At 33.4% G+C, this 143,425-nt stretch overlaps 13 protein-coding genes and 1 long non-coding RNA gene across 18 annotated transcripts; 9 read left to right on the top strand and 5 right to left on the bottom strand.

Moving 5' to 3' along the window:
• Positions 1-28,085: 28,085 nt before the first annotated feature.
• On the bottom strand, positions 28,086-32,643 carry LOC112288902 (BTB/POZ domain-containing protein At5g48130). The gene is made up of 3 exons (XM_024533628.3): positions 30,612-32,643; positions 30,149-30,500; positions 28,086-30,054 (listed from the first exon to the last, which is right to left on the bottom strand). The coding sequence occupies exons 1-3, from the start codon at positions 31,748-31,750 to the stop codon at positions 29,038-29,040; spliced, it is 2,508 nt and encodes an 835-aa protein (XP_024389396.1). The 5' UTR covers positions 31,751-32,643; the 3' UTR covers positions 28,086-29,037.
• A 7,195-nt stretch (positions 32,644-39,838) lies between these two features.
• Positions 39,839-42,219, bottom strand: LOC112289108 (3-deoxy-manno-octulosonate cytidylyltransferase, mitochondrial). The gene is made up of 8 exons (XM_024534059.3): positions 42,099-42,219; positions 41,669-41,926; positions 41,418-41,463; positions 41,073-41,156; positions 40,676-40,844; positions 40,516-40,567; positions 40,236-40,353; positions 39,839-40,101 (listed from the first exon to the last, which is right to left on the bottom strand). Exons 1-7 carry the CDS (start codon positions 42,168-42,170, stop codon positions 40,252-40,254), a joined length of 783 nt encoding a protein of 260 aa, XP_024389827.2. The 5' UTR covers positions 42,171-42,219; the 3' UTR covers positions 39,839-40,101; positions 40,236-40,251.
• A 5,180-nt stretch (positions 42,220-47,399) lies between these two features.
• LOC112289018 (putative homogentisate phytyltransferase 1, chloroplastic) lies at positions 47,400-50,800 on the top strand. Its single transcript, XM_024533894.3, has 8 exons — positions 47,400-48,244; positions 48,369-48,730; positions 48,851-49,009; positions 49,162-49,251; positions 49,397-49,594; positions 49,760-49,930; positions 50,072-50,176; positions 50,562-50,800. Exons 1-8 carry the CDS (start codon positions 48,124-48,126, stop codon positions 50,601-50,603), a joined length of 1,248 nt encoding a protein of 415 aa, XP_024389662.1. The 5' UTR covers positions 47,400-48,123; the 3' UTR covers positions 50,604-50,800.
• A 721-nt stretch (positions 50,801-51,521) lies between these two features.
• Positions 51,522-53,895, top strand: LOC112289020 (transcription factor TT8). The gene is given in 8 exon segments (XM_024533896.3): positions 51,522-51,727; positions 51,729-51,998; positions 52,134-52,236; positions 52,322-52,393; positions 52,473-52,547; positions 52,683-53,012; positions 53,108-53,395; positions 53,507-53,895. Coding segments are annotated over 8 exon segments (1,449 nt in total). The 5' UTR covers positions 51,522-51,539; the 3' UTR covers positions 53,630-53,895.
• A 3,688-nt stretch (positions 53,896-57,583) lies between these two features.
• On the top strand, positions 57,584-60,060 carry LOC112288164 (uncharacterized). The gene is made up of 7 exons (XM_024532054.3): positions 57,584-57,632; positions 57,731-57,821; positions 58,445-58,549; positions 58,667-58,913; positions 59,110-59,178; positions 59,365-59,540; positions 59,701-60,060. Exons 3-7 carry the CDS (start codon positions 58,469-58,471, stop codon positions 59,893-59,895), a joined length of 768 nt encoding a protein of 255 aa, XP_024387822.1. The 5' UTR covers positions 57,584-57,632; positions 57,731-57,821; positions 58,445-58,468; the 3' UTR covers positions 59,896-60,060.
• An 8,853-nt stretch (positions 60,061-68,913) lies between these two features.
• On the top strand, positions 68,914-71,813 carry LOC112288386 (uncharacterized). Its single transcript, XM_024532507.3, has 2 exons — positions 68,914-70,030; positions 70,488-71,813. Exons 1-2 carry the CDS (start codon positions 69,580-69,582, stop codon positions 71,501-71,503), a joined length of 1,467 nt encoding a protein of 488 aa, XP_024388275.1. The 5' UTR covers positions 68,914-69,579; the 3' UTR covers positions 71,504-71,813.
• An 817-nt stretch (positions 71,814-72,630) lies between these two features.
• LOC112288387 (uncharacterized) lies at positions 72,631-75,150 on the bottom strand. The gene is made up of 3 exons (XM_024532508.3): positions 74,791-75,150; positions 74,102-74,271; positions 72,631-73,955 (listed from the first exon to the last, which is right to left on the bottom strand). Exons 1-3 carry the CDS (start codon positions 74,800-74,802, stop codon positions 73,157-73,159), a joined length of 981 nt encoding a protein of 326 aa, XP_024388276.1. The 5' UTR covers positions 74,803-75,150; the 3' UTR covers positions 72,631-73,156.
• Positions 75,151-75,480: 330 nt separating this feature from the next.
• LOC112288388 (uncharacterized) lies at positions 75,481-77,500 on the top strand. 2 transcript variants are annotated; one of them, XM_024532511.3, is made up of 3 exons: positions 75,481-75,949; positions 76,477-76,832; positions 76,948-77,500. In XM_024532511.3, the coding sequence occupies exons 1-3, from the start codon at positions 75,842-75,844 to the stop codon at positions 77,369-77,371; spliced, it is 888 nt and encodes a 295-aa protein (XP_024388279.1). In that variant the 5' UTR covers positions 75,481-75,841; the 3' UTR covers positions 77,372-77,500. The 2 variants fall into 2 exon arrangements, with proteins under 2 accessions (XP_024388279.1, XP_090110542.1); XM_090254416.1 differs by lacking the exon at positions 75,481-75,949 and adding an exon at positions 76,106-76,339.
• A 792-nt stretch (positions 77,501-78,292) lies between these two features.
• Positions 78,293-82,882, top strand: LOC112288385 (phytyl ester synthase 1, chloroplastic). Its single transcript, XM_024532506.3, has 12 exons — positions 78,293-78,967; positions 79,136-79,302; positions 79,437-79,756; positions 79,999-80,054; positions 80,184-80,305; positions 80,439-80,547; positions 80,721-80,854; positions 80,985-81,357; positions 81,486-81,599; positions 81,735-81,814; positions 81,893-82,094; positions 82,257-82,882. The coding sequence occupies exons 1-12, from the start codon at positions 78,677-78,679 to the stop codon at positions 82,353-82,355; spliced, it is 2,067 nt and encodes a 688-aa protein (XP_024388274.1). The 5' UTR covers positions 78,293-78,676; the 3' UTR covers positions 82,356-82,882.
• A 1,046-nt stretch (positions 82,883-83,928) lies between these two features.
• Positions 83,929-94,429, bottom strand: LOC112288384 (protein ALWAYS EARLY 3). Of its 3 annotated transcripts, XM_090254415.1 has the most exons (20): positions 94,292-94,406; positions 93,403-93,562; positions 92,249-92,601; positions 91,872-91,970; positions 91,358-91,420; positions 91,175-91,252; positions 90,670-90,856; positions 89,750-89,994; positions 89,103-89,538; positions 88,818-88,913; positions 88,276-88,541; positions 87,687-88,088; positions 87,391-87,566; positions 86,967-87,249; positions 86,375-86,608; positions 85,844-86,041; positions 85,556-85,687; positions 85,135-85,338; positions 84,580-85,008; positions 83,929-84,414 (listed from the first exon to the last, which is right to left on the bottom strand). In XM_090254415.1, the coding sequence occupies exons 3-20, from the start codon at positions 92,348-92,350 to the stop codon at positions 84,172-84,174; spliced, it is 3,873 nt and encodes a 1,290-aa protein (XP_090110541.1). In that variant the 5' UTR covers positions 92,351-92,601; positions 93,403-93,562; positions 94,292-94,406; the 3' UTR covers positions 83,929-84,171. The 3 variants fall into 3 exon arrangements, with proteins under 3 accessions (XP_090110541.1, XP_024388270.1, XP_024388273.1); XM_024532502.3 differs by lacking the exon at positions 93,403-93,562 and having other exon boundaries at positions 94,292-94,429; XM_024532505.3 differs by lacking the exon at positions 93,403-93,562 and having other exon boundaries at positions 88,842-88,913; positions 94,292-94,429.
• A 1,294-nt stretch (positions 94,430-95,723) lies between these two features.
• Positions 95,724-97,484, top strand: LOC112288389 (uncharacterized). The gene is made up of 4 exons (XM_024532512.3): positions 95,724-95,840; positions 96,416-96,522; positions 96,815-96,893; positions 97,211-97,484. Exons 1-4 carry the CDS (start codon positions 95,826-95,828, stop codon positions 97,256-97,258), a joined length of 249 nt encoding a protein of 82 aa, XP_024388280.1. The 5' UTR covers positions 95,724-95,825; the 3' UTR covers positions 97,259-97,484.
• A 1,555-nt stretch (positions 97,485-99,039) lies between these two features.
• Positions 99,040-103,653, top strand: LOC149988167 (uncharacterized). Its single transcript, XR_016505621.1, has 2 exons — positions 99,040-99,406; positions 100,896-103,653. It is a non-coding gene; the product is annotated as an uncharacterized LOC149988167 (long non-coding RNA).
• Positions 102,217-103,675, top strand: LOC149988166 (uncharacterized). The gene is made up of 2 exons (XM_090254414.1): positions 102,217-102,394; positions 102,629-103,675. The coding sequence occupies exons 1-2, from the start codon at positions 102,217-102,219 to the stop codon at positions 102,763-102,765; spliced, it is 315 nt and encodes a 104-aa protein (XP_090110540.1). The 3' UTR covers positions 102,766-103,675.
• A 35,280-nt stretch (positions 103,676-138,955) lies between these two features.
• On the bottom strand, positions 138,956-143,078 carry LOC112288964 (glucose-6-phosphate 1-dehydrogenase, chloroplastic). Of its 2 annotated transcripts, none has more exons than XM_024533762.3 (12): positions 142,543-143,078; positions 142,229-142,314; positions 141,898-142,127; positions 141,573-141,667; positions 141,260-141,374; positions 140,940-141,145; positions 140,589-140,697; positions 140,426-140,466; positions 140,180-140,300; positions 139,690-139,925; positions 139,389-139,589; positions 138,956-139,279 (listed from the first exon to the last, which is right to left on the bottom strand). In XM_024533762.3, exons 1-12 carry the CDS (start codon positions 142,698-142,700, stop codon positions 139,039-139,041), a joined length of 1,839 nt encoding a protein of 612 aa, XP_024389530.1. In that variant the 5' UTR covers positions 142,701-143,078; the 3' UTR covers positions 138,956-139,038. The 2 variants fall into 2 exon arrangements, with proteins under 2 accessions (XP_024389530.1, XP_024389531.1); XM_024533763.2 differs by having other exon boundaries at positions 141,898-142,106; positions 142,543-143,026.
• Positions 143,079-143,425: the final 347 nt, after the last annotated feature.

Raw genomic sequence — 143,425 nt, 5'->3', positions numbered from 1 at the left:
ACATTTAAGGCCACCAAAAATCTCTAGATGTAAGCTCCAAAGTCTTATTCTATCCAAAATGTCTTCCTGCTAGAAAGTTGTGACGTCCTTAAAGAATACATAATTGTGCTTCTTCTTTTGGAATATATAATCAACCTTTGAAATAGAGCATTTTATTTTTAAACTCAAACTTAGAAGTATCTTGGAACTTAGAAGAAAGATTCTTGATATTATGAATAAGAAGATTAGAGGACATACTTGATTGAATTTGTTTCACAAGGTTTGAATCAATAATCAATGTTGATTTCATTACTTGAAGATAAAAATGCTCTTGCTTCAAAAAAATCATTCTTTATTGATCAAAAGATGCATCTTCTTCTTTTCGTATAAGATAAGAATGTCTAAAAAGGACGTCTAACAAACCTTGTTATTTTTTGAATCAATATATAATCTTGAAATCAAATCTTGATAAAGACATGCTATAATGGACTTAGCAACAATTCAAAACACATGCTGATATGATGTACTCAAGATTCTTATGATTTGTATATATAGTGATTAGATTGGAAGTGTCTTCTAGATGATGACACTATTCTTGAAATAAATCTACAATTGCAAGAAGCTCTTTGTTGTCGATTTCATAATTAATCTCAGTTGCTGAAATTTTTTTAGAATGAAAAGCTACTAAGTGAAGTTTATTATCTATTTTCATTTGTGATAATATGGCTTCCAAAGAAAAATCTAATGCATTTGTTTTCATAAAAATGCTTTAGAAAATTCAATGCAAAAGAAAATTGATGCATAAATAAAGATTGACTTTAAAGCTTCAAAAGATGCTTTAGCTTCTTTGTTCCACTCAAATTTTTCTTTACAAGTTAAACGTATAAGTGGGGCTGCAACTCAAGAGAAATCTTTGATGAAGATTTGATAATAGTTGGCAAAGCCCTAAAAGCATTGAAAATCTCTTACCATTTTTAAAAACTTTCAATCCATAATAATTTGAACTTTCTTAGGATCTATCATAAGTCTGTCATTTGAAATGATGTATCATAAGAAGTCGACTTGAATAGTATGGAATACATAATTTTCTATTTTAGCATAGAATCTTGCACCTTTTAATTTTTGTAACACATGATAAATATGAAGTTCATATTCATCTATGTTCTTAGAATAGATCAAGATGTCATCCAGATAACAACCAATAAAATCGTCCAAAAAATCTCAAAAAATATCATTCATTAGATGTTGAAAAGCTGCCAATGTATTTATAAGTCCAAAAGGCATGAAATTATATTCAAAATATCCATACCTAGTTTGAAATGCAGTCTTCTATTCATCTCTTTCTTTAATATGTACTAGATTATATGCTCTCCATAGATCTATTTTTATGTAGATCTTAGCTTGATTTAGTTGATCGAGAAGTCTAGATATCAAAAGTAGAGGGTATCTATTCTTAACGGTGATCTTATTGACTCCTCAATAATCAACACACATCCACAATGATCCATCTTTCTTCTTTACAAATAAGATTGGAGCTCTTACTGGCGATTTGAAATGGCATATGAAATTCTTGGCCAAATTTTTTTTAATACATTCCTTGAGTTCAACTAATTCATTTTGTGATAGACTATAGATTTGTCCAAATGGTAGTTGTGCTTCTTCTTGAAGGTCAATTGAGTAGTCATAGGAACAATGTTTTGGAGGAGTATCGACATTCTTCTTCTCTAATACATCTTAAAATTCTTGATATTGGCTTGAAATGCTACTTGGAGTCTTTGTATTATTAGAAATAGATGTGGCGTAAATGACACAAGGTGATCTTTCTTTTGTAACATGCAAGAAAGCTCTTACACCTACAAATTTAGGTTTTATTGTGCTAAAATTATAACTTTCTACTAGATTAATTTCACTCTTAGTTATAATTTTAGAAAGGCAAGAGTATGAAAAATCCAATCTATATAAGGATTATACTTTTCTAACCACGATAAACCTTAAATGACTAGATTAGAGGGAGATCTAATTATATTAAAGACTACACAACTACTATGACCATTTATTGCTACATCTATAGGAAGTATTTTATGAGTAATATCTCTAGAAGATAACGGATGACTATCTATGACTTCTACATGAACAAGTTTAATTATTTGTACTAACCATATTTTATGATTTTTAACAAATTCTATATCTAAAAAATAAATTGAGGCTCCTAAAGCTATCTAGGTAGAGGTTTTATAATTATTGGATCTTAAATGTATATCTATTATAAAATAAAGAGAGGGTTCTAAAGAGAAGATAAGACCTTCATTAGAAATTGTACAAGATTCTAGCCGCACGGTCCCTTTTGTAGCTAGATAAATTTGTTTTTTGAAACATTATCTTCTTTGACAATCGTACTCTTTATTTTGTGATTTTATTGCTTCTTTAGGCAATGTTGAGCAATGTATTTAGTTTCTCTATAATATAAGCATAATCCTTCTTGATAACAATGAGTCTTTTCTTGCTCGATAAGAAATTTAAAACATACTGCATCAGTTTGCATATCTTTTACTTTTGAATGTATGTGTTGAAAAGATGTTGGTGTTTCCATCAAATTGTGATAACGTTGAGGCTTACTTGTATGATTCTTAAATCAAAATTCAAAAAGCCAATTATTACACTTCATAACAAAGTCAATTGCTTGGTTCAATGTTTGAGGATCAAGTGACTTGAGCATCAATTTCTTTACTTCATATTGTAATACATAGAGAAATTGGCTAATAAGTGCAACATCATCCTACTTGATATCAGTTGTAAGTTGTCAAAACTGTGAAGCATATAATGTTACAGATCGATTATCTTGTTGCAAAATATGGATCTTATTAGTTGCAATAGAAGTTGCATCATGTTTTTCATACATGGACCAAAATTCTACTAAAAATATCTCTAGATTATCTAATATTAGATCTCATCATTTAAAAAAAGATAAAAACCTTGATATTGCTAAACTTAAAAGAAGTATACCATTGAATTTAACTTATGATCCTGAAATTGGATAGTTTTGAGGTTGAAGTTCAATCACAAGTTATACTTTATTGATAAATCCTCAAAATTTTGATCTTGTACCATCAAACTTCTTAGGCAAGGCAACTCTTGATTCTCTAAGCCTTGAAGGATGTTCAACTATGGATAGAGGGATATGATTTGGTGCAGATGTTGAGACAGCTCTAATCATCTCTATATCCTCATTTCATGCCATTCTTATTGATCTTTTAGGTAATAAACTAAGTTGATGCATCGCAAGCATCAACTCTTCTCAATTGTGCCATTGCACTCTTCATTTTAATAAGCTCTGCCATAATAACACTCAAAAAAATATCTAATACCATTTGAGATAAGTAGAAGAAAGGACTTGAGGATAAAGAAAATACTAAGAACAATATTAGTTTAGAAGAAGATAATCCATAATTTCTAATATGCTTATGTCTTATTATGAAAAATAGATAATCTACTCTTAATTAAGATAAGACAAAGCTATGATATTATAAGTGTATTCTTGTCAATCTATCAAGGACATGAACTAGAAGATGATGTATAAATCAATGAAATCCATATCAAAGAAAAAGTGACAAAATAAAAATAAAGAATTACGTATATTAAAAAGAAATTGGAATGGCTTATTGCCAAAAGACAAGAAAACTTGAGGCCCTTGAAACTAGACTAGAAACAAGAAAAGATTTGAGAGGAGTGAAGATGGTTTCACTCTTGCCTCTATATATACTATCTAACTATGAGCTATATGGCAATGTTTTATAGGACCTCTAATATGTGTTGACTTTGCTAGATACATGCTTTAGCTTACAAGGCAAGTTTTCTATGTGTGGGCCTTATAGTTAGCTTGTTCTTCAAGGTATCAATATGTAGAGTACATGGCCAACTTGTTGACTCTATTTTTAACCTTAAAAATCAATCAAAGATACTTATAAAGTCAAAGTAATATTTTTGAAGCTTTTAAGAAGCTTCTATAGAAGATATTATAGAATTGACCTATTATTATCTAATTCATATAAATAATTATTAATTTATATATATATATATATATATATATATATATATGTCTGTGATAGCTACAAGACAAGTCTTGTACCAATGGATGTGGCCATCACTTTTCAATTTGAGCTTGAAGATCCACTTATAAATGATGAAGCGGCAATTAAAGAGAAATTTCTTGAAAACTAATGTGCCATTTGTTGCATGGAAATTGAATTCATCAACAATAATAGCCTTTCAATGATAGATTTGGATGAAGTAAAGGCTTGTTGGTATGTTGCAATCTTAAGTGGAACGTGAACTAATGCATATAAAAATATGTTTTTTTGTAGACAATAGAGTAGATAATTACTAAAAAAGCAAGATATTAGGGTCATAATTATCTTAGAGATCACAAGGAGTGGAATATTTTTTGGAGATCATGAAGAGATATGTAGAAGAGGTGCAAGCATCATATGAGGAGACTTTGGAGCAATAGTAGCAGCACTATATGATAGATTAGTTGAAGGAGATGTTAAGAACATGAATCCTGAAGAACCAAAAACTTAATATACTCTTAAGTAACTCAAAAAGAATAGATATTCATTCAAACTAATATAATATTGAAATTAAAATGACTATTGCTAAAGTTAAAAAACTAAAAAATATTGAAAGAAGACTAAGCACTCAAAAGGCATTGACAAGAATGAAGAAGGTTTCATTATTATCTCTGTATATACTATCTAATTAGAAGCTATATTGTTATATGGTAGCACGACTATATAGTAAAAAATAAAAGTATTCATGTTATTATAGAAGAACCTAGTAGAAAGATATAATAAAAAAATAAGAATAAATGATAGATTAATAATAAAAGATTTAGTCTTACTGCTACTTTTTATACAAGGAACTTCTAATTATTTTGTAAAGGCATTAATAAGCCAAATCAAAGTAAATAAAATAAGATATTAATATAGGTATGTTTAAAAAAAATTTAAATATAGGTCAAGTAAAATTTAATTCAAATTACTAAAAATTAATATCCAAAGAGGACCGGTTATCAACAAGGATCAAAAATCAGATATTGAGTTACAAAACTATACTTATATAGCAACTTTGAAATTCTTTTGTAGATCAAAGAGTGGAATTTGAAAGAAGACTTGAGAAAATATTTTAGAGAATTGGTTTTATATTATTTGAATTAATATTAAAATTTTGAAGAATTTTTAAAATTAATAATATTCTTAATTGGTTTAGATTTTAAAAAATAAAATTATATATATATATATATATATATATATATATATATACAAATTTGAAGGTTTCTTGACTTTTGTCGTATATATATAAGTGGAATTTGGATAATGTATTGGTATATTAGTTTTAAATAAGTATGAAAATTTTGAAGCCAATCAAATAGTTTGATTGAAGTGTATGACGATTTTTATAGGTAGAGGTTTCAAAAATTGGAGTTTGAGGGTCAGTTAGTGTTTCTAAGATCTTCAGCAATTTTTCAATTGGATTGAAGTGAATTTCTTTTGTATAGATAGTAGATTTAATTTTTAACATTTTAATGAAATTTAAAAGCACCTCAATAGTTTAAGAAGGAAATATTAATACTAGAAGTGCAATATTTAGGTTGAAATAGGAGGTTATTCAACCTCTAATTGAATTATCTTGCATTTCTCTCAATTGGTAAGTGCAATCAATTTTATCTTTCTTATGATTTTTTTAATTAAGATATTAAGAAGTATGTAAATTTTTAGTTGATATTAATAATTTATTTATTAATTGTTGAGGTTTCAATCTATTATAGGATTTATTAAGAATTTGTTAAAGATTTAGAATTTTATTAGAATTTGATTCAAAATTTTTTTAGGATTTAAAATTTATTAGGCTTTTATTAGGATTTGATCTAAGATTTAATTAAGGTTCAATTAAAATTTTAATTAAAATTTAACCTAATATTTATTTAAAATTCAATTAAGATTTTAGTTAGGATTTGATTTAGGAATGTAGTATTAAAATTTAATAAGTTTTAAATAAGGATTAAATTAATATTTGATTAGGTTTTATTTAGAATTTTTATTTTTAGTATTTTTTAAAGAAACAATAAAAAATCCTAATAGGTTTTACCCAACTTGAAAGGTGAAGTAAAAATCCCAGTAGCAATTTCTCCTTCTATAACTATTAATTTTGACTCAAAATTGGTATACAGCTTGATCTTTAAATCCTTCAACACCATGCCAAATTTTACCTTGATTTGACTAGTAGATATCTAGATATTACATTAATCCTACCCAACCTCAAACTACCAACTTCCAAAACCTTCTTGTGCTAAAAATCTTATTTCTAAATCACATTGTTAGATTATCACAAAATTTTGTATACATTTAGCATACCTAATAATCCAAATAATATCAAATTTTGAACCAAAGATGTTACATCAATTACACGAACTAGCCAAAATTGCTAGCCCTAATTATATTATATAAAATTCAAATCACCAATACAAATCCTAACTTTGAACAATAATTGTCAAGTCTTCAAAAATTGTACAAAAAAAATCCTTATGCTTTTAATAAGTGCTTCAAGCTAGCTCTCAAATTCTAATCTCCAATCTTCAAATGAATCCCTATTTTGCCCTAAGCCATCATTTAAGTGACCAAAGATTTGATTCTTACCATGTCTTACAAATGGTCGACCCCTGGATATCAATCTAACCTATCCTAAGGATTTTTTAGCCCAATCCTACCCTCAACTTGATCCTAATATCAACCATACCAACTATTTATTTCTTCTACTTTGATTTTATTAATTTATGGCCTTTCTAAGGTAGTGAAAGAATTTTTATATTTTAGAAGATAAATTACTAATTAATTTTTATCTACTTGCTATTAAGATAAGAAAATAGGATAAGAGGCTTTCATAAAAGTATTATTAAAATATTTTAAATTATTATTGATATAATATAATAGAGTATTAATTAAAAAATTATTTTTAGTCATATTTTCATTATATAATCATGTCACAACATGACAATGTAATACGATAATGTAACGACATCCTATAGGATCTTTTATATATATTTAATTTGCAAGATATGTATTTTAACTTATAAGAAATTTTTTCTATATTTACACCATATTATTAGCTTATACTATAAATTATTCATACTTGTAATACCTGGCTAATTTGTTGGCCAAATTTCTAACCTATCAATTTTCCATAGATACATATAAAGATAAAATTATGTCTATAAAGCTTTTTAGAAGCTTTTTTATAAGATATTATCAAATTATTTTACTTTTATTTATTCATAATATATAGATAACTATTGGAATAAATATGTATATCTCTGATATTACCTTCTTTTTTAGAAAAAAATTACATAAGGAATAATGATGACATGTTGAAGAAGTCCAAGCTGCAATAAATTGTATTTGCTAAATACTTTGATCTTTGTTTCTTTTAAAAGAAGTTAATATATTATTTTAATTATTAATAATATTATATTTCAAGGCAAGAAGACCATCCTGTTATTTGATCATTGTTAATGCCTTTGTAACTTCTTTCAAATAAAAAATTTACAACACCATCAAGTATTGTTCTTACTTCCAATAAAATTACCAAATATTGGAAGTCACTTCCAGAGTCATGATATCAAATAGGTTATATTTTTCTATCTATTTAAGGAAGAATATGTCATTTTTAAATATCTTCATCTTAATTATGTCGGCTTGAAGGCTAAAATAATTACAATATCTTGTTTAATAAGTCAACAAATGATGGCTTCTAAGTTAAATCTATTGATTATTGATTCTCTATTTCTTTTGAACCACAAATATATAAAAACTATAAATAAGAATAGAAGGTTGAATATAATCTTTTGTAAACTACACTTCTTTTATAGTAAATTTTTGTTATTCTTTATCTTGATATTGATAAATGTTGTTGATAAAAATATCAACCTTCTTTATTATATTTATAAGATTCTTGATTGGCTCTCATGTACATTTACTAATATCATATCTGTGCCAATGAATAAGATATTTTAACCTATTTTAGTACCACTTTAAGTCTAAGACTTTTTTGACTTAATATTTTTGGTTATTATCCACTTCTATAAGAGAAATTGGCATTTGTTATCTTCTTGATATATATATTGTCTTATATAGTTTAAGAAAAAATATATAGAACATGAGATTGATCTTCATAGATTTCAATAAGTATAATTGATAAGGACCAAGATTAATCTATTCACATATAAGAAATAGTTGAAGTCTACAGTAATTCAACTTGTCACAAAAATAAATAATTTTGATATTATAACAAAGTAACTATACCGTGTTATGAATATGGAATTGAGATTGTTCTTTGCGATAAGCATCTCCATTGATTTTTTGTCATTCTTGAGTTTTTTTTAGTTACGCCTTTACTATTGCATATAGTTCTAACAAATGATTTGCCATATCTTTTGCTACAAAATTATCAATTTTTAAAAAGATAAAAGTATTAAATTATGGATGATAATCATAATTGATAAAAAAAATTATTTATTGAATAGAAAAATATATCATGTTATAATAAGTAAATTTTGCCAAAAGTAAAAAAAATATTTAATCAACTTATTGGTAATTCATGATACACCTCAAATATTACTTTTGAACTTGATTCAATCACTTCGTTTGGCTATTAGTTTGATGATGGAAAGCCAAAGATAGTTTTATGTCTACTTGTTATAGACATACATATTTACTCTAATAATTATCTATACGATTATATAGAAGTAGGTAAAAATAGATTAATTTCATGATATCTTTTAGAAAAGCTTTTTAGAAGCTTCATAGACGTGATTTTGACTTCACATGTATTTGTAGTTGATTAATATACTAGAAACTTGATCAATAAGTTAACCACATGTTACATATATTGGTAGCTTATAGAATAAGTTAATTATGTAGTATACATGTAAAAAAATTATATTATAAATTAAGATATATGTCTTGTAAAGTGAATACATGTTGGAAGCCTTATAAAACATTGCCACATAGCTTTTAGTTAGGTAGTATATATAGAGGCAAGAGTAAAAAAGGCTTCATTCTTGTCAATGCCTTCTAGTCTTTAATATTGTTTCAAGACTCTATTATCTTGTCTTTGGTAATAGCCATTCTAATTTAATACTATATCATCTTTGAGTGATTTTTTAGTCTTTTTGAGTGACACAAGAGCATATTGATATTTTAGTTCTTTAAAGTTTACATCCTTGATAGTTTGAAAAGAGTGCTAATTTATTATTCTTATCTTATTTTAAAATTAAGTAGAATTATATTAATTTTATTATTGTGTTTTAAAAGTTGCAAGCTTTCTACCTTTAAATAAATAATTTAATTTTTTAATATTATTTTTTTTCTTAAAGACAATGGATTATCATTCTTTGTAGAAATTTTCATTTAATATTAGAGGTTGCATATTATCATCCCCTAATTTAAATTTTTGAATTTTTTTGAAGTGTCTATAGAAGAAAAGATTTTAGATGCTACTCTCAATAAAAGTGAGAATAAACTTTCAACTATTACAGATCTTTACAACCATGTTAATACTCTAAAAATAAAAATCTCACATATTTTAAAGATAAATCATAGAGGTACTATTCCTACATATGTAAAAAAAAGTCCAGAGTCCATGCCAAAAAGTTGTGCAGTTGAAAGAAGTAAGTAGGTCAACCTCATAACCAAATTCAAGAAGTCTTGCTTCTACAAGCATAAGACAGGCAAAGATTAGTATGTTTGAGAAGTTTGATGGAATAAGATCAAAATTTTGAGGATTTTTGTAATAAATTAAGCTCTAATTAAGGTTGCATCTTTTCCAATACTTTGATAGATTTACTTAAGTTGGATTTATAAGCACATTTTATTAGGAAGTATTTTTTTTATTTATATTTTTAATGAAAAAAGATCCACATCTAATCTATGATTTGAATTCATTCTTAAAAATATTTAGGATTATATTTAAAAAAAGTAATCAAAAAATAATATCAGAGACCAAGTTCATATTACTATAATAAGGATCATATTTAGCCACCATATATACTATTGAATTCCAAAATCTTGCTAATGATATGAATTGGAATGATGATATCCTTTTCAATCACTTTTGATATGGATTAAAAGATAATATTAAAAATTTATTATTAACAATATTAAGAATAGATTCATTAAAGTAATTTATTACTTACGCTATTGTATGCAATAATTGATTCTTTGAAAGATACCACAAACAAAGATTTGATTGAAGAAGTAAAAATCAAGCTATAATAACATCTTTGAAGTTTTCAAAAGCTTACTTGTTTAAGCTTAAGCCTATGCAAATTGACATGATATATTTTAAAATTTTTATTAAGCAAGAAAAGATTCATTGTTATCAAAAAGGTTTATGCCTATATTGTAGACAATTATCATGAACATACATATTAATTCTAATATTTACCTATATGATTAAGTAGAAGTAAATAAAAATAAATTTATTTCACAATATTTTCTAAAGATGCTTTTTAAAAGCTTCATAGATGTTGCTTTGACTTTATATGTATTTGTAGTTGATTAATAGATTAGAAACTTGGCTAATAAATTAATCATGTATTGAGTGCTTACAAAATAAGTCAATTATATGGCACACATATAGAAAACTTCTCTTGTAAGTTTAGATACATGTCTTGCAAAGTCAACATATTTTGGAGGTCTTAAAAGATATCGCCATGTAGCTCCTAGTTAAGAGTATATATGGAGGCAAGAGTGAAGCTTTTTTTACTCTTATCAATGCTATTTTAGTCTTTAGTCATGTTTCAAGTCTTTTTAGTCTTCTTGTCTTTAAAAATAGCTATTTTAGTTTAATACTATATCATCTTTGAGTGATTTTTTAATCTTTTTGAGTAACACAAGATTTCTTTGAGATTCATATTCTTGACAGTTTGATAAGAGTGCTAATTTTTTTGTACTTTTCTTGTTCTAGAAGTGAATGAATTATCTTACTTTTATTGTTGTGTTTTAAAGGTTGCGGATTATCCATCTTTAAACAAACTATTTAGTTTTCTAACATTGATTTTTTTTCCTTAAAAAGAGTAAATTATCCTTCTTTATAGAAATTTTCATTCAATATTAGAGGTTGTGGATTATCTTTCTCTAACTTGACTTATAGATTTATTAATTTATTTAAAATAAAAAGAAAAATTATAGATACTATATTTGGTAGAAGTAAAAATAGATTTATAACTATTATAAATATTTACAAACTTGTCAACAATCTTAGAATAGAAATTTCATGCATTACTAGCATTAATCATAGAAACATTAATCCTATGCCTATAGAAGAAGTTTAAAATCTATGGCAAGAAGTTGTGTAATTGAAAGAAGCAAGTAGATCAACTTCACAACCATAATTAGGAAGTTTTGCTTCTATAAGTATGACAAGAATATGGATTAATATGCTTGATAAGTTTATTAGAATAAGATCAAAATTTAGAAGATTTTTGCAAAAAATCAAGCTCTATCTAAAGTTGCATCTTTTCCAATATCCTAATGGATTTATTCAAGTTAGAATCATAGATACACTTCTATCTAGAATTCTTCTTTCTTGATTTGCATCGTTAATAGAAAAAGATTTATAATTCTTTTATGATTTGAATTCATTCTTAAAAAAATTTACAGCTACACTTGGAGATAGTGATAAAAAAAAGAATAGCAAAAATTAAGCACTTATCTTCATAACAAGGATCTTGGTCATCTATCATATATACTGTTAAATTCCAAAATCTTTCTTGTGAATTGGACTAGAATAACAAAGTCCTTATCAATCAATTTTGATATGGATTGAAGAATAATGTCAAAGATTTATTATTGATAATATCAAAAGTAGAATCTTTGAAATAATTGATTACTCAAGCCATTATATACAACAATCAATTATTTAAAAGGCATTAAGAACAAAGACTTGATTGAAGAAAAATAAACTAAGTAATGATGAAAATTCTAAAGTTTTTAAAATTTTATTTATCAAGGCTTGAACGAATGTAAATTAATATAATACATTTTAAATCCTTCATTAAGCAAGAAAAGATTCAATGTCATTAAAAAGGTTTATACTTATATCATAGAAAAGCTAAATACAATGCTCAATTACATATTATTATCCAAAAAATAACACAATGACAAAATAAGGAGCACGATTATCAAAGAAATTAATGTGTCAAAAAACAAAAAAATTCAATTATAATAGAGACTGTGATGCTACAATCATGTGTAATACTTAGTTAAGGTCAGATTCTCTCTTCAAATCCTTCACCTTGTTTTACAATAGATATTTTTTTAGGATCTAAAAATCACAAAGTCTTTATATTATTAGATTTAGGATCCTCAGCTTAATTTATAAACAAGGCTTTGTCTAGAAATAAAAAATATCTTTAGTCAAAAAAACTAAATCTATATATCTGAAAGTCATAGATGGTTGTTTATTGTTTTTTAGAGACGTTATTTATAAAACTATTCCTTTAATTGTAGCAATTAAAGATTACAATAGTATAATAATATTTAATGTAATAAGATCTTCCTTTAATCCAATTATTTTAAGATTATTGTAGTTGAAAAAATATAATCCTCAGATAGATTGGATTTTTTATAATCTTATTTTTTTTTATAGTTTAATTTAAAATCTTGATAGTAAAATAAAAATAGATAAGTCTAGTACATCCAAATTCTTAATAGTAGGTGTAAGAGCTTTTATACATGCAACAAAAGAAGGATCAATTTTTGTTATATATGCCATACTATCACGAACATACATAGATATTTTAATAAATACCTATATAATTAGGTAGGAATAGATAAAAGTAGATAAAAATAACTTAATTTCATAAAACCTTTTAGAAAAGCATCTTAGAAGCTTCAAAGATGTTGTTTGACTTTAAATGTGTTTGTAGTTGATTGGTAGATTAGAAACTTAGTCAAGAAGTTAACTATATATTGGTAGCTTGCATAATAAGCTAACTATGTGGGACACATATAGAAACTTAGCTTGCAAGTTTAAATATGTGTCTTGCAAAGTCAACACGTTTTGGAGGTCCCATAGGACATTGGCACATAGCTCTTAGTTAAGAGTATATATGGAGGCAAGAGTAAAGCCTTCTTCATTCTTGTCAACACCTTTCTAGTATTTAGTCTTATTTCAAGACTTTCTAGTTTTCTTGTTTTTGGCAATAGCTATTCTAATTTAATATCATATCATATCATCTTTGAATGACTTTTTAGTTCTTTTCAATGATACAAGAGTGTATTGAGGATTTTCTTACTTTAAAATTCATGACCTTGAAAATTTGACAAGAGTACTAATATATTGTTTCTATTTTGTTTTAGAAGTGAGTGAATTATCCCACTTCTATTGTTGTCTTTTCAAGGTTACATAATATCCACCTTTAAATAAAAAATATTATTTTCTAATAAAAATATTTTTCTTGAAGAAAGTGAATTATCTCTCATTTTAGAAATTTTTAATTATAGATTATAGATTATCTTCCTCTAATTTAACTTTTTGAATTTATTTGAATTATTTATGGAAAAAAAAAATTATGGGTGCTACTCTCAACGGAAGTGAGAATAGATTTGCAACTATTTCAGATCTTCATGAACTTGTCAACACTCTAAGAGTGGAAATCTCACGTATTTTCAATGTGAATCATAGAGGTACTATGCCTATGCCTATAGAAAAAGTTCAAAGTCTGCGACAAGAAGTTGTACAATTGAAGAAGCAAGTAGATTGATCTCACAACCAAATCCAAGAAGTTTGGCTTCTATAAGTATGATGGAGATAAGGATTAGTATGCTTGAGAAGTTTGATGGAACAAGATCAAAATTTTAAGTATTTTTACAATAAATCAAGTTCTATCTAAAGTTGTATTCTTTCTAATATTCCAATGGATTTACTCAAGTCAGATTCATAGGCACACTTCTATTAGGAAGTACTCTCTCTTGATTTGCACCTTTAATGGAAAAAGATTTGTAACTCTTTTATGATTTGAATTCATTTCTATAAGTATTTACGGCCACATTCAAAGAAAGTAATTAAGAAATAGTAGAAAAAACCAAGTTCTTATTTTTATGATAAAGATCACAATCAGCCACCATATATGTTGCTGAATTCCAAAACCTTGCTTGCGATGTGGACTAGAATGACAAAGCTCTTATCAATCAATTTTAATATGGATTAAAGAATAATATCAAAGATTTATTAGTGATAATGTCAAAGATTGAATATTTGAAATAATTTATTGATCAAGCCATTACATGTGACAATTGATTATTTGAAAGACGTTAAGAATAAAGATATGACAAGAAAAGAAAAAATCAAATAATGATGACAATTCTTAAGTTTTTAAAAACCTATTTATGAAAACAAGAATCAATACAAATTGATATGGTATATTTTAAACCTCTCATAGAGCAGGAAAAGAGTCAAAGATGTCAAGAGGGCTTATGCTTATATTATAGACAAGCTAATTATACTACTCAACATTGTCCAAAGAAACAATGCAATTACAAAATAAAAAGCATGATTGCCAAAGAAGACAATGTATTGGAAAATAAGTTGCTCTAGCTACAATAGAAACTATGTAGCTAGAATCATGTACAACATCTAATAAAGGTGCTATTCTTTTCTTTGATTTCTTACCTTGTTTTATAATAGAAATGTATTTAGGAACAAAAAATCACAAAGTCTTAGCCTTGTTGGATTTAAGAGCTTCAATCTGTTTTATAGATGAAGACTTTGTCAAAAAATAAAATATATCCTTAGTTAAGAAAATCAAACCTATACATATAGAAGTAATAAATGGACATTCATTGTCATCTAAAGATGTTACATATGAAATTATTCCTATAAAAGTAGCAACTAGTGGTCACAATAGTTTAGTAATATTTAATGTGATTAATTTTTCTTCAAATCCAATCATTTTAAAATTATTTTGGTTAAAAAGATATAATCTTCAGATAGACTAGATTTCTTGTAATCATGATTTTTTCCATAGTTTAGTCTAAGGTCTTGCTAGACAAGTAAAAATCCATAAGTCTACTACATCAAAATCCTTATTAGTAGATGTAAGAGCTTTCATGCATGCTACAAATGAAGAGCCATCTTTTGTTATATATGCCATGCCCATTGGTGATGGTGAGAAGATATCAAGTTGTATTTCTAGCCAATATTAAGATTTCTAGGATATTTTTTAAAAGAAGAATATAGATATTCTTCTAGAATATTGTCCTTATGACTGTACCATCGATCTTCAAGAAAAAACTCAACCACTATATTGACCAATCTATAGCCTATCACAAAATGAGTTAGATGCTTTTAAAGAATACATTGATGAAAACTTGGCTAAGAACTTTACATGCCATTCTAAATCTCTAGCAAGTTTTTCTATCTTATTTGTGAAAAAAGAAGACAGATCTTTATGGATGTGTATGGATTATTGAGGACTTAATAAGATCACCATCAAGAATAGGCATCTTCTATCTTTGATTTCAAGACTTTTTAATCAACTAAATTAAACAAAGATCTATATAAAAATAGATCTACAAAGAACATATAATATGGTCCATATCAAAAAAGGAGATGAATAGAAGAGTGCTTTTCAAACTAGATATGGACATTTTGAATATAATGTCATGCCTTTTGGACTCACAAATGCACCAATTTCTTTTCAACATCTAATGAAGTGGTATTTTTAGTCAATATCAAGATTTCTAGGATATTTTTAAAAATAAAAATAAAAATATTCTTTGAGAGTATCAATTCTATGATTGTTTAATTGATTTACAAGAAGGAGCTCAACCACCATTTTGACCAATCTATGACTTATTACAAAATGAATTGATTTTATTAAAAGGATGCATTCATAAGAACCTAGCTAAAAACTTAATACGCCATTCAAAATCTCCATAGCAGCTCCAATCTTATTTGTGAAGAAAAAAAATAAATCTCTGTAGATATATGTGGACTTTTGAGGATTTAACAAGATCACCATCAAGTATAGGTGTCTCCTACCTTTGATTTTAAGACTTCTTGACTAATTCAATTTTAAAAAAATCTATATTAAAATAGATCTATAAGGAGCATGTAACCTACTCTGCATCAAAGAAGGAGATGAATTGAAGACTGCTTTTTTAATCAAGTATGAACATTTCAAATATAATATCATACCTTTTGGACTCGTGAATGCATCAATTGCTTTTCAACATCTAATGAATGATGTCTTTTGTGAGTTTCTTAATGATTTTATTATTTATTATTTAGTTGACATTCTAATCTACTCTAAAAATATTTTAAATTTTTGCCAAGTCTATTGGAGTATGTCTTTATTAAGATTTGATTTTAAGATCACTTATAGACCTAAAAAACAAAAAATTTTATTAAATGCCTTTTTTACACATTTTTATCTTGTACCAAAAGAAAAAAATGTAGCTTTTAATTAATAAAGAATAATTATCTTAAAACCAAAGAAATTTCATCTTTGAGCAATAAAATCAACATTGATTATTGATTCAATCTTTATCAAGAAAATTCAATCAATTATATCTTTTGATTCTCTTATTCATGATATTAAGAATAATTCTTCTAAGTCTTATAATACTTTCAAATTGAATTTTAAAAATAATTTATTATATTTTTAGGAATAATTATATATTTTAAAAAATAAAGCATAATTATATGTTCTTCAAGTTTTTCATGACTTTTTAACAATCAAATATTTTGGATTTAAGACTTTAGAGCTAATATCTTAAGATTTTTTATAGCTTCAAATGTAGAAGGCAATCAAAGACTTTGTATAATCAAGTAATATTGTTCAAGTTTTAAAATTCCTTGTCATTGATTTAGATTGAATCAATAGATCCTTCAACCATTATCTATTCCAAAACAATCATGATCTTCTATTTCTATGGATTCTATCATAGATCTTTTTGTTTCAAGTTTGTATGATTTTATATTTGTGATAATAGATCATTTTATCAAGATGACATATTTTGTAATATATTCAAAATCTATCACAAGTAAAAAAATGTCTAAGCTTTTTTTTGACAACATCTATGGCTATCATGGATTATCTAAAGATATTATATCAAATAGAGAAAATCAATTTATATCAAGTTTTTGAAGAATCCTTTTTAAGATTTTAAAGGTGGATACAAAGTTTTCTTTGGCTTTTCATCATTAAATTGATAGGCAAAAAAATAGATAAATCAAGTTTTAGAGTAGTATTTGAGGTATACCATCAATTATGAATAAGATAATTGAAAAACTCTTTTGCCATTGGCATAGTTTATATGCAATAATTTGATACATTCTTCTACTCAATAAACACCTTTCTTTACCTATTATGATTATCATCCATGACTTGATACTTTTGACTTTTCAAAAAATCATAATTTTGTGATAAAAGATTTAGTGAATCATTTATCACAACTATATGGAATAATAAAGGTATTAGTAAATGAAACTCAAGAATGACAAAAGATCAATGCAAATACTTATCACAAAGAACAATTACAATACAATATAGATGATAAGATATGGCTACTTTAATGTAATACTAAGACAACTTATTCTTGTGAAATGTGTCTCTTTTTGATCCATATAGGACAATGAATATCTTAGAAAGAAGACAAATGCCACCTCTTCTTATAAAAGTGGATAATAATCAAGAATTTGAGATAGAATAAGTCTTAGATTCAATGCAGTACTAAAATAGATTAGAATATTTTATTCATTAGAATAAATATGATATTAATAAATGCACATGAGAGCTAGTAAAAAATCTTACAAATGCAACAAAGAAAATTGAGGCTTTTTATCAATGATATCCATCAAAATTAAGATAAAGAATAGAAAATCTTTGTTATAAAAGAAATAAGACTTTAAAAAGATAGCAATTCATCTTCTACTTTTGTTTGTAACTTTTATATATTTGTGACACTAAAAAGTTGAAGAAGTAACAACTAATAGATTCAACTCAAAAGCTATTACTTATTGACTTACTGAATAAGACATTGAGATTATTATAACCTTCACAAAAATATAATCAAGATGAAGAACTTCAAGAACAATATGTCCTTCTTCAAATAGTTGGTGAGATACAATGTATTTGGTTTGACAACCTTGGAAGCGATTCTTGATGTTTGGTGATTTTATTAGAGCTAGGAATGACTTTTGATGGTGTTTCAAATATTTCATCTAAATGAAGTTACAAAGGCCTCAATAACAATCAAATAATAAATTGATCTTCTTACCTTATTAGAAGACATTATCAATGATTAAGAAAAACTATCAACCATCTTGAAAGAGAATAAATATTAGAGTATGTCGCAAATATAATTTGTTACATCTTAATTTTTTTCAATATATGATGACTGCTTCTTATGGAACTTATATCTAAAAGAGGGAGCAATGTCATGAATATACATATTTATTCTAATATTTATCTATATGATTAAGTAGAAGTAGATAAAAATAGATCTATTTCATAATATTTTTTAGAGATGATTTTTAGAAGCTTCATAAATATTGTTTTAATTTTACATGTATTTATAGTTAATTGGTGGATTAGAAACTTGGTCAAAAAATTAATCATGTCTTCATAGCTTGCAAAACAAGCTAATAATGTGGTGCACATATAGAAAACTTGCCTTATAAGTTAAGATACATGTTTTATAAAATCAACACATTTTAGAGGTCCTATAGAACATCGCCACATAGCTCTTACTTAAGAATATATATATATATATATATATATATATATAGAAAAAAGAGTAAAACCTTCTTTATAGTTATCAATATCTTTCTAATCCTTAGTCTTATTTCAAGAATTTTTAGTCTTCTTGTCTTTGGAAATAGTCATTTTAGTTTAATATTATATTATCTTTAAGTGATTTTTTAGTCTTTTTTAGTAATACAAGAATGTATTGACATTTTAGTTCTTTAAAATTCATGTCTTTGACAAGAATCCAAATATACTACTTAATATTATTTATATAGAAATATAATTAAAAAATAAAGAGCATAGTTGCCAAAGAAGATGATGTTTCAAAAAACAAGTTTTTTTTTAGTTATAATAAAGATTGAGCAATTAAAATCTTATGTAACACATAGTAAAGGTCCTATTCTTTCTTCAAATCCTTCACTTTTTTTTCATAATAGAAGTTTATTTAAGACTAAAAAATCACAAAGTTTTAGCCTTATTAGATTCAAGAGCCTTAATTTATTCTATAAATAAAAACTATATCAAAAAAACAAGAAATAGCATTAGTCAAGAAAACTAAACTCATACATGTAGATATCATAGATAGTAGTTTGCTGTCTTTTGGAAATGTTATCAATAAGATTGATTCTTTAGATATAATAATTAAAGATCATACATAAATCTAGTACATCCAAATCCTTCTTAGTAAGTGTAAAAGCTTTCATGCATGCGGAAAAAGAAGGGTCATCTTTTACTATATATACTACAACCATTTTTAATAGTAGAAAGATGTCAAGTGATATTTCTAGCCAATATTAAGATTTCCAAGATGTTATTAAGAGGACAAGCCTCTTGAAGAGAATACAGGGTCGTTGATTACAAATGGATTATAAAAGTATAATATTTTCCAAAAAAAATTAAATATAAAAGAATATCCAAAGGCTAAGTATAAAATTTAGACTAATTTCTTTCTTGTGCCAAGATGCACCCAACTCCTAATTTAAATCTTAAATTCAAACCTCATCTTATTAAAATAACTAAAACTTATTTATTACTAATTTAATCTAGATAAAATTTAACTTATTGAGCTTAATTCAAGCTATAAACTTCATATTATTAAATTTTAATAACAAAACCTTGAAAAAATGAAAGACAAACTAAAAAAAAAAAAAAAAAAAAAAAAAAAAATGGTTGCTTGCTATAGTTGCTACTTTCAAAATCTCCTTTTACAAATTAGCTTGGATCTTCCTTGTCACGACTCCTTTTCTTGTATTCTAAAACTTTTTGAAAATTTATCAATAATTTCTAACTTCTTCCAAATTCATAGAATAAAAGAAAAAAAAAAATCTAGTAATAGCATAGAAAGTACCAAATTAGTCTTGAATTTTGCTGCCAAAAAAGTCTAACAATTTTTTTCTTATAAATTTATGTGAATCACTTTTATCATAGCTTTTCTTCTTGCATGAAATAGCTTCTTGAAAAGCTAACAATAAGATCTAATTTCTTTCAAAATTTCAAAATTAAAAGATAAAAATTCAAGAAATGCAATAGAAAACCTCAAACCAATCTTAAATCTCGCCACTCAAAAACTTCAACGACCTCCTTCTCACAATTATTTTTGGATATCCTTCTTCATAGCTCTATTTCTTATGTAAAATATCTTATTGGAAAGCTAATAACAAAATCTAGCTTTATACAAAATTTTAGAATAAAAAAAAAGAAAATACAAGAAATAGCATAGAAATCCGTAATTAGTCTTGAATCTCACAACTCAAAAACTCGAGCAAACTCCTTCTCATAAATTTTCTTGGATCTCTCTTGTCACAACTCTTCTTCTTGCATGCTAAGGCTTTTTGAAAAGTTAACAACATAATCTAACTTCCTTTAAAATTTCAAAAAACAAAAGATGAAAATTTTGTAAGAGGCCTTTAAAACCCCGAACCAAGCTTGAATCTTATCTTTTCTCCAAAATTCTCAGTGACCCTTCTTTCTACTCTTTTCAATCCTAGCCCTCTTTCTTCTTCCAAAATTAAAATCCTTAATACCAAAAATTCCTATTCTTAACCCTCTTCCAATATCTATCTTGAACCTCTATAGAACTGGATATCTATTCTAAAAGACAATACCTTCAAGCTCAAATAATCCATTTAAGACAAAAATTTCATATTTTAAACTCTATTCAAATTTGTAAATATATTGGTATTATATTCTTTCTTTTTCTACAAATAAAATTAATCATCTTTTAAATATCTTTAATGTACTTAAATTAAGTCCATTATGACAATCTTTTTAAAAAGAAAAATTTAGATATTATTTTAAAGCATCAATTCTATAATTATTCAATTGATTTATAAAAAAAAACTTAATCACTATTTGGATTGATCTACAACTTATTGCAAAATAAATTCGCTATATTAAAAAAATACATTGATAAAAACTTGGTTAAAAATTTCATACTTGATTCAAAAATTCTAGAAAAAATTCCTATCTTATTTGTGAAGAAAAAAAATGGGTCTTTAGAGATGTGCATAGACTATCAAGGACTTAATAAGATCACTATCAAGAATAAATATTCCTTATCTTTAATTTCAAGACTTCTTGACCAACTCAATCAAGCAAAGATCTGTATTAAAATAAATCTATAAAGAGCATACAACTTAGTTTATAGCAAAGAAGAAGATGAATAGAAGACTATTTTTTAAATTAAGTATAGGAATTTTGAATATAATATCATGCTTTTTTGGACCCATAAACACATTGGCTAATTTTTAACATTTCATGAATGAAATTTTTTTGTAAGTTTTTTGATGATTTTGTTATCTATTATTTAGATGATATTCTAATCTACTCTAAAAATACAAAAGAACATGAACTTTATATTTGTTATGTCTTATAAAAACTTAGAAATATAAAATTATATGCTAAGATAGAAAAGTGTATATTTCACACTACTCAAGTTTACTTCTAAGGATACATAATTTCTAATAAAGGACTAATAATGGATCCAAAAAAGATCTAGACTATCATCGATTAAAAGATTCCAAAATAGTCAAAGATTTTTCAATTATTACATAACCTTTATCAAAAAAAAATTTCAAGTTCTAGCTCTTCTTACACATCTAATATATAAAGATAAATTTGAGTAGAGTAAAGAAATTGATGTATCTTTAAAAGCCTTAAAAATAATATTTATTTCCATACCAATTTTATATTATGTTGACTTTTTAAAAACATTCTTTATAAAAAAATACATTAGACTTTGTTATAGGTATCATTTTGTCACAAATGAGAATAGATGATAAATTCCACTTCATAGCTTTTTATTTTAGAAAATTTTCAACAGCTAAGATTAACTATGAAATCCATAATAGAAATTTTTTTGTAATTCTAGATTCATTCCAAGAATAGCATCATTATCTAGAAGGCTCCTTAAATCTAATCATTAATTATACAAATCATAAGAACCTTAAGTACTTCATGTCAGCATATATTTTGAATTGTTGCCAACCTTATTGGAGCATGTTTTTATCAAGATTTGATTTTGAAATCACTTATAGATCATAAAACAATAAGGTTTATCAAACATCTTTTTTACACATTCTTATCTTATACCAAAAGAAGGAGATGCATCTTTCAATCAACAAAGAATAATTTTCTTAAAACCAAAGAATTTTCATCTTCAAGCAATAAAATCAACATTGACTATTGATTCAATCTTTTTCAAGCAAGTTTAATTAAGTATATTCTATAATCCTCTTATTTATGATATTAAGAACAATTCTTCCAAGTCTCATAATACTTCTAAGTTTGAATTCAAGAATAAATTATATTAATTTGAAGGAGAATTATATATTCCAAAAGGCGAAGCACAATTATATGTTTTTCATACTTATCATGACTTACTAACAATTAGACATTTTAGATACAACAAGATTATGGAGCTAATATCTAGATATTTTTAGTGGTCTCAAATGTAAAAGGTAATTAAAAACTTTGTACAACCATGTGACATTTTTTCAAGATCAAAAACTCCTTGTCATTGACCTTATAGACTTTTTCAACAATTACTTATTCTAGAACAACTATAGTTTTTTGTTTCTATGGATTTTATTACAAATCTACTAATCTCATATTTGTATGATTCTATATTTGTGATAGTAGATTGTTTTAATAAGATGGCATATTTTGTACAATGTACAAAATTTATCACAAGTAAAAAAATGACTAAGTCTTTTTTTAACAACATCTATTACTTTCATGGATTGCTTAAAGATATTATATCATATAGTAGGACTAAATTTGTATTAAGATTTTGAAGATCTTTTTTAAAATTTTAAAGGCAGATATTAAGCTCTCTTTGGCTTTTTATCCTCAAATTGATAGAAAAATAAAATGAATAAATCAAATTTTGGAGTAATATTTAACATGTACTATCAACTATAATTAAGATGATTGAATAACTCTTTTGCTATAGATAAAATTTATATAAAATAACTTGATACATAATAATATTTAATAAACATCTTTCTTTACTAATTATAATTATCATCCATGATTTGATACTTTTGATTTTTCAAAAGTTGACAATCTTGCAACAAAAGATTTGATAAATTATTTGTCAAAAGTACATGCAACAATGAAGGTACAATTAAAAGAAGCTCAAGGATGAAAAAATATTAATGCAAATATCTATCATAAGGAACAACTTCAATTCAATATGGATGAGAAGATATGGTTACTTCATTGCAATATCAAGACTATTTGTCCTTGTGATAAGTTTGACTATTGTAGGCTTAGACCTTTTCTTATTTGTAAATAAGTCAATTGTGTTGTTTATCCATTATATCTATGAAGATCCATTCTATATTCCACACATCTTTTTTTGAACCATATAAGATAATGAATATCTTTAAAAGAAGATAAATGCTACTTCCTCCTATAGAAGTGGATAATAAAAAAAAATTGAATTTGAAGAAGCCTTAGATTCAAAGCAGCGTCAAAATAGGTTGAAATATCTTGTTCATTGGCATGGATATAATATTAGTGAATGTATATGGGAGCCAACAAAGAATCTTACAAATGTAGCAAAAAAGATTGAAGCTTTTATAAATAACATCCATTAAAATCAAGATGAAGAAAAGCAAGATCTATAAAAGATGATGACTGTTGCTCGTGAAACTTGTCTCTAGAAAAGAGGATAATATCACAAACATATATATTTATTTTAATAATTATTTATATGATTATATAGAGATAGGTAAAAATAAATTAATTTCATAACATCTTCTAAAAAAGTTTCTTAAAAGCTTTACAGACATGATTTTGACTTTATACATATTTGAAGTTAATTAATAGGTTAGTAATTTCTTTAATAAGTTAACCACATGTCACATATGTTGGTAGCTTGTAGAATAAGTTAACTATATAGTGTACATATAAAAAACTTCTTTTGTAAGTTAAGATACGTGTCTTGCAAAGTCAATATGTATTGGAGATTTTATAGAATATTGTCATACAACTCCTAGTTAGATAGTATATATGAAGGCAAAAATGAAGCTTTCTTCAATCTTATCAATGTTTAGTCTTTAGTCTTATTTCAAGACTTTGTAATCTTATTGTCTTTGAAAATAGCCATTTTGATTAATACTATATCATCTTTGAGTGATTTTTTAGTCTTTTTGAGTGATACAAGAGTATATTGATATTTTGGTTCTTTGAGGTTCATGTCCTTGATACCACCTTCAAAATCTTAAAAAGAATTCTTTAAAATCTTGATATAAATTACATCTCCCTATCAAATATAATATTCTTTGATAATCTATGATAGTGATAGACATTATCAAAAAAACTTACATATTTTTTTAGGTATAATAGATTTTGTATATGGTAAAAAATATGCCATCTTAATGAATCAATCTACTATTTGAAAATATAATCAAAAGAACATGAGACTAATAGATCCATGATAAATTCGATAGAAATAGAAGACCATAGTTGTTTTGAAATAGATAATGGCTAAAGAAGTCTATAAGGTTGATAAAGAGGAGTTTTTTTTATCTTGAATAAATATTACATGATTGTACAAAGTCTTTAATTGACTTTCATATTTGAAGCCACCAAAATCTTTAAATATTTATTCAAAAGTCTTATTGTATTAAAAATGTTCAACTATTAGAAAGTCATGACAAGTTTGAAGGATATATAATTGTATCTTGCATTCTAAAATCTTGTAATTAATCTTAGTTGCTACAAAATTTTCTAGAATAAAAAGCTATTAGATGGAGCTTATTATTTGTTTCTATTTATAATAGCACCACATCCATAGCAAAGTCTAATGGATCTATTTTGATAAAGAATACCTTGAAAAAGTTAACATGATATAAGATTGGTGCAAAAATAAATGATGCCTTTAAGGCTTCAAAAAATAATTTAGCTTCTTTGTTTTACTCAAATTTGCCTTTAAATGTCAAACATATAAAAAAAATATAACTAAAAAAAAAATGATAAAGATTCAATAGTAATTGACAAATCTCAAAAAATATTGCATATTTTTTTTATTATTTTTGAAATCTTCCAACTCATAATAATCTAGATCTTCTTAGGATCTATTATAAGGCCATTATCTGAAATTATATTTTTGAAGAAGTCAACTTGAGTAATGTGAAATATATACTTTCTCATCTTGGCATATAATCTTGCATTTCTTAATTTTTGTAATATACAAAAAACATAAAGTTCATGCTCTTTTATGTTTATAGAATAGATTATAATGTTGTTCAAATAAAAAATGACAAAGTCATCAAGAAATTCACAAAAGACATCATTTATTAGATGTTGAAAAGCAACTAGTGCATTTATGAATCCAAAAAGTATGACATTATATTTAAAATATCCATACTTCATTTAAAACATAATTTTTCATTCATCTCCTATTTTAATGCATATCAAGTTGTATATTCTTTGTAGATCTATTTTGATATAGATCTTTTCTTGATTGAGTTGATCAAAAAGTATTGAAATCAAAGATAAGAGATATCTATTCTTGATTATATATTCTTGACTATATATTCTTGACAATGATCTTATTGAATCCTTGATAGTCTATATACATCTATAGATATTTGTTTTTTTCTTCATAAATAAGATAGGAGTCCTTGCTAGAGATTTAGAATAACATATGAAATTCTTAGATAAGTTTTTATCAATGTACTCTTTGAATGTAGCCAACTTGTTTTGTAATAGGTTATAGATTGGTTTTAATGGTCATTGAGCTCTTTCTTGAAGATTCATCAAAATAATTTTCAATAAAAGTACAACTTCAAGGATTGCACCTTTTTGATAGAGTATGATGTTTGGACACCTCACACTTGATTAGTTGTAATTATTATTTTTTAATAAGAAAAAAAGAGGGAGATAAGCTATGGTGTTGCAAAGACTAACTGATTGTCTAGTGTAACTCTTCTTCTTTCATTGCTTTGAAGCTTCAGTTGGTCAAGGGATAGGTGTGGGAGGTGATTTTTGAAGAGTGAAGGTGGGCAAATTCTCAAGCACACCATATTTGATATTTTTACTATTCAAAAAATTAATTTGAAAAAGATTTATAAAGACAAAAGGATTAAAGGATAAAATAATATGAAATCATAAATTATATATGAATAAGGATACATCAAAGTTTTTTAAGTAATAAATAAGTAATAAATAAAGTAAAAAATCTAATTTAAAATCAGAACTAATTTTTTTTTTGTAGAGGAGTATATATGAAGGATGTACATACAATAAAAGAAAAGTAACTACATAAATTTGTCTTGATTTTCAATTTTTACATAAATACTTGGAAAGAAATACTTGGAAAGAAATTTACTTTAAAATCTTAACTATAAATCTATTATTAAATATTTAATAAATCATTTAAAATATGAAAAATAAATATTTTCTAAAAATTTCTTTATTTTATACTAAATATGGTTTTATATTATTTTATTAAATAAATATAAATTTTTTAATATTTTATAATTAAATTTAGAAAAGTATAATTAAAATTTATAATTTCTTTAAAATTGTAAAGTTATCACAAATATAATTTATAGAAATATATAGGTGAATAGGTTTTTTTACTAATGAAAATATTATTTTCTGAGCTAAAAATATATAAGATAGTTAAATAGGATATTTTAATGTTTTAATAAACCAAAAAATTATATAATAATAACTTATTATTAATTTTGTAAGTTTAAGAAATATATTAGATCAAATCACATACATATTTTATTTTTAAAAGTAAAACTTGTACCTTTTCTATATTTTGGTTAGAAAATAAAATACATTTGTCTAAATAATTTGAAACTTATCTAATATAATCAAGGTAGAAAGTCAAGTTATATTTGTTTTAAGAATAAAATATGTGACATAATAGATATCAAGTTTAAATCAAATTATTTATTTTTAGATTAAGATTATATTTTTAGAATACATATTAGAATAATAATTTTAGTTCAATTGTATCTGAATATCAAATTGTTTATTTAATGTTGGACATTGCATGTAAGTATATATTGCTGTTAAATATACTTTTCTGTCTCATATGTTTTAACAAACTTTGACTTTTAACTTAGCAATATTATAATCATACTACCGATAAATTTATATTATATAGATAATTTAGTTATGTATAATGCAAACCTAACTGTTAGAAAAATTCTAGAATACTTTTTTTCATCTTTTAATCACAGTGAGAGAAAAAAAAAAAAAAAAAAAAAAAAAAAATCAATATTAAAAATTTTAATTTTAATTTATGTAAATAAATATATTTAGTATGCTATACATACTAACAATTGGATCTAAAAATATTTAATTTTGTTGAATAAGTAATATGTTTATTATTTTTTTGTTATGTAAAGTAACCCCTAAACATAATGTTGATTCAACTTTTAACAATAAAAAATCATCTTGTAAATCCTGAATTGATTTTGGATAAAGGACATGCATATACATATATATAGTACAAGATTGGTACACTTACAAGGTTCTTTAATTTGCAATAATGCACAGAAGATAGACAAAGAAGTAATTTGATAAGAAAATGTACAATTTGGTTGATATTGTGAGTTGAGATGGTTGATGCTAAAAGATTATCAAACAAAAATTAGTACAATAGAGTCCTTATTTGTGTGTTAGGAAAGAATTTTTACATTGTAAGACAACATTACTACATTACTTGAAGAAATCTTACAGAATTATAAGCAATTCTAGCTAGTTCGAAGCACTCTCATACACACTCCTCTTACTCATCAAAACTAAGTGACAATGTATCATCAACATCTTTTGCAAATCTATCATCTTGATTTCTCAAGCATTCTGTAACATCCATTGCTTCACATCACTTCAGTGGTTTAGAAAGTACCCAACTGACTTTACACTAAAAGAACTAAGAAAGTTTGATACAACCTGATTTTCGAAGGTTAACGAGCCGTAAACAGTTCCTAAAGTATTTATACTGTCCACAGCAGCCAAGCTTCAGCTTTCGTCGCATTCTTCAGAGAATGGATTCAAGTTGTGAAGATTGACAGCGAGTACTAACTGCAAGTATAAAAATGGCATCCAATTGTTCATTAAGTTGTGCATCCGAAAGCTTCCGACGCGAATCACTAGGACGGTACATCGTTCAAGCTACAATGTTTCGTGCACAACTGATCGTTTCTCCGAGGTAGCGTCTTCTGCTGCAAGATGATGTTCCTACCAAGGCAGCTCTCGATTCTGTCGTAGTTAACCAGGTCCAGAGAATGAAGCATTCGTAACAGGTCGTGCGACGAGCCATCAGCGCGCCTTCGCAGTGCCATTGATTGTCATCGGTTGTGGAGAATGACACATTTGCTAGACAAGATGAGCTACAAGTGAGAGGCTTAATCTCAGACCCTCGGCGCATTCGAGCATTGCTGACCGTCAGGTGCTGCTCAGAGATACGAGCCTGTGGAGTTAATAGTGTGCGTTTCGGCGAATATGATGATTCGTTACAGGTAAACATCAAGAGGAGGGCCACTAGCCGAAGGGAAATTTCTCTGGGAGTTCGATTGCGAATGCGCAGGCTTGGGTTTCGACCATTTCTGAACCTGTGTTGATCGATTCCGAGCTGTGCCTCTCGAGCCGGAGGACTGTGTATCAGTGTGGATTGAATGTGTATTCGCCGGCATCGGTTTGCTAATCACTGACTACGAGATGAGAGAAGAAACGATGAATGATTGTTGCATCAATATGAGATGACCTAGCCAGTTTAACTAGGAGATGGACTTGTGCCGAACATGGTGAGGCTTCACGGCGTGGCTCGACACTGGGCGCGGCATGGAATCAATCCGCCCCACGTACCGCCCTGCCTCAGATTCAAACCTGAGTGCTTCCCGCGGCGGACAATGCTTCAGGGAAGCTCTTTCCAAGGACTCCACGATAGGTGCACTGATCACCGGGTCCTTGCATTTCACGCCCCACTTGGACTTGCCGAAGCTCGGGAACCTCAGCTTCTGCAGCGTCTTGGCGAACAGCCCCCCGGTCCGATTCATGGGCTTCATCTGCGCCAGGCACCCCATGGGTCCACAATTCCCCATGCCAGATTCCACTCCCTCCACAGCCACCACGTTCGCATTTTGCGAACAATTTTTCACTGTCTCCACAGTGATCCCCGCTCGTAACTGATGAGCTGTGGAACTCATCGACGTCGAAGCCTTTGTTTGCAGATGAGCTGGATCATAGCTCTGATGCTCCGGCACGTTCTGAGATAGCACCTTGCGCATTCTGCTGAGCTCAGCTTCTAAGTTCCGTAATCTGCTCTCCGTAACCTGGTAGTCTACCTTAGGAGGGACAACTGGCGCCGCACGCGCGCTGTTACTCATTTCCTTCACGGCGATTTTCTGCGAAGCGGCGTACATGAGATCGTCAATGTAGAGATCGTTGTCGCGGAAGGAGGATCCCGCCGATCGGAAGGACTCTTGGGGATATTCACATGCGTGGTGGCTAGATGAGTTCCCGGCGGAGGGGTAGAAGAAGGACGACGTGGTGTCAGGGAGGATGGACCGGGTAAAGCTGTGGGGTTCGGTCCGGAAAGACTGCGAAGCGGATTCGATATGGGAGGCGAGCACTGACCCCGTCTGGAGCTGCTGCATGAACATGGCTTGCACAATCAGCCGCAACGGCATCAAGTCGTTCTGGACGGCGTGGGTACACGCCTCCAGCGAGAGTTTCTGGCAATTTAGAGTTCGGCACACGACCATGCGCTCCTCTTGCGTGCAGTTCGGATGCGCCTGCGCAAACTTAGCCAGATGAGAATTAATGTATCCAAAATAATCGGCGTAGTCTGATAAAAATAGTTATGATCAATGAATTGTAGGAAATTACCTTGAGGTATGCATGGATGGCGCGGTAGACATGATCGTGCATCACGCGCATGTACGCGGGAATTCGCTCAATGAGCTCTGCGAATCGGGAAGGCGCAATGTTCGAATCGAACGCGATCTCAGAAAGGTAATCATCCCAGAGCTTTCCAATTGCCGTGAGCATGCTCATGTCAGCCAGCCTCGCGTCATCATATCCTCGAAACCGCGTCAAAAACAGCTTCAGGATTCGCTCCATGGAATCAACCTCGTTCATAAAAACACATCCATTCTCCTTCTCTTTCTTAGTCGGTAGGAGAAGATCTTGCAACGTAGCGTGCTCGAATTGTAGCGCAATTCGTGTTTCGAGCTGGATTCTACACACAAGTTTTGACACACACTCAGTATCAGTCGTGTTCACCAATATAGATGCTTATATATATATATATATATATGAAAAAGATGGCTTCACGATAACAATACCCTACCTGCAGTCATCGTGCAAGGCGCAGCTGAGTCCTCGCCGTAGCAGACAAAAGAGAAAGCCAGTGGGGACGACGTAATGTTCCAACGGCAGTACACGTACCACAGCCTCAATCAACACAGAAATTTCCGGCTTCACTTGTGGTTCAAGCACCCAGCATTTGTCATTCCCCCTCTGCACCAGCACCGTGTCCACCCCGGAGTCAAAGATCCACCGATCAGCAAACGCTGTGATCACCTGACCCACGTTACTCTCCTGCATACCTTCTCTGCGAAGTGCGAGCACCAATTTCACGAACAAATTGGGCGGAAGGGCTACAAGGTCTTGGATGCACCAATGGAGATGCGAGCATTCTCGTGAGTTCGTGGACCAGCAATGAAGATCCCTGTTTTTGATAGGTGCGACTTTCCTAGCAACTGGATCAAGAATCTCCAGGCCAGCCATGAATGCTATGGCATCGAGGCATCGCCGAAAAATACCCATCTTCTCCGCATGTGGAGCCAGATTTTCGCAATGAAGAAGAACAACGAGCGAGTCCTCCCAGCTCTGCAAGGCGACTTGGTTTAAGTAAAGCTCACTACGCTCGCAAAGGTTGGCCCGGCCATAATCTTCGGTCATTTGCAGATACTCGGCCACGCAACAAATCTCAGCGATGTTAGAAGGCTCCATAAGAATGGAGGAACCGTAGCAGAAATTGAGCGCTAGTTCAAAGACGTCTGGTCCGCCCGGAACATCGTCCGGGATGGTAACATCCTTCGCGTCCTTCAGTACTCGCTTAAAATAGCCGCTGCGAGATACGAGCGGAAACTTGTGGAGGTGGTAGACGCGGCCTGCGCAGCGCATGGTGATGGTGGTGGGCAATCCCGTGGCATCGCACCACGACTGTACGCTGCGTTGCAACGTGGGAGATATGTTGCGCGAGAGGGCTGATGGCTCGAAGGAGTAGACCTCGGTGGGAGGTTTCGCGCTGTGAGAAGGTTTCAAGTAGAGAACAACGTCATCCTCGGCGAGCTCGTCAGCGGAATCGATAAATGTCTCCGAGTAGCTCTCCTCGCGCCGGAGTAGGCGCCCCTTCACGTTCTTCACCACTATCCCCTTGCAGGATCCCTCCATGGACAGAGGAGTTGGAAATGCGACTGTCATCGTTTCCTCTTCTTTCTCGGAATTTCCTCACAGCTTCGCCGCCCAAGCAGCTTTTTCAGCGAGTTCTACAGAATTCTGCAACTTTGAGCTATGAGTACTCTTGTAATGGTGCGGATCGTGAGATTACAATCCCCTGTGGAATACACATCTGGTAATTGAGGTGCAATAGCCAGCATCTCCAGCACACCCGCCAAGACAACGTGGGAGGTCATTGTGTACACAGTGACTAAAGATCAACAAAAAGAGCTCTGGCTTCACACTTACTTACTCACCGATTGCTCACACTTAATGAATTCAATTTCAAATGAACACGGAAACTCGACCTAAAACCTAACCACCCGCGAACGACATCCAGCTCTGACACCTCTCAAACGTTCCTTCACCTCCGGAGCTTACACCAAAAAAACTCCCAAACAAGCTGAGAAGCTGCTATCCTGAGCTTTGAAGGAGAATCTAAGTCCAGAGAACCAGCTTTAAGATCCTTCAGATTCCCTACTTCAAACACTCCGTCACGAGTCACTAATAACGAATTCAGGCTCTTCGCGTAAACAATCAACACAAATTTCCGACGAGTCACGAAACAGCTACTGAACAGAGACCCTAACCCTGTGGACTTTTACGTACACACAAACACACCAATTGAACCCTCTAAAAATCCTAACTCACCACTCGCAAGTTCCCACCTTCACAACAGCAACAACAACGAAAACATCGTCACCCTCAGCAGCCCAAACAGCGTTCTGATTTTAAAAAATCCAACAAATCCAGCGATCCGAGCTTGTGATAGGACCGGCGGTGCTGCAGGCACCATCAGCAAGGGAAGCTTTTCTTGCTATCGCGACAAGAAAGGGCGGCCGGCATACCCCACGTCTCACACGGATGGTTTGCCAAGTGGGGGTCTACAACGAACTCCCTGCAACATCTGTGCAAACATCACAACACTGGGCCATCCCAACAGTGCCTCACTCCCTCCTCAACTTTTTGCTCTGCAAAAGGCTTCGATCAGCCGGCCTGCAGGTCATCCACGGCAGCATCCCGAGGCGTGTCCACCACCAGGAAGGTTGGCAAGCATTCCACGTCAGAGCAGCATCCCACAGACTTGAATGCTGGTGGAAACATTCTGAGGCTCTTCCACGCTTCGAGACCTACTCAGTCCCTGTTTTCCATGGCATTTCCATGCTTTTGGTTACTTCCTTGATTGCGTGCTTTATTGTGTACCTGGCCCTAGTTTTTATTTTTGGCTTGGCTCTGATCTGATCTGGGGGTTGGGTCTACGCTGTTGCGTTAGTTGCGTGTTAAACCCCTCTGATAGGGTTTTAATACCCAGGTGGTGAATACCAGGGTATTAATCAATTAGATTAGTGACAGGGTTGGGAGTTGATGTTGATCAAAAGAAGGGCAACTATCATCAACATGAATTTTGAAAAAGCGATCCAAGAGTTATTGTTCTGGAGACTATGGTTTATGTGAATATAGTGCTCTGAGATGAAGGGTAGCATACATGACTTAAAACTGATTGTGATATTAAATGGATTTAAAGTTACAATCAGTGCTGCCTGTTGTAAACATTGATTTCTGGGTTCTTCTAGATGTTAAGTATTGAAATAGAGATTAAGTTGAAAGCATTATTTAGATTTTAATTCCTGACACTTTTTGACACGAGAAAATTATACTTGGTGATAGATTGTTACCAAATGCTAACAAAGAAAACAAGAAAAATGAATGACCTTGAAAGCACAGAATATGTAGTCACAGAAAATATATATATTATCTCACATGTAAATTCATCGTGTGCCTAAAAGAACTGAAGGCAAAGGTTGCTGATTGCTTGCTGTACTGAAATAATTTGGGTTTTTACTTTTATCTTTATTTTCACCTTTTCAATACAAAATCCTTAAAAAGCATTTGAATGCATGTGATGAAGGAGTTTTTTATATAATAATAATAATCCTGTAATGACCTGGAGTTTGCCAGCTTTGGTATCACATTAGCCTTTCAGTGAAACTTAAGAAAGCAAAACAATGCCACATCAGCAAAACAACCCTGGATGTGTTTATTTTTTCATGCAAAAGAAGTTTTGAGCATTCCTTGAAGACTTTCTGATAAAGGAAGGTGAACTATACCCAGCTAACCATAATTTTCTGGTACCAAGCCTTGCCTTTGATGCAATTCTCACAATCCAGGGGCAGGTACAATGAAAATTGGCAAAATCATCCCTTCTTTTGCCTTTTAATGCTTTTCTTCTTTGCTTTTACTGATTTACATGTTATTGTAATTTTTTTATATCTTGCCACAAGGTAATTCTGCCCAACACAGTCTGTAAGGGAGAATTAAATCATCCTTTCTGTGACAGAATTCTGCAGTTAATACATATCTGTCTGTCTATCTTTCCATGTGTGTGTATGTGCATATGTATATATATATATATATATATATGTGTGTGTGTGTGTGTAGGGTAGCCAGACATCATAGACAGTAGGGTAGCCAGACATCATAGACAGTCCCATATACATGAACATTTCCTTCTAAATATTTTCCCTTCATGTGGTGCCAGCTGAAGCAGTACTCAGGATCATAACATTATATGACCCAGTGCTGGTAAAAAGAGCCACACAGTGGAATGCCTTTCCTGTGTAAGCTACAGAATGGTTTTCCTCAGCAATTTCATGGAAGAAAAACCTTTTGACAGTGGGTTGGACCTTGTTGAGAATAGAACTCTTTAAGTAGTTGCTAATGGTCAATAGAGTACAAGTGTTGTTAAGGATATCCCATAAGGTAGGATGCTGGTCTATAGTACATTAGAGTACAAGGGGAGGGCTGGTCCTAGGAGATATCCCATATGGATTGTAGCACTTGGTACCTTGGTACTAGTATATAAGAAAAGGGTTGGCATGGGAAGAATTATCTCATACCACACTCTATTTGTTATAGTGCAACCTTGCTGGTCCTAACTTACTTGTGTGGAGTATGCTTTCTATGTTTCAATAGGTTATGGGCCCACATTCTCTTACCAAGTAAGTTGTTATTGCATTTTATTTTCTTTGTTGCTTGTTTGGTGGTTGAGATCTTATGGTATAGTATTACTAGTGTTTTGTTGAAGTCATTACTCCTGGATTTGTGAGTGTATGAGGTTAGTGCAAGACCTTGATAGTGTCTTTGCTGAAGTAACACTAGTATTTGAGAGTTTTATGAGAAATTGAGTCATTTTGAGTGAGGTGATGTGAGGGAGATGTTTGAAAGCCATAGAATTACATGTCATAGCATTTCCCACCATTTAGACGTGATTTGGACTCAAAGTATGCAAAAAGTTGCAAAACAGCGAATTCTGAGTTTGTAGTTCAGCAATCTTTGAGTAGTCATATCTTTTGCATTACAACTCCAAATCAAGAGATTTTTGGACCTACTTGTAGCTTGAGATGGCATCTTTTGAGAGTGATAGCTTGAGAATGGTAGAAAAGTTTAGAGGTGACAACTTTCACCACTGGAAGGCCAAAATGGAGCTACTTTTGGCGTCATTGGATCTTTGGGAGATAGTATGTGAGGAGGAAGAGGCACCTGGATTAGAGGCAAGCATGAAGGAGCAAAAGGACTTCAAAAGACGAGAGAAGAAGGCTTTTGGCATAATTGCCACCAACTTAGATGAAACCAACTTTGCTCATGTCATTTCTTGCAAAGGAGCAGCAGATGCATGGAAGACTCTTTGCAATGTCTATGAGAGTAGGAATCTTTCCAATGTGCTATGGTCAAGGCAAAAGTTCTTCACCATGAAGATGGAAGAAGGTGAAGATCTCATGGCTCATGTAAATAAGGTAAAAGCACTTGCAAACCAACTTGTTGTTGTTGACAAGCCTTTACTTGAAGAAGATGTTGTGATGACATTGCTCTCAAGCCTTCCGGACTCCTATTCCTCCCTCATTGTGGCATTGGAGTCCATTTCAAAGAAAGACCTCGCTTTGGACTATGTCACGACAAGACTAGCCCATGAAGTGACCAAAAGAAAGCAAAAGGAGTCTATTGGGGAGCAATCAGCACTATTTACAAGACCAACTAAGGCAAGTGCCCCTTTTCAACGTTATCCTCCTAAAACTTGTTACATTTGTGGAAAACCAGGCCATTTTGCTAGAAATTGTTTCAAGGCAAAGAGAGGAGAAAGAGAGAATGCCAACAATGTTTTTCATGATCATGGAGGTGAAGACTTTGCATTCATGGCAAAACAAAGTCCTTCCATTTTTGATATGAGCAAATGGATTGTGGATTCCGGATGTACCAAACACATGACTCCATACAAGTGTTCATTTAACACTTATCAACCAATTCAAGCAACCAACGTTTGGTTAGGTGATAATTGTATGGTACAAGCCATTGGAATAGGCACCATTGTAGTGGAGGTGGTGGTGAAGGGCATAAGCAAGAGAATCACTCTCAAGGATGTGTTGCATGTGCCAAAGATGAAGAAGAACCTCCTTTCGGTGAGTAAACTTATAACTCATGGGTACAAAGTGCAATTTAACATGAATGGATGTTTTGTGAGAACCATGGAAGGCAAAGAAGTAGCAAAAGGGACTAGGAATGGCAATCTCTATATTATCAATTACAAGAGGATCAATGGAGTGGAGGTTGCTGCCTTTGCTGAATTTCCATCAAATGAAGAGAAGATGGGCATTTGGCATCAAAGACTTGGGCATTTGAATGCCAAAAGCATGAAAGGGCTTCAATCCAAGGTAAATGGCATAGACCTTGGCCATTCTACGATGAATCTTGCTTGTGAGGGATGCATTCAAGGCAAACAATATAGGACACCATTTCCTAGAGGAGTTGGAACAAGAGCAAACCAATTGCTGGAGCTTGTGCATTCGGATGTTTGTGGATCCATGAGGACACCATCTATGAGTGGTAGTGAAAAGTGGGAGATGTGTCCAAGTGGGAGTAGTGGTGTGTTTGTGGACACATCTTCAATTCTAGCAAACAAACAAGAAGATGAAGAAGAGCATTCTCAAAGTGAAGAAGAAGAGGAAGATGCCATGATAGAAGAGCCCAATACTATGAAGACTTCAATTCCAGCAAGATACAACAAGGACAATGAAGAGAATGAAGATGAAGAATACCAACAAATGAGTAAGAGAAAGCACTCCATGAGTCATACAAGGCAGCAAGAGGTGCAAGAAGGCTCATCTTCTTTGCATGAAAGAAGATATCCAACATGCGAGAGAAGACCACAAGGTGAATGGTGAAAGAACCACATCTTTCCACAACAATTGGATGTAAGTGGGTGCTTAGAACTAAGAGAGATGCAAACGATTGAAGGTCAACAATGGGCTATGTATTCTTTGTTTGAGTGAGAGCCATATCTTTGAATAGCAATAGACAACCAAACATTGCAAGGTCGACAATAGGGGCGGAGTATTTGGCAGCAAGTCATGAAGCAATGGAGGCAATTTGGTTGACGTTGTTATTGGAAGATATTGGACTTGTGCAATTTGAAGCTACTCCATTGAGGTGTGACAATCAAGGATGTCTTGCTTTTGGAAAGAATCCAAAGCATCATGCAAGAACTAAGTACATTGATATTCAGCATCATTTCATAAGAGAGAAGATAGAGATGGAGGTTATTGATATGATGTATTGTGAAACCAAAGACATGATGGCTGATTTGTTGACAAAAGCCTTAGTTAGAGAAGGACACAACAAGTTGAGTAAGGCATTAGGATTGATAGCTAATTGACCAATAGCAAAGTGGGAGTGTTGAGAATAGAACTCTTTAAGTAGTTGCTAATGGTCAATAGAGTACAAGTGTTGTTAAGGATATCCCATAAGATAGGGTGTTGGTCTATAGTACATTAGAGTACAAGGCGAGGGCTGGTCCTAGGAGATATCCCATATGGATTGTAGCACTTGGTACCTTGGTACTAGTATATAAGAAAAGGGTTGGCATGGGAAGAATTATCTCATACCACACTCTATTTGTTATAGTGCAACCTTGCTGGTCCTAACTTACTTGTGTGGAGTATGCTTTCTATGTTTCAATAGACCTGGCAACATTGTATTCTCACATCTTAACCTCTACATAACAAAACCAACATACAGAGTTGGCTATGTCCCTGGTTTATGGATTTCTTGATTTTTCCTTTCTTACTTTCTTTTCAACACAAATGGGGTTCATGGATTTCTACAGTGGGGGGGGGGGAGGGGGCAGCTATTGAACAAGATAGCTAGGTAGATACCCAACATGCCTTCCAAAAAGAAGGGTATCAAAAGGCAGTGAAAGAGGGTTAAATCTGTTCATAGTAGTCATGGAAGAGGTTTATTATAATTCTTGAGGTCTGAGCTGAGAGGTCTGTAAAGCATCATGCTTACAACAGGTAATTAGAAACATGTTCCTGCTAAACAACTTGTTTATGATTAAAATTCAGTCAAAGATTTAGGATCCAAGTGGCATTTGCTATTGGCAGGATGATTGTATGGGACATGCTTGGATGGCACACCACAAAAGTGAAAGTGAATGAAGCATAATTATAACAACTGGGACAAGATCAAATTTTGCTTGTCTCTCCTTTTGTGAGACCTTGCATCCTACCCAGTGTGTACTTGACAACTGGACAGAGCTGCGGGCCGGCCAAAAAGTTTTTCCCCCTTTCTTACCTTCTTCATTCAACTCTGCTTGTCAAACACTCCAAATCCCAGCCCCTGTTCCAAAAAAAATTGGTTGCTCAAACCTTTGACAAAGTTGGGTTCACTCCCAACTTGACTAATGGCATCTGTGAAGAGCTGGTACAAGTGTACAGGAGGTAATGATGTGCTTAAATTGTAACACATCTAATGCCACGTAGAAATTTCTTAGTCGACGTGGTGCCTAGTGTGCTTGGTTGCTTGTTAAAAAAAGCTTCATCTGAGTAAAGGCTGAGTCTGAACCAAGGCATTCAAGGCTCCAGGTCAATAAGTCTGGGCTCTGCTTCTTCTGCTCCCACAACACAAGCACTGGCAAAGCTTCGACAGAATCTTCTGAGTAGTTGGTAAAAGGCTGTTAATGGAAAGAGTTAAATGAGAACATGTGAGACAGAAAACAGTAAAAATGAAACGAAGAAATTAATCTCCAAGTACAAAAATGAATTCGAAAGTAGCGAATGCTGAAGAAGACCCTGTACAGATTGACAGAAAGGCGTACCCTGGCAATTAAGAGTTGCAGCATTACTCAATTTTCTGGAACTTTCCACTTAATACAAGCGGCTGGAAGTGCTGCAGTTGTATGAATTATTACTTACCGTGGAGTTATCACAGGAGAGCCTGCGTCGATCAGTAATGGTCGATGACGTCCTTTGGAACGTTGGCAATCTTTCTTTTTATGGTGCCAATAATGCGACGTACTCTGATTGTTAATGTCTGTTAAGCCACCTCCTTTCTAGTTATGAAGAATTTGACCTTCTATCCCAGTATCTGGATCTTTGATCTGTTCAAACCCTGTTTCTGCATTTGTATGTTTGTTGCTATTATTATCGTCATCCAATGTGGAGGAGATCACGCCGGTATAATTTGGGTAGTGTGAGAGTTATTTCAGCTTCTACTATGTGTATATGGGCCGGAGATTCGAGGTGGTGACATGAAGTTCAGACATAGCTTGTGTTTCCATCGTATTTTCAATTAATACTCTTGTTATTATTTGCCTCTGGTTTGAGATCATAACGCGTCTCAATTTCTCGAGCCAGAGCACCAGGAAGCTGGTGGCGACGCAATACCACTCACTTGCCACTCCACATCCAAACCGTCTTTCCTTACCAAACGCCCTGTCTTGTTTAGATATGGTGCACCTACATGGTAAATCAAGCACAATCTTGGGCACGTCATCTGATCTTCGCTACTGCCACAAAACCTTGTGGCAGTGGTTGATCTTCCGTTATACAGGACATTGCTGATTGTAAAGGGTGAACAATCGTGCGATTCTCCCATCTTTTGCCCCATTCAGTGATTCCTCAAAAGCCTGTTAATTTGCGTACTGCTGGGTAGGAGCTGCAAGATGGGTACATCACCTAGGGATTTTGACAAACAACTTGATGCAGTTAAGAGGTAGCTACCACAGACATCAAGAGAAGAGCGGAGTGGAAACTGGGTTGTTAATTTGCCGATTGCCAGCGAAACACGACTAGGTCGGATTAGATAATCAGTCTTGCGGATTGATTGTTTCTCATTCATAAATCTGAGAAGGAGATTCTATATGTCTGGTGCTTTTCAGAGTATCTACTGCACTCGATCTACAAAACAGGCTAGTCAAGGTGATGGGGCCCGCATAACAGCTTCAACTTCGGCAATGTCACCGGGTGTCAACTTCGTCTGCTTCATGGTCCACCTCACCTACACAGCTGAAATTCGCTAGGGGTGTTAAATTCCGACCTTACGAGCAAATCCAAGGGACGAGAACTAGTTTACTAGCACTCACTTAACAGCGTGGAATAAATCGGTTGAGAAAATAAGTACGGGTATGTACGAGGCCGACCTTCAGTTTGTGGTCATTATTTTAAAGAACCTAGTAGAGCTGGCTCAAGATCCTCCTCTAACTGAAGAGAAGATGGTGGCATACTAGCGTACGCTCTCAGAAATTCCGCGTTGTGACACTGCCACGAGATCAACCAGAAACATGTCAACAGATAATAGTTACTAGAAAATGGAATCAACGCAGTACACGGAGACCGCCAAATCGATCATTTGCTCATTCGGGTTTTGATCTGGTATTTAGGACCAATTTCATTTCCACAAGCACTGGCCAAAACTCCAACCTGCATGCCAAGATGCCGCATGTATGGGAAAACTGGATTTAAGGTTTCTTTTCTGCACACAAGCAAAGAGAAGTGTAAATCTCTTGTGCAACTTTTGCAGAGTGAGATGAGGCTAAGTCCGAAATATAAAGCCATTGCAGCACACAGATGTGAGACTTACTTGTTGGAAGGTATGAGGGCACGTGAAAAGTACAGGGCGAAGCCCTTTTTGTCCACAATATTTTTTATCCAATTACAGGCACTGGCATCACATTGATATACTTGAACGTTCACAACAATGTCATACTCAGCGGCGAGTTTCTCAAGGGCCTCATTGCATCGCTCTGTCCCTGCGATAAAGCACAAAATCCATCCACAACATGCGCCAATGAGAAACATGAGAGCACCCATTCAGGAACCCGTTTTGCTGAAACGAAAAATGGTGATCCAACACAAGGAGTAAACTCATCCTGAAGATATTAACCCATCTGTTGAATCCCTCTAGTAGATACTCAGTAATACTGCAAATTATGATTTCAAGCTTAACCTAAACTATGCGAGGTGAAGAGTAAGCGCACCGCTCAAGCAATTCTCCGAGGTCATGACGTCGGCGCCAAACGCACGATAAAAATCAGCAATTCTACCGTCATCAATGGCCACCACTGCACCCCAGAAAGTGGAGTACATTCAATCATCATCCATGCAACATTCGATTGCTAGTATCCAAATGCAGATCTGCAACTAATTCAGTATTCAAATCCATTCTAATGAAGAATTATGATGGCAAAGACCCAGCCAAGTCCTTTTCATAATCAAACCCTTTCTCGATCCTTTTAGAGTGCGAGATTTAGGGTTTTTTTCAATATAATAAGAATCCTTAAAGTCAAGGACTCTGGCAATGGCTTCAGATAATCAGAACTAACCGACAGCTTTTAGTGAAGTAAACTGCTTCGCTTGCTCCCACGTCCTCTACACAGCTCAACCCCGTTACTCTAATTCAGTCCAAAACTAGTTCAGTGTTATTACAAAACTAAAGCTAGGCAGGATCAACAAGAAACCTAGCAAAATTCACCTCAACGAATGAAAGAGAAAGCAAAAGCAACTACAGTCACGCAGCAAATTCATTCAAAGGGTGTGCAGGATCAGTCAAATAAGGTTTAGGACAATAAGGAACCTGAATCATGGGTATGTCTGAAATGTGCACAAGAGGTTCGCCTTCGAAGCGAGGTGACTTGTAGCGCGCAGGGATGATGCCCACCACGCGAGGCCGGGACTTGGGCCTCACCTGGAACCAGTAAGGGTTTGCGGCTGCTGCTGCAATGGTGATGGCGCCCACGGCCACTGCCGCGTGCACTAGCAGAAGTGCCGACGAGGAGCTGCCCCCGTGAACACCCATCAAGCTCTTGCCGCTCGTTGGAATGCCTGGTATTCCCTGCAAGCCATCAACCCATCCATCCAGCCATCCCCACACGCACGCAACCTCAATCCTCCAACACAACACATCCACACCGCAGCGACACGAATCTCCCCATCCTCTGCCAACCCAACCCAACTCAACAAATTGCCAAAATTCTGCAACAATCACGAGCACGGTTTCCAATCACCTGTAGTGCCAGAGCGGGAGACTGCGAAAACTCCAACGCGGCCCGTTGGAAGCCTCCGCAGCTCATCTCCATGTTGAAGCTCGCCAAGCCATCATCCCAGCTCCAATTCCAGCCACCAGGGACGGCGATCGCTTGGACTAATTGGGATCCGCATCGGAACCTATATCGCGAAGGCAAGCAGGCAAGCAAGCTCTGATCAGACAGTCTCTGTGTGGGTCTCTCAGAATCTATGTCTGTGCGCTGCCTCGGTGACTGTGTCCGCCAGTCTACCGAACCTTGTTGCCTTTCCCGAGGTCCCGTTCGTCCGTCTAGTCTTCTGTTCGCTCGCCTGCCCACTTTCGTCCAATAGATATACTTCGTTCGCCGACTTATGTTCGTCTATCATTCGTCCACTTTCGTTCGTTCGTTCGTTCGTTCGTTCGTTCGTTTCTCGTTCGTCCTCTCTTCCTTCGTGGTAAGGGTTAGGGGGGAGTGTGTGGGAGACTTGTTGGGCCACAAGGTGGACACACTGTGTTGTTGCCCTTTTGTTAATGCTAATTGTCAAACTGCCTAACAATTGTCAAACAAACAATGGAATTGTGCGTTTGTCATTTCAACACTGTCTCATTTGATTTGATTGGAGCAATGAGATTGGGTTCAATATCCTCATGTCTGTCACTACTGTGTAAACTAGGAACATTTGTTTTGTTATGTTTTATTGGATTTTCTTTTGAGGGTATTTTAACGACCATGCTAGCCAAAAACAAACTTTGGAAATTTTATTAACATAATTTTGGGTATGATTAATTAAACTGGGTAATTTCAAATTATGAAGGTTGTCAATTTGTTTTCTTTACATACTTACATACATACACACATTCAACTAACTTATTTATTTAATATAAAATAAAAATAAAAACTTAATTCTTGTTTGGAACCTATTAAGTAAACTTGATCCTACTTAAAAGAAAATAAAGAGAATAAACATGCTGATGTGCTGATGTAAAATCTGTTATTGGTGTAAACTTTTGTAACAATTCTGAAACCAAACCTAATTAAACAATATTTTGTGAAACGCATTAAAACAATTTATTGATGCACTAGATATTGGCAATAAACATAACAACAAATTAAAATTATATTAGATTCTATCAATTTATCTTAACATTCCTATTAAGTATTTAAAACCAAAATGCACATAGTTTTATTTTTAAATTATGTAGCTGTAATTTAACGTGATGTTTATTTAGAGTTCATCCTATTTGTTTTACAATTTATAAGTATTGAACTGTAAATCTGTACTTTAATTGAAGGTGTCACGTTCTAGTAAAAAATCATTCCACACATTCAAAATCATTACCAAAATTAAATTTTAGTAAATAAACTTAATATTAAAAAAATTACTAAATTTAATATTAGTAATAATTTTTGCGTCTTTGGTGTGTGTATGTATGTATGTATGTATGTATGTCAATTGCAATCCTGATAAATACATACAACTATTTAACAGATCATTTGTGGTATTTTTTGAAGCCAGCAAAAAAACAATCTAATTCCTTAAAGATGCTGAACGAATTATTTTTGAACACATATTAAGGATTTTTTTTTTTTCCAATTTAGCATAGATGAATGAAAAATGAATTTATATCAATAAGTATCAATATATTAATTTAAAATTTTACTTCATTTATGGAATAAATTCATACTTTAAAGATATGGTATTAACATCATTTGGCTAGAAAATGTAGTCTTGTAATCAAATTCGATTCTTGTCGTCCTCAAAAATTAAGTATTAAGTTTAAAAACAAATGTCAAATTAGCATTAGTGTCATCTTTTACATCAATTTTTTTTGTTGACAATAAATTCTAACGTTACTTAGAAAATTAGATTTAAATAAATATTTTATGTATAATAACATTAATTTTAAAACATGTAAAATAATAAATTATTATATTTGTGTGTGTATATATATATATATATATATATATATGCATAAACACACATAATTACACATGAAAACATTATATTGATTGAAAAATATATATGTATTATTACAACAATCTTTTATTTTTAAAAAACATATTTATTTCTTAAGTAAATAGAAATATATAGAAATAGAAGTAGGTAAAAACATACTAGATAGATAGTATCTTCTTTTAAAAAATTTAAGGCGCTTCTTAGATATAGATTAAATATTTATACTTTTATAAGTATGCCACATAACTATTAAATCTTACTCCACAAGTTTTATATTTATTAAAATTTGCATTAGAAACAACTTACTACCTAATGCTTGGGCCACAAGCTTTGCAATTCTACAAAACCTTCCAAAAGACCTTTTTGGTACCTCACATATATGAATGCAAGAGCAAGGCCATTCTCATTTTAGTAATACAGGAGTATATTGTCTTCTCAAAATTTTGTCTTAATTTATTTAATTATTAAAAAAATATTTTAAATCTATTCAATTTTTTAAATATAGAATATTTTGATAAATTTGAAACCTTAAAATTAAAATAGAAATAAAATAAAATAAAATCATGTTATAATATATCTATCATGACTTTGTAACTAAATATATAATAAAATTTTAATAAATTAAAGAACCACTTGATTGCATGATATTTTCACAAGCTGCTTTGAAAGTATACTCTTCTATGGTTGAGTTATTATTTTACGTGTTAAAATGTTATGAAAAAAAATAAAGAAGAATAAAAAATGAATGGTATTCATTCACAATTAACATAAATTAAAACATTCAAATTCAATGTGTGTTTTATTTTTTTAATATTAGAAAAAAATGATATCCAATTAATTACAATACAAGATATTTTTAGTCTTAATATCTTAGTAGAAAAATATTAGGACACATAAAATCTAAAAAGAAAAATTTGTATATTTATTTGCTAATTTATAGAACTTTGAATAATACATAAATATCTAATCTCTTTTAAACTATTTTAGAATTTCATACAATAATTACTTCATCTTTGTAACCTTTGATTCTATTAACCATAAAAAAATTATTTTATCTCCATGAAAATTAGATTTAAAAGGACTCAACTTTTTGATAATTTTTTATGTAAGTTGATTCACTCATTAAATTATTATAGTTAAAAAAAGTTGGAATGTAATAATGTCTAAATTATTTTAATACATAAAATATTGTTATTAATGATTTTTTTATTCTAATGACTTTATATGATCTATAAACAAATGTATCCTAACAATGATCAAATTGTGTTGAATTTTTTATTTTAAAAAGAATTTATTTTTTCTTTGTCTCAATTTTTTATATTTTTTTCCTATTGATTCTTGCTATAATTCTTACCAACAAGCAATAGTGACCAATTTATGGAGTAGAAAACTACCCAAGTTTTATATTTTCCAAACTTTGTTTGATTTCCAAAATATAGATATTTTTTATATTTAGAAAAAAACACAATCAACAATTGATTAACAATTTGCCTTGAGCTTGTCTCCTCCATGTATTTATTTTAGTATTTTTGTGTAATGTGAACCATATAAGTAAAGCTTCATACTTTATCCTATGTATTGAGTCAAAACATTTTGCCATTTTTAATTATAAATTAGAAGCAATATATTAGACTACTTTATAGTATCCAAACTCCAATATTTATTATTTTATTATTGTTATTTTTTTGTCTTCTTCTTTTTGCAATACAAATCACCTTCATTACTTGATTGCATTTTGTATGTTTTGGGATCAAATTGAAAGTCTTTCACTAGGCCAAAGAATGGTGTCATTTCTCTAGAGTTTTTGCTTATTAAGAGTACAAATATATGAGTAATTGTAAAGCAGTACATATTATCTTTACAAATTGAGTAAAAAAGAAAAAAGAAAAAGTAATTGTAAAGCAGAATATATTATATTTTATTCGTATATTCGTTTGACTTCATTGAAAGTTAATGTGTGCTCTTCCATTAAATTACAAGTATCATGCACTTGCTGCATTTTATTTTCATGCAAAACGATAATGTCAATTTATATATATATATATATACATATACATTCAAAGTCCAACCACACCAAGCTGTCTCCAGTAGTACGAAGCGGTCTCAATTATTTGTACCACAGTGTGCCAAACCTTGCTTATCTTACACCATTTTTTTGAACCTATTCTTCTTCTTCTTCTTTAAAAAAGAAAAAGAAAAAGAAAAAAGTAACCCATATAAAATTTGGTTATGGACTCACAACTTTGCAATTCACCTTCACTCGTCTATATCTAAGGAATTTATTGAACCTTAGGCCCACTGATTTAATTATTGGTTAAAGCCATAATCCGTGGACCTAGCAAAATACAGGTGACATCTTTTGGATTGTTCCTCAAAAATAGGGTCTCACAACTTGAAAAGGATATTGTCACCAAAGGTTTCCAAGGTCAAAACTTTAGCAATTTAATAGTGGAATAAACAAATCAAAAGGGATGAATGAAAAATAAACCCATCCATCCAAAAGGAGCCTCGGTTCTTCACCTCCTTCTAAACATGCATTTGCATGTTTAAAGATCCTTACTTGGCAAGCCCACTCATGGATGTGTCACAGCGTGACACGTGTTTTCCACGTGTCGGAAGCATGACAATACAAGTGGATGGAATAAAAAAAGGAACGAAGCAGAGGGTTAAAGCAGCTATTTAGATGAACAGAACTCACTCTTTTGTGTAATAATTGGGTTTCTAGAGTGTCCAGTCAAGAATATATACTCTCATAAATAACTGCTACATTCGTTCAAGTGTTTGCTGCTGTTGTTTCTTTGAGATGGCAGAGGTTTAGATATTTATAAACGTTTGTATATATATATATATATATATATATATTCACACAAAATTATACTCATTTGAGGTGGAACTGAATGGCAATTATCATTTTTGTTTGGGTAGGAGTGAAGGATTTCAAACATTTTATCTTTGGAAGAGAAAGGAAGTGTATATGAAAAAGTACATCTATCTATTGTAATATCACATTTTTAAATTCTTGAAGTGCAAATTTCTATAGGTACAAAACATTTATACCATTTGGTGGAATAGTAGCATTGCATTGATCACCTTAATCATTGTATCCTTCTCTTGAAGAAATTGCAAAATAAGCATGTTTACATTTGTTGACCGAATCAAACCAAGAAAAAAGGATTCAGCATTTCTAGGGAAAACAATGCATCTCTAACACATTCAAATTCGACTCATGTAAATACATGTGTAGGCAACTTTCTACGCTGGTTTTGGCCAAAATCATGTCGCCCTGAATGAGAGTTGAATGGAAGCTCATCATATTGTCATCCTTTTGGTTGAATTCGGAGCGGTTAAACCAGCATTGTAAACCCTAATCTGGCATCCCCAGCTTTGAATTTTGAGCACAATCCTGTTTTGAAGGACTTTAAACACAGGCTTTTCGTTGCAAAAACAAACCCAGGTGGCACAACGGGGTGGAAAGCCAAAGGGAGGCACATGTGGCAGCACCTCTTCCGAGCTTCCTTCCTGCAATTGGGTCCTCCGCCTTTGATCCTGCACTGCCACTATTACTAAACAAATAAACCTGCATTTCTCATCCTAATAATCAAACACAACCAAACAAAAATAAATCTTCCGTGGACAAATGATGTAGACCTCCCTGCGATCGAAGCCCAACGCTTCCGACTCGTCCTATCTGACGAAGGAGTCGAGCACTAGGTCGCAGCTTTTTTGCAGTCTGACGAGACTCACAGGTCGCAGGCTTTTCGTCAGTGATGGTTAACTACTGGAGAGAAATTTCTGTTACTTGTCTTGCATGCATGTTCCCTGTGTTGTTGTGAGTATCTTCGACTGCGGAGCCTCAAGTTTGTCTTCGTTTCTGGCTGTGTTGAATTTAGCGAGAGTCAGAGAGAGGGGGTGTGTAATGCGGGAGTGAGAGTTGTCGTGATTGTCTCGCCAACAGGTCGTTCTCGAGAATACCCGCTTGCGTTATTTTCTGATTTCGTTGCGGGGTTTGGAGGTTTTATTCTGATTGTGTGAGCTGGGGGTTGCCAAGAGCCTCCTCCCGCCGACGAGATGGTAGCTATGGAGGCTGTGAGACTCGTGCTTCCGATTCCGGGGAAACTCGCGGGCGCTGATGCTCGTAAGCATCGAGCTGCGCAATGTCGGCTGCAGGGCCACCTCGTCTCGTCGCATGGTGCTCTCCCGTTACACTCACCATATCCTGTTTCTGTTTCTCTCCCACATTAGTTTGCCCTTGAATTATATCGATGTGTTTGTGTGAATCTGACGGCGCTTTGGTGCGACTGTTCGATTACCAGAGCTGAGAAGCAGAAGAAGAAGGCCGTTGCAGGTGACCCCCCTTGGTCTGGGCTCTTCTAATGCCCTTTTTGGGAGCCATTGCAAGTCGTTGCTATTGTCGCAACGGATATTGTACACCAGAAGTTCACATGGCCGGAGGGGAATTTCAGCAACGGCCAGGCCCATGGATGTCAACGACGGCTCGGTCGCACGCGACGCCAAGAATTTGATGGACGCTGGCGCTAGCTGGTTCGACGCTTTCTACCGCTTCACGCGTCCCCACACCATTTACGGCTCGGCCTTGGGCGTGATATCCGTGTCTTTGCTCGCAGTTCAAAGTTCCGCTGATTTTACCGGCACTTTTTTCGTAGGGCTTCTGCAGGTTCATTCTTCTATGCCAACTCCAGCAACTTCGACAATCTGTGTGTGCTCTGTTTGCCACAATCTGTACACCATATGGAGTTCCTCGAATTAACATTTTTGATGTGGTGTGTGGGTCTAGGCTTTGGTCCCTGCGCTTCTGATGAATGTTTACATCGTGGGATTGAACCAAATTTATGATATTGAAATTGACAAGGTCAACAAACCGTATCTTCCTTTGGCTTCCGGTGAATTCTCGCTTATTACTGGTATCACTCTGGTGACCATCTGCGCAGCTTTGGTAGGTGTCTCCCTGCGAGCAGCTTTCCATCTTTGAAGAATTTTTTTTTATCAACTAACTGTTTTCGTGAAATTGGGATTCCTTTTCAGTAATGTGAGGCGAGTTTGTGGTTGAGGGGTTACCTGATAGACTGAACGTGGCGCTCGCTGCAGAGTCTCGCAATTGGAGTTGTTGTGGGATCCAGGCCTTTGCTCTGGGCTCTGACTGTGAGTTTGGTGCTTGGGACGGCTTACTCAGCAGATGTACGTGACTTCAAATACTCCCCTAAATCTGAACTTCTTCTGATCATTTAACTAATGCAGGCTACACAGAACAATAATGTTAAACCGTATTCGCGTAGCCGTGAAATTTGTGGTCTTATTTGTGTTGTTCTTTCCTTCGTTTCAGATTCCGTTTTTGAGATGGAAGAAATCTGCCGTTGCTGCGGCATCCTGCATTTTGGCTGTGCGAGCGGTCGTCGTGCAACTGGGCTTCTACTTGCACATGCATGCTTCTGTGCTTGGACGATCAGCTTTATTGACAAAGCCGTTGTATTTCGCAATGGCCTTCATGTGTTTCTTCTCCATCGTCATCGCTCTAGCAAAGGTATTTGTCGTTCTACAAGCACAGTACCTAAAAAGAAATAGAAGTACATCATTCATTCACACACTGACACACACACACACACACGCACATATATATATATATATATATATATATATATATATATTTTTTGGTTTTAAATCAACGTGAATCTGGATTGGATGACAGGATATACCGGATGTTGAAGGAGACAAAGTGTTCGGCATTCGGTCGTTCAGTGTAAGGATGGGTCAGACTAAGATTTTCTGGACGTGCGTTGGCCTACTCCAGTGTGCGTACGCAGCAGCTATTACATTTGGGCTCATATCTTGTACAACTCTGTGGAGTAGAGCTGTAATGGTATGTTTCGAAGTAACCACACAATCACCTCCACTAGTCTTTGTCGTTGCTAGATCTTTTTGTTGACTATGAGCGTTGTTTAGCTCCTGTAGCTCCTATTATATAAGTCACTCATGTTCACTTTCAAATTTTCTCCGGCAGGGACTTGGCCATGCTACGTTGGCTGCTGCCCTATGGTTCCGGTCTCAGAATGTGGACATGAAGAGTAGATCCGCTGTTGCGTCCTGGTACATGTTCATCTGGAAGGTGAGTGCTACTGTTATGTGTGTGTTTGTGTGTTTTTCTTTAATCTCTGTGTTCTTCGTCTTCTTTTATTTATTTATTTCTGTTGGTGTTTTTAGTCCTTGTTTGGGATCAAGTCAATAGACTATGGTTCCCTTCGAAAGGTAACCCGAAGGTTTATTCGATAGTTGGTTTGAGGTTTCCCTTGAAATAAACCCGAGGGGGCTCTTCTCACTCTCGGAATCAGTGAACCACACAGTAGTAGTTACACATTACTTTGTCTATGAACCTTTGGTCTCCTTTGAAACGGTTTCCAAAACTACACACTTCTGGATTGAAATGAAAATTTGCGTCGCATGATTCGAAGCTAATGAAAACTAACAGTAATTATTCTCCACTTCCTCTGCAGCTGTTCTACGCCGAGTATCTTCTCATTCCCTTGATACGGTGAAGGACGAAGCCAACCTCCAACGTGAGTCTACGAATTTAATTTCAGCAGAAGGATAAATTTACCATGTAGGCTGGAGTCATGAAGGATAAATTTACCATGTATGCTTCAATTTTTAGCGAAGGAGCTGTCTACCAGCGCCCTTCCACCGAGACTCTTGTAAACAATCTCTTGTAAATCTGGAGTTGCTATACTACTAAGCCCTAGTAACTTGTTTATAGTTTCTTTATTCTTTAGGCTCTTTGGAGATCAAGACATGGTGCTACATAATTCCCTTCTAAATCTGTGTAGGGAAGTGTAGTGCCGTGAGGTGCAAGAGTGCGGGTATTGCGATGTATACGTGAGTGTTGGATTCTTCCAGATTTTTGAGTATCCTTGTCCCTTAGGACTTGATTAATCGAATGTGTAATATAAAGAGGGGATCGGAAACTGTCACCATAGAAACTGTCACCATAGAAACTCACATCCTGTTTCAGAAAGTCTCGAGACTGTCGGATACTTCCTCAGTTGAGGGGCATGCAATGGGCATTCCGTATTGATAGCCACGGTGAATTTTTGTGCACGTCTACGGCGCACCAAGTTGTCGGCATTTGGTGCTCACAGTAATCCGACTCCGATGATCTAGCAGAGAATGCACCGCTTACGACCTAGTCCACCCGTGGGCCCTACTACAACTTAAACAGTTCCCTCACTTACCGACAGAATTGAGTCGGGCTCCGTCTTGTGAGCTTCTCTCGACGGTTTTGGGTACCAGATCCTGAGAGTCCAAACCTTGCGGACTTCCTTCTTAAAGTGAGTCTTGTACCCCCGAATGATGTCACGAGAATGCTTATACTTCCAACATATGCAGTTGTTAGAACACTCGAAAGCATGTAAGAGCCGATCTTTATAGATCTTGAGCTCTAGCAATCTTTCTCTCGGATGAGAGGCAGCTTGGAGATGGAGTCTCTGAGTCCTGCAACGGGGTTTGGAAATTCGATGCGTTTGAAACTGGCCGTTGCCACGCACTGTCTTGGGTGGACTTATTCCATCTTCTGGAAACTGATTTCCGAGCAGCAGTTATTCCCTTGGAACCGACACTCGTCCGGAAAGAATTTCTGTCATGTAAATGTGGACCGACAGTAAATAGCTTGACAATTCCCTCCTGTCGACTAATTGGTACTTCTCGGTGGATAGGGTGCTGGTGTGGGGCGAAGGGTTCCACAATAGTTTGAACCCAAATTTCGCTCTTCGTCGTTCGGAGCAGTTACGCAATTTTTTCATTGCAATGAACGCCACCAGAGATACAGCTGCCCAGAGAGTCTCAGCAACCCCGCCGCCTCTAGCCCCGGAAGAGATTTCCGCGACAGAGTGGTTCTACATGGGGTCCATGGCGTGTTCGTTTGCAGCAGGTGCCGGGTACTCAATCTCATGAAACGACCAACCTTAAATCTCTTCCGCCTATTACGCATGAATGCAAAATTCTAAAAAATTCTCCCTCCGACTCGGATATTCTACCTCACACAGATCTAAATTTCTTTCATCTATTGACAGGTTTCCGGGGCGTGTGTTAGCAGAACGGTCGTTTATTTGGCACTGCGGGCCTGTGGGAGCAGGAGGCAGTTCCAGAGTATTCACCCGAGAACATCTTGCGCAGGTTCTCAACTACCCTTGCCAGTTTGATTGAGCAAGTGCTAAGGCTGTTGAGAAGTGCCCTACTAACATGAATTGGTTTGGTGCAGACGGCTCAAATTCAGACAATTGTTTGCATCCCGGCGCCCGATGGAGTCATTGAATTCGGCACAACAGCACTGGTAATATCCACCCTTTACTTACTCTAAATCAGTGCGCTCTAACTCCTCCATTGTAGTGATTTATGACAATGGAATGCAGGTGGAGAAGGACGTGCAATTGCTGCAGCAGCTACAGTCAGTGTTTCAAGACAACTCAGGCTCAGGCAGCGCCAGGGTGAGCATCCCTTCAGACTGGCTAGTAAATTTGAATTGATATCTACATTGCAGATTTCCGGTCCACGTCAAGTGATGAAGACTACGACGGACCATTGTGGCCATGTCCTGACCGACTCGAATGACAACGGGACAGACCAGAAGAAGTGCCTTCAAAAGATGGAGTCCTACGGATCCTATGGCTGTGCTACGTTCGAGTCCAAAATTCCAACAGCACTTGCTAAAGGCAGCTCTCTTTACGGTTCCACGTGCACACGCGACCAAGAAAGAGGAGGTACAAATCCAATACTCAAACGAGGCTGAAACCTCTGCGCAGTTGTACTCCGGCATGCGGTCTTTCCGTGGGGGTCCCTACTCTTCGGGGGGCTCCAGCATCAGTGCGCATGCGAGAAATGAGCGCAACCGGCGGCAGAAGCTCCACGACCGCTTCATGACGCTCCGAAGCCTGGTTCCCAACATCACTAAGGTAGTCAAATCCCTCAAAAAAACACACAAAATCATATATCAGCTGGCGAGCTCCTTCTCGCAAATCTCTGATCATGTTCTGCGATGTCGATGCAGCCAGACAAAGTGTCGCTGCTCGGAGACGCCGTCCTGTACGTCCAAGACCTTCATCGGCGGGTGACGGAACTCGAAGCAAGCAAGGCACCAACCCCCAAAACACCAACCGAGCCGCGCGTCGAAGTCACCATCGAGAAGAACACGGCATACTTAAAGCTTTCTTCTCCGTGGCAAGACGGCCTCATAATCCACATCCTGGAGCGCCTGCACGACTTTCACCTGGAGGTCGTCGATGTATCTGCTAGAGTTTCGCACGACGCAGTGCTCAACGCCCAACTGAAAGCCAAGGTGAGTGACAACACAAGGTACTCAACCTAAATGCATTTTAAAACCATCTCTCGCCATCTCTTTCACCCAACTTGGGTTGTTCTGATCGCCATCTCGGCATGCGGAGCGCAGGTTATGAGCTCCACCGATGGCGACGACAACGACGATGATGAAGAAGAGGTAGCAAAAACAGCATCAACCATTGAAGCAACTTTGCTTAGCACTATTGCAAACGTGATGTCGAGTGCGCGGTAAGGATTCTAGGAATGTAGACGTGAGGTGGCTATCTTACGATCACGAGGCTTCGTAGATAGATTTCGAGATTTGTGATCGAATTTATTGCAGAATTGTTTCCCGACAACTAAATAATCTTATCTAGTCACTACATTGACGTACTATCTAATATATTATGTGGCGCTTAAAAGCTCACTAATAATTATTTATATTTGAATATTTTTGTAATGTTTTTTTAATGGCAACAGTTATCAAAGCAAGCTCAAGGAGCTAATTCTAAATTTGTTCATGTTATTGCACTATACATGTATGATATATAAAGTTGACATCATCTGACATTGCTATAAGATTAGATGCTTTCATGGCACCTTCATTTATTTGAATAGCCTAGTCTAGACTTCAAATGTTCACTACATGTAATTGCATGTGAAAGTGGTCCAATTTCAATTTCTTAATAAAAGAAAGTAATACGTAGATTTGATGTTTACATAAGAGATCTATTCTTGTTACGAAGGCTTTTGAGATAATTAATACATCAACTTAGAATTGAAAAATCACAAGAGAATATTAATTATGTACCTTTTGAGAGAACAATATCAAAATGCATCTAACAACATTGTTATAAGATACAATGTTGTGCTCATGATAAAATTTCTACTATTTTGTGTTCCAATTTGTTTGACAATATGCTTGAAAGATTGTCCCAATTGTATTTAGACATCTTGAAGATCTTTTGTGGAGATTTTTGAGTATCTATTGACAATGGTGTATTATCACTTTTTATAAGATAAATTAGTATTCTAAGTTGCAAGATAACATTGGTCTAAGTGACTACAAAACATTTATTGTGCAAAACCAAAGTAGTTCATAGATAGTCAACTATCACTCATTGAACACCTTCTTAGATGTTGTCTAGTTTGAAAGAAAAAAAAAAAAAAGAGAAAAGAAAAAAAAAAAAATCTAGTGGTTGGCAAATACATTCATTTAGATTCATTGATTGCATATATAGTAGCTAGAATACTATTGGAAACATAAGTGAAATAGTGTATAATAATAAAAATTCCTAATTAGCAACAATAATGGTTGATTTGATGTTACTATAGATATTGGGAACACACTTTAGTGATCCATTGATGTTAGGATTATATTTCTTTACAAATAGAAACAACCAAAATTTTGAAAGGTATATTGAAGCTTAGTACACCAATATTGTGAAGCATTAGCATATAGAAAAAGTTAATTTTGTAAATATAATTTACAATAATAATACACAAATATATTTAGATAAGCTTTACAAATTTTAGGTGACAAAAGAAGATAGAGAAAACTTTGTTGGAGGTATTACATTTGTAATTGAATTGATAACTAATAGCTTAAAATTTATTAAGAAGAGCAAGCATGGATAAATATTTATTTAAATCAATTCAACAAAGAAAATATTTTTTATTGTATATTGTATAAGCAATGACATGAATTCTATAATTATCTTATTGTCAGACAATGAAGAAAAAATTTAGTGCAAATTTGGATATTAAGAATGACAATAACTTAACTTGCTAATCTAATTGTAAGTGGCAAGCAATTATATACCCAATAAGAGACAAAGATAGTGGATGATTGTAAGTGTACTATAAATTTAAAAAATACTAATATCCATCAATTTGGAATAGACATCAATAAAATAAGAAAGAATATCTTGTCATCTATGTGGTGTTAATCTAATAGTATATTAAAAAGAAGGACATTTCATGCATTGTATAAGATGCCACAATAATATTTAAGGATAATCTACTTGATACCATCTTTTGTATGTTATTTGATAGTTGCATAACATTGTGCATTTATAAAAGTGTTGATGGTTTGTAATATCTTTTTATTTAAATTGAAGGATTTCTTAATGCAAGTATGTTGACTTATAAATAAATATTATCAATGATATGCAAAACACCTTTTTTGAATTAGTGGTTATAAAATTTACTATAGTATACAATATAAAGGAGTGACAAGTAAAAATATATAGTAGTGATTCATTTACTAATCTTTCTTTGAAAATCCATTAAAAAAATCTTATTTACAACCAAAGTAGATCAATTTTATTATAATACAAATTTTAAAGATTATGAATTATCTAAAAATTATTATTATTATTATTTAAAGATCTATACTATATGTATATTTTTAACAACGAGAAATTTTCTCATCAATATTTGAAATTTCAAATTTTCTTATATTTACTATTATTATATATATATTTTTAAAATCAAAATTTTGCATGTGAAGATTATAGACACAGATTTTTTAAACTTCTGATAGTTTTTTTTACGAAATTTATTTATGAATAACGTTTTAAATCTACTATTATCATTATATCAAATTTTATCTATTCATCTTGTAATTATCTAATCTTAGGTTTTCCTTTGCTATAAAGATAGATTTTATGACCAGATTAAATTTAATATCTTGATTTTCTTGCAACAGTATAGTTTAATCTTTTCTTAATAAAATTTCATGTCAAATAATAAAAATGGTATTTTTTTCAAAAATAAAATATTATTAAGATTGTAAAAGTTACAACAGAAGTTCTATCCTGTGCTACTTAAACAGTATCAACGTTTGAATTTTCAATTTTGGTATCCACACAAATTGATTAATAATTTTTTTTAAAGGTGATTTTAATTTCGTAAATTTAATTTAGTTATTCCAAATTCATACATTATATCCAAGCACCAATCTTACAATTTTGCAACTAATTTGTGAGAAATCGTTTGATTTCTATTTGGATTTACTTAGAATCTATCACATATTAAAAAAAAAAAAAAAAAAAAAAAACAGTATATTGATTATGATGTTAAAATCATGCAAAAAATATTCTTAACCAATTTTTGATTTTGCGTTAGGTTTCCAATTCTATTTGTTAACAAAAAAGAAAGATCTTCACAGATGTGTGTATACTGTTGAAATTTCAGTAAAATATTATTCTTATTATTATTACTATTATAATGTATACATATTTTTATTGTAATTTAAAATGTAAATGAATCATTTAAAATAACTTTCACCTTGAATTCATCTTAAATGAATATCCAAAAGCTTCAAATATGATGTGATTTTCATCTTAAATAGATACCTTGAATATAGTTCATCTTCAATTATTTAGTAGAACTAAGTGTTGCCATGTGTAACTCATCTGTATCCAAAAGCATATAATTCATGTTCACAGCATATGTGTAACACATATAATGTCTAACACATCTAAGTTTTGTTTCTAGATTGATGTAATTTTCTCCCTATTGAACCAAGTTGTGCCATATTTTATGTCTTGAGACCTTTAGTGGATTTTACATGATACTTAGAAATTTTCATTCAATGAAACCAATTTTTAAAAATAATCAATAAATTTACAATTGTAACTACAGATAAAAAATAAATAAATTGACAACTTTTTCAAAACTCCATTTTCCCATCTTCATAATACCAAAAATTCATATATTAGCATTTTTTTACAAAAATAATAATTTATTTTCACATGTTCCCTTATTACTTTCCTTCTTTTTGCAAGCTCTCAAGCTATACCAATTACTTGCAAATTTTCTTAATTGATTTATTGATTGTTTATACAATTTTTAACTATAAAAATAATTATTAAATACATGGCCTATTCGATAACCATTTTATTTATTTATTTCTTCTTCCAACCCCCCTTATAAGTTTGAGGATGTCATGCCCAAGATATATTTATTTATTATTTATTATTTTTAGCGTGAACCCACCTCACCTCACGTCGCGACGGGAACGAGACGAGACTTGGCCGTTCCCGACATGGTGACTCCGTTCCCACACCCACGCCGATAGGGGAGCCGTGGACAAAAGCGCGGGCATAGGGGCGGAGTTGGCGATAAGCCCGCCTATGACTGACTGACCTGTCCGTCCTATGGGAGCTGAGGAATCCTCCCAAGTGTCTCGCTTCTTCGAGCTTTGGACGTATTTCATGTGCACGATCCTCTCGTCGAAGCGGCAAAATTAGGTCTCCACTGCTGCTCAGCACACGCTTGTTTCACTTCCGCCGAAGTTCTTCTCAATTTTGCGCCATTTTTTACTGCATTGGGTGGAGAATCGGTGCAGGAAGCAGGTTTTTAGAGCGCGGGGAGGAAGAGGAGAGAGAGGGAGGATCATGTTGGTGTAGAAGCAGATGCTGATCGAGGTGAACAGCACGGTACGATTTCTCTAGGGTTTTGTGTTTGTGAGACATTTTTGAAGACGGTGATTGGGGTCTTTTTGATTCTCGGTGATGATTCTCCGTGTTTTTGTGGTGGGTTTCTGGTGAGCCCAGTGATCGGGTGCTTTGTCTAGTTTCGAGGAAGTTTTATTCTATGGATTTAGCTGTGAAACGTTCAATGTGTGTCACTGGCGCTGGGTGTAGATTCCTAGCTCGCTAGCTCAAATGAGTCTGCTAAGCGTCGTCCATTGTCGTTATGCGTTCATGCATGATAATGTGGTGAATCCTGTTGGATTGAGGTTTGCATTCTTTATCTTTCATTGCGCATTGGTTCGATATCATGAGGCGAATGGATTTCTTCCGTTCTATGTAAAGTAGAAGCTACTATTAATCATATTGTTGGTTGTACTCCTACGTCTGGAAAATTAGAGACGGGGGAAAAAATTAGTACACCATCTGTAATAACTCCGAACGCGCTGGCATAGTAAAAGCTATGTAGTATGCGATAGACCCAGGCAATTTTACAGATTCTGGAGAGTTGGAGTTATTGGGGACCTTAGGCTTTTGAAGTTTTGTGGTTTCTACTTTCGACTTTAATTTCTTTTCATGTGTGTTAACAGGTGACTGACATTTTGAATTAAAGAATGGCCGCTACACGGTCCCTTCAGCAGATATTTTCATTGAAGTCAAGCGGCAATGGGAATGATAGGTTATTCAAGTGCACGGTAATATCGACATTAGCCGCTGGATTGGCTTTGCTGAGTTCGTTATATGTTTTGAGTACGTCATATGTATCTAATACAGAAGAGTGCACAATTCTGAGAAATGGTGTACTCGCGCAGGGGTCAGCCGCCACAGGGGTTTCCAAGGGGGCTATCATCTGTGTTACAGACCTGGGTTTCTCAAGAAGTAGCTTTGGAAATTTGAAAGTATTCAAAACTTCAAATGCAGTTGTAGGGTTAGGTTCAGCTGTCAGGCCATTGGTGCGTGCATCAGTGCTGGCAGGTCCTGCCCTTGATGTTGTGAGGGTCTGCGTGTTTTATGCTCTAGTGCAGACTGGCATTGCGGTTCCAAGTCCTATTCTCAGAGGTATCTTCAAGTACTTCCTTCTGTATCCTGCCTCTTTTGAGCTATGAATGTCTAGTAGGGAAACCTTCCAAAAATTGTGGCTTGTTGTACTCTTTCGATATAAACTGGTGGATGCATTTGTTTTTTTACTGCTTTCCTGGAAGTAGGGGTTACTTTGTCTTTTGGATGGAAATTGCGCTGACTATGTAGTAGGCAGGTACCTTGGATGGAGTGGATGACTCCTCGCGACCGAAATGGCTCGAGAGTTTGTTTGGGAAAGATGAAGGTATTGCTCTTACCTGGCTTGTGTTCTGACTGACATCTCACTGTGCCTCTTCAACACTCTTGTGTTCACAGCCTAGAAATAGTGGAGATTATCTTTTCACATCTAACACACTTCGCGACGTCATCGTTACAGTCTAATGGGCCGTCTGTGAATTGATTTGTTTTACCTTGTTGGATCGGATCTTAGAAGCTGAAAAGGACAAGAATATCATAAAGTTGAGGCGGAACTGGCGCACGAGCATCAAAGGAACACTCACGCGCAAGTACCGCGCCTCGTCTAAGCAAGAAGGACTCAGAATTCTTAACTCAATCTGTTCACTACTTTCTGATGATGATGACTTCGTGGAACTTGGCACCCACAAGGTACGCCAACAATGTTCGCCGAGACTAGAGGCCCTAGTGTTCAATTTTTTCAAATTTCTCCTGAAAACCTCTGCCCCAATCTTTTCTGAAAAATTCTCTCGAAAGTGTTTTCGTTCGAGGCGTCTGAATGTGAATTCCATTACTCGTCTGTTGTGAGCAGGGATGTGCAATTAGGCGTGAAAACGCTCATGCCGAATCTGTGTGCTGCAACAATGTAAGAGCCTTATTCGACGAGCTCCCTACCCCACATCTTGTTGTGGAGATCACGGTCTTTCCCAAAGGGCCCATTACTGACGTCCACTGGCAGAAAGCAGCGAAGCTAGAACAGGTTTTGAAAAGAGGAAATTCTATCTGATTTTCGTCCACTAGTGCAGCTTCTTAATTGTCAGTGACCAGTCTTCATGGATAAAGAGATCGAGTAGTTTCCAGTGTCGTCCTTACCCTAGTGGGATGCTCCAATGCGTCCAAGCTTTTCACTCATGTTTCGTTGCACCAGCTAATGTACATTCTGTCTCACCAACTACTTTTGCTTCGGAGTTCGACTCTCATTGTTTGCAGTTGTTCCTGGTCTTCGAGTTTGAAGCATTCTTTTGTATAGATTGGATACGTAACTTCCACAAGTAGCTAAAGTCGTCTATTGTTAGCTCGGTTGTCTAGAAGGTGTGGACACCGACTTATTTCTACCGTTTTCCACGCTTTTACGACGTTTCTTCAACATGCTGAACACTTATTAACGTTTCGAATCTGGAATGGATGTGTTCGACGATTCAACTATTGGCACCTGGCGACATTGTCGGCTCAGATTCTCCTTTATTATCAGTAGAGGCGTCCGGTAAGATGAATATTTGGTCTTACTTTTCTTTTATGACAACACTTGTAACGATGATGACATTGATAATATTGTGTAACAAAACAAGTCAAATATCTCCATGTAGCTAGTTAGGTATATAGGAAAATGTGGGTTATGAACTAAAACACTTAAAATAAAATGAGATGCTCCATTGTTGTTCTTAGTTGGAAAAGTAAATCTCTGTATTTTTTGATATGGTTTTCTTAGTCATTGTTTTTACAATATTCATCTCATTGTATTCATTGAACTTACATTTTGCACTATCATTTGTTATTTATTGACCTTTTAATGTCTCCTATATATTGTTCTTCAAATTCTTACATTTTTTTCCAATATTTGATTTTTGAGAACTTATTGTTGGAAAAAAGGTTTGTTTTAAATAAGTTAATGTTAGAATAATCCATTCTATTACTAAATTTATCTATCCTATCATTAGAAAAATGGATCATCTCCAAAAACTATCATTAGAATCATGGTATCCTTTTCCATCTTTCTTGTCTCTAGTTCTTGCTCTTTTTGTTTCTAGCTTTCATCTTGATCCTTCTTGTTCCAAGCCTATGCCCTCCTTATTCCTAGCTTTTATCTTGACCTCCCTTCTTCTTGTTTTTAACCTTCATCTAGATCCCTTCTATTCTTAGCCTTTATTTTCAACCAGTGCTTTCAATCCATGCTCCCAATAGAAGTTTTTTAATGTACAAAATGAAGAGATTAGCATTGAATGTAGTATTGCATTGTGGGTATGGAACCAAATTGATGAATACATATTTAAGTCCACTAAATCTTGTTAGAATTCAATATTTGTCAAATTGAATTCTTTTACTTCAAATGTTGTGAATTTGCAAGGTTAAGGAAGTTTTGAAGGACATGATGGGTATCATATAGCCTCAATTTATAGTACTGATTGCCTTAATCAATGAATCAAATCCATACACCATTAATCCACATTTGGGATGTAATAGAGTAAAGAAATGACTTGCCTTACTTAACATGCATCCATTGTATCCATAAAGATGTTTATAGCAAAACAATACAAATGCAAATAAGAAGTACAGTCTTAATGCTAATCTATGTGCATTGGCATATAATTTTTGAGAACTCAAATCAAAAAAATAATCATTGATGGACCAATAAAAGATAACAAAATCATCTCCATAGTGTTTGTTAACTATGCAAAGCTAATATATATCAAAAAATCCAACTTAAACTTGCCAAATTTGGACAAACAATTTCAACAAAATCCCAATTAAATCTAGAAGCTATTAGTTGATTCTTAGAAAAATGTTAAAGATGAGAAGAAACTACAATCATCACTTTTACAAGAGCTCTACTAAAAATATCATGTTCATATGAAAGCAAAGACAACATTATTTGTGTTACTCAAATATTGAAAATTATAAAAGATAAAAATAAATAAATTATTACTAATAGTCTCAAAAGCTTCTTCAATCATAATATTATTGTGGTTAACAATCTCATTTCTATGATAATTTGGTCGAATATGTAAGTCTTGCACTACAATGATTTAATGGTAGTCATACTAAAGTGATTCTTTTTGAATAAATTGGAAGCCTAAAGAAGAAAAAAAAAAGGTAGTTCAATGTATCAAAAGATAAGATCTTAAGTATGCTATTATCATGTTAAAAATTTGATAGATGAATTATCCAAAACTCATATCTAATTATTTTTGTTCAATAATAATTCGAGATATTTAAACATGGATTTTATAAAAGTCTCTTAGTTTATTTTTTTGTCTTAATAGTTAGTAGGTTAAAGGTTGGTTAGTAATTTATCCTTCCAGGCTATAGAGATTCTTTTATTGCCTTAGAAAGACCATAAATTGATAAAATCAGTTTAGAAGAGATAAATGATTAGCATGATTAATACTAAGGTTAAGTTGAGGGTAGGTTTGGGCTAAAAAACCCCTAGGATAGGTTAGATTGATACATGAAGGTTGACCATTTGTGAGATAGGGTTGAAATCAGACCTTTAGCCACTAAAATGATGGCCTAGGACAAAATACAAAGGCATTCAAAGATCGACAATTAGGGTTGGAGAGCTATCTTGGATTTCATTCCAAAGACCTAAGGCTTGTTTTTTAGGGTTTGGTTTGACTTTGCAATTGTTATTCAAAATCAAGATTTGTAATGGTGACTTGAAATTTATACAATACAAATACAACTAGCACTCTTGGTTAATACATAAAATTGGTGTTCCATCTATGGTTCAAAATTTAATAGTGTTTGGTTAATTAGGTGTGCTAAGTGTTTATGAAATTTTGTGATAATCTAACTGTGGAATTGAGAGATATATGAGTTTTGGTACAAGAAGGTATCAGAAGCTGACAATTTAGGGTTGGATAGGGTTTCTATGATACTTAAAGTTCTACTAATTGGATCAAAGTGAAATTTGGCATGATGTTAGAGGATTTGAAGATCAAGCTATGTACTAATTTTGAATTTAAGTTAGAAGTTGGAAAAGGAGAAATCACTATTGAAGCATTTGCATCAACTTTTAAGTTGGCAATCAAGTAACATCAATGTAGTTTTGGGCATTTTCTCGTAATTTATAATTAGATTGGGTTGAATTCTTTAGAGCACATAGAAGACTTATAGTGGTATTTGTGTGCAAAATTTTTCTCCAAGTGGACGATTAGATTAGTAGCTACAACTTGCTAAAGCTTGCTAATTAGGATTATGGCTTGCAAAGGAAAATCAAAATTGTCTAATTATGAAAGTAATAAGGCAATTGGAGTTTATGTATAGTTGAGATTACTAAGAAGAGTGTTTTTGAGCACTTTGTATTGGATTTAAGTACTTTGAATTAAAATTCAAATTGCATTCTTTTTATGAGGGTAAAATATACTAAGATTCTTAAATACTTATAAAATACAATTTCACCTTCTGTAGCCAGATGCTCGATGCATTTTTAAATAGAAAAATACATAATACAATAACATATAAAATACCAATAGATTCAAAGTCTCTAATATTTATTAATTTGAAGTAACTAGCCTTTTAAACTATCCTTAACCTTGTAAATTTATGACATTGAAAGTAAAGGAATTTGATATGACAAATATTGAAGGCTAGCAAGATTTAATAGATTCAAATGTGTATTCATCTATACCTTAAGTTTGATTCCATATCCATAGTGCAACACTAGACTCAACACTAATCTCTTCATTGTGTATGTTAAAAAACTTTTATAGAGAGTGTGAGTTAAGAATGGAAGTTGGGAATGGACGGAGTTAGAATGAAGGTTAGGAACAAGACAAATAGGGGGTGGGATGAAAACTAGAAATGGGAAGAAGAGAGGCTAGGAATGAAGGAAGTTGGGATGAAAACTAGAAACAAGAGGGGTGGGAATGAGAGTCATGTTTCTAATGATGGTTTTTAGAGATAATCAATTTTTCTAATGATAGTTATAATAGGATGGATTGATTTAGTAAAATAGTGGGTCATTTCAACATTTCTCTTTAAATATTATTTTAAAAAATATTTGGAAGTTTATACTTGATTTTAATTTAATACTACTAACAGTATTAATATTAAAATATATATTATTTAATCATTTTTTATTTTATTTTATTTATTTTTTTATAAAAGTATAGACAAGTCAAATATGAATAGGTTGAATTAAAAAGTATTCAACATAAGTAGATACTAAAGTTAAAAAATGAATCAAATTTATAACTTATTATTTAATACTAAGTAACATATTTTAATACATTTTGATACTTAAAAAAACCATAGCTTAAGATAGAAAAGATTCAACTTTTAAGAATTAAAATATATGAATGAAAGATCACAATTTAAGACTTTAGAATTTTTTTTATTTAACTTCCATGATAGAAATAAGATAGAATTTACAAAAAAAATGATAAAAATAAATTTAGCAATCATATACAATATTAGAAATCAATTCAGAATTTATGATGTTTATGAATTGGTATTTTTATAATTTAAATATAATTAAGTTAAAAACTAATCTATTTTTAAAGTATTTGATTCAATATAAAGAAATATATTTATATATTTGGTATATGTATATAATTAATTATTTAAAAAGAAAAAATGATTGTATTTTAAAAAATATTAAAGTAATAAATTCACATATATTATTTATTTTATTAACATATATATAATATAATTTGAGATATTCATAAATTCATATTTTTATTATTTAATTTTAGTCCTAAAATACATAATTATAATAACATAAAATAAAAATTTAATAAATATCTTTATAAATATATAATTTTTAAATATTATTATTTTTCAAAAGAAGTAAAAGTAACGATTAAAAGAACTATTAAAAATTATTCTTAACTATGTAATGTAGGCTCTCTTTTTCCATCCTTCTAGTGAGTTTGGCCTTCCAAAGAGTATATAGAAGATGGTTGATAGAGATTTTATGGATTATAAAAATAAAATTTAAATTAAAAAACTTGTGTAGCATATGTATGCAAAAAAGATATTTGACAAGATATATTTATAGTAATACTATAAATCTATCTTATCTAATATAGAAAAAACTATTTTTATTATTTTTTACCAAATTAAACCATTTCATATAATCTTTTAAATTCAATAAGATATCTTACCATTATCAATTTATTTACTTTATACATCTATATATGTATATATATATCTATATATAAATATATGAATGTATAAATATATCAATAAAAAAATATATGAGTACATATATATATATATATATATATTTATCTTAACTATTTATTTTCTATCTATATGGTTATCAATAAATAACTAGTCTTACATCTAATACTTACTAAAATACTAAATAATTCAAAGTGATATAATTTATTTTAATTTTTAAATTTTTATAATTAGATAAAATTATAATAGATTTATTGATATTTGATAGTAGATTGCAAATATTGTTTTAATATTCAATTCATACCTTTTTTTATTATTAATTTAAGTATAAAAGTTTTAAAAAAATTGATATCAAGTTTAACAAGTAAATAAGAAACTTTTGAAATTATAATATATATTAATACATATAATATTGATAGTAAGTTTTTTTTAATATTGATAAATAATATAAAAAATAAATTTGTTTCTTTATCAATAACAATAATTTTCTTGAATATATCTTATTATTTTTCATGTTTGTCTAATACTTATTATAATATCTACATAAATGAAGATAAGATATTATATAAGTACCTTAAAATTAATTCTTGCAATTTGTATATAAGTATTTTTTTAATAAATACATCTTAAAATTTTTTAAACATTAAAAAGAAAATTATATTGGTATTTTTTTTGGATAAATCAAAAAAATATATTAGAATTTTAATATCTAAGTAGTGTAATTTTTTTTTTATAACCACAATAAGTCTACGATGATAAGATTGGTTGTAGACTTTATAATATTTAAGACTACTAAACATTTAAAACTCTAAAAATTACATCTACAAGAAAGTTTTTATAAGCAACATTTTAAAAGATAAAGATTAGCTATCTATGACCAATATATTTACATGGTTAGCTTTTTTTACCATTTATATCTTGTAATATATAGCAAATTTTTTAGAATTTAATGATTGAAAAGTAAAAAACATAAAGCTTATGGATCTTAAATAAGCTTATACTAAAAAAAGATTAAATTTTAAATAATATATAATCTTTATAAAATAAGCTTGTACAAAAATTCAATTATACAATATCTATTACTGCTAGAAAATTATATTTTTCAACACATATCTTCTTTTAAAATTTTAATCTCTATTTTGTGATTTTTTTTAGCTTCTTTAGGAATCTTAGAGAATATTTTTTATTCCTCTAAAATAAATACATAATTCTTCCTATCAAAGTTTTGATCCTCTATAATAATTGCACAATTCATCATATCCATATTGAGATTTTTTATTTTATACCAATAAATTTTCATTGTACAATATCAATTTGAATATTCTCTACAATTGATTGAGTATTTTGATTGATAGAATAATATATTGTAAAAATATAAGAGCGTTGAGATGCCATCATACAACTTTTTACAATTATATCTGATAATGAAAAACTAATTGTTATATTTAAGTATAAAATTAATTATTTGATTATGAATTAAAGGATAAAAAAATCAAGAAACAATTTTTTTATTCCATAATATAATTTATAAAAATATATGATTGATAAGTGTAGTATTATTTTATTTAATATTAATTGTGGGTTATCAAAATTGTGATACATTTGTACAAACGAAAAAAAAAAATATCTTAAATTTCTTTTTGGTTGATGTATAAATTTTATCATATTTCTTATGTATAAATTATACTTTTTTTTGGACTTAATTTAATATATTGAATAGAATTAATTGTAATATAAACTATTCTTTAGTTGAAAATAAATTTATCTCATTTAAAATAAGATACAAAACTATATATGTTCAAACTATTAGATCTTAAATTTAACCAAATTTTATTTTAGTTCTTTTAAGGAATATAAGAAATTATATCTAATTGAAAAAGTTATAGGTTTGTGGTGGTTCTAGCTCTATAAGACTTGATTTCTATTAAATTTCATCCATTATATTTTTATCAAGTTTATTATTGCTTATAAAGATTTTTACATCAATTTGTAGAATAATTAAGCTTTCACTTGTTTTTATATAGTCATTTTTTTCTTAGTTGTCATATGTCTAGTTGGCATATGTTTTTGAAACCAATCTTTTTAACTATCTAAATAAAAATTTGAAAATCTTATTTTATCTAAATAAAAATCCATAGGCTAACATTTATTAGAATCTATTTGATTCTTGTTAATCAACTTCATGCATAGCTTATTAATGACCTTGTTAGTTAACTCTTTGTGCCCATTGCTTTGGATTTTTTCTATCAATTATTAATATTAAATATGAAACAAATTATCATTACTTATTAAGCTAAAATAAATTACAATAATTTTTTTATGCACCATGCTTTTAAGTTTTTGGCTACACTATAGATTTTTCTTAGCTTATATACTATCATGAAGTTGTATTTTATAAGCAAAAGAATCCGTCAATATACACATACAAAAAAGAAGTAATTTAAATTTAAAAATTATTTCCTATGAAAATCTTATTGAACTTTTTAATATTTATTTTATATTACCTGCATATATACTAATTTATTTGTACTTTAATTCTTTAAAATAAAAAATTATTTATAATCTATAAATTTTTTAAGTAAAAATAAGTAATTAAAAAATATATACATCTTATTATTTTTTCATTAAAAATTAATAAAAAATTAGTAATATGAAATAATTTTTAAAAATAAAAAAAAAATATTTGTAAGATTAAATATGAGTTTTAAATTATTTTTGATGCTTTTATGTGAAAGTTCCTACTTAACACTTTTCTATCTTGCAAAATTGTAGAACACAATCAATTATATTTTAAATAGAGCAGAAGAAATAAAGAGAAAAATTAAAAATGAAAACCACAATTAATGGGACTTATAGAGTTATTTGATTATAATAATTTATCATAAAAACATAAATGAGTAAATTTTTTATATCACATAATTTAAAAAAATATATGAAATAACCCATAAATTCTTATATATATATATATATATATATATATATATTTGAAACATATTTTAGATTATTATAAAACATGTATATATATATATATATATATACATATATATTCTCAAACATGATAAGATACTACTTTGTTTTACTCAAATAGAAAGTAGTACAAAGAACTCTTCATGTACAAACACATCCTCTTTTTCTATTCATTCTTCTTCATGTTGTGCAAATAAATATTTTAATATTCTAATCACAATAATTTCAATCACAACAATCAAACCCCAAAAAACCATCTGTTATCAAACAATCTCGAGAAGTCATCAAATCCCGAAAAGTCATCCACTCGCCAGAGAGCACCACCGGCGGTAATGGGTCCCTAGTCCGCTCCCCCCCCCCCCCGCCCCTCCCCCCCGCCACCCTGCTACCTATCGCCACATCCAATGAAGCATCCACCTAAACCCCGCACAACACAAATATCGCACCGACGCAACAGTGCTGCCGACACCGACGCCCCCACTGTCCCCTCGGAGAGGGCCCCATGACACAAATTCGATCCGTTCCCAGGAAACCGGGCCTGGACCAGCCAAGTGGAATGGTAAGGGCGGGAAAGGGGGGGGTTCAGGTAGGTCGCAGCGAGCATTCTGGACACGCCTGCTCTCCGAATTACCGCACGTGAAAAATGAGCCCGTTGACGTGGTCCACTCTGGATGTTCCAAAATAATTCCTTTAGTTAATGGTTTTGTGTTCACACAAGAGCTTATTTTGGTGCTTTCCGGGCCGTGGTGGCAGCGTAAACCCTGGCTAGCCGCGTTGCCTACATCGTACACAGCGTAACGTGGCAGGAATTGAAGAGAGTTTTCAAAGCTTGGTGCTACGAGGAGGAAATTTCCCCTGGTGAAGCTTTGTCCACTTCGGTGGCTGAATGCCTTAAATGCCGTCAGACGCTCAATGCAGGTTGATATGCAGGTTCTCAAGGCTATTAGTGAAAGGAGGTCAACGAGTACCTTTTGAATGAGATGATCCGCCGGATTACCACCCCCAAATCTGTAGAGGATTGTGACATTGAGGGTGTTGTGATCAAGCGTTGGTGTGCAAAGCATCTGAGTTTTGGCGGAGGCTTTAGGGAGCCAGGTTGCAGTTCGTCTTCTGTAGTTGTTCGTAGTGGTGTGTTTCAATTGGAACTGAGTTGAATGTAGAATTGAGTTTCGTTGGAGGAAAGCGTCAGCGATTCCGGGCTGAGTGTTTCGGTTCCGAAGAGTGGGTTGCGATTTCAATCGCGCACGAGAGGGTAGCGCCGCGTTGTAGTGTTCAATTGGAAGCCAGTAGTGTGAAATTGCGTAAGCAGGCCGCATTGGAGTGGAGGAAGGTTGAAGGGAAATTTCCGTTTCTATTTCCATTCCAAGGAGATATACTAGGTCCACTGCACGGGGGAACAAAACCTTTTCCAATTTGCGAAGAGGTGAAGACTGTTCGGTTCTTTTTCCGGCGAAAGATAAAATCTTGATCAGAGTGTTGTTCAAGATCAAATCCGTAAGAGAAAAAGCTTCATTACAGTCGTTGAAATGCAATCTAGATTCCTTAATTAGGACACTTTCGCAATCCGGCGAAGGTCGAAATTTTTGAGTCAAGGTTTATTATGATCCAAGTTTGCAGACTGCCAATGTCAGACCAGCCCGAATTTAGCAATCTTCCGGAGATCCACATACCTCCGGACCCAATCCCTACGTCTGTAAACTCTACCCGCCGGGGCATTCCCAACCCAGTCTCCGAGGTGTCGATGATTGTCTACGCGCTAACGCAAGCTGCAGGACGTGAAGCATCGAGGGTGCCGGATCATGGCTATGGCACACCGTGGGCGGACACCTCCCGAATGGTCTCAATTACACGAGGCTCCTACTCTGAGTACGTGGATGTCAATCGTGCATCTGCAACTTTATGGACGCCGATCACAGAAAACTGGAGCGAGCAGTTGCAGCGCAGCGACAGCCCGTGCCACTTCCAGGACACCTTCCCCGAGCCTGGCCATTCGGGCGAATTCGGCTCGCAACAGCCGCATCAGCACGACACCCCCTCGCCTGATCCCCACGGTAAGCATTACGTGAATTCTTCTTGTGTCTAAACCACCGACCATCCGTAAACCCTCTACCGTGTTGGCTACTTATTATTAAAACTCACTCCAAGATTTTTTTAGGTCATGAAGCTTGGAGTGTCAGCAAAGACACGAAGGGTCTTTTTCTTCTCCTTAGTCTGTATATGTAAAATAAATCTAACTATACAAAAGAACTAATGAAATATTTATTAAAATAAATGTAATAAGGTGTATGCAAAATAAAATAAAATGTGGGGGCCTTGTTTTGGCAAGCTCGTGGGTAATTTGCAGGTGCTCTCAATGCAACTTCGCGTAGGTTTAGCCTCCTCCGATTAATCAATTATCAACAGTGCATGTCGTGAATATATATACAACTTTCTGTGATGACACGTAGGTTTAGGTTTGGATGGAGACTGCTGGTGCTGATTTTTCTGGGTTTGTATTGTGAATTGTAGACTCGCAAATGCACGAGAGCACTTTTAAACAGGACAAGGGAATGCAGTCTGCGAGAATGATACCCGAGGAGACACACTCTCCCGAGCCAGCCAAGAAGCGCAAGTACCGAGGCGTGAGGCAGCGACCGTGGGGGAAATGGGCCGCAGAAATTCGTGACCCGAAGAAGGCCGCGCGCGTGTGGCTCGGGACGTATGACACCGCGGAGGAGGCCGCGCAAGCATACGACAAGGCGGCCAAGGAGTTTCGGGGATTGCGAGCGAGGCTGAATTTCCCCGACGGAGTGCACATGGGCATCGGATCGTCTTCTCGAACTAGCCCTCCGTCGAGAGTCGCCCGCGGATCGTCCAGCGGGAGTCTGCCCGCTTCGTCTTCCGCAGCTCCTACCTCTCTAAGCCCTAAATCCCTCATCGTCGAATCGCACCGCTACCATGAAAATCATTCCGTGTCAGAGGATTCAAGCTGGAATCCTCCAAGTCGCGCTTCGTCAAGCACAGATCACTCTCCGGTGAACTCAGCTCGTTCGAAGTTTGCTCCAGCGCAGTATTCTTTTGGACAATCGTACTTGCAATCAGGCTCTAATTATCAATCCACTGACAACGATCCATCGCCTCCTACGCAACACTCGGATGCATGGGAGGAGATGCTGAGGTACCCCAGTCATCAAGACATCATGTACTACGATTCAGCGCCACACTACCGTTACTCTCCTTACGGATCCCAGCCATCATTCTCAAGCCCAGCGGACGCTTTCTCCACTTCGGGATCTAGCATTCCGACATCAACGTCGAGTTACATGGTTTCACGACAGCAGGAAGTAGCCGATTCTCTCACCAGGGAGGCCCTATCTCTGCCGTTTGGATCAGATCAGTATTCTTATTTCCAGAACTCTAAAAATTCAAGCGCACCCGTGCTCTCATACGACCAGATTTTCGAGCAGGAGCCACGCACTTGGCCGTCATCTAGTGCAGAGAATCTTCCTCCGAGTTACGACTTTCCGTTTTATCGCAGGAACTAGAATATTCATAAAATGTGTATTATTAGGCTTTGTGGATGTTCATCCCCGAGAGAACATTTCGGCCGTATGATGTTTCATCTCATTTATTCAATTTATCATCGGGATGTTAAAGTTGACAGGTTTTAGGAGTTTAGTCGCACACATTCTTCTCGGAATAACTGACAGAGTCAGGTAGTTTAACTTTTTCCCAGTCAAACATTGGACTGCCTCTCAAAGGCAAATCTAATTTTATGAGAAAAGAAATACGTTACTGTGACTTGTAACGGTCTTGCGGATTCTATCTAAAAAACATTCTGTGGGTTCAACATTCTCTTCTCACTTGTGCTTTGGTCCTCACGTGAAACTCGCGGCTCGTGCAAGTCTACGCAGCCGTCGAAATTCTGGCCACCTACAAATAGAACTTAGCTCTCGAACATGCTTACTTGTTTCATGGTCGGAGAACCCTTTACTGTTGTTTGAAAGTGTCCAGAAGTGTCCAAAGCTTCGATGGTTCCGCATCGTCTATGTGATCAGATCCGCAGCCTTTTTTTTTGTTTCATATTCATAATTAAGATTGCCCAGCGCCATCTCGGCAACTCTTTCCAAGTGATACGCAACTGCCTATCTAGTTATGTGAATATCGTTCTAAATAGATCAGCCACAATCTGCGGTTCTGTGTACTTGAAACAGTTCCGCAGATATACGAATATTAAAACCATTTAAGTCGAACGAAGAAGTTGACAGTTCTTTTCAAATAGAAGGGCATTTGAACATCAATGCTTGTTTCACTAGCCTGGCGGCATCCCCAGACCTGATACAACTGCTGCCCTCTATTATTCACTTCACGGATTCACTGAAGCTTATTATCGGAACTCTCCTCGCTCAGATTGTTGGACAATCTTTGTCAGCAGTGTGTCAAGCTTCGATAGCTACTTGAAAGTCGATCAGATTCAGCAAATTACAAGGCTGTTTCACTTTGATCAATCAACGATTATCTTACGTTTGATTCTCATTGATAATCACTCTCTGGTACAACTACGGACTTCTTCTTGGGGCCAATCCTCCACATACTTTGCATCATGCAAGAGAGTCAGAATACTTCTGAACCAATTACAATTAGAGTTAAAGCGATGCTCAATACACACATAAAAAAGGATCTAATAAATGTATGGATCTTTGCAATTACAATTCTTCAGGAAAGTGTTCTCAGATGCAATCAACCTTGCACGAATCATCTTCGGTACTCTAATGTACGTATGAGGGTGCTAGAATTTGGCGCTGATGTGCTTGGTAACCTTGCTACTATAAATACAGCGTACTACAAATCATCCAATTGAGAAGGAAGATACACTGACGAAAGCCTGTTACTAGCCCTACGAATAGTACATGCTCTTCAATACATAACTATGCGGCAGCACAATCTGATCTCATGTATCCTAAGCACCATTACGGTCAAAGTATTCGTGTTTGAGTCCGCTACTTCCGTCAAAAACCCAGGTCTTTCACCGAGTGTGAGTAATCTACATGATCGAATCACTTCACTGCCCCTACAAATATGGTAGCATGCCAGTGCTCAATCCGTCGCACTGGAGTCAATCCTATTTAATACGGTACATAGAAAGGGGAGCAAATTGTTACAAACGATGCTGATTGTCTCTTGGATGATCCAATTCCTCAACGCTTCTCTGCTGCACATGTTCTCGGAAGCAGTGCAAATCTGCACATCCTCAGAATCGGATTCCATGAGTTGGTCACCTGCACATGCGCGTCTTCACGTGCGTGAGTTACATTGAGTTGCTGTACTCGTCGAGCTCTATCTTCTGTCTCTTTTGCTGCCTCCTCCCGAATTCTGTTCCTAGGTCTCCGAGAATATTTACGTCTTTGTGTCCTCCGATCCGTCAAAGCTACAGCTTCCAGGCCATACATCCCTGCCCCTGACCTACTAAGTGAGCTCAAACCAACTGATTGTCCTAATTCAGAGCCTTTTATGTCCAGCAATCCATCTGCAGCTTGCCCGTCGCTATTACTAAAATCAGAAGGAATGTTACTATGGTGCTCTATTCCTATCAAGCTACACTTGGGATTGCTGAACGGGGCGCTTGTTCTGGCGTAGAATCTGTGCTTGTACTGCCATCCAGTGTGGCCAAGGCCTATCAACCCATCACCCGAACAGTCATCGCAGTCTCTGTGGTCGGACCTCTCGACGACCTCCATCCGGGTGGAATTAAACAAAAGTGCCTCCCTTTCAGCCTCTCGCAGCCAGTCTGGCTTCGAAAGAGGGTCGTAGAGAGGCGCAGGTGAGCTCTTGAAGAGTTTGCGAGAAGTAAACGTGGAAGAGTTGCTTCCAGGGAACACTTCGGAGTTCGTGGTATCTATCGTGATAGAGCGGCGTTTAATCTTCTTTGTGTTTACCATGGCATCTGTTCGTCCAAGTATGTACCCTCTCAGTCCTACGACTGGCATTACTCCAACTCTGCCTCAGAACAGAAGCAGATGTCATATGTTAGAACGTTCAACCTGAAAGATCCTCGTTTGATGTCGAGAAAACACAAAGCTAAACAAAGATACGAGCGAGCAAGGACTCAAATCGATATGAAGTTAACTAAGAGGTGGTATTACCCTTCGCAAAACAAGCAGGACGAATTAGACGAATTAGGTTGGCCATGGGACCAGCAAGGCTGGAGAGCGAGCAGGCCTGATCCTTTGCATCGTGGACATTTTGCTCGGTTGCCATCTCTTTTGCGAAGGATTTCCCTGACGTCTTGGAGGAATAACGCAGTTCTCTGAATCTGAAAAACAAGGAGCGTCCATCGCCGTCAAAACGCCATTGACAAGTTCGTGGCAAGAGAGAAGGCTAAGTATTCAACTACCATCATTTCTAACATCACTGACAAACATTTTGATCCAGAATTGACTATGGTTTTCCTGTGCAGCTAAAATGCTTTGGTTTGAATCCGACCAATTCGACGGCCATTTCTAAGTGAGCTACAGAAGCAGTCTGCCTCGCATAATTAAACACTGAACCACTCATATAACGCAGCCAGGCTCGAGAAGGAGGACAGAAGATTCTGAAAATAGAATAACCCTTACAAGAACCCTACCCTAATGTACTCACTTGAAACTTTATCGAGCTTGACAAGAAAAAATCCAAATCGGTTGATCACACGCAAACTGCAACTCGAGTTGAAATTGAGCTTCAAACCATCCGAGCATGTGCATGAGCGCTTCTCGAGCACTTCATTACACAATCATTCAGAAGCAAGGAAATACGAACCTCAAACCAACTTGCAATGACGACGAGTTCTTACCACATCTACCATGCCGTCAAAGAATTCCACAACTGGGCGAAAACTTGGCTTGAGTACTCATACTACTGAAAACCTCCTTGTGATCTCACTTAGGCAATAGTAACACTCGCATCGCGATGCAGCGCAAGAGCACAAACTACCTCCAGAACCCCACCCCTTCCTCCAACAACGAAACCCCAAAAAAATCTCTTCAGAACCCTACAAGATAAACCCCTCTCAAGCTAAAAAAATCGATCGATTATCCCCTTCAGCACCCTCCACACCCTCACAATAGAATCAATAGATGCCCTCTCCTGTACCCAACGAAAGTAACTTCACCAGGTGGTGGGAAGCGGGAGATCACATGCAACTCTAGTGTCGAGGAATTCGCTCCACGAGATGCGCACGCTCGTAATCATCTACAATTGCGTCGAGTCCTGACTACAGTACTTCGAGGTTTGATAGTTCAATGAATTCCCAACGCTGCCACCGCGATCCAGTGACAGCACATGATTTTCCAGATTCTCGACACGGCACATGTTCATCCCTGAGGTGTGTTGAGCGACGCCCCCACATCGAGGCCCCATCCATCCGGGCCTCATCCTCCTTCTCCCCCCCCCCCCCCCCCCCCCCCCTACCGAGGTCTTTGTCAGAGTCTCCCTTTAAGCTTTCGGGAGCGAGAGCGAGATGCCAGCGGCATTGGCAGTGCGCAGTGGCGCTTGCCCCCGACTATGGTAGCCACTGTCCTCGAGTGGCCTCATTCTCTAATTCCCTCACCCACGCACTGGAGTATCTCGTTCGATCCTCGGTGACAATATTCGTTTCTCATTCAGCCTATTTCTCACGTATCTCTAGACGGTACTTGAAGAGTTTTAACATAGGTTTTCGCGCTACTCTGTTTGCTTTTTGTTCTTATGGCGTCGGCGCTATCCCGCCTGTGTAGCGTGTTGGATTGATGCACATAGATCTAAGCTCTCCGGTAGCTGGAGTTTGTTCAATTGGCTGTATATGTATATTTTTTCAGTGAAGGTTTTTGTCCCTTCCTTCCTCGCTTGGTTTGTTTCTGGAAGCTATGGCGTATTCTATGGAGCACGACAACGGGAATGAAGTTGAATGTCGTGCGAGAAATTCTGGACCAAACCCAGAGCATTTTAATATCATTTTTGTTGATCTTCAAGAGGTGGGATGATCGCCGCTTCCCCTTGTTTTTTTTTCTGCTCGTAACGGATATGCAATTTCTTCAAAATAGAACCGAACGCAATTTTGATTGTTTAATTACACGCTAAGTTTACAGTTTGTGGCGGTTAGCTAGCAATGGAACCATGTGTATCTTCTCTCAAGTATGATCTTATCTCGCCACTTAATCACCTGGGTATCCTCTCAAGGTCCTGCTATTGGAGTTGCCCTAGTGAAATAAGTAGTGGTCACGTGCCCTAATGATTAGTCCGTTGTCTTGTTTTCGATGCTGAGTTTTGTCCTAAGGATTTTGTTTGCAAATGTTGTCAGTGATGGGCCTGAAAGCCAATGCGCAGCTTACGTCACGGACAACCCAGGATATAAATTATTGAATGTGATGTACTTCATTTCCAGAACCCTTCGTAGAGTCAGGCTCGCTGCTGAAGTCATATTCTCATTACTGCTTTCTGTGTTGTGATCAAATGTGTACGTGAAGAGGCTGTTCTGAGATATTGCCATATTTGTATGCAGGAATTAGTGGCAGCATGGCAAGATGAGATCACTAGAGAGCTTCCTCCAGCACTCCTTGATCAATCCAGTACTGCTACATCGCCCATCTCAATAGCGACTTATAATGATTTCATTCAAGAATTTTTGAAATCAACCCAAGTTGATTGCATAGTTTCGCCTGCCAACAGCTTTGGCCTAATGGATGGTGGGCTTGATCTCACAATTTCGAAGTATTACGGTGGCGTTGCGAGGCTGGTCCCTATTGTGAGGTCCGCCCTAGTCGACGAGTGGTGCGGACAGCAGAATGTTGGTACTTGCGTGCTCGTTGATACGCAGAAACTCATTCAAGGTGCAAATCACGGGAATAACGTGCCTAGGTATTCCCGGTCTCTCGGTTCTGATTATTCCGCGATCCCTTAAAACCCAGTTGTTTCAGTTATTCCCAACAAATTTTCGGCAGATCTAATAATGTGTTGAATGACACTTTATCAGGTATATAGCCCATGTTCCAACTATGCGCGTCCCGAAGCTGTTGCTTCCCGACGATGACATCGCCTATCGCTGCACATGGGCGCTTCTAACTGCTGTGCGGAAGCACAACAATGAAATACTCAAACAGGATCAAACGAGAACAGGAGGTGAACGAATCAACACAGTCCTATGTTCTGGTTTTGGAACTGGGATCGGGAATTTCCCTTTGCAAGAGTGTGCTCGTCAAATGGTTCTCGCTGTGAAGCATTTTGCTGAGAGGACTTCGTCGAACTCCACCAATGAGGATGACCTACGAGGCTCCTCTCATTTGATGACTCTGTGGGACAAGGCTGAGAGGATTGAGGACGCTGTCTGCTGCGTCGTTCCTGAGAAGTCTGGTGAGACGCCCTCGTCTCCGTGTACTTTCGAGGTCCTCGGGAAGTAGTCTGCTCGGTCAGGTTAATTTCTGCTAGTTTTTACATGATCTTTCCGATCCCACCGACGTGGCATTATGCTGCCACAAAAACCCCTCACTAATAGAATCTTACTCTGCTCGTTTTCTTCGTCTCCTGGACATTTGATTCACTGGATTCATTTCGCATTGAGCTCGTTCAGGTTTGCTGCAATTGCACTCACATCTTAAACGGTTTAGCAATTCTCTTGGGGGAACTCGGCGACCCAAATGCGAGTCCACTTCACTTCGATGGCCAATTTTCGGAAACTTCCATGGTTCGATGCATTGACCCCAATTTAGATACGGATTTCTTCAACTCTATCCATGTGAAAAAAAAAAAAACAGAATGAAAGAAGCCAACTAGCGTCCAAGAAATGTTGATGGATACACGATTCTCATCACATAGTCTATTGTCGAGTAGAAATACGAAGCGGGTCGATGCGCTCGCTCCTTAACCAGGTAATATGTACTCGGTGGACGAGGATGAAGTCTTCAAGAATGGATTCTTGCAGTTATGCTGAGTGGATTGGGAGCCTACTGATTTTCCCTTCGAGACTTCATACATGTTTACGTTCTTTTAAAATGGGACACATCGAAAGATTATGTGTCAGGATCTATGTGACAGTGTATGCGTAAGTGAGTCTATTGCCAAATTGGTTGCCACGGTGTAAAGCAGATTGAGGTTTCCACATTGCCCGACATTTCCTCCGAATCCATCGTTAACTTCGAATCCCAGGCCTCCAATGCCACAGCAAACCGAAGCTCCGCTTGTGACGTCGTCTGCGCCGCCTGTACGACTTATTTGTCACTCCTTTTCGCATATCTAGTCCAAAATGATTTGAATCCAGCAACTCAGGTGAAAATTCATTATCATGAAATTTAAGCAAGCGAACAACGGCAGATCGCCAAGGAACGATCCGACAGCACGGAAATAGGCATTATTCTACCCACAACGCACAATACTCGGGAATTGGGCTGTTCACAAACTGCAACACGAGGTTCAGCTCTTTGACTCTGTCCTGCCTTCATACAGAAGACTTTGTGACCTACAGAAGCTACTCACGGATTTTCCATTGTACTGCTAAAACTGTTGCATACCGTTTGCAACAACTTCGATAGAGAAGGTTTAGGATTACATATACATATGATGTGATATTTACTGATAGTAGAAGTGCTCTCCCCTTGATCTGTGAGCCGGAACCCTCCGCCACTCTCTAGCTGCTTCGTGCATTTCTTTGGAATTCCAGCTTTCAAAATTGGAACTAATTATTCTAGATTAGCAGAGTTGTTAGCATCATGCCGATCACTGTATCCTGGCAACCTAACGTCCAAGCGACTTGCTTGAATGTAGTAGGGCAATGTCGGGAGGATATTAGAATCTCCGGCAATCGATACCGCATTCCAAGATCAAGAGTTTGGCGCGGTACCCGATGTTGCATCAATAGCTCAGTACCTGAAACCTCCAAACTGCAAAATTCGAAAAGCTTCAAGGAAGAGAGTAGATTCGTAGTGCCCGATCGGAGTCAAAATGATACGCCGTTGGTTCCAAATCTCAGAGACGACAATCTACACACCCGCAGTGCTCCCGTAATCTCTCAACCTTCCCGTGGGCCTCTTCCCTTTCATGTTAACGCTCTCGCCAGGATTAGTGTGTAGCATTTAGCGTCTTGTCACGATTACTTTTCTCCTTGATTGGTTGCAACCCTTCTTCCATCTTCTGATCAAACTAAACAAGCCATCAAATATTTCCTGCAGGAGCACAATGGATTCATCACTGTTAATGAAGGGCCACTGCGATGGTTCTACCCTCAAGCTACTCAAACTAGCACATCGACAAGAGATGTTCCCCCCATGCTTTATCTTCCCGGCATATTGGACGGCAGTGGCTGGGGATTAAATCAGCAACACGAGTCGCTAACAAGGTAACGACTAGAACTCCTTTCATTACACGCGCGAATATGCTGTTAAAGTTGCCGATCTTGCAGTGGCGTTATAAATTGAATGCAAGCATATGGGTAACTAGCAAGGGTGCATTTCTGCTGGATCACGAGTGCAGGTTGTTTAAGTTGCGGTGCCTTGAAGTCCCAATCGAAAATCGAATCTCCTTTAGGAGCTTGTTGGAAGCTGTGGAGAGCGCAGTGATCGAAGAAGCAAAATGGCGCCCACGGGGCCCTTTATACATGGTGGGCGAAGGATTTGGGGGTGCAGTTGCACTCGCGGTTGCAGCACGAAATCCTGACCTAGACCTAGTTTTGATTCTCGTAAACCCAGCGACGTCGTTTCCAGAGTCACCGCTGCAGAGCCTGCTTCCTTTGTTTTACAACTCACCTTGGGATCACGATTTCGTCGCCCCTTTGCTCCTTAACTTCATTGTAGGTAAGAATTCTTTCATCAAACTGCGACTACATGCATCACAGTATTCCAATTTTTAAAAACTTCTTTGGGTGAGAATTTTCCCAGTTTTTAGCTGTTTGCCAGATTGTAGAACATATTACTTTCTCCATCTGAAGAGTAGAGTTTCTTTAGGATGCTCTATTCACAGTAATTTGAAAGTTCATTGCAGATATTACATGATGTTTAAAATGGGATTGATGGAGCTGTTGCTTGCTTGCATGCAGGAATTAAGCCATTATCTTCTATGCCCTCCCACCAGTCTAAGCAGCCTGGTTTTCCTGTGAGTCTTCACAACCACATCAGATCAGAAACCCTTATGAGGCACTGTGTTTAATATGAATTGAATTTAGGGGTTAATGACTTCTTACTTAATGTTGCTGGTGTGTGGATTGTGTGTGTGTGGAAATAGACATCGTCGGAAGTACTTTCCAAGGAAACGCTGCTTTGGAAATTGACGATGTTGCAAAAAGCGGCTAACTATGCAAATTCCCGGCTTCATGCGGTGAATGCTCAAGTGCTAGTCTTAGCCAGGTTTGTGAAATACTTGGATCCTCACTTGAACAATGTATGGTGTTACGAGACTCCTGAGATGTGGTAGTGTGGTGTTTTCATAATGTTGTTTCTCCGCGGCTCACGATTGCTAGTGGGAAGCTTTGTATTGCAGTGGCAACGACCATTTACTGCGAACCTTCAGCGAGGCTAACAGGCTTAAGGAGCTTATAAAAGGATGCCGTACTCGAAAGTTTTCGGGTAATGGTTACAACCTTCTGCAGGTACCAAATGTTTGCATTGAAGGTCATGGATATCCTCCAAGTTCAGATTATCCGCTATATTTTTTTATGCATCTTTGTCCAATACCTCCTTGCGGATTTACCTTCTACATTAGCTTCTTGTTTTTGATGGCAACAAACTTGCCTTGATTTATCTCGTTGTGGTGTGGTTCCAGGAAAAAGGGTTTGATCTATCAACGTGGATCAAAGCCACGGGGTGCTACCGGCACTCGCATAAATGGGATCCAGTGCTCGACTATTCTATGGTCACAAAGCAAGAATTAGAAACTTACTTTGATAAGGATGTGAAGTAAGTCTTTTTCCCTCTCTTGATCATGATTTGCACGAGGTTGATTTATTACTCTGGACGAGTTTGAATTAGACATTTGTGCCGTAATTGCCTTCCTTGACACTGGGCTCATCTGCATGGATGGTTACAGATTGATGCGTCAACTGACGAGCCCTGTGTTCTTCTCTACCTCTGCCGACGGTGAGATTGTGCAAGGCTTGTCGAATATTCCTACAGACAGGCCAATTATGCTGGTAGGGTACCATATGCTTCTTGGTATGGAGGTTGGCTGTATGGTAAGCGAGTTATTACGAGAGAAGAACATTCTTGTCCGAGGCCTTGGACATCCCAGTCTTCTAAGTGGACAATATGAGGATGACCAGCAGCCCGATCCCTCTCATGGCGACCTTTTTCGCTTGTTTGGAGCGGTGCCGTCATATGGAAGAAATATGTATAAGCTCCTGAAGCATGGCTATTCTACCCTTCTTTATCCCGGAGGAACCCGGGAAGCTCTTCACCGCAAGGTTCGGTACCATAAAATGTGCCGTTTGAATTAACTAAAGTTTCTGTTTAATATTGATTGAGAATAACTAAATTTCATTGCATGAGATCAATCCTGGCTTGAATTGGGGGGTTTTGTTTGTCATACCAGGGGGAAGATTACAAGTTATTTTGGCCCGAGAATCCAGAGTTTGTGCAAATGGCAGCACGACATGGGGTCACTATAATACCCTTCGGTGCGGTCGGAGCAGATGACATGCTCAATGTGCTGATCTCCTTTCACCCTCATGTTGAATTTTGATTTCGACATCTCGATGTTGCTTACGTCCTGTGTATCAATGTGCTTGCAAAAACAAAACCAACTCATTTAGGTGTGCATCTGGGTGGCTTGATTCAACAGCTTGCACTCGACTTAAACGACCTGCGGAAATATCCGGCGTTGCTGGAGATCCTTTCACCGAGGGGCTTACCTGAGCTAAGGTACTTCAGAGCTCTCATCCTTTCCACCAGCATCATATACAACAATCTACTCTGTCTGATTAAATTTTGCACTTGCAGACAAAACTTGTCAGGAGAAATAGCAGACCAACAATTCCATCTCCCCGTTGTGCTCCCGAAAGGCATTGGTCGCTTCTACTTCTTGTTCCAGAAACCCATAGTAACTGCAGGACGGGAAGAGGAGCTCCGGGATAGGAAGAAGGTGGGTGAACTCTACAGACACGTGAAAGGCGAGGTTGAGACTGCATTACAGTATCTACAGGTGGGTAATAACACATTGTCTGAAGTCCTGGAGAACTATGAGTTGCAAATCTCTTCAATACCCATGCACATTCTAGTCTCTCTCTCTCTCTCTCTCTCTCTCTCTCTCCCTCGCTCCATCTATCTCTGTGTGTCTGAGTGTTTGACTCATTTGTGTGACTAGGAAAAAAGGAAAAGAGACCCTTTTCGACACTTAATGACCCGAGTGTTGTATGAATCACCACTTGGGCAGAACAAGCAAGCGCCCACATTCATTCCATGAGCTCAAAGCTTGCCTTGGCCGGTCATGGTGAGGCTTATGCTGCTCATCTGCACTGCTCTAATCAAATTTAGCTATAATCTTCATGTCCATGGTGAGAATTGCAACTTCCTCAGCTTCAACGTGGTCATCGTTCATAAGGATCTTGAAGCTTCAGGTGGCAGCCATGGCTGAACCTTCAAGATATATCGATGAATGTTCATGTCCTTGAAAACCAAGACGTTGGACGAGAGATGACCCAACCTTCACTGTTTGATCACCACATTTTAACTACTTTGTATGAATAATAATGATACTCCTTGTTAGTTTTCACAATTTCAATTACAAGTTTACACCAAAGTTCTTTACGTGTATAATTCATGAAGATATGTGATAAGACGATTTTCAAAAAGTAATTCGATGAAAGCTCAAAATATTACAGCTCACATGAACATCATGCAGTCAAATTTAGTTTTACATAAACATTTCAGAACTGTAGTTTTTGTAAGTTTTAAAAATAATTAAAAATGAAATGGATGTGTTCCAAGTATTATTTGTAGATTTAAATATATATACAATTCAATTTTTTTGTGTTTTAAAATTTCAAGGATGAAAGATAAGTTTTCTAGGTATTGTTTTTGTAATTTGAAAAGAATGAGGATGTTTTAGTAAACTCAATTGTAAGCTTTTTTGGATTGATCCGAACCCTTTTCAAACAACATTCAAGTTTTTTTTGTCATTCTTTCAATGTCAAAGCAAATCTTCTGTCAAAACATTGTGGTTTTAGTGTTAAAATTTCACACAATTAAATGTTAGCACATTGAATCTAGCTTTTCAATAACTTTGAATTATGGATTATTTTAAGGTTTAAAACTACAAATTTAGAATCATTTCTTCTAAGTAAATCATGTTTTGATTAATAAAATATAAATTTTCACACAATTAGAATTGAAATTTTAACTCATCAGAGTGTTGTAATAAATATAACTCCAACAATGATTTTATAATTTTAAAATATTTAAAACACAAAAATTGACTCAACTGTGCCAAATTCGCACTCTATAGCGATGCAAAGGTTTAAAATAATATTAAAAAAATCATTTTATAACATGAAAATTTAAACGGGCCTTGCACATTAAAATGCACGCACAAGCACACACACACGCACACATATGACTTGAATGAAACACTTTCTAAACTCATTTCTCGCGACATTCACCGAGTAGAACTCCAAAATTTGGTTAGGCGCCAGCATAGGTCTTGTTTGTTTTTTTCTCTACTCTGTTCATTATAAGTAATTTAAGGGTTGGTGGTGGTCATTGTTGCAGGATGTTGTCGGTGATGCCAAAGCAAACACCATGAGCCTAGCATGTGCCATGAATTAATGTGAGCTTTCTTTTCCACAATTTCTGTGCCGGTATCTGCAAAGAAAGGAGTTGCTGGTAAACGTTGCGAATGTAGCAACTCTCACGCTGCAGACGTTATGCGCATTGCAAAGATAAATATCACAGCTTGAGAAATGGGTCCAATGCAAAAACAAATAACCACCCATCCCACATTAATATCGTGAGAAGTTGCCAAAAGCACAGAAAATACATTCGAGGAGGATCTGCGGTGCTTGACACACGAAGTTTTATTGATGGTGTGGTTATGAAGCAATTTCTAACTCAAGAAGATTCAGTCCTACAACCAAGAGTACAAAACCTAATCAATCTCAGTTCTTGTTATTCGTAATTCATAACAAGCTAATGACTCCCGATGGGCCCGGGTGTGGCTCTGGGTGCTTCCAATCAACGTCTAACTCAATCGAATGCACGAGTGCGTTTGAGGAGCAAATCCGCTACAGGGTATTAGGAGGTGTAGGTTTAGGGGCAACAGAAGGCATAGAATCTACAAAAGGTGACAATGGAGCAGAATTGGGAAAAGGTATCTGAGTCGTGATCTGTGCTTTTACAGTTGCAAACTGCTGCTCTATCTCTTTGTAAATCGCGTGGTTCTTTGCAGATTTAGGCCGCAAAGTCCTCAGTGCAGAATCCAAGGTTTGCTGCACTTCGGCTGATGAAAAAGGCGTCTCTGATAGTGTCTGCATGTTCAACCCATATAGCATAACGCAATTAGAAGATGTATAATCCTCAAAGCTGAATTTGTCATGCCTTGGTATTTGAAATATACACTAAACAATAAGAATACAAATTCATGCTAGTAGGCAAATGTCAATACATGCAGTGGACTATTTCAAGGAACGAACCTGTAGCATAAACAATGTAGCAATGCATGATTTTATGAGCTCCATGGGAAACAGGCAATCCCTGCTTGCACTTGATTGGGTCGCAGCATGATTGAGATCTTGCATCAGATCCTGGGCAGCTGCCTCAAGAGCAGCTGGCCTCTGAGCAGATCCATTCTTGTCGACCGGGGACAACCTACTGGTGCTGGCCACAGTTCCAGTATCAACTTCACTGTTGTCTTCTGTGATTGAAGACGAGGAGGACTGTACACGCGAACCTGGCTGAGCACTTGGTGTAGAAACACCCTGAGATCCACCAACTTCACACGTTGGAGCAGGGTAAGGAGATAACTGGAGTGGAACTGATACGCATCCCGGGACAGAAATAGCCTCCAATGCACATCCCAATTTCTGGAAGGCATCTTCTCCTGCTTTTAGAGTATCCATGGCCTGTATTAAACAAACAAAGATTGTTTGTGAACCACGATAAGATATCTCTCCCGGAACTTGAAGGACCCAATCCAGCGAATTCAAATCCCATACACAACGCAAGTTGAGAGAGCAAGTGAGACCTACCTTCACTGCAGTAGAAACCATAAGGCTGGCCTGCTTTCTAGCCGAAATGGTCACCTCTGCAAGGGCACACGTTGTGTCTAATACCCATGGTTCACTAGGTTCTGCAACATCTGAAATTCCCTGAGAACTTAAACGATGCCAGGGAAGAACAGCATTATCATGATACTTGTTTCTTTGCCGCAAAAGAAGCAGGGCATTTGTAACCTGCTCAGCATTAACAACGACTTTAAAACAAGCCTCTCTGTCGCGGATTTAATTTGATGTACATGTCGTTTCAACGGATGTAAGTTGATGAATATAGAACTCCAATTCAACAGCACAAACTAGCAATCTAGACTTCATTTCTCAATGAAAGACCTTATCATTCCAACCAAGTAACCAACAAACGTGTCAAAAGTAGAAAAAAGGAACTTTGCAGGACCTGCTTGTTGACTTCCTTAAGCTGGAGAACGACTGTGGCATATTGGCGTTGAAAGTTATCAGCAGCCTTAAATCCTTCCCAATTGCAACTTGCCTCGCCATTCATTTGTCGTAACTCCATAACAAGAGCTTCCTGTGCACATCCGGAAAAGAGGTGTCACTTGAAAGACAAAAAGAAACAGATAAACTGTCCACTACAAGCGCGAACCACTTGGTTGTCCTGAGCAGTTCGCTGTACGAAAGCGATCACTTGATTAAAAAAAACACGGAATGAAGCTGTACTTCATACCTTTTTATCAAGTGCACGTGCAAGTTCAGCCAGTGCACGTGCATCTGCTTCTATAGCTTGTGCCTGAAAACCGCCTAGTGGTTGGTGTGAACCAACTCTTTGAGAGGCTACAGCTGACTTAGTAGTCACATCTTTTGCCTCACGCACTGCTCTGTTAGTAACTTCTTTTGCCTCTCGTACAGCATCTAGGGTATCCGTCTGCCCCACACAATATTACTGATTAGAAAAAGAATGTGAAATCGCAACACAAAAAACGTAAATCCACACTATTGACATTATGAGAACGAAAAACCGAAACCAAACCAATTATATATATGGTTGAGACTGGGTAGTCAATGATTGACAGCTGTTTGTGCCGCTTGAATTGAACAACATCCAAAATAGTTGAGTGGCTACAACCAAAGTAAGTTACATACGAATTTAGGGTGACAAATTTCAAGACATTGAATATTCATGAGGCAAGATATCTAACACTGTACATTTTCTGTCTCACCAACATAGCAAGAAACTACAATCAGCACAATCGCATACCTGCGCCCGCTTAGACAGATCGCTAAGAAAACGTTGTGATAACATGGTAACCCGACGTTCCAGGCGCTCATTCAAGGCTGCACGAGCAACACCTCCAACTCCACCCGAAGCATTCCACGCCCTTGGTTTAGAATCATCTCCGGGTGTGCGCTCTATCCCTTCCACAGATGTGAAATGCCGTCGCATCACTTCAGGCACATTCTCAAGTGGATACATTGGCATTGCATCGATATCCTGAAAGTAATACAAGGAAGTCAGACTCTAGTATCGAACTGTTCTAAAACACATTCAGAGCTATAGTATTCAAAGATGTTAAAAGGATCTCAAATGAAGTAGAAACTTTCTAACGAAGCACGCTACATGAAATCATTTCAGGCTTCAAACTGAATAAGATAATTAAACTTAACCTCAAAAGCTGACGATGGTTATGAAAATATGCGCAAACTAGTAGCATTTAGAGTACAGCTCACTTACTTTCAGCCAATTTAATTGTGACCTCCAGTAAATAGATGTAACTAGTTATGTACTTTCTCTTCGAATAACAGAGTAGAGTTGACAGGTTCCTACATGATGCTAGCGTTGAATAACTTACCATAACCAGCTCCACACCTAGTTCAGGTCGATCAAACTGTACTCGACAGCGAGAACGATCAACCGTAAGGATGCTTCCATCGTGTATTTCACGCGTCTTTGGGTGTCGAGCAATCACTTTTTGCCCAACCGTCAAGGGACGCGCTAAATCTGCAGGTAACCCTTCTCTAAGTCCATTTCGAAGTTCATGATAATGTGTGCGTACTGACTCACGATAAGTTTCCAACTTCTCCCTCTCTTCTTGAAGAAATCGCTTGGAGAGTCTTCTGGGTTTCCCGAGAGAACTGCATACAGAGGATGATAAAAAAAAAAAAAAAAAAAAAAAAAAAAAACTAATTAAGCCTTATTTTCATGATAAGAAGCTTCAGTAGACATCATCACCTTGTGATTTCAATTGGTTTTGATATGAACAAAGGGTAACTTACCCTCGTATAACGCCCCACTCGACGCGAGTGAGCCTTGGGACATGGCCAAGGCCAGCATGATTCAGATACTCAACAAATTCATTGCGTGCGAACCAAGGAAGGTCAATAGCACTGTAGAACCATTCACACATACACCATCGCCGAACCTTGGGACATAGGCAATGAATGATTTTGGCCTGCATGAAGTCAAGCACAGCAAGGAACCTTAAACATCAATTAAAAGTTGCAAGTATGTCATGCAGAAAGTAGTAAAAAGGCAACATCATAGGCTAAGTCCACATGTTGAGTGTGCTTACCTTGGCACTATCTGTTCCGAGTTCAGGGGTTGTGTGCGGACAGAAAGCTTGTTCTTTTCTCACAGATTCCTGATGTGGGGAATTAAACCCACTGTTTGACTTGACCGGAGCACTAGTTTTTTCCGTAGGCAATTTCTCCGGTACTCCTTTCTTCTTACTCCGAAGTTTCAGAGGGAGAGAACTTTCATCAATGTCTATAGAAAGATCTTCTCTTCCCTCCATAGAGATCTGCTTACCATGACCAGGAGAATCCGCACCATCTGCAACTCCACTTTCTGACCACCTTTTCAGGAGCTTATGCCCCTGTTTTGAAGACAGTAACTTGGTTCCTGCTAGCTTCTTTAGTTTGGTCCATGGATTCGGCGATGCTGAAGCTTCTCCTTCAGGGACTGAAGCCACAACCTGCAAGCCAAGCATAAACAATGCATACCCTCTTAAACGCCACATCTTAATTTTAAGCACACGCTGACGATCCAAGTCTTAATCCCTGCTCCTGGAATGTACAGTTCGAAGGACAAATCTACGAAATCAAGATCCATCAATATGTTCACCAGAATGTTGAAAACTTAATGATGTTAAAAAGCTTTACTTTGGAAATCTTGTCACCAGAATGCTTTCTTTTCCGCTTTCTGGAATCTGCCGGTGAAGTAGATGGTTGTCTATCTTCGGAAGCTGCTCCCTCTTCTTCTGTGTTTAAATCTCCTTCCTCTTCCTTACTACCATTGTGTAAATCTTGCATATCCTCAGCTTGTGAGGACTTCAAATCGTGCTTTGAGTTAGCAACCTCTGGGCTAGATTGCTTCCCACCCTTGATTTCCACCTTCTCAGTTTTGTCTTCAAAACTGGCTGCGGCATCTGAAGAGTAGTTTCTTTCATGAATATGAACTACCAAGTGCCTTTAAAACAAGACAAATTGGAGCAGAATCTGGCGGAATCGGCAGATGGGCAGAAAACCTTCCAGTGCCACGCTTTCAAGCAAAAAATGCCGACCCAAACTCAGGGTAAGCAAAACAAATTTGTGACGGTAAGACATAATACTAAGTATTCACGCCACAGCATCTTGTGAAATGTGTATATTTCCCTTTACACAACCAAGATATGCTAGCTTATGGAAGAAAGAAAGTTACTTACTGGCAACAACATTCAAATTCTCACCAAGTTCCAGACCTTCCAGCTCCAATGACGAAGCCGCTAAAGTCGCTAAAGCATCCAGCCCGCTGTTGCTATCTGCCATGAGTTCGAATTTACATTAGGTTTCAATTTTTCAACAGCTTAAACCCGTAAAAGCACTCTACTTGAGTAAACATACTGAAATCTTTGTTATGTTTGTGTTGCAGCATGCTGCTAATATGAATATGAAAACGAATATGAGAACGAAAAAACTGGACTATCCTTCGGCAGCACATATGTATATACCTCCTGAGAAAAGCTGTCGACTTCTCTTCTTCTGCTTAGGAGGAGGTGAGACAGGACGCCGCCTCCTCTGAGCAGAAGATGGTTGACTAGACCCCTCTGCTGGCTCATCAGCGCCGCTCCCTTGCCTTTCAGATGCTTCCACCAATTCCTTGACGTCTTCTTTCCTCTTCTCTCTCGACTTGGAAGTTTGATGCTTACTATCCGAATTCTGGAACTTAGTCTTCTTAGAGAAAGGTTTTTTCAGTTTACTCTTGGCATCTCCAACTGTCGGAGTTTTCCTGTCCGCGTCAGACCTCAGAGTGCTGCTGCTTGCTTTGGTAGCACCCTCGTTCTGCAAGTCTTTGCTTTCAGGGCTTCCCTCCAGCTGATTATCTGCTTGGCTTGTTGAAGCGGTGGGCTTGACAGAAGCATCAGACTCTGTCCTCCACAGTGACTCCTGAAGAAAAAAATTGAATGTTTAATCCAGGGAGTTGGTAAATTAAAATATATTGAACAAAAGACTGTCCGATCAATTTCATAAATAAACCCTAAACCCTAGAGAAAACAAAATAAACACTAGAGAATACAAAATAAAAAGTTGAGGTCGTTGCAAAATTCATAAACCAGACTAAATTCTGACACTGTGACAAATAGCAAATCAAAGGTACCTTATCACCATTCTGTTGAAATGAGGTTTGTCGAAGGCTCCTCCTTGAAGGAGTATTTGATGCCGTTGGTGAAGCCGACTGCTTTGACACCAGGGTCCGGGCAGCTGCTACATCAGAGTCAGAATCCTCTTCGACCCTGTTTTGAAGCTTGGAGACAGAAGCTTTGATGATTCTTATTCTTCTCTCAGACGCGTTACTCGTTTGAAAGCGAGGAGTACGTTTGCCAACTGGTCGATTACGATATGCTGTATGAACACGATTGTACATAAATTGGCCAAATTAATTTGACAAATTCCAAGAAACCACTGAATGCGATAAGTATTACGTTAATTAATCTCAACAGGAGGCAGTAAGTTAAACCGTTTCGTACTGAAAGGTCTCTGGGACCAAAACTGCCTGAAACAGTACTTTGATTTCAATCTCTACGGTGAAATATTATCTAGTTTTTTTATGTTATACAAATCACTAAAAATAGTGAACTCAACCGTACTGGATACTTTCCAAATCTGAAAACATAAATGAAAAATAGTTCTTAAAACCGAACTGCATTGAAAATTTTAAAACATCTGCTATCTAACATATTATTAAGTCGTAACAGCTAACAATAGATTTTTAGTAATGAATGTAATGGGTGAAATTTGAGATTTTTTTAAAAGGATTCTTCATGAAAATATTTTTGTGGTCTTAGATTGAACATGTACGACTATGCTTTGTACAATATATTCAAATCGTGTCTCTAATCATATTATTCTTAAATGTAAAAAAACAGGCGACACCAACTGAGCCAGCAAGCACAGCGGTGAACAACTTGACGAGGGACTCTGTTATGTATTCGATTACAAATTCGTAGTTCAATATCAGACGAAGCAGTTCTAATTCCATTTATGCATGGATTATACTGCTAAAAGGTTGAAGCTTACTTCTTGGTCTTTTAGCGGGTGAAGAACCTCCAAAACCACTAGCTCCTACAATGCCATCTGAACGAATGCTGCTGCTTTCCATTCCTATGTTGGTAACTTTTTTCTTCGAGAGCTGCACATGATTTGACCTCTCGTCTGAACCAACACAATCATCACTACTTTCTGCACCTGCACTCGGGTTTTCGACCTGTACCAATTCTTGCATCAGTACTGTATGATCCTAATGTTTTGATACATACAAGCTCCAATTTGCGTATAGGTTCTCAGCATTAATGCAAGCGCTGGGATGTTTCAGCATGTAGATATATTTCCCAGGGATGAGGCACTTATTGACCTGTTGTGAGAAAGTTGTTTTGAAAAAGAAAAGAAAAGAAAGAAAAAAAAAAACAAAAACAAAAACAAAACGGGGGAGAAAAAATTTGTTTCACCTTTGAACATATGAATCAAGCATGAATATGATTCAACAACGCAAATAATCATTCAGCAAAAGATAAGCGTTACACACCAGGAGATTATAATGGTCTGTCATCATAGCTTTAAGTCCAGTAGCAGATGCAGCTCCATCTGGGAGAGACAAATATGCCTGAAGAGCACAAAACATGTTAGTCACCTCACCCAAATTGTTAATGACAAAAACAACCCCACAACAAAAGAGCGTCCTACATCGGCTATTCCTGGACAAATGTACCTTGTTTGTGGTGTATAAAGCCTCCACCATTTCTGTCGTTCTTTTGTGTAAGCTCGCAGACACCTGAAATCGTCAAGTTTGTGACTCAGAATACAACAACAACATCAAATAATGAGGATTATGGTAATAATGTCGATTAATCCACTACATATCTTCATTCGCAGTCTACAATATTTCTAGTATAACAGACGAATTGTCTGTTTAACATAACTAACACAAAGTAGTTAATAATTCTGCATGGAATCATATCAACTTAGGTACACAATATTTACTGATAGTTGGCACGTAAACAGAAGAAAACATAAGCATAAAGCAGAAAAGATATAGAAAAATGCGTTGAATTTGTGAAACCCAACTTACAAACACTTCAGAAATCTCACTTTTAAGTTAAACCAGGTTTCATTATAATGAGCAAAAATGCATGACAAACGATTTAACTACACTTCAATGCGTCCGTGGCATTTTACTCCGCAACTTCTGTGAGCATTATACAACATACAGAATTGATCGGTACCTTCTTCCAGTCCTTGCCATACTTGCGAAAGGCTTGGTAGAACAACTCAAGATCTTCTTCACTCCAAGGAGGTCCAAGAATATCTGTCAGTTTTCGCTTCTGCATCGCAAACCACAACACACCTTAATGCTTTACCCCATAGCCTCGGGTCCCCAAAAATCCAGGCACACCTCAAAAAAAAAAAAAAAAAAAAAAAAAAAAGGGATCCAGCAAGATTAATCTGTCTACATAGTTCAGCTTTGTTGCCAAACAGAGACCCGCTACAACCCAAATGTTGCACAAAGAGTATCACAGTTACATGACAGCTATTCGATTGACAGCAACCAACCATCACATTGTCCACCCTTGCAGGGAATGTGAAAGCTCTGTTTCCTTACCCTAAATTTACTTTTTCCAATTCCATCTTCGTCCCTATCTACACCACCTGCAATCCTTGTGGTAGGTTTTGAGGTTGTTCTTGGCCGCCTGGCCGATGCCATTTGGGTGTCTCCTAATTTCCTTATCCTTCCAACTCACAAGCATTGGATGCACACAGCCCCAACAATATTTTCGAATGGAAGCATTGGAAGTGACTTAAGGAGGAGATCGCGTCCGTTTCGGTTTCTGTAGATAGCCAATTACATCCGCAAAGACACTATCGTATATAGGAAATGCACTGCCTTTAATGCAATTAAATAAGCACTGAGCCCAAATTCATAGTTGTTACTGACCCTGACTTATCCTCAGCATCCTGATCCATCAAACAACATATTACTCCTGTTAGTCCGGCCATCACCAGCGAAGTCGTTACAAAGCATTCTACAATTCAATACTGTAAGATAAAAATTTGAAATGTCACTGAGAAATTCTTAAAATCGTCAGCTCCACCGAACCTAGGGAACTACACTTCTGCTAATTATGAAAACGACAGGCAATGGCAAAAACACGTAATTCCAAGCAAACTAAATCAATAGTACAAGAAACAGCTTTCGACAGGCATTTAATTAGACTAGAAAGAACATCATTCACAAACTATCAATCGCGTACTGATCAATAAAGAAATGAACAATCACCTTAAGATGTTCGCAAAAATCTTCAGTCTAAATTTAGATTATTTTAATTTTTAGATGAAAAGAAAAGGAAGTACTTCAGATGGCAGAAAGTGAACTCAAACTTGGTTTCGAACCACAACTGAAAATGAAATTCGAGTCGAACGCTTTAGAAGAGGAAGAAATCCGCTAGCAAATAATAGCACGAGTGTCGGCGGTTGCAAGAATGAAACAATTAAAACCAAAAATCGCGTGGCTGCATTGAGTCGACAAAACCGACGAGAATCGATGAACTCATGGCAACAATCTATGAGATGAAGACAATTATTGCATTACTTCCTAACAACTGGGGAAGGGTAAGCGCTAAGGTTTACTCGCGACACAGCGTCAGGCATCACTTGCAAGTGAGCCTTACAGTCAGCAAAACGGTTGATGCTGCCTTAATTGTCTTGGCACATGGTGAAGCAAGGCAAAATATGTTACAGATGAAGTCAGAGAGTCACCTTCATCCTGTAAACTCTTACAACTCGTGCTTCGCACTGGAAGTTGAGAAGCCAAGGAAAGAGCATTGGAAAAGGTTTGGAAACGTCCACATCCGACCACGTTTCGTCGCCGGAGTTAAATCAAAAGCAATCCGAGACTGACAAGGCCAGCCTCAGCGCACTAAGAAAAATCAGAAAGACTGCAGAGAGAAAAATGCATCCATATTCTCAAAAATCTCTTTCTTCTCCAAAAATCATCAACCAAAGCCAATACAAACTCGAAGCGATAAACTCAAGCGTCATCCTGTACTATTCTGCGCTACGCTTCCACACCCCAAGGCTCTGAGCGCCCGCCAGGAAAAGCCACCAAACTACTGCCCATAGTAACATCTACCAAATTGCGCTTGCTTCTCGGAAGGAGGCCACAGCTGAACCAGAATTTCGCTTGCTTCTTCGTGCGTCACCTAACACTACAAGCTTCAAATGACTACAAATCACTCTACACTGACGTAACCAAATTTCTCTCCCTCTCTCTCACTCTCTCTCTCTCTCTCTCTCCCTCCCTCTCCCTCCCTCTCTCTCGCTCTCTCTCTCTCCCTCCCTCTCCCTCCCTCTCAACCAACTAACCCCGCCGGAAAGAACGACCAACACTCAATCAACCTTCACCACCTCAATCAAACAATCAACCTCCATTTTGTTCAACCCTGCTCTCAAGAACTAAAAACTGGCGTTCTCCTGCAGCTGCCGTGCAATTCCAGCCAACGGCAACGAAACAATCACCACAAATCCACGAAACACTCCCACAATAGATTATAAAAAAAAACCTTAACAAATTACCCCTCCTGGACACAATACAGAGCCAAAACGACCCCAGTCAAGCTCAAAAGAGGCTGGGGGAGGGCTCCAGTACCGCAGGTACCGATCTAGATCGCCCCATCGCAAGCAGCAGAGAGAAAATGCGCGTTCCGTATGTGATCGCAGAGCTCCTCGCACGCTCGACGACGACCCAGCTTCGTGCTTCGCTTCCACTCCCAATTTTTCAAAAGACCTAGCACTAGTAACCCCAAGCAGCGAGCGACCAATGGACTGCAGAGTGAACACCTCACTGGAGACCGGTCGGTGGAGTATTTTAGAGAGAAACAGCAATGACCACCGGTCGGGGCGATCATCATCCCCCTCGCGATGCAATTTTTGAAATTTGGGGTGGACTGGCCAATCGGGGCTTTAGACACTGGAAGTCTTTTTCTGACCCTTCTTCTTTCGGCGCCGTGGAAGACCCTTCTTTATCTTACTGCATCTTTTCAGTTCCGTCTTTTACGTCTTTTTCTTTTCCGTCTTTTCCTTTTAGGTGGTGCTTCTGGAACAGTAGTTCGAAGTGAAACAATATTTTCGGTATAATTATACGTAGAACATAAGTGATTCGCCTACCTCCTTGCTTGTCTGTTGTTTCTCGTCTTTCGACTTTTTTTTCATTGAGGGAAAAAGGAAAAGCTTGGCGTTGAATTCAATGCTGGTGGAGTCAAGGTTTCCTGGTTTGAAAATCCAAAATAGCATTTCCTCCAACAATTTTGAATCATAATTAAATTACAAAGTAAGTATGTGTACGGCTGTGCTGTTAGTCTACAATTATTTTTATTGATTTACCAAAAGATGTGAATTTATCCTTCAAAGTGTTCAACCAGAATTTTTTTAGTGTGAGGGAGAAGCAATTCTTATTGATAGCTATATTTAGGTAGTTGATATTTTTGGAGTATTATGTTTAAATTATTTGATGTTATTTACTTTATCAAACGATACCAAAAATGGTGTTTGAAGTGTTAAATTTAATAATATTTTACGACAAACAAACTACGTGAAAGTTTGGTGATTTATTCAGCTTTAGTTCACAAAAAACTTTAGAGATTCCCAATTAAATAGTATAGAATTCTTACCAATACAAAAAATAGGAATAATCGATGGATATGTTAGTTTCAAAATTATACAAGTGTAAGTAGTTGTTTTTACACAGAAAGACTGTATTGCACTAAATGTCTTTACAAGGACAGTAATTTCATCCATGCACATACAGTTTTTATTTGTTTGTTTTTATGAAGTCACCCGGCATGAAAGTTTAGATTAAAACCAAACTAATATAAACTTTAAAGTAACACCTTCAGAATCATTAGTCTACTGTTATCAAGCTAATCGTAGGTTTTTGCATACCATACAAATACATTTACGAGTACCGAATACTACACCCGGAAGATATCCATCTACGTACCCGGTTGTACATAGGCTAATTAATACCCGGTCAGTCGACGAGTATTGTGGGTTTCCTCCATGAGGAAACACTTGCACGTTGTTGTGCAAACTCTCGAAGCTCACTTTTGCTGACTAGCGGACGCATTGCGCCTGTTCTTCCTCACCCTTCGCCGAGCCCTTACCTGGTCGATCAGTTGGCAGCTATGGCGGTTGGACTTGTAAGTGTTTCTATACAAGTTTCTTCTCTTGAAATGGTTGTCGTGGGAGTTTACGCGGCTTTACCGAATACTCCTTTGTATGAGCGTTTTGGAACAATGGAAATTGATGGTTTTCAGATTGGTTTTTGGAAGTCGATGACTATATTCGTTGTTTGGTTGACTTGATTTTCTTCTATATCTTTCCTCTCTTCGAGTGGCCGGGTTGAAGCGATTTATTATTGTCGGTATAATCTTGGATTAGGGTTGATCCGGATGTTAGGGTGTGCGAGTTTTAGCCTTGTGATCGGGAGCAGGGATCAGCTCTGATCTTGAAATGGAGTATTCCTAGGATCAAACGAAGCTCGCTGTATGTCTTTGAAGTAGCTCTGAATTACCACCTATTAGAAGTTTCCTACTTGCGAAAAGTACTTGCATTGCCTTTGTTTTTATTTTTATTCTTATTATCAATGCGCGGTACAATTAGGTGTGCATGTGTTATAATTTTTTTGTGTCAGAGCTGCATCAAAGTTTGCTTTCTATGTTTCTGTACGTGGGACAGTTGAATGAGTTAGTAATCTTTCAGCGTGGGTGTGCAGGGAGAGATTGGAATTCCCATCTACAGCCCAGTTTCTGAGTCCTTATATCCACTTTTGGCTGTGCTTCTGCTCACGATCGGGCTTTTATTGACGGCGTCTTTTTTCATGTATGAGATTTTTGCCTGAGTTTTGAGTCTGTTGTTTTATTGCTTTAATGATTCTATGTAAATGTTACATCTAGGTTCCTATTGTTGGCAAACCCATACCTTCTTGTGCCACATTCGAGCCCATCGGTGATTGCGGCACTTTCCTTCACTATTATTCCTGTTTACCGAATTTATCAAGTAAGTATATGTATGAAAGTGCTGGAGGACTGGGCAAGCACTGAACTTGTGTCAGAGCGTATGCAATTATGTTAGAAGGTGAATGACTCAACAACTTATGGATTTTTCTGAGCAGCTATGAGGTGACTTCGACCAAATTAAGTCGAAGCCTGGTTCATGAGTTCGCTACCGGTGGATTAGCATCCGTCTTCTTGGTACGTAAACCCATGCCCAAATTTCACTTTGGTAGTTCTGGCACGTCTTCCACAGTTTCCAATTTCGAGAATCTCATGTGTTCTGTTATGGTTTATGTTGAGTGTGGAGAATTTGTACCACCTTCAAAAATGGTCGACAATTTCCGAATCATCGTGTCATGACTGCAGTATAATCGTAGCTACCCGTCTCTGGCTTGGCTATTTATACTCATGTGTCGCGTTTCAATAATCAACTAGGTTGTTCTTTTTATGCTCCAGTTCATGTAGGGAAAGTTCACTTTCTTGCTAACTTAATCTTCGTGTCGATGCTATTGCAGGGTTTTGGGACCCTCTTCCTGCTTCTATGGACGGGAGTGTATGTGTAAGCATACAATATTTTGTAATGATGTTCGTAGGATTTTAGAAGCGAGTTTAGTACAAACAGGAAGACGGGTGTCCTTTACGATATCCCAAATGTTGAACTCGCTTTTTCCAGATAGATTTCACGTCACAAGGTGGGACTCTGTTTATTAATTCAGGAGCATGCAGCATGTGAGGGGACTTGAAACTCTTGTGTACAAGGCAGTAAAGTATTAACGTTGTCTGTACCAATATCTATGTTCACCATTTTCTATCTCCCTCAACTCATGTCCTTCTCGCATTCTGCAGCATGCTAGATCAATTTCTTCTAAGCCCATGTTAGTCGTTTCAATATCATAGAAAGCAACGAGATCAATACTCGTGTACATTTGTGTGTATAGGTTCTATAACCATGTTTAGTCCATTTATCACCATACCTTTGTGCTGCTTGTTTTTCATTCACAAAGCTCTTCACATTCACTAGGAGTGGGTTTTCCACTTCATTGGAGGTCCAAGGTACTTTCACTTAAAGTTTGGTGATTCCCCTTGGGCTAGACCAGTTGCCATCGAGCTCGAACTGGGAAAATTACGTGTGGTTCTGAGGGTAATATACTGACAACTTATTTGCAAAAGATAACCATGGAGTGTGGATGATATTGCCTAGAATGATTCTAGGAAGATGTGTATGATGACGAATGATGGCGCAGTGAACGAAACAATGATCGATTACAGTGTAGCTCATTGCAAGGTTCTCTGTTGTTTGTAATTTGGAAGGATGTACAGCCATGTGGCTCTATGCCTACCCGATAATTATTGGATGCATTCTCAGTTTTTACTGTTACTTAAGATAGGCAGTTTCCCCTTTTCTGCGGAGGTCTTTTACTGCAGCTCGATTCGAGGTCTTATTGGGCTTAGAATCAATTGCCTCAGAGATGTAAGCCCCAAATCGCAATGTTCTTTTCCCCAGCTTTCTTACATTCACTTTCTTAAAATGTTTGAGAAGACGGTTTGCCCTTTTCGCCATCTTTTGTTGAAATGCTTCATTATTCGTTCTTGTTAGTGTTTCGGGAAGTACCACACAAGCCGTCATGCTTTTATTACATACGTGAGCTTTCAAGCATTGGTTGTCAAAATCAACCGACTTATTTGCTCCCTGTTGCTTGTCAGTACCTTGAGTTGAACCCTGTAAATACAAGTTATTGTGCTTGTCCTTTTACTCAATAATCGATTGCTATTCGTACTCTTAGCCCTGAGATTTGACACCAGGTCGTTAACCATCTTGTGGTTTACGCCCTCTAAGGACAAATTGACGAGCAACGGGATGTACACTGTAACCTCTGGCATTGAATGTTCTCAATCAGGCCTTACATTAGAGGTTGAATTCCCTGCTAAGACTTTCAATCCATGAGGAAGACTGGAAGGTTATACTATGCAGTCGAGCTTCATCTTCCATGCGCCGCCTCCGTTTCATCCGAAGTTCCTGTTTCTTTCTCTGAAGTTCGCGGTTCACCTCTTGCAAGCTCACTTCAATATATTGCAAAGATTTTTCTTTTTCCTCTATTTTGTTATCTCACCGACACCACCATTAAATCTCGGATCAATCTCATCGCATGTTCCCATTGAGTATCCCTGTAGCATCGATTCCAATTTTTTCTTAATTCCTATGGGTGATGCTGATCTCAATTGCTGAAGTCGCTCAAGAAGAGCTGAATGGGAGGAAGTAGAACCCTCACTGGTGGTTGCACCTTGATCAAGGTGTCTCTTGAATGGCGGAGGACTGCCCGATATCCCTGGTTGAAAATCCGTCATGGGAAGTTTACGCGCTCCAACAGATGCATATGGATGGAAGGGCCTATTGATCGAAGAGGGAATATTGTTCATGGGCCTGCTCCCATCCAGAGGGGAAGCCTGGGTCCTCGAACTAAGGCCTTTGTTCTCCACACAGCTTTCAGATGTCAAAACTCCAGAGCTTGGGCCACCAGACTCGGGAGTGAGACGCAAAGGCAACGTACCTCTGTCGAAGGGCATCACGCCTAACTTCGAACGTTGCAAAGAGCTTAGCTGTGTCCAAGAAAGTGATGTCGAGCCGTTACCACTGTAGTGATCATTCTCACTCGCAAACCTGTCTATGGTCGTGATGTGGTTTCTGAGGTTGCTAGTAATTCTCTGACCTGGTGAGTTATAAAGTATTAATGCAGGATGTCCTTGCCTTTCAATTCCTTGGTTCTGCCCCTGGGTATTGGGAGACAGATAGTGCATGCTGGTGACGGAACTTGATCGGGACGAGTTCTGAAGTTGTTGGATTCTTCCTGGAGTGGTGGTTGCCTCATTGTCACTACTTGATGCTGGGGAGGTTGATTTTGGTGACTGTATTCAAGGTTTCCAGTAGTTCGAAGCATGGAGGATGGTGAAACAACAGCAGAACTTCCTTCATTGTTGCCGTTTAATGAAGGACCCATGGACATGGATGTCACTTGTGTCCTCTTCCGTGAGATGCTTCGAATAGGTTTTGAGTAGCAAGGTTGGCAGACTAGGCTTGCATCTTGGGGTGCTTGTGGGATGAAGCAGATGCAAAACAACCTGTTGTCGCATTTTGAGGAAAGGAGAGAGATGGCCAGCTTGAAGGAAGCACGTCCGGAGATCATACACGTGGGCCTGTCGTGAGCTGGAAACTCAACCCCTTTGAACGTCGTGAACAGTGGTGGCTCTGCCAGAAACGGCTTGTCATCACGGACCACTGGGCTGTGGTCATAAGCTTAAGCCACTGAAGCGACGATGCTCATGTCGCGAGACACCAAACTTCCTTGCTCATCCAAAAGGTGGACGTTCAATACAAACGTCCTCCGACAGAATGCCTTTCCTCCTAGTACAGTTAGGACTTCAGGGCTTTTCCCAATTCCTCTTGCTTCAAAAGCCACAGATGTCACAAGCCTGTGCATCTCATTGGTTGAGATCGTGCCGTAGGCACTGGTACCGCCAATGCCTGAACCCTAGAGTGTCACCAAAGCCAATTAATCACCCTGTAGATCTGACCTCCGTGTCGAGCAGTTTCAGAACATACAACAACCCTATTGATGTCTTGTGCTTGTTTTAGACTCTGAGGACAACACCTTGATCCTTTTAACTTATGAAGCTGATAGCTCGCACATCTGGAAGTCCTGTGTGATACCGTCTCATGTTGCGTGATGGTCAACAGGCTCCAATCGGCTGTGCTTTCCCAGGCAACTCATTCCCTCGCAACAATTAATTGCATTTTTTTAATGTGAAGTGTGTCAGCCTGTACTTCAGCACAATTTGCGAGCCTTCGCATACACATGGAGACGCAAAGTTCTGTGTTGAAGAACTCTGATTCGCGACAAAAGTGTCCTGACCCCACTTCTGATCCAGGCTGGGTTATGCATCTGTCAGACTAAACCCATGGGGGTTCGGATACATTATCACCAGTTGTTTTTCTTCTCTAATTACGTGTTTATTCGTCTTTTCACGGATTCAGGATAATTCATTTAGGAGACGGTTTGTTCATATGATAGTGATCTCAAGGAAACATTAAACCTGTTTCAGATGTAGGTTTATCTTTTTCTACCCACTGTCTATTTGGATCAAGACAGTTCAGTCTCATGCATTTGCCTGCAACTTACAAGCACCACGCGTGGGATGGAACAGAATTGGTTGGACTGGTGTCTTGTGAAGCTTTTAAAGAAAAATGCACATCAATCTTCTCCAAATATTCAATCTGTTCTTGATCGAGAAGGTGGAGGATTTATCGAACGAGAAGCTTAAACAGAAGTTACGCAGAAATTGGTGCAAAAGATTATCTCAGTCAAGCTGGATACTTTTAGAGTTGCATTTTTACAGATATTCCCTCTGACGACAGTGTTGATAAGCAGTTTTTGAAAGTCGATCTGGTATGAAAAAACAATGTCCTGTGTTTGGTTGTCTACTTTTCTATCAGCTGTGGTGCATCATGAACTGATTCAGGCTTGACAAACGAGAGTGCCAGGGTGAGTTTCTCCCATCCATTGTTCACAAGGATGGAGGTAAAATGGGACCAGACCTCATAAATACACCTAAACTAGGAAGAATCAACAACTCTAACCAGACTGCCACAGAGGGAAGAGACAACCTAAATAACGCTGCGCAGACTCCGAAGATTGTCGAGTGTGACTCTGATCTCTCTCGCTTTCTCTCACTCTCTCGTCCTCCTCAACGGACACTCGACATACGAAGATGGAAGAAATTTTCAGCCGCAAGCCTCACACACGCAACTCCGAACTTCTCTCGGCTGGACCCACATCAATCAGCATAGTATGCTGCAGCGAAGGTTAATTTCAGTCTGTGTGACGGTAAAATTTCGTCCGGCAGCTTTGTTGGACCTCGCTTCCACCTGTGGTGAGCCAGCTGAAGTGGAAGCTAGTCATTGGAGGCTTCAGCCTTACGGCTTGTGAGGTGTGACAAATCTGCGCTTCACGAATCTGAAACTTGACTCTGCATTCTGAGTTCTACGTTCCAGGAGTAGCGAAAGCGGACACCACAAATTATTCTTGATCCGAACCCATATTACCCAGAATTACTCGACCTGGATGGGGTCTGTGTCTGAGTTTTATGGTCACCGTGAGATTCTTCCTGGAGCATACTATATCAATAATTTGTGTGGTTTTGAGCTGCTCTTAATGAGTTTGCTCCCAGTTATGAACTACTCACATCATTCTCTTCTGTGAAGAAAGCATGGGGTGTAATATGAGAGGGCGAATGTGCGATGAGAGAAGCGATATAGAACTCTTAAATACTTCTACCTCGGACATTCACGTGTAATTCACTGTCCCCAACCGGTACGTATGGTTGAATAAGCACTCAGTTGGGTCATAATCGATTACTGTTCGGTGGCGGTGTAATGCGCCCTGGGATGAAAACTGCATCAAATGTACGATACTGAATCTCTGTTCTACTGAACTGCTAACTTGGTGATCTCGAAGGATCTGCGTGCATGTTGCAGTGGCTATTGCGCAAGCTGCCTTTACTTGCGTCGGAGACGAGGTGGTGGTCCAACCAGCTAGGTTACAAGCAATTGATCCCGGAACAGTTGTGGTGTTGGCTTCATCATTCCTGGGGTTGCAACCGTGCTTGCCAACTGTGTGCATTTTACTCCTGCCTTCGCAACCGAGGTAATTTCATTTTAAGCTGTTCATCTTTTAGCCTCTTTCACACCACTGTCATTTAGGGGAATGTGTAGGAGTGGAGGTTCACACCTTTGGAGCAGGGTAGAACGAGGATGGCTTACAGTTGCGCAGCAGGATTTTCGATTTGTAATCGTTCAATCAGGTTAAATAACCTTCACGAGTAGATTCCAGACCTGTTCGCTCGGTCTTAAGCAATCAGTTGCGTGTGGAGAATTGCAGTTAGTTTCGGCGCTCTGGACGTTAAAGAGTTCACAATGAGTTCAGTAAGTTCGCATGCATCAATAGTCTTAAAGGATCACAACGCTACGCCAGTAGCCGACGAGATCACACACTTGTGCAAATCAAAACGAAGGTAATACTAATTAGCACAAACAGTGAGCGATTTCGGGGATGTGTATACACATTTATCGGAAATGATGATATGGACTATGCATGAAAGCTCACTCAGATTGCTTCCTGGAATGGTTGAAGCTCGCTTTTGAGCTTCTAGAGGTGGCACAGATGGTCAGTTCACGAGCATGTTTGATACATCTAAACTGTCTATTCCGATGTCGAACATATTTTTCTATACCGCGCAGCATTGAAGAACTGCAGGTGGGTTCAAGTGGCCAGTGCATTGAGAGTTACCACTGAACAAGGTTAACCCAATTAAGCACACGACCATGGCAAATGATCAAAGACCTTTCTGATCACCATGCCCGGCCCAAACCGTCACCGCTCGACAAAACTGACACACGTTAACTACTTCGAAAGTTTGTTTCATTATAAGCTGTGGCATTTGCTGCAACTGGCAGTTAGCAGACTCCGACGAAAGCAGATGGGTTGCTTGAGTCCTGTCAACCGAAGTCTAACTGCACAATCCTATGCTTGAAGTTACATGCTAACTTTGTTACATGAAGCAAAGCTTTCACTTTTGAGACAGCGTGAGTGAATTGCTTCCGATGTTGATCTCCTCGTAGCCGAGTGTTGTGGCTTCTGCAACTGATATTGTCAGACGTCTAGCATATAATTCAGGTATATTCACAGTTCGAAGTAGTAAGAAAATGTAGCAAATCCATGAGTGAGGGCTTCACGAGCATGAGGCAAGTTGGAACAATTGGGTCGGAGTGTGCTCATGTGTGTCCCTGTTTGAAGAGAGAATTGTATGAGATTATCGGCTAAAACTAGTTGAGTTTCAGAATACGTTTTGATCGTTTTGAAGTAGAGAAATTAAACTTTGAGCAAAAGAATTGCTTTTCAGTGATTTTAAGCATTGGAAGGTGGATATTTAAAGAGTGTTGTGAGTGTTTGGACGCGGTTCCTTCTGGATGCATTCCCTTCGTGACACACCCTCGTTCTGAAAAGCCCCCTGCTCGAACTTCATAAAATCATATGATAATTTAAAGTTTTTTTTTTCTTTTTTTTTAGTTTTTCTTCCTTTTAAGAATAAAAATAGAATATGGAATATGATACGTTTAATTTTAAAATTCTACAAATATGGTATATCAATGATTTAAAATGTCTATGCATATGTGTATATGAAAATAAAAATAAATAGTTTTTAATACAAATTTAATTTATTATTTAACAATGAATACATTGTAGTCAATTGTGACTCAATTTTATTTCATATTTGTATAGATGTGTTTTTGTTTCTAATTGTATTATGGTTTTTACTTTGACTGTTGTGGTAATGTTTTGGAACAATTAGTGCAAGAGGTAGCACATACAATTTTTGATGCTACTATGAATCCAATTTTATAAAAGAATATTATTATGTTCTAATACAAAAGCAGCACTTAGAATGTTAACTTAGTTAAAAAATAATATTTTTAGATTAATTCTTTTTATGATAAATAATTAATTTATAAGGTCTACCATTAGAATTAAGATTTTCGTAATATCACAACAATAAACTTTTATACTATTTTTTTTTTATTCTTTTATACGTTATTATTTTAAAAATAGTGTTTTTTTAAAATAAATTTAAAAATCTTGTACATCCTTCAGAATATATTGTCATTTAATTTTAAATTCCAAATATAAAGTAAATATTTAAAAACTAATACAATAAAAAATAAAAAAATCTTTAAGCACATGTAGAAAACCACAACATATGTCTACTATTTTTAATTACCAAAAACTTCTTAAGTCTAATTATGTCAAAGATGTCAATGATTCTAAAACATAATATACAAAATAAATCATCAAATAATAAATTTAAGAAAAAATCTTCTAAAGAAAAAAAAAAATTGCTTCAATTACATAGGCACATAATTTAAAATCTTGCATCCTCTAAATCTTAAAATATGTAAGTTTCTCAAAGCATCAAACATGATATGAGTCTTCACAAAATTATAATTTTTTCATCAAACATTTAAAAAAAAATACATGATTGGCAAAGCCATTGTATGTTCTTTTTACTTACTCACAACCATTCAAATCTAAATATGTAAAAGATACTAAAGCATCAAAGGCATCATCCTTAATAATTATAAAAAATTATATTATAATAGTAATAATAACTCAAAATATAAATTCTACTTTAATTTAGAACATAATTGGTTATGAGGCATAAGATTGAAAGAACTATTATAAATTGTGTCTTAAATTTTACAACCACTTAAGTCTAATAATTTCAAAGATATCTGTGTATCAAAGATATTATCTTTAATTCTTATATTTATACAATTTTTAAGTAATAGTTCTTCTAAAGATAAAAGATTCTTTATTTCTATTGGCACATCTTTTAAATTATAATATCTTAAATTTTTTTATATTATCAAATATGGCATAAATCTATTTTTAAATTGATAAAATTCTTAATTTTTTTTTTCAAGAGATATAAGATTAAAAAAATTACTAAAAAGATGAATCTAAATTTTTACAACCATTCAAGTTTAAATATGTCAAAGATGTCATTGCATCAAAGGCGTCACTCTAAAATTTGATATTTTTATAACTTGAAAGTATTAATTCTTTTAAAGATGAAACTTACGTCAATCTCATAGGCATGTTTTTTAAATTTTTACACCCTTCAAATTACATCTTTAGGTTTTTCGTACCATCAAACATGACATAAATCTTCTTCAAATTTATAAAATCTTTGAATAACAATATTTTAAAAGATTCAATATTGGCAAAGATATTGTGTAGTAGTTCTACTTTTCGAAAACCACTCAAGTCCAATATGTTAAAGATATGAATACGTCAAAGGCATCAATTTCAATCTTCATGTTTTTACAAATTTTTAATGATAATTATTTTAAATATAAAAGAAACTACAATCTTGTAGGCATGTCTTTTTGGTTTATACATCCATCAAACCACAACATCTCCAAATATTTTGTACCATCAAATGTAGTATAATTCTTTTTTAGATAGATGAAATGCTTAAAAGATAATATTTGAAGATATAAAAGATTGACAAAACAAAGTTTAGATATTCCAAAGTCTATCAATTTTACATGGATGTAGTTATTTTATTAAAAATACTTGTTCATTTTAAAATTCACAACTATAACATAATGAGGCTTTAAGTCACAATAAGCCACCTTCATATCATAAAGGTAACATATGGCATTATCAATTTGAACCATCACATCAATTTTTTGTAAAAATAAAATTTCTAAAGATTCATTATTAAGTAAAAAAATTATCAAGCTTGTATTAACTTTCTTTATATTAATTATAATTTCTCTATAACAGTTTGAATAAAACTTGTAAGGAAAATAGAACATCTTAATAATTTTTTGACAATTTTAGTATGATAAAATATATGATTTTTTTTCAATAATATTTTTTGCACCAATAATTTTAAAAGAAATAATTTTTTTTATGCCTTCAAAGTCCAACCATTTTCTTACATATAATTGTATTTCAAATCTTCCTTCAAGATAGTCAAATCTTGTTTATAATTTGGATTATGAAAGTTTTTAAAAAAAGATGTAATATCTATTGATCTACATTCAAAATTTTACATATAAGATTACTATTATAATGTATAATAGATTAATTTGAAGTCATTAGAATCATTAAATAAATTCTCAATTACATTATTTAACTTTCTAAATAACAATCTTTTTTCATTCATAATATTTTAAAAATCCAACATACCATATTGGTTTCATCAAGTAAGTTCTATCTCTCTACATAATCTTCTTTTCATAGTATTTTCATAAATCTTGTCACAAAACAATTTCAATTTTAAAAATGAATCTCTAAATATAGCTTGATTGGATCTTTGCATCAATATTATTTTTTTCAATTTCTTGAATAGTTCTTTATTACTAAATTTTCTTTCTTAATAATTTAAGATAAGTCTTTAAATACTAGTTGTAATATAAACTTATATTCTAAATATAGATTCAACTTCTTACAAACCTCTTTAAAAATTATCTATAAAAATTTTGTATTGATTTTCATTAAATAGTTCATCTTCCTTGATCTCAATATCTTCTACTTCTAATTCTACAACCTTTGCTATTGTTAAAAGCTCCTTGTCTTTGAAGATATTCATGTCTATTATTCTATATAAATATTATGAAACTTATCAATAATTCGAATATTTCTGATAGAATTTAATACAAAAAATAGTAAATATTAGTATTAAATATTTTTCTATTATCTTCTAATAAAAAATATTCACTATTACTCTATAATATTTTAATTTACAACTATCATTAAAATTATACAGAAAAATATGAGATTATTAATTTAATTAATAACTATTATCTTGTATGAATTTTATAACATATTTATTTTTATTAAAATAAATAATAATAATAATAATTTTATTTTTTAATTAAAAAATAAAATAAAATATACAATATTATACCAAACTAAAACAAAAATACATCAATCTATCGGCCTTTAATTTTCAATACAGAAAAATTATTACACCTTTCTAATAAAACTAATGACTTTATTTTTCTGGCTGTATATTTTATTCAAAAATAATAATATTTTCTTTATAAAACTTTCTTTAAAAAAATTTAATGCAATACTAATAACTCAAGCAAAACAACACTCTTTAAAGCAATACTACAATAAATATCTATCATATGTATTGTTATACTATACAATATTTTAGATAAAATATGGAATTAATATTAACTTTCTTCATAAATTAACCACTTAAAAATTTAATCTTTTTCTCTATTTAGAAAATACTACTTCTAACTATCAACATATAAATATTATTTGCAATATAATTTAAATATAAAAACCAACATGCAATATGCTTACATATTAAATACATTAAAACTCTTAAAAGAAATATATTTTTTAACATCTATTATATACATCATTCCAATTTTCAAATTGAACATTCATATAATAATCATCTATTTTTAAAAATTATATATATATATATATATATATATATATATATATATATATATATATTTTCTTCTATATTCAAAGTTAAATTACATAAATTTCTACCACTAAAATATTTTAAAAGATGTATACTTTAATAAAAAAATATGCAACAATTTAAGTCATAAGTACTTACACCATGCTTGCAAATATAACATTTTAATAATAAACTACAAAGATATTGCATTGCATTAAATCTTAAAATTATTGCATTGTAAATTAATATCAAAATATTGAAAAACAAAAATATGACTAAGATTGTCATTGTCAATTAAATTTCAATTCATAATATTTAGTTTCTTAATAAAACTATAATTGAGAGATAGCAAGATTACAAAGTTAAGGTGACTAAAATCATCTTGTCCAAAAATCTAATCAACTACTAAAAAATTTAGGATATAAAAATAAGTTAACACCAAATTCAATACCTAAAATATAAAAGTAAAAAAATATATATAAGAGATTTTTTTAAAATTATAATAGATGCATGTTATAAGGTTGATTATTGAATCTTATCATTAATATAAGATACATGACAAATTTGTGAAATTATTATTAATATAAGATACATGACAAAAATCAAAAATCAAAAAATAGTATGTGAATTTTTTTTATATTATAAGATCATTAAATAATAATAAATATATTAAATTTTAATTATACTATTATATGTATATATATATAATTTACTTTATTTATATACATGTAAAGATATTTATATACATAAATAAATAAATAAAAAATATATATATAAAGAAAATAAAAAGTTTTTTATGTGGTAATAATTGATAAATTTCAAAAAACATTGCACATCTCTAACTATTTTTGAGATCTTCCAATCTATGATAATTTGGATCTTTTTAGGATCTATATGTCAAGAACATGAATCTTAAAGAAAGAAAACCTCAATACACTCTTGTGTCACTCAAAAAGACTTGAAAATCACTCAAAGATAATATAGTATTAAACTAGAATGGCTATTGCTAAAGACAAGAAGACTATAAAGTCTTGAAATAATACTAAGAATTAGAAAGGTATTGACAAGAGTGAAGAAGGCTTTACTCATGCTTCTATATATATTCTTAAAGAGGAGCTATGTGGCAATGTCCTATAGAACCTTCAAAATGCATTGACTTTGCAAGACAAATATCTTAACTTACAAAATAAGTTTTATATATTTGCGCCACATAGTTAATTTATTTTGTAAGCTATCAATATGTGGTTAATTTTTTGATCAAGTTTTTAACCTACAAATCGACTACAAACATATGTAAAATCAAAACAACGTCTATATAGCTTCTAAGAAGCTTCTATAAAAAATATTATTAAATAAATTTATTTTTATCTACTTCTACTTAATCATATAGATAAATATTAGAATAAATATATATGTTTTTGATATTACCTCTTCTTCTAGACATAAATTCTATAAGAAGCAGTCATCATATATTGAGAAAATCTAAGATATAATAAATTGTGTTTGTCATAAACTCTAGTCTTTATTTTCTTTGAAGATAGTTAATAGGTCTTTTCAGCCATAAATAGTATTTCATACCAAAGTAGAAAGATTTTTCACAGATACAAAAGTAGATTTATTTAATAATATTTCTTAGACAAGCTTCCTAGAAGCTTTATAGACAAGGCTCGATTTTACATATGTTTGTAGTTGATTGGTAGATTAAAAACTTGGTCAACAAGTTAACCACATGTTGGTAGCTTGCAGAACAAGCTAACTATGTAGTGCACATATAAAAAATTTGTTTTATAAGTTAAGATACGTATGTTGCAAATTCAATATATTTTAGAGGTCTTATAAGACATCGCCATATAGCTCCTAGTTAAGAGTATATATAGAGGCAAGAGTAAAACCTTCTTCACTCTTATCAATGCCTTTTTAGTCCTTAGTCTTATTTTGAGACTTTGTAGTCTTTTTGTCTTTGGCAATAGCAATTCTAGTTTAATCTCAGATCATCTTTGAGTGATTTTTTAGTTCTTTTGAGTGTCATAAGATTGTATTGAGGATTTATTTCTTCAAACTTCATGTCCTTGATAGTTTGATAAGAGTCTTAATTTATTATTTTTATCTTATTTTAGAAGTGAGTAAATTATTCCACTTTTATTGTTGAATTTTGAAGGTTGTAGATTATTCACTTTGAAATAAATTGTTTAGTTTTTTAACACTAATATCTACCTTAAAGAGAGCAAATTATCTTTCATTTGATATTAGAAATTGTAGATTATCCTCTTCTAATTTAACTTCTAGATTTATTAAGTTATTTGAGAGAGAAAGAATCATCATGGATACTATACTTGGTGGAAGTGAAAATAGATTTGTAACTATTGCTAATCTTTAAGAACTTGTTAATACTCTTAGGATCAAAATTTCATACATCACAAGAAAAAATTATGGAAATACTAATCCTATACCTATAAAAAAAATTCAAAGTCTATATCAAGAAATTGTACTATTAAAGAAATAAAGTAAATCAATCTTACATTTAAATTCAAGAAGTTTTGCTTCTTCAAATATAACAAGAATAAGGATTAGTATGTCTAAGAAGTTTGATGGAACAAGATCAAAATTTTGAAGATTTTTGCAACAAGTCAAGCTCTATTTAAAGTTGCATCTCTTCCTATATCCTAATGGATTTATTCAAGTTAGATTTATAGGTACACTTCTATTTGGAAGTGCTCTCTCTTGATTTTCATCTTTGATGAAAAATGATTTACAACTTTCTTATGATTTAAATTCATTCTTAGAAGTGTTTAAGGCTACATTTGGAGAAAGTGACCAAAAAAGAGTAATAAAGACCAAGCACTTATCTTTATAACAAGGATCATGATTAGCCACTATATATGCTACTAAATTCCAAAACCTTGCTTACAACTTAGATTCGAATGTCAAAGCCCTTATTAATGAATTTTGATAAGAATTCAAGAATAACATCAAAGATTTGTTATTGGCAATACTGAAAGCAAAATCTTTGAAATAATTTATTATTAAAGCCATTCTATATAATAATTTATTATTTGAAAAGCATAAAAATAAATATTTAATTGGAGAAGAACAAGCTAAATAATGAAAACTTCAAATTTTTTTAAAAATTATTTATCAAGACCGGAACCAATACAAATTGATATAATATATTTTAAATCCATCACTGAGCAAGAAAAGACTCAATGCCATGAAGAAGATTTGTGCTTATATTATAGAAAAGCTAAGCATAGTGCACAACATTATCTAAAGAAGCAATATAATTACAAAACGAGGAGCACAATTGCAAAAGAAGATTATGTGTTAAAAAACGAGTTTTTTCAACTACAATAGGGATCATGTAGCTGGAATCATGTGCAATACCTAATAAAAGTCCTATTCTTTTTTTAGATCCCTCATCTTATTTTATAATAGATATATATTTAGGATCTAAAAATCACAAATCTCTGTATTATTAGATTCAAATGCCTTGGCTTATTTTATAGACAAAGACTTTGTCAAGAAATAAGAAATATCTTTAGTCAAGAAAACTAAACCTGTACATATAGAAGTCATAGATGGTCATTTATTATCTTTTAGAGATGTTATTCATGAAATTGTTCCTTTAAGTATAGCAATTAAAGATTATAATAGTATTATAGTATTTAATATGATAAGATCTCTCTCTAGTCTAATTCTTTTAGGATTATTGTGGTTAAAAAAATATAACTCTTAGATAGATTGGATTTCTTATAATCTTAATTTTTCTTATAGTTTAATCTAAAATTTTGATAGTGAAGTAAAAAATAGATTACCTTAATATATTCAAACTTTTACTAGTAGGTACAAGAGCTTTTATACATGCAAAAAAAAATGACCATCTTTTGTTATATATACCACACCTATTTTTGATGGTAGAAAGATGTCAAGTAATATTCTTAACTAATATCAAAATTTCCAAGATATTTTTGGAAAAAAGAATGCAAATATTCTTTCAAAGCATTAATCCTATGATTGTTTAATTGAGCTACAAGGAATTCAAACACCATTTGGACCAATCTACAACTTATTGCAAAATGAATTGGCTATTGTGAGCATAATTAAAAACTCCAATGGTTAGTTACAGTTCTTTTTGTAATTTTTAATATATTTTTACTAATTTTAATGCTAATATAACTAATTAATAGATCCAAATTAGTTTTAAGTTAATTATGACTTTGATCATATCTTTAGATTGTTAATTAGATGGATACTTCCAATTAGTAGATTGATTGATAATTTTAAAATTCAAAAGAAAAAAATAATAAATTTAGAAGGTCTATGATTTTTTTCTTGAATTACTTTAAATCTTTTTTTAGTAATAAAATTATAATTTTAACAGAATTTCTCTACTAATTCTTAGGAATTATATTTTAAATTAATCTACAATCTTAATTTTCAATCCAAAAGCTAATTTCTAATTTGACTATGGTTAGAAAGTCCCTTAAACCTAATTACTCTATCTTCTTAATTAATTTTGAGATTTTTAAGCTTAAATTTTACTTTGTAATTTAATTGGATTAAAAATATAAGGTCTAATTTTTAAATTAATGATGATCTTAAAAAGATGGAGACAAGCTAAATTTTTGGTGGAGTTTCCTCTTGTAGTGATTTTAATCACTACTTGAAGTTGAAAAAAAAAAAAAAATTGAAAAAAATCACAAATTCAAGGCCAATTTGCAATTAGGTTTTGGATTTGCCAAGAATTCATGCTTAAGGGAGTTTAAATTGAAGAATGGTGATTATGAAGGTTTTGATGGCAAGAACCCTTGCTGATTTCCAAGTAGGCTAATTAGAATTAGAATTGTAGTTGAAATTTACAACTAAATTAGCAAATTAATTGATTCTTATGATTTAGAACTCAGATTTAGGCTTGTGAATAGTTTAGCTTAGGATAAAAATAAATTTTAGAGACATTGGTGGTGTTAGTTTCACCAAAAAGGTGTTAATTTTTGAGTTCTACGCATTTCTAGCCTTGAAATCGGATTTGGACTGAGAATTATTGAGGATCCTTGATTTTGATTAGGGATTTTCCGATTTTGATGGTGGAGATGTATCCGCCACTTTTGGGCCTCTTTCCACCTAGTTAAGAGGGCTTAGGTGACCAAGCTCCCTCTCTCTCTCCATCTTCTTGTGGCGAAGCCATGGCAAAATGTTCTCCCATCTTGTGAATGCAAATCTTCTTCTTTAAACTTGTATGGCCTTGGTTTTAACTCGCTCACTCTATTTCTTTTTATTTTCTTTCTATGAAACTTTGTAAGTAGATTCTACTCACCCTTAACTTTGCAACAACATAAGGCACGCCTGATTTGAAGTTGTGACAAATTTTTGGCAAGTTTTCAAGGTGGCGGGGGTCTATTGCCGTGGCAGTGTAGGAGAGTCGGCTTAAGAAATCTATAACTCTGTGACCTTTGACTCAACTTTGATGTAGATTATTGAAATGAACGCACTCTAAAGCTTAGTTTACTACAAAATTTAAATCACTAATTCTTGATCTATATCAAATTTTTAATAAATTTTTAAATACGAAGGAATTTGCTGCCCTCAACTTGACATACTCTAAGTAAGTTTTCATTCCCTAATCACCCTCTAATCACATCCCTTTGCACCTAAATTACTACATTATCACTCAGTCGTCTTATTATCATTAATTAATATTATTTAATAATTTCAAAAAACTTTTACTTCACTTTAGAAATTAGTTTTAAATTCTTATCTTTCAATCCATTCTTACCCTTTAAGGATAAAATAAAAAATAAAAATAAAATAAAAATTAATCTGATCTTTTAATTTTTTCTTGTTTCTTTTAACCTCAACCTTTTAACTTTTACTTTTAACCTTCAACTTTAAACTTTTACTTTTAACCTTAACCTTTTAACTTTTATTTTTAATCTTCAAATTTAAACTTTTACTTTTAACCTTAATCTTTTCTTTTTTTTACTTTTAAACTTTCATTTAACTTTTAATTATTAATTCTAAATTTTAATTTAATTTTAATTTAATTTTTTAATTTTTAATTTTTAATTTTTAATTTTTGTAATCTTCTAAATTTCATCTTTCATCTTAAAAAAATCTTAAAATCATGTTAGTGCTGAACTTAAATATTTAAGTCTGTTTATTACTGAATTTCTAATTCTAGATGAAGTTTTGTCATAAAAAATTCATCCATAGATAACTTCTTACATAGAACTTCGATTTACATGGTTAATACCACCTTGGAAAGCCCTAGACTAGCACTCTAGCATGGTATTCATTGTTTTTATTTTATTTTATTCTAATTCATAATTTTCAGATTTTAAGTTTGATGGAATAAGTCTTGGAAGGCACTTAACTAAATGAACTACAAATACTAAAAATTAAATCATAAAAAAAGTATAACTAACTTGATGTATTGTTGGATTAATCTTGATTATTATATCATTTTGGTTTTCCTATCTTATAGATGATTTTTATCTCCATATTAATTAATATTGGGCTATAATATAAGTTATGATCTAATTAAATCAAATTTAAGTGAGGAGAGAAAAATCCACTCATAACTATATTAAAGGAGTATATTGACTAAAACTTAGCTAAAAACTTCATATGCCACTTGAAATATCCAATAGGAGTTCTTATCCTATTTATGAAGAAAAAAATAGATCTATGTGGATGTGCATAGACTATTGAGGACTTAACAAGATCTCTATTAAAAATAGATATTTTCTACTTTTAATTTCAATCAAACAAAGATCTACACAAAAATAGATTAATGAAGAGCATACAACTTAGTCCATATTTAAAAAAGAGATGAATGGAAGATTGCTTTTTAAACTAGATAGGGATATTTTAAATATAATTTCATGCCTTTTGGATTCATAAATGCACTAGCTACTTTTTAACATCTCATAATTAATAACTTTTGTAATTTTTTTGATGATTTTATTGTCTATTATTTAGACAACATTCTAATCTACTCTAAGATCATAAAAGAATATAAACTTCATATTTGTTATGTGTTACAAAAATTTAGAGATGCAAGATTATATACAAAGATGAAAAAGTATATATTCTATATTACTCAGATTGATTTTTTAGGATACATTATTTCCAAAAAAAGATTAATGATAGATCCTAAAAAGGTCTAGACTATCATAGATTGAAAGGTCCTAAAAATAGTCAAAGATGTATAATATTTTTTGAGATTTTTCAATTATTATCAAATCTTCATCAAGAATTTTTTTTCAAGTTGTGGCTCTTCTTATATGTCTGATATGTAAAGACAAACTTGAGTGGAAAAAAGAAGTAGAAAGATCTTTTGAAGCCTTAAAGACAATATTTATTTCTACACCAATTTTGTATTGTATTAATTTCTCTAAGATATTCTTCATATAAACAAATACATTAGACTTTGCTATAGATATTGTTTTATAATAAATGGGAGTAGATGATAAGCTCTACTAAATTGCTATTCATTCTAAGAAATTTTCAGCATTAGAGATTAACTACAAGATCTACAATAAAGAACTTTTTGCAATTAAGGATTCATTTCAAGAATAGCGTCATTATTTAAAAGACTCTTCTAAACTATTTATTGTAAATACAAATCATAAGAACCTTGAATACTTCATGTTGGCACATATTTTGAATTTTTTTCAAGCACATTAAAATATATCTTTATCAAGATTTGATTTGAAGATCACTTATAGACTCGAAAAATAACAAGATTTATCAAATGTCCTTTCTAGACATTCTCATCTTGCTTCAAAAGAAAGAAATTTAGCTTTTAATCAACATTTTTTTTTTTTTCTTAAAGCCAAAGTATTTTCATCTTCAAGTAATAAAATCAACATTGACTATTGATTCAACATTTTTTAAGCAAAATCAATCAAGTATGTCTTTTAATTTTCTTATTAATGATATCAAGAATAATTCTTTTAAATCTTATGATACTTTTAGGTTTGAATTTAAGAATAATCTATTATACTTCAAGAGATGATTATACATTCTAAAAGATAAAGCATGATTAAAAGTTCTTCAAGCTCGTTATGCTTTTTTAGTAGCCATACATTTTGGATACAATAAGACTTTCAAGCTAATATCTAAAGATTTTTAGTGGCTTCAAATGTGAAAGGCAGTCAAAGACTTTGTACAATTATGTGATATTTATTCAAGATTAAAAACTCCTTTTCATCAAATTTATGGACTTCTTCAACCATTACCTATTTTGGAACAACTATAGTCTTTTGTTTCTACGGATTTTATTATAGATCTTTGAATCTCAAGTTTATAAGATTCTATATTTGTGATAGTAGATTATTTTATCAAGATTGTACATTTTATATTATATACAAAATCTATCACAAGTAAAGAAATAATTAAGTTTTCTTATCAACATCTACTGTTATCATAGATTATGCAAGGATATTATATTAGATAAAATGACTCAATTTATATCAAGGTTTTAGAGAATCCTTTTCAAAATTTTAAAGGTAGATATAAATCTCTCTTCAACTTTTTATCTTCAAATTGATAGGCAAATAGAATAGGTGAATCGAATTTGGGAGCAGTATTTGAGGTGTACCATTAATTATCATCAAGATGATTAAACAATTTTTTTTTAACATTGGCAGAGTTTATAAATAATAATTTGGTATATTTATATATTCAACAAATACATTTTTTTGCCAATTATGATTATCATCTACAACTTGACTTTTGACTTTTTAAAAGTTAATGATCTTGCGTTAGAAGGTTTGACAAATTGTTTGTCAAAACTACATGCAACAATGAAGGTACAATTAAAGGAAGCTCAAGAATATCAAAAGATCAATGTGGATGCTTATTGCAAAGAACAACCATAATTCAACATAGATGAAAAGGTATGGCTACTTCGTTGCAATATCAAGACTACTTGTCTTTGTGACAAGTTGGAATATTATAGGCTAGGACCTTTTTATAAAAATGAACAAGTCAATCTTGTTGCTCATCGATTAAATCTATCAGAGTCTATGAAGATCCATCTCGTATTTCATGTGTCTTTTTTTGAGCCATATAAGATAATAAATATCTTGATGTTATATTATGTGTCTTCTTGCTTTAGAATGCACTAGGCACCTAGTTGTGGAAAGTAAGTAGAAATACAAGAATAATCCTATCAAGTCTAATAGAATCTTTAATAATCTTAAATAAACCTTAATAATCTTGTTCAAACTTTGATTAATTCAAAATAAATTTAAAAGAAGTTAAATAAAAAGAATTTTCAAAATCATTTCTAATTAAAAATAATAAAAAAATCTGTAAAGAAATAAAAATAATCTTAAAGAAATATTATAAATAGAGATATTTTTTAAAAATAAAGAATCCTAAAGAAATATTAAAAATAGAAATTTTAATATAATTTTAATTAAAATCCTAATTAAACCTTAACCAAATCCTAAATCAAATCCTAATTGAAATCCTAATTGAAATCCTAATTGAATCTTAATTAAATCTTATATCAAACCCTTATGAAATGCTAATAAAATCCTAAATCTTGGAAAAATCCTAAACAAATCCTAGTCAATCTCTAGTCAAGTTTTAAATCAAACTCCAAGAAAATCCTAATTTTAACCATATCTTAGACCAAATCCTAAATCCTAACCAAACCGTAGACAATTTTAAACTAAATCCTATAGCAAATTGGAACCTCGACAAATAATGATCAAACCATTGATATCATCTCAAAATTTGTATATTCTTTAATATCTTAATTAGAAATAAGTACAAGAAAAATGAAATCAATTGCACTTACTAATTGAAAGAAATACAAGATAATCCAATAGGGTGTTAGGCTACCTCCTACTCCAATCTGAATGCTCAACTTCCAATGCTAATATTTCCTTCTTAAACAATTGAATTTCTTTCAAATTTCACCTTAAATGTTGGAAATCAAGTCTAATATCCATATAAAAAAATTTCACTTCAATCCAATTGACAGATTGCTGAAGTTTTTAAAAATACTTACTAACCTTCAAACTCTAGTTTCTGAGACCTCAATCCACAAAAACCTTCACACACTTCGATCTAACTATTCGATTGATCTCAAAAATTATACACACATTTACAACTAGCACACCAAGATATTGCCTAAAATTTACCTATATCTACTTTGCAAAATTTAAGAAACCCTCAAATTTACAAACATATTTTTATTTCTCAAAATCTAAATCAATTGAGAACATCACTAACTTCAAAAATCTCTCAAAAATTCAATATTGATAGAATTGATATAATACAAAAGCTAAAAAATCTCTCTTTAAGTTTTTTCTCAAAAACTACTTTTTAATCTATCAAAAAAACCTCCAAAATACCATAGATATATAATTTTGTGACTTAAGGTCTAATTTTGATCTAGTTTGATAATTGATCCTCTTTGGGTATCAATTCTTGGCTTCATGTGATAAATTTTTCTAAAAGTTATTCTTAATTCTCTTTTATATATGTCTATATTATTTAATTTCTTAATCTATTTTATTTTGCTTTACTTATGGCCCTACAAAGTAAGTCAAAATCTATTTTATATAAAAGTAGTATTACCACCCTTTAGTTTTACTATCTTTTTGCCTATTACTTATATTTCTAAGATAATTTTTTATAATATTTTAAAATAAGATCTTCTATAATATAATATTTTCTTCTTCCTTTCTTTCATTATTCGTATTACATCATAACATCAAAAAGAAGAAAAATGCCACCTCTTCTTATAGAAGTGAATAATAATCAAGAGTTCTAGGTAGAAGAAGATTTAGATTTAAGGTGGTGCCAAAATATGTTAGAATATCTTGTTCATTGATGCAATTATGATATTCATAAATCTATAGAAGAGCCAAAAAAGAATCTTATAAATACAACAAAGAAGGTTGATGTTTTTCATTGATGTCATCTATTAAAACAAAGATGAAGAATAATAAATCTTTGCTAAAAAAGAAACAAGATCTAGGGAAGATAGCATTCTACCTTCTACTCTTGTTTGATACTTTTCTGTATTTTTGATGTTAAAGAGATAGAAAACCAATAACCAAGAGATTTAACTCAAGAGCTATTACTTTTTGACTTACAAGACAAAACATTATGATTGTCATAACCTTCAAGACAATGTAATTGAGATGAAGAGCTTGAAAAATAACATATTTTTCTTTAAATAGATGGCAAGATACAATGTATTTGGTATCATAACCTTAGAAGAGACTTTTCATGTTTGGTGATTTTATTAGAAGTAGAAATAATTCTTAACAATATTCCAAATTTTTTATTTGAAGAAAGTTACAAAGGCCTCAACAATGATTAAATAACAAGGTGGTCTTTCCACCTTGGTATATGATACTATCGATGGCTAAGAAAATCTATCAATCATCTTTGAAGAGATCAAAGATCAAAGTATGTAGCAAATATAATTTGCCACATCTAAATTTTTTTCAATATATGATGACTACTTTTTATAGAACTTATCTTTAAAAGAGAGGATAATATCATGGACATATATATTTATTCTAATATTTATCTATATGATTAAATAGAAGTACGTAAAAATAGATTTATTTTATAATATTTTCTAGAAAAGCTTTCTTGAAGCTTTATAGATGCTTTGATTTTACTTGTATTTGTAATTCATTGGTATATTAGAAACTTTATCAACAAGTTAATAATTTATTGGTAGCTTATAAAATAAGCTAATTATATAGTATACATATAAAAAAAAATTCTTATAAGTTAAACTACATGTCTTAGAAAGTCAATATGTTTTAGAAGTCTTATAAGATATTGTCATGTAATTCCTAGTTAAGAGTATATATGGAGGCAAATGTGAAGCCTTCTTCACTTTTTTTAATACCTTTCTAGTCCTTACTCTTGTTTCAAGACTTTTTAGTCTTTTTATCTTTGGCAATAGCCATTTTAGTTTAATTTTATTCTATCTTTGATTGATTTTTTAATTTTTTTGAGTGAAACAAGAATATATTGAGGATTTCTTTCTTCAAACTTCATGTCTTTGATAAGACCATCTTATTATTTGATTGTTCTTGAGGCCTTTATAACTCCCTTCAAGTAAAACATTTGAATCACCATCAAGAGTTGTTCTTATCTCTAATAAAATCACCAAACATTGAGAGTCTCTTCTAAGGTTGTGGTATCAAATATGTTATATCTCACTATCTATTCAAAGAAGGACATGTCATTATTGAAGATCTTCACGTTGATTACATCGTCTTAAAGGTTGTGACAATTGCAATGTCTAGTTCAATAAGTTAGCAAGTGATAGCTTTTGAATTGAAATTATTGGTTGTTGGTTCTCTATCTCCTTAGGATCTTAAATACACAAAAGTTATTAATAAAAATAGAAAGTAGAATGCTATCTTCTCTAGATCTTATTTTATTTATGGCAAAGATTTACTATTCTTTATCTTTATTTTGATGGATGTCATTAATGAAAAGCCTCAACCTTCTTTGTTGCATTTGTAAGTTTTTTTACCAACTCCTATATGCATTTACTAATATCATATCCATGCCAATGAATAAGATATTTTAATCTATTTTAGTGCCACCTTAAATCTAAAACTTCTTCCATCTTGAATTCTTGATTATTATCCACTTCTATAGCAAGAGGTGGCATTTGTCTTTTTCTCAAGATATTTGTTGTCTTATATGGCTCAATAAGAGATACATGGAATACAAAATGAATCTTCATAGACTCCAATAGATATAATAGATAAGCAATAGGATTGACTATTCATAAATAAGAAAAGGTCCAAGCTTATAATAGTCCAATTTTTTACAAAGACAAATAGGCTTGATATTATAACAAAATAGCCATACCTTATCATCCATGTTGAATTATGGTTGTTCCTTGTAATAGGCATGTGCATTGATCTTTTGTTATTCTTGAGCTTCCTTTAATTATGCCTTTATTGATACATGTAGTTCTAACAAATAATTTGTTAAATCTTCTACTGCACCATTATCAATTTTTCAAAAATTAATACTATCAAGTCATAAATAATAACCATCATTGGCAAAAAAAAATATTTATTGAGTAAAAGAATGTAGCAAATTATAATATACAAACTCTGCTAATGGCCAAAATCTTATTCAATCATCTTAATGATAATTGATAGTATACCTCAAATACTGCTCTAGAAGTTAATTTACATATTTTGTTTTCCCATCAATTTGAAGATGAAAAGCCAAAGGAAGCTTTACATCCACTTTTAAAATCTTAAGAAGGATAATTTAAAATCTTGATACAAATTGAGTCCCTCTATTTGATATAATAACTTTGAGCAATTTATGATAGCAATAGATATTGTTAAGTAAAATCTTAGTTATTTTTTTTTCTTATGATAGATTTTGTACATAGTATAAAATATGCCATCTTGGTAAAACAATCTACTATCACAAATATAGAATCATATAAACTTGAAACTAGAAGATTTGTCATAAAATTCATAGAAATAAAAGACTATGATTGTTTCAAAATAGGTAATGGTTGGAAAAGTTTATAATAACAATGACGAGGAGTTTTTGATCTTAAATAAATATTCCATGATTATACAAAGTCGTTAACTACCTTCAACATTTGAAGCCACTAAAAATCTTTGAATATTAGCTACAAAGTCTTATTGTATTCAAAATGTCCAACTATTGGGAAGTCATGACAAGCTTGAAGAGCACATTGTCGTGATGTAATATGACTATATAGTGAAATTATAATCAAAATTGAATTTCTAATTGGGGCTTACAAGAAAAATCTAAACTGCTTAAATATGAAAATAACAAGGTAATTGGGATTTATGTATGGTTAAGGCTACTAAAAAGAGTATTTTTTTAGTACTTTTGAATTGAAATTCAGATTATATTCTTTTTGTATACGTGAAACATATTAGGATTTTTTGGATACTTGTGAAACACAACCTCACCTTCTATAGTTAGGTGCCCAGTGCATTCCTAAGCAAGACAACACATAATACGACAATGTAATTATGCTTTGTCTTATAAAATATATAATTTTTTCTCAAAATAAAATAAATTATTCTTGAATTCAAAGTTAGAAGTATCATAAGACTTAAAAAATTATTCTTTTTATATCATAAAGAAGAGGATCAAAGAACATACTTTATTGAATTTACTTAATAAAGATTGAATCAATAATCAATGTTGATTTTATTACTCAAAGATGAAAATGCTTTGGTTTTAAGAAGATTTTTTTTATTGATCAAAAGTTTTGTCTCTTTTTTTTGGTACAAGATATGAATGTATAGAAGGGACACCTAAAAAACCTTGATATTTTTTAGGTCAATAATTAATCTTCATAAAAACATGCTCCAATGGGCTTGGTAATAATTCAAAATAAATGCTAACATAAAATACTTGAAATTCTTGTGATCTGTATACATGGTGATTGGACTTAAAGTTCCTTCTAAATAAAGATGCCATTTTTAAAATAAATCCATGATTGCAAGAAGTTCTTTGCTATAGATTTCATGGTTAATCTCAATTGTTGAAAATTTCTTAGAATTAAAAGCTATTAAGTAGAGCTTATTATTTTCTCCCATTTATGAAAAAACAACATCCATATCAAAGATTGATGCATTTTTTTCCTTAAAAAATACTTTCAAAATATTGATGCAATATAAGATTGGTCCAAAAATAAATGTTATCTTGAAGGCTTTAAAAGATACTTCAGCTTCTTTGTTCTACTTAAGTTTGTCTTCACATGTTAGGCATATAAGAGGGGCTGCAACTTAAGAAAAGTTCTTAATGAAGATCTAGTAATAATTTGCAAATCTCAAAAAATATTACATATCTCTAACTATTTTTGAAATCTTCCAATTTATGATAGTTTGGATTTTTTAAGGATCCATCTTAAAAGCATCATTTGAAATGAAGTATCTTAGGAAGCCAACTTGAGTAGTATGAAATATATACTTTTTCATCTTGGCATATAATCATACATCTCCTAGTTTTTGTAATATACAACAAACATAAAATTTATGCTCTTTTGTATTTTTAGAATAAATTAAGATGTTGTCTAAATAATAAATGATAAAATTGTCAAGAAAATTTTGAAATACATCATTTATTAGATATTGAAAAGCAATTGGCACATTTGTGAATCTAAAAAACATGACATTATATTTAAAATATCCATATCTAATTCAAAATATAATTTTTAATTTTTAATTTTTTTTTTTAATGCATATTAGATTGTATGCTCTTTCTAGATCTATTTTTGTATAGATCTTCATTTGATATAATTGATCAAGAAGTTCTAAAATCAAGCATAGCGTGTACTTATTTTTGATGGTGATGTTGTTGAGTCTTTAATAGTCCATACACATCTTTTTTGATCTGTCTTTTTTCTTTACAAATAAGATAAGAGCCTCAATTAGAGATTTAGAATAATGTATGAAGTTTTTAGCCAAATTTTCATCAATTTATTCTTTGAGTGTAGCCAATTTTTTCTATGATAGGCTATAAATTGGTCCAAATGGTGGTTGAGTTCCTTCTTGAAGATCAATGGAATAATTATAAAGAAAATGCTCTAAAAGAATATTTTACATTCTTTTTTTCTAAGATGTGTTAATAATCTTAATATTGGCTTGGAATGCCACTTAAAATCCTTTCTCCATCAATAATAGATATGGCATATATAACAAAAATTGACCTTTCTTTTGCAACATGAATAAAAGTTCTTGTACCTATTAATAATGGTTTGGATGTATTTGTCTTATGAATTATACTTGCTTAACAAAATCTTAGGCTAAATTATAGAAAAAATCAAGATTACAAGAAATCTAGTCTATTTAAGGATTATATCTTTTTAATCACAATAATCCTAAAATAATTAGATTACAAGAAGATTTAATTATATTAATTATTAGTAAATTATTATAAATATTAGTTTCTATTATTAAAAAAATAATTTCATGTATAACATCTTCAAAAGATAATAAATGACCATCTATTATTTCTACTTGTACATATTTGATTTTCTTAAATAAAGATATATGTTGTTTTTTGATAAAATCTTTATTTATAAAATAGATTGAGGATCCTGAATCTAATAAGGTTAAGACTTTGTGTTTTTTTGGTCCTAAAAAAACTTCTATTGTAAAACAAAATGAAGGATTTGATGAGAGAATAGGGCCTTTATTAGGAATTGTATAAGATTCTAGTGGCACGGTTCCTATTGTAGCTAAATAGACTTGATTTTTGACACATTGTCTTCTTTGGAAACCATCCTCTTGATTTTGTAATTGTATTACTTCTTTGGACAATATTAAGCAATATGCTTGGATTCTCCACAATATAGGTATAAATCTTCTTAATGACAATGAATCTTTTCTTGCTCAATAAGAGATTTAAAATATACCATATCAATTCGCATTGATTCTAGCTTTGATGAATAAGTTTCTAAAAATCTAAAAGTTGTGGTTATTACTTGACTTGTTCTTCTCCAACCAAACTTTTATTCTTGATGTCTTTCAAATAATTGATTGTTATATATAATTAATTAAATAATAAATTATTCTATAGATTTTATTTTTGATATTATTAATAACAAAACTTTGACATTCTTTAACCAATATCAAAATTGATTAATAAGGGCTTTATCATTCCAATTTATATTATAAGTGAGGTTTTGAAATTCAACAGCATATATAGTAGTTGATTGTGATTCTTGTTGTAAAAATAAATGCTTGATTTCTACTAATTCTTTTTATTATTTTTTACAAATTTATCTATAAATAATTTTAAAAATGAATTAAAATTGTAAAAGAGTCATGAATCTTTTTACATCAAAGATACAAACTAAGAAAGAATACTTCCAAATAGAAGTCTATTTATGAACCCAACTTAAATAAATCCATTAGGGTATTGGAAGAAATACAACATTAGGTAGAATTTGATCTATTGTAGAAATCTTTAAAATTTTGATCTCTTTCCATTAAACTTCATAGGCATAGTAATCTTTGTCCCTATTGTACTTATAGAAGCAAAACTTCTTAAATTTGATTGTGAGGTCGATCTACTTACTTCTTTCAAATGTACAACTTCTTAACACATATTTTAAACCTCTTCTATAAGTATAAGATTAATATTTCCTTTATTAGTATTAATGATACATAAAATTTCCATCCTAAAAGTGTTGAGAAGTTTATGAAGATTTGAAATAGTTACAAATTTATACTCACTTCTGCCAAGTGTAATATCCATAATTTTTTCTTCAATTTCAAATAACTTGAAAAATCTATAAATTAAATTAGAAGAGAATAATCTGCAATCTATCATATCAAATAAATGTTTTTACAAAGAATGATGATTTGCTCTCTTTAAAGAAGATATCAGTATTAGAAAATTAAATAGTTTGTTTCAAGATCAGTAATCTACAATCTTCAAAATACAACAATAAAAGTGGAATAATCCACTCATTTCTAAAACAAGATAAAAATAATAAATCAAGAATTTTGTCAAATTTTTAAGAACATAAATCTTTAAGAAAATATTAATATATTCTTGTGTCACTTAAAAAGACTAAAATATCACTTAAAGATGATATAGTTTTAAACTAGAATGGCTATTGTCAAAGACAAGAAGACTACAAAGTCTTGAAATAAGACCAAGGACTAAAAAGACATTGATAAGATTAAAAAAGGCTTTACTTTTGCCTCTATATATACTCTTAATTAGAAGCTACGTGGTGATATATATATGACCTCTAAAATATGTTGATTTTACAAGATACATATTTTAATTTAAAAAGTAAGTTTTCTATATGTATGCTACATAATTAACTTATTTTATAAGCTACCAATACATAATTAACTTATTAAAGAAGTTTCTAACCTATCAATTAACTACAAATATATGTAAAGTCAAAACGTCTATAAAGCTTTTAGAAATTTTTTTTAGAAAATATTATGAAATAAATTTATTTTTATCTACTTCTATTTAATCATATAAGTAAATATTAGAATAAATATGTATGTTTGTGATACTATTATAAGGCCATCATTAGAAATTATGTATCTTAAAAAGTCAATTTGAATAATATAAATTATACACTTTTTTATCTTGGCATATAATCCAACATCTTTGAATTTTTGTAGCATGCAAAAAATATGAAGTTCATATACTAATATGTTCTTTGAATAGATTAAAATATATATAAATAAATAAATATATAAAATCATTAAGAAATTTATGAAAGATATCATTTTTTAGATGTTGAAATACAACTAGTATATTTGTAAGTCCAAAAGATATGACATTACATTCAAAATGCGTATATCTCGTTTAAAATAAAAGATTCCATTCATCTCTTTTTTTGATGCATACCAAGTTGTATACTCCTCATAGATTTATTTTTGTATAGATATTTTTTTGATTGAATTAATCCAAAAGTCTTGAAATCAATGATAAAAGATATCTATTCTTAATGGTGATCTTTTTGAAACTTCAATAGTCCATACACATTCACAAAGTTCCATCTTTTTTCTTTACAAATAAAATAGAAGCTTCTATTGGAGATTTAGAATGATATATAAATTTTTTAGTCAAGTTCTAATTAATATATTCCTTGAATGCAATTAATTTATTTTGCATTAAATTATAGATATTTTATATTTTTTAACAAAGTCTTTGTCTATAAAACAAAGTGAGGCTCTTAAATCTAGCAAAGCAATGACTTTGTAATTTTTTGGTTCTAAATAAATCTCTTTTGTATAACAAGTTGAAGAATTTGAGGAGAAAATAGGACCTTTATTAGGTATTGCACAAGATTCTAGCCACATGTTTTCTATTAAAGTTAAAGAAATTTATTTCTAAGACATCATCTTCTTTGGCAATCATATTTTTTATTTTTTAATTACATTATTGTATGATATACAACTATTAGGTAAAAGAAGAAAAAATGTTTTTATTAAAGAGGAGCTTAAATGAAAATATTTGAGAAAATTATCTTAAGAATGTAAATAATAGATAAGGATGTAGTAAAAATTAATAAAAACTAATATCACCTTTTTATAGAAGAAACTTTTAATTACTTTTTAAGAGCATAAATGAGTCAAATCAAAATAAATAATATAAAAAAAAATTGATAAATTTATCTTTAAGAAGGAATTAAAAATATATTTTTAGCAAATATGACCTCAAAATACTAAGAATTGATACCTAAAGCGGAGCAATTGTGAACCAAGTTCAAAATCAGACCTTGAGGTACAAATTCATGCATGTACATTGATTCCAAGGTTCTTTGGTTGATCAAAGAACGAGATTAGAGAACAAACTTATGAAAACTTTTTAGATGTGATTTAAAAGAATATTAATTTTTTAAAGAATTTTCAAAGAGAAACATGTATATAATGGTTTTGAATGTTTAGAAATAAAAAAAGATTAACAAATTTGAGGATTTTGTGAATATCATAGCTCATTTATAAATGCAATTTTGTAAGATTGTCATTGCACTTGTTTTAAATGTATGTAAGAAATTTGATGCCAATTAAAAAATTAAATTGAATAATACAAGAGTTTTATTGGATTAGAATCTCAAATATTTAAAATTTAGGATTAGTAAGGATTTTTATGATCTTGCAAAATCTGCCTCTTCAATTGAAGAAAAAACTAGTGAGAGAAATTTAGATTTAAAAATCTACACACTAATTTACTTTTAAAGAAATTTAATGGTTTAGCAAGGCAAATTTTTTGTTGAAAGATCAACATTTAGATTGAAGAATGACGGTGGTTGATATCCAAGAGGTTTAAGAGCTTTTTCTTTTGATTGGTGAAATGGATTTTTTTTAAACTTTGTATACTTATTAATTGCTTGTAGATTGAAATGTGGGTGAAATTTTTAATTGAAATCAATAATTTAATTAATATTTATTTAGATTCAAAATAGTTATAGGAATTGGTTAAGATTTACTTTAGGTTTTTTTTGGATTTATTTAGGATTTAGTTAAGATTTCATTAAGATTTGCTGAAGTTTAGTTTAGAATTTTATTAGGATTTGATTAGGATTTAGAATTTATTTAGAATTTTATTGTAATTTATTTAGAATTTTATTAGAATGATAGTTGAGTTCTATCTTAAAGATCATTAGAACAATCATAGGAATAATGCTCTAAAAGAATATTTGCATTTTTTTTTTTCAAAAATAGCTTAATAATCTTTTTTTTTGGCTTAGAATGCCACTTTAAATCATTTTTCTATTGAATATAAATATGATATATATAACAAAAGCTGACACTTTTTTTGTTGCATGTATAAAAGCTCTTGCACATATCAATAAGAGTTTGGTTGTAATAGACTTATAGATTTTTACTCAATTAGTAGGATCTTGGATTAAACTACAAAAAAAATTAAAGTTACAAGAAGTCCAATCTATTTGAGGGTTATATTTTTTTAGCCACAATAATCCTAAAATAAATAGATTAGATAGGGATCTAATGACATTAAATATTACTAAGCTATTATCATCTTTAATCACTACATTTAAAGGAATTGTTTTGTAGGTAGCATTTTTAAAGGACAACAAATAGTCATCTATGACTTCTACATGCAAGAGCTTATTTTTTTTGACTAACGATATTTTTTATTTTTTAACAAAAGATTTATTTATAAAAAAAGTTGAGACTCTTGAATCTAAAAAATCATAGAATTTATAATTTTTTGGTCTCAAATAAATTTCTATTATAAAATAAGATAAAATATTTGAAAAAAAAAAAAAAAAAAAAAAAAAAAAAAAAAAAAAAAAAAAAAATCTTTGCTAAGTATTGTATAAAATTTCAATTGCATGGTCCCTATTGTAACTAAAAAAACTTGTTTTCCAACATATTGTCCTTTTTGGCAACCATGCTCTTTATTTTGTAGTTATATTGCTTCTTTGGACAATATTGAGTAGTATGCTTAGGTTCTCTATAATATAAGCAAAAAACTTCTTAATGGCATCAAGTTTTTTCTTGTTCAATTAGAAGCTTGAAGCAAATCGTGTAAATTTTCATAAATTTTGATCTTAATGAATAAGCTTCTATGAACGTAGAAGTTATTGAAATAACTTGAGATATACCACTCCGACCAAATATTTATTTTTGGCAACCTTCAAAAAGTCAATTGTTGCATGGAATGGCTTAAGGAATAAATTGTTGTAATAAGCTTGTTCTTTGCATTTTCAACAATAAATCTTTGATGTTATCTTTTAACTTATATCAAAATTAATTGATAAAGGCTTTGTCATTCCAATTTATATTACAATCAAGATCTTGGAATACTACAACATATATATTAAATGTGATCTTTGTTGTAAAGATATAAATTTGGTCTTTATTTGATCATTTTTTTCAAAAGTGGTCGTAAACACTTCTAAGAATGAATTTAGATCATAGAAAAGATATGAATCTTTTTTCTCCAAAGGTACAAACCAAGACAAAGTACTCTCAAAGAAAAGTATATCTACAAATCAAACTTGAGTAAATCCATTAAAATATTGATAAAAATATAATCTTAGATAGAATTTTATTTATTTTAGAAATCTTCTAAATTTTGAATTTGTTCCATCAAACTTCTTAGGTATACTTATCTTTATCTCTCTTATACTTGGAATAGGAAGACTTCTTGGATTTAGTTGTGAACTTGATCTACTTACTTTTTTTAAATACATAATTTTTTGGCATAGATTTTAAAATTTGTTATTAATCTCTTTTATAGGCATCAGAATACTACCTCTATAGTTGATATAAAAATAAGTGAAATTTCCACCTTCAAAGTATTGACATGCTTGTAAAGATTTATAATAATTATAAATCTATTTTATTCATATCAAGTTTAGCATCCATAATTTTTTCTTTTATAAACATCTCAAAAAAATCTAAAAATAAAATTAAAAGAGAGTAATTTACAACCTCTAATATTAAATGAAAATTTCCACAAAGAAGGGTAGTCCACTCTATGAGCCCAAATTTCACCACTTGATGAAGATGATGCCACTATAATAGGTTCAAGATGTAGAATAGAGGAACTCCCAATTGTATAATTTCTAAGTTAATTTAAATCTTGTTTTTTTTAATTTAATTAACTTAATATCTTCTAAGCAATTTTTATCAATATTAAATAAAAAGATTTAATGAAATTCACTGTGGTCTTTGAAGACTATTTGCATGAGCTTTACTTAAATACTATAGATTCTTTCAAGACCATTTACATGATCTCTACTTAAATCTCTTATTTTTTAGGATTATAATTTAATTTATCAATAAAAAAAAAGATAAATAAAAATTATGAGAGCCTCACAATACTTCTCAATAAGAAAAAAATAAAATAGACAAATAATGAAAATGGAACAAAATTAATTAGAGAGAAATTTTTTATTTTAGGATTCAATTCACATAATCCGAGATCATTTTTATGACTTCTATTTTAACACCATTTATATGGTATCTACTCAAATTCCATTAGATCATTCAAACCATTCATATGGTTTATACTTGATCATTTACAAATTGTTCAAGTTCATTCATATAGTCTCTACTAAATTTTGTGTGATTAAAATATTATAATTAATTATTCGAAATAAATAAATTATTATTTTAAAATAATTAATAATAAAAATAATTAATTAATTTCCTACCATTCATCCATAATAAAAGTAAAATCTTAAAGTTTAAGTTAAAAGTTAAAGTTAAAAGAAAAAAGAGAAGATTAAAAGTTAAAAGTTAAAAATTAAAAATCCAAAGTTGAAATATAGAAGTTACAAGTTACTACAAAAATAAAAGTAAAAATGGAACTAAAGAGAAATAAAAGCAAAAGTGCCTTGATAATGCCTAAAAATTGAGGGCAGCAACCCCTTACTACTCCAAAATTTTCCAAAAATTGTGATTAGCTCCAAATTGAATGATTTTTAATTTTTAAAAATTTAACTTAAAGGCGCCCTTGCTTCAACAAATTTCAACTCAATCAATCCAATACCCAAGCCATGAGAAATGCTCCATCAAAGTTGAATGATGAAGATTGCCACTACAAGTAACCTCCTTCTACTTGGAAATTTACCAAAACTTTAATTCGTGTTTAAATTCAAAGAAATTTATGCCATTAAAAGCTCAGCTTAAAGATGTACTTACTTATAAAATTTTATGCTAATTCAATTAGGAGGCGTTGAGAATTGTAATTTCAAAAATGGATGATCTAAATTACTAAGGCAGCCGACCCCCTCACATTCAAAATTTCACCAAAAATTTTTTTTTATTCCAAATCAAGATAGTCTTATCTTGTTGAAAATCTCACATCAAAAGTCATAATGACAAAAAAATTCACATTGAAACTTGTAGAATAAATATTAGTTCATTTTTGTAAGATATTGATAAAATAGACTAATAGTCTATAGAATAGTTAGTTCAGGAGGATGGATGATTGATTTAGTTATTAAAAGCGGTTAATTACAAGATTACGGTTAGAATTTGGAAATCAAGAGCAATTATATAGGAGTTGTAGAAGTTTTTTGGAGTGCTAGACTCATAGGTTCATGACTAGGTGAACTCATAGGCTCATGACTAGGTGAACTCATAGGCTCTTAGTTAATCTTCATAGTAATGACTAAAAATATCTAAATTATTAAAACTAACCAAATTGCTACTCTAATTTTTTAACTCTTATTACTTTGGCCCTAATTAATCTAATTTAACAAATTAAACTTTGATTTATACCATCAAAGATTATAATCCTAAAAATTCTATGAAATTACATTCTACTTATATAAATCCTAATCTAACATACCCAATCATCATAAAATAAAGAAATAACAAAAATTTAAAGTTCAGAATATAATTGAGAGTTCATATACTCTCTTTAAAAAAAAATCAGTTTCAAAAAAACTAATAGTGAGTTTAAAAGTAAATAGTCTTTAATCTCTAAAATACAACAATAGAATTGAGATAATCTACTTACTTTTAATACAAAATAAAGATAATAAGTTAGTACTCTTGTTAAATTATCAATGATATGAATTTCAAAGAAAGAAAATTTTAATACACTCTTATGTCACTTAAAAAGATTAAAAAATCACTCAAAGATGGTAATATATTGAATTAAAATAGCTATTGCCAAAGATAAGAAGAGTAGAAAGTCTTGAAATAAGACTTAAGACCAGAAAGGTATTGACAAGAATGAAAAAAACTTCACTCTTGTATCCATATATACTATTCAACTAAGAGCTACATGGTGACATAATATAGGAATTTCAACATGTGTCTAATTTACAAGATATATATTTTAACTTGCAAGGCAAGTTTTTTATATGTGTGCTACATTATTAGCTTGTACTACAAGCTATCTACACATACAACACATGACTAATTTGTTGGCCAAGTTTCTAACCTATCAATTAACTATAAATATGTATAAAAATAAATATGCATCTATGAAGCTTCTAAGAAGCTCTACCACAAGATAATGTCAAATCTATCTACATTTGTCTTTTATCTAATACTTATTATCTAGATAAATATGTATATCCATAACATATGGCATATGTATATGTAAAGTTAATTGATTTTAGTATTTCAAAGGTTTACATGAAGAACACTTTACAAGTATGTGGAAGTGAAGAAAATTTAGATATTATTAAATATATGACACTTGAAGTTATAAAAAATAATTTAATTAAAGAATCTTTATAAGATGCATTGAAAGTTGATGTATTAAAATTTAGCATGATATTTGGTAATATTATTTTTAGATCAAAATAATTTGGTGGTTAAACTCTTCTTTAAATTTATTAAGCAAATATAAAAAGTAGTATTAGATTCTATTTTTTAAATATTTATTTTTATAAATTAAAATTATTAATAGATAATTTTTGGTCTTTGGATTCATTCAAAAAAATACATACTTTTTAAGATTTATACATGATTAAAAGAATTAAAAAGAACAATGCTTCAAGGTCTTTTGGAAGGTAGAGATCTTAAGTATAAAAAATACATATCATGAATTGACATTGTTTTAGATCCAAAAAGAATGATGAAATCTTAAAGAGATTTTGATATCTTTGAAGAAGGTATTGATGTATAAATTTGAAGATTTGGAGGAGTTTATAAATAAATTGGAGAATCTAATTTTATTAAAAGAATTGAATTTTTTAACTTGTAGAAAATTGAAGAAGTTGCTAAAAGAGTTTAGAAATTTGGCATTTTTGAAAAATTTGAACATATAAAAATATAAAAATTTAGAAGAATTTCTAAGTGGATTGAAGAATTAGGTTTCATTGAAAGAATTAGATCTAAATATGTGTTGGGAGGTAAAGGAATTTCCAAAATTGTTTGAAAGCTTGCCATGTTTTTAAAAATAAAATATATATAGATATATGAAGCTTTGCAAAATTTTCCAAGTAAATTTAAAAAATTAATTCTACTAAAATAATTAAAGTTTTATTCTAAAAAATTTTAAAATCTTAAAATAATTGAAGAACCTAAATTTATAGAAATAAAAGTTTTTGAGAAGAATTTCTAAGTTGATTGAAAAATATGGTCACATTCTAAAAATTGTAGTTTAAAAATTGCAAAAAATTGAAGAAGTTTTTGAAAGAATTTAAAAGCTTAATATGTTTAAAGAAGCTAAGCATGAAGAAATATAAAACTTTAGGAAGATTTTTAAGTAGACTAAAGAAAATTTATTATATTAAAAAAATAAGATTTTTAATTGTATAAAAAACAAAAGAAGTTATTAAAAGGATTTATAAGCTTAGCATATATAAAGTAGCTAAACATATAAGAATTCAAAGCAATTGAAGAATTTTTAAGTAAATTGAAGAATCTAATTACATTAAAAGTATCTTGGTTTGAAAAAAATAATAAATTAAAGATTATAGAAAAAATTGGAAGTTTAAAATATTTGAAGAAGCAAAACATGACAAAAGAAAAGGTTTTAAAAGAGTTTCTAAGTAGATTGGAGAACCTTATTATAGATTTAGGATTTAAGATTTTTAAGATTACATAGATGTCTTTAAATTTTTGACATCCTTGAATTTAAATTTGACTTGCAATATTTTTTTTATTTTAGGATCTGTAATTCTAATAGTATAAATCATTTTCTTTAAAATTTCCTAATTTTCAAGATATATCTACTTTCACTTGTGATTCAAAATTTTGAATTTCATGATATTAAGATTTTTGTAAGTTTTGAATATACCATTGTTTGCATTTTAAGATTTCTAAGTCTATGATTTAGGATTTATTTATGTTTTAAGATTTAAAATTTAGAATTTAGAATTATACAGATATTTTTTGTTCTTTGACATCCTTATTTTTTTATTTTGACATAACTTATCTTCACCTCTTTAATTGTTGAGATCTAGATTTCTAATGGTTTTATTAAAAATACATACTTAGTTTCTAGTTTGTAAAACATATGTACTTTGATTTTAACTTTAGAATTTTGACTCTTGGTGTATAAGGCCTTTTGTAACATTTGAATAAACCACTATCACTATTTTAATATTTTAAAAGCTAAATATATACTCAAAATAATCTAAAAAATATAAATTTTTCTATTTTGAGAATTTAATTATTTTTAGTTTTAAGTTGACTTTGCTAATGGTTTAAATTAATAACTTATTATACAATATTATAACTAATAATATATTTTTTTTGTAATTATTTAATTCTTTCAGATATTCAAAACAACTATATATATGTATGTATATAATTAGAATAATTGAATACATTAATTATTAAATCAAAATTTGATATTAATTATTAAATTAAAATTTTAAAATACAAATAATTATTATGAATTCTTTAAGTAATACCACCATTGAGTATTATTATAAAATTAATATGAATAATTAATTCTTAATTTTTTTAATTTTTATTAATAGCATTTCACCATTGGTATCTTTTTCAAAAAAATATATTATACTACATAAACATCAAATGAGAGTAAGATAAAATATAGATGTTTAAAATAATAAGCATCATATATAAGTATTATTTTATATATTATGATTTATATAATATAAAATATTATAATATATATATTTAAAAATATTTTTTATTAAAATAATATATTCATATACTCATAAACATATATACTAAATAAACAAGACTAGTTTTTAGACTTTTTTGCTTGCAATGATATTATTGATGACAAGTTTAGTTTTAACCAATATTCTTATAGTAGATCTTATTCTTTAAATCTATGGAAAATAATGTTTCTCTTTCATTATTTTGAAGGATATTATTAGCCTTAAAAAAATATAATGATAAAAAATATTATCTATATACCAAATATAATAAAAAAAATCTATTTTTTAAAGAAAAAAAATCATTGATGATGGCAATAATAATGACATTTTTTTATTTGACAACAAATTTTATTTTGTAAATGACAAAGGTAAACCTCCAAATCTGGTCATATTTGCTAATTGGATAAATTCTCAAAGTCTATAGACTTTATACTAGATTAGATAATTCTTTATAAAAAAAATATAGTTTTTTGCCACCATTGATAAGCAATCTATACTTGTAGATCTCCAACATAAAGGCTTGTATCATGTCAATTACCAAATAATATATCATATGTCTACTCAAAAATATTACATAGTGTATTGCAACTTTGTTGCATGAAGAATGAATGTATTACTTGTATCTTAGCTAAATACCACCAATATTACATTCTAAAGAAATCCACCACCCAAGCCACCAAACCACTTGAATTACCAATTACAAACATTTGTGGTTCATTTATCTTATTCATCTAACTTATTTGCATTCTTATCATTACCATTGATTTCTAATGCTATACATAAGTTTTTTTCTTGGCTTACAAAAGTAAAATATTCTTTGTTTCTCTAAAATCTATCTACTTTGTCAAAAAATAAATTATTGTTTTTGTAGCTTATATTTGTTTTGACAAAGGAGATGAGTATATGTTCTTTAATTTTTTGGAATTTTGGACTTTAAAGAGAGCCATCAATAGCTTATTCTTTTTGCACTATACACCAAAATGAAGTAGCAAAATGGTATAATATTCGAATTTCTTCTTTTTATTCTAATTTTTTTAGAAATTTTTTGAATGATATAAGACTTGAACTAAATGCTTTCTTTTAGAAATATATATATATATATATATATATATATATATATATATATATCAAGAATAATATTAAAATGGACCTATAATCAATCACTAAATACTTAGTACAAGAAAAATAAAAATATATCTAAAATTTTGGAAAAAATGAAACATATAATGTATTAAAGTCGGCTATACCAAAAAACAACTTGCCATTTCAAAGATTACTTTAGGATTCAAAAGTTTCCAATCTTTTAACAATATTATTATATATCAAGAGAATCTCCGCTAGATTATAATATTTAAATTTGAACATAGCAAAAGACAACAATGTCTTTATACTCAAGACACAAGATCCAATTTGAAACAAAATTCCATCCCAAAAGGCTATTAACTTTAAGGAGTGGACATATTCTATGTAAGAAGAAGTAGATTCACCAAGGAACAATAGAATATAGAAATTAATTCTTATATCCAAAGAGTAAAAAGCTCTCATATCAAAGTTAATATACATAGTAAATCAAAAATTAAATTCCTTTCAAATGCAATTTAAAGTTCAATCTGTTGCAAGAATGTTTAAATAAAAAGAAGTTGTAGATTATAACAAAACATTTGCACCAATAATAAAATAGACAACTTCACATATAGTTATAACTTTAGATATAGCACTAAATTGGAATCTTAATCACATAAATGAATTAATATCCATATCCACAATTCTAGTTAAATCCGTATTGTTCTTGATTCAAATATGTACTTCTTGCAAAATTAAATATTTTTAATATTTTCATGCTATTTATTTATAATTTGGTATTGACAAAGAACTCCAACAAATAAATCTAAGAATTTAAATTTTAGCTATATACCAAATACAAAATGAAGGATCTTGGATCAATTCAAAAGTATCTTGGAATGGAATTTGTGCAAAAAAAGAATAAAATATTTGTGCACTAAAATTCATATTATCTTTAGATCTTCATAAAAAAACATGCATAAAAAATGTTAAACCAAAGATTATATTACTCCTTAAAGATCAAATTTTTAAATTAGATATTAAAACAAAACTAGAAAATAAAACCAATTAATGGCATTTTATTTGTTCTTTTCAATAGTAATTTATATTTTGATTCAATGGCACTTTTAGAGACTATAACTTGTCCTTTGTTGTAAATTTACAATTCCAACAAAAGTTATTTAAAAAAATTTTATACATCAAATATTTTTTGATGGAATTGCAAATTGCTCTTTTAATCTAAGTTCTAATTTTGCATAAAAATGCCAGTATTATAATAAATAAAATAAAATAAAAAATAAAAAAAACTTGAAAAAAACATCCAACCTTACTTTATATGTCAAATGTGACAACCTAGAAGCAATCAAATTGGCCAAAAATCCAATCTTTTATGTGAAGACCAAATACATTGAAGAACATCACTATATTCTTTGATAATGCATACTAGAATTGAGGATTGAAGCTCAAGTATGCTCAAACAATACAACAATTGATATATTTATTCACCAAGGCTATAGATGCAACAAAATTCTTAAGACTTTGAGAAAATGTCAACATCAAGAGTTTAATAGACCTAGTATTAGCAATCCAATTGCACTTCTTAGAGAGCATTAGAAAATACATATATCCACTTTGCATTTTTTAGTGAAAATCATATCACTTTCTCATCTATACTATCTATAAGATTAGGTTAGGCACAACAACTTCTTATAAGTATCACCTCCAAGCATAGTATTACCTCTACAAATTATCACTTTGTTACCATGTTTAAGTAACACAATTATATATAGATTCTTAACAAAATTCATTAGCCACTATGACATTTTTCATTCACAATTTCTTTACACAAGATCATGCTAATATCATTAAATCTCATTGTAGCAAATGGAGTTGTTTTTCTTCTTCCTACATCAAGTAGATTCAATTCTTGGTCTATATTTGATAGGTTTGAGAAAAAGAGCAAGATAGGATCAATATCGAGATAGGATCAAGATCGGTGGCAACTGAAGCATGTTTATGAATTTTGGTTTATGAATTTTAGATTCTTCATAGGTCGAAAGGATAAGGTACCAATTCAATTGTCAATGATATGTTGCGGACATGAAGTGAAGAGGGTTACTACTACTTCGTTGTAGGTTTCAGTTGGCTTCTCCTTGCATTGGAGCCGGCTGTGATCCATGTTGGGAAGGATAACCAGGCATATTCGAAACCACCACGAGCTGATTCTCTTTTGCGTGAAGTTTTATTTAGAAGTTACGATGCTTCGTATGAGCTGGAATTGTGTGACTATTCGAAGATTGATCAGCAGAGTTAAGAGGATATTCACCTAAAAACTTTACCGTTTCCAGCTCCAACAAAACGTCTCTTTGAAGTGTGGCGTTGTATTCACATGTGATCTGGCTGGAGTGCCTGCATTCAGATGGTCCCAGTGTGACTAACCCAGGCTGTGAGGACAAGCAGCAGCGAAATCATTTGCTTGAAAATTTCGATTATAAGGGCTATTCCCACAGCATTATTATAGTCCTAGGAACGGAAACATAGGATGTGACTTCCTTAACTTTAAAACTCCGAATCCTGGAACTGCTCGAAATATTTTATTTCAGCACCCTAGCGCTACAAGATACGTCTTCTGAGAGTCAACGAGGTTTCTATTGGTCCCTATGTAGGTTCTGCAAAGACACTCATGTAAAAACGCCGTTTTATATCAAAAGCAATGGGGAGGTTTTAAAGAGTCGTGATTATTAAGAATGAAAAATGGCCCGAATCTTAAAATGCGACCACAACGGCTCTTTTCATTTCATGTTTTTATTATCTCATTTCCCTCGTACAAACCTGCGACAACAGCACTGCCTGAAGCGGTCGCTTGGCAAGAGTGAACCAGGAGCGAGTAATAACAACGCCTGCTTGACAAGCTGCATGAGGCCACGTCAAAGTCTTGTAGCCTCCAAAACGTCAGTAACACCTAGAGAAGTCTACGCCAGTCCAAAACTCAGTCCTACAAAGAAATGCCGATCCTTAAACACGACGTAACAAAGTCAACCAAACAATCATGAGAGCATATCCACATTCTCGACGTTTAACGGACAGCTCTGTTGAAACTACCATTTAATTAAGTGCGGATTTACACGAATAAATGATATCGACAAACTATCATGCGGAGTATGATTTAGATTATTCATCTGCCCATCTTACGCCGTGCTTAGCTCCGAGGTAATATGACCCAACTGGACCCCGACCACCGAACGTATACATCTCCGGGGCTACTTTCTGCTCCTCGATATCTTTCAGGAGGGGCATGAGAAGGTCCCAGGAGGCTTGCAGCTCGTCACTGCGGATGAAGAGATGGTTGTCACCCTTAATCACGTCCAGGATGAGGCGCTCGTAGGAGTCTGGGATCGATTCGCAGTCATACCTGAACATATCATTCAACAAGAGCACATGAATCCATGTCTATAAAGTAAGTCAACATGCAACGATTGTGCAGAAGAGAATTGAGGGAAAGAGGATGGTAGTTATCTTACCTTTCTCTGTATAGGAGGTTGAGTTCGGAGGAGTCCAGCTGCGTGCCCAATCCGGGCACCTTGTTGTTGATCTTAAGGAAAATTGCCTCATCTGGCTGCACGGAGATGATCAGCTCGTTGCTGGCCATATCCATATTTAGGCCAATATGTTCTCGATAGAGATTTCCGGGAACGTGATGAAATTGGATGCGGATTTCCACTCTAGAAAAGAGGACACCATATGTAAGTAACTTGCCAAAAACTTACACAACTTACTGTATAGATGGAGAGATAGAGAGGAATAGAAGGATCAGTGACGCACTTGTGCTTGATGAGTCCATAGCCAGCTTTGATAAGAAAGGGAACCCCGTCCCAACGGGCATTGTCAATGTACAGCACTCCTGCTACAAATGTAGGAGTGAGGCTGTTGGGATAAACCCCAGGTTCTTCTAAATAGCCAAAGATTCTTGATTTTCCATCTTTAGATATGCTTGCTTTGTATTGACCCAAACAGAAATCCTCCAGCGATGGCGTCCGCATTGATCGTAGAACCTTGACCTATGCAGAGAGTAGTTCTTTCACTAATGAGTACACGATAAAAATGACAAATTGCCACGGTTGAAACCAGTTCCCAATCCAGAACTGGACTTACCAAGTGAAGGGTTTGAAAATTTGGCATTGACTTGTACAGATCCATGAGCATTTGTGAAAAAGACAAATTGGAATCCTACCAACGCGGAGCGTTATACCAGCTGTCAGTTTTTGAGCTAAATGCAAAACTCGACATAAATCGAAGAGAGTGTGATTGGTACCTTCTCATTGCGGATGTCTTCACCGTCTAAGCTGACAGGCGGCTCCATGGCAAAGAGTGCTATTGTTTGCATCAAGTGACTCTGTACAATGTCACGGATAATTCCATGCTGATCAAAATACCTGAACATTCACAAGCACGTTCTTTCATTTGCTGCATTATCTAAAATTGACATCCTGTGTAAAAGAGAGCCTACAATAAAAATTATTACAAGCTGCATCAAAGGTTCATAAGAACAGGACATTACCCTCCTCTCCCCTCCATGCCCCAGTCTTCAGCCAGCATCACCTGCCAACCATGCATGCGACCAAAGGATGAATAAATACATGCTCTCGAGAACCAAGCACTCAAGCTAATTGTGGTGCATGCTTGAGAGGTCATCAGGACATATAGCTCACTTAAGCACTCACCTGGACACTTTTAATGTAAGTTCTAGTCCACAAAGGTTCAAAAACCAAGTTGGAGAAACGCAAAACAGTGAGGTTTTCGATGAGCTCCTTTCCAAGGTGATGATCAATCCTGAAATGTTAAGACATTTTTTAACGTAACATGACATCAACCTACGAGAAACCCCAAGCATACATAGTGAAAAATAAATAAGTGGATAAATAAATAGATAAATAAATAGAGAGAGAGAAGAAAGAAAGAAAAGCATCCTTGCTGCAACGAGAATTGTGAAAAATCTAAGACCATGAAAGCCTACTACCACAGATTTAACTTGTCGAAATAAACCTACGACTTAGAGAGCCAATAGTTGAGACCTGTAAATTTGGCTTTCGTCCAGATATTGCAAGAGACTGTCAGCCAACTTCGCTGACGACTCGGAGTCTGAGCCAAATGGTTTCTCTACAATAAGACGTGTCCAGCCGCTTTTGCTTTGTGCGTCTCTGCTCAGGCACCTGCTCACATCTGGTACAATCTCATTCGGTACCGACAAGTAGAAAATGCGATTGGCCTCCCCCATTCCCTGGTGATGTCAGCAAAAACTATTCGAATAGTTCAGTATATGAAGATACGCATTATTCGGGTTTGCTGAAGTTAGCTTACAAATTATAAACATGAGGAGATTAAGTAGTCGAACCTCTATTTCCTTCAGCCGGCTGTCCAGCTTTGTCATGCCATCACAAGTGGAGTAGCCACCCGTCTCGAAGTACACACTCTGCAAAAATGTCTCCATAGCTTCCCCGCATTTTTCACTGCAGATAGAAAAAATAGAGCTAAACAAATCTTTGTCTCCCTAAACCTAGAACTACTGGCTCGCAAGCCCTGGGCCTCGTGCTTTAACTGGAAATAACTGGAAACTGAAGTCACTTGAGCCATACTGGAAGATTTTAACTCATTTGATGTAAATTGCGATTGGGCATCGCGTGACAAGGACACAAGAAACCACGTACCCCTCATCAACTCGACAGGTCGCGCTCTCACTAAGCATATCTCGAAACTCTTCATCCGTAAGCTCACTTCTCGAGTATCCAAAAATGGCAATGTTCTGCGTGAGGAACGTTCACATTAAATCGTCCCCAAAATAAGCATCTTAAACGAGGCAACAACTTGTGTAGTGAAAACGATCGAGCAAATATCAAGCCCCACAACTCTACAAATATGGCTACACTGAAGTTTTGAGGGAGCTGGTCTGTAACCATAATACAGAAAAAACACGGTAACAACTGTTCCACTTAAAACCTGCACATATATAGCTTTATCTGTTTGTTCGTATACCTTGTACAAGTTTCCGCTGTAGTAGAGAGCAAACAAAGCTGGAAAGATTTTGTTCCTGGCAAGCTCTCCAGTAGCGCCAAGCACTGTTATACTCAAGAAGGGACTCGCTTGTGGCTTGTTCCATCGATAGTAACCGTCTGGAGACTCAAGCTCCTCTCGGGCTTTGTTTCCATTCTCAATTATTTCATTTGGTTGAGCAGTTGGCAGAGCTTGACCATTAGCAAAAACTCCTGCAAACACATAATTATTCGCAGAACATCTGAAGACCTGAATGCGTCTCAAGAAACCACAAGGTCGTGGAAGGCCAGGTGCCATGGATTTAGATTCTCACCTTCGGCTGTCCTGACTTGTGCCCCTTGATGATCACTAGACGCTGCTTCTGTTACAATCCGGTACTTGCGTTTCCTTTTTGAACCCCTGGCGTTCTCCTCAATTGAATTCAACACATACAAACAGGTTAGGAAATGGAAAAGATTCTAGCCACCAATACATGTATCAATTCAAAATAATAGTAATAATAATCAAAATCATAATATCTTTACTAGAAAAAGTTTAGTTAAAGTCCAATATAACTGTAATTTTTGTTTGATAAAAACTGAAAAAAATTGCACCATATTACAAAATTCAAAGGGTTCGAGGGTTTACAAGGAAGTGATTACTGAGCGTAGGTGCAAGCTGTCAACAACTTTATCGCATCGCGCGCTACGACGATGTGACGATGAGACACGAGGAAAGACAGATTGATGCCAATCGTGGCCAATCTGACGAGGGAGAAGGGAGACGGATGCTACAGACACCGCCATGGTGCCAGCCGTGGCAGGAAAACGGAGCTCGGTTCAAGATTAAATCACAGGCAGCATTCCATTCGCAAGACAATTGGCAAACGTTGCAAACATACGCAACCACGACACTGCACCAAACTCTACAAACCGTGATGGAACACAATTTAAGCGTACCACAAGAACCAAGAGGATTGTACCCGAAAACTTCTACCAAAACACCGTTCAAAGAGGAATCTCGCAGCTGAAGTTGCAAATTGGAAAACGCCGACTACCCCGCGCGCGATGATCGAGACAGAGCCAAAGTGGTCTCAAAGCAGAGCACTCGTGGAGACGAAGGGTGCTAACACGTAGAAATCGAGAGTGCGAGAGCGGAAGTTGTAATCGCACGCTGAGCGATCGACTGAGCGCGATAAAGCCAACGGGATCGCGTGGTCCGATGAACGATCCATTGTCACATCTGTGTCCCCGCTCGCACTGTCCCGTGCGGGCCACCGCGGGGCGCCCATGACCGTGCTTCCGGGTAAATCCGTGTATTTGTATTCGTATTTTGGACCGTGGATATGATTTTGCGGCTTCTACCGTGTTACGAATGTGTGTCGTAAGACCGTGAGGAATGGGACCTAAGACTGTGTCGAAGTTCTCTGGGATCTGTATCTTGGACTTTATTCTACTAACCAAATCTGCATGGGTCCCGGTTCCCTCCTTATCTCCCTTGCCCTGGCGCGGGTCTCAACCCCCTCTCCCTC

This window comes from Physcomitrium patens, chromosome 11 (assembly GCF_059467195.1).
Source record: "Physcomitrium patens ecotype Gransden chromosome 11, ASM5946719v1, whole genome shotgun sequence".
Lineage (NCBI taxonomy): Eukaryota > Viridiplantae > Streptophyta > Bryopsida > Funariales > Funariaceae > Physcomitrium > Physcomitrium patens.
This window is presented reverse-complemented; position numbering and strand designations above follow the sequence as displayed.

Excerpts from the sequence above, each read along its gene's own strand:
- LOC112289108 (XM_024534059.3), bottom strand. The coding sequence starts at position 42,170 with ATGGAGATGAGCTGCGGAGGCTTCCAACGGGCCGCGTTGGAGTTTTCG. Across the intron at positions 41,157-41,417 it reads TACTTCACTAAAAGCTGTCG|TGGTGGCCATTGATGACGGT; the intron begins GTTAGTTCTGAT and ends TCTGGGGTGCAG. Across the intron at positions 40,568-40,675 it reads GCCCTCATACCTTCCAACAA|AAAAGAAACCTTAAATCCAG; the intron begins GTAAGTCTCACA and ends GCTTGTGTGCAG.
- LOC112288386 (XM_024532507.3), top strand. The coding sequence starts at position 69,580 with ATGATCCAAGTTTGCAGACTGCCAATGTCAGACCAGCCCGAATTTAGC. Across the intron at positions 70,031-70,487 it reads CCCCTCGCCTGATCCCCACG|ACTCGCAAATGCACGAGAGC; the intron begins GTAAGCATTACG and ends TGTGAATTGTAG.
- LOC112288964 (XM_024533762.3), bottom strand. The coding sequence starts at position 142,700 with ATGGCGGTGTCTGTAGCATCCGTCTCCCTTCTCCCTCGTCAGATTGGC. Across the intron at positions 140,467-140,588 it reads CTTACATTAAAAGTGTCCAG|GTGATGCTGGCTGAAGACTG; the intron begins GTGAGTGCTTAA and ends CATGGTTGGCAG. Across the intron at positions 139,590-139,689 it reads TATGGACTCATCAAGCACAA|AGTGGAAATCCGCATCCAAT; the intron begins GTGCGTCACTGA and ends CCTCTTTTCTAG.
- LOC112288388 (XM_024532511.3), top strand. The coding sequence starts at position 75,842 with ATGGCGTATTCTATGGAGCACGACAACGGGAATGAAGTTGAATGTCGT. Across the intron at positions 75,950-76,476 it reads TTTTTGTTGATCTTCAAGAG|GAATTAGTGGCAGCATGGCA; the intron begins GTGGGATGATCG and ends ATTTGTATGCAG. Across the intron at positions 76,833-76,947 it reads CACGGGAATAACGTGCCTAG|GTATATAGCCCATGTTCCAA; the intron begins GTATTCCCGGTC and ends ACACTTTATCAG.
- LOC149988166 (XM_090254414.1), top strand. The coding sequence starts at position 102,217 with ATGTTGCAGTGGCTATTGCGCAAGCTGCCTTTACTTGCGTCGGAGACG. Across the intron at positions 102,395-102,628 it reads CTCCTGCCTTCGCAACCGAG|TTAGTTTCGGCGCTCTGGAC; the intron begins GTAATTTCATTT and ends GGAGAATTGCAG.
- LOC112288384 (XM_024532502.3), bottom strand. The coding sequence starts at position 92,350 with ATGGCATCGGCCAGGCGGCCAAGAACAACCTCAAAACCTACCACAAGG. Across the intron at positions 91,971-92,248 it reads TTGGAAAAAGTAAATTTAGG|AAGCGAAAACTGACAGATAT; the intron begins GTAAGGAAACAG and ends TTTGCGATGCAG. Across the intron at positions 89,539-89,749 it reads TTCAACAGAATGGTGATAAG|GAGTCACTGTGGAGGACAGA; the intron begins GTACCTTTGATT and ends TTTTTTCTTCAG.
- LOC112288902 (XM_024533628.3), bottom strand. The coding sequence starts at position 31,750 with ATGACAGTCGCATTTCCAACTCCTCTGTCCATGGAGGGATCCTGCAAG. Across the intron at positions 30,501-30,611 it reads GCCTTGCACGATGACTGCAG|AATCCAGCTCGAAACACGAA; the intron begins GTAGGGTATTGT and ends ACTTGTGTGTAG. Across the intron at positions 30,055-30,148 it reads CCATCCATGCATACCTCAAG|GCGCATCCGAACTGCACGCA; the intron begins GTAATTTCCTAC and ends AAGTTTGCGCAG.
- LOC112289018 (XM_024533894.3), top strand. The coding sequence starts at position 48,124 with ATGGTAGCTATGGAGGCTGTGAGACTCGTGCTTCCGATTCCGGGGAAA. Across the intron at positions 49,010-49,161 it reads TGACCATCTGCGCAGCTTTG|AGTCTCGCAATTGGAGTTGT; the intron begins GTAGGTGTCTCC and ends CGCTCGCTGCAG. Across the intron at positions 49,252-49,396 it reads GGACGGCTTACTCAGCAGAT|ATTCCGTTTTTGAGATGGAA; the intron begins GTACGTGACTTC and ends CCTTCGTTTCAG.
- LOC112288389 (XM_024532512.3), top strand. Across the intron at positions 96,523-96,814 it reads TTGACGGCGTCTTTTTTCAT|CTATGAGGTGACTTCGACCA; the intron begins GTATGAGATTTT and ends TTTTCTGAGCAG. Across the intron at positions 96,894-97,210 it reads GATTAGCATCCGTCTTCTTG|GGTTTTGGGACCCTCTTCCT; the intron begins GTACGTAAACCC and ends ATGCTATTGCAG.
- LOC112288385 (XM_024532506.3), top strand. The coding sequence starts at position 78,677 with ATGCCGATCACTGTATCCTGGCAACCTAACGTCCAAGCGACTTGCTTG. Across the intron at positions 79,757-79,998 it reads GCTCCTTAACTTCATTGTAG|GAATTAAGCCATTATCTTCT; the intron begins GTAAGAATTCTT and ends GCTTGCATGCAG. Across the intron at positions 81,600-81,734 it reads GAGCAGATGACATGCTCAAT|CTTGCACTCGACTTAAACGA; the intron begins GTGCTGATCTCC and ends TTGATTCAACAG.
- LOC112288387 (XM_024532508.3), bottom strand. Across the intron at positions 73,956-74,101 it reads TCCTGCTTGTTTTGCGAAGG|AGTTGGAGTAATGCCAGTCG; the intron begins GTAATACCACCT and ends GTTCTGAGGCAG.
- LOC112288164 (XM_024532054.3), top strand. The coding sequence starts at position 58,469 with ATGGCCGCTACACGGTCCCTTCAGCAGATATTTTCATTGAAGTCAAGC. Across the intron at positions 58,550-58,666 it reads ATAGGTTATTCAAGTGCACG|GGGTCAGCCGCCACAGGGGT; the intron begins GTAATATCGACA and ends GTACTCGCGCAG. Across the intron at positions 58,914-59,109 it reads TCCAAGTCCTATTCTCAGAG|GTACCTTGGATGGAGTGGAT; the intron begins GTATCTTCAAGT and ends TGTAGTAGGCAG.